General features: G+C 38.3%; 20 protein-coding genes, 4 long non-coding RNA genes, 1 other non-coding gene and 1 pseudogene across 36 annotated transcripts in view; 16 read left to right on the top strand and 10 right to left on the bottom strand.

Moving 5' to 3' along the window:
• Positions 1–5,131: 5,131 nt before the first annotated feature.
• On the top strand, positions 5,132–6,847 carry LOC103407045 (thiosulfate sulfurtransferase 18). Of its 2 annotated transcripts, none has more exons than XM_029093944.2 (6): positions 5,132–5,377; positions 5,513–5,593; positions 5,942–6,021; positions 6,102–6,172; positions 6,265–6,318; positions 6,537–6,847. In XM_029093944.2, the coding sequence occupies exons 1-6, from the start codon at positions 5,361–5,363 to the stop codon at positions 6,699–6,701; spliced, it is 468 nt and encodes a 155-aa protein (XP_028949777.2). In that variant the 5' UTR covers positions 5,132–5,360; the 3' UTR covers positions 6,702–6,847. The 2 variants fall into 2 exon arrangements, with proteins under 2 accessions (XP_028949777.2, XP_070670870.1); XM_070814769.1 differs by having other exon boundaries at positions 5,146–5,377; positions 6,265–6,396.
• Positions 6,848–8,472: 1,625 nt separating this feature from the next.
• On the top strand, positions 8,473–12,847 carry LOC114821577 (26S proteasome non-ATPase regulatory subunit 4 homolog). Its single transcript, XM_029094310.2, has 10 exons — positions 8,473–8,583; positions 8,738–8,851; positions 9,241–9,346; positions 9,524–9,638; positions 9,726–9,935; positions 10,402–10,714; positions 10,976–11,093; positions 11,481–11,584; positions 11,696–11,764; positions 12,414–12,847. Exons 1-10 carry the CDS (start codon positions 8,572–8,574, stop codon positions 12,462–12,464), a joined length of 1,212 nt encoding a protein of 403 aa, XP_028950143.1. The 5' UTR covers positions 8,473–8,571; the 3' UTR covers positions 12,465–12,847.
• A 1,364-nt stretch (positions 12,848–14,211) lies between these two features.
• LOC103401062 (protein EARLY-RESPONSIVE TO DEHYDRATION 7, chloroplastic-like) lies at positions 14,212–17,272 on the top strand. Its single transcript, XM_008339769.4, has 4 exons — positions 14,212–15,286; positions 15,836–16,002; positions 16,509–16,593; positions 16,933–17,272. Exons 1-4 carry the CDS (start codon positions 14,328–14,330, stop codon positions 17,120–17,122), a joined length of 1,401 nt encoding a protein of 466 aa, XP_008337991.2. The 5' UTR covers positions 14,212–14,327; the 3' UTR covers positions 17,123–17,272.
• Positions 17,273–21,301: 4,029 nt separating this feature from the next.
• Positions 21,302–27,412, top strand: LOC103401063 (histidine kinase 1-like). 2 transcript variants are annotated; one of them, XM_008339770.4, is made up of 13 exons: positions 21,302–21,838; positions 22,095–22,337; positions 22,434–23,234; positions 23,445–23,692; positions 23,881–24,040; positions 24,133–24,259; positions 24,350–24,439; positions 24,536–24,730; positions 24,835–24,904; positions 24,979–25,021; positions 25,291–25,431; positions 25,539–26,708; positions 26,991–27,412. In XM_008339770.4, exons 1-13 carry the CDS (start codon positions 21,647–21,649, stop codon positions 27,204–27,206), a joined length of 3,696 nt encoding a protein of 1,231 aa, XP_008337992.3. In that variant the 5' UTR covers positions 21,302–21,646; the 3' UTR covers positions 27,207–27,412. The 2 variants fall into 2 exon arrangements, with proteins under 2 accessions (XP_008337992.3, NP_001315647.1); NM_001328718.1 differs by having other exon boundaries at positions 21,647–21,838; positions 22,437–23,234; positions 26,991–27,206.
• A 9,956-nt stretch (positions 27,413–37,368) lies between these two features.
• LOC103401064 (proteasome subunit alpha type-7) lies at positions 37,369–40,110 on the top strand. Its single transcript, XM_008339772.4, has 3 exons — positions 37,369–37,818; positions 38,645–39,059; positions 39,789–40,110. Exons 1-3 carry the CDS (start codon positions 37,646–37,648, stop codon positions 39,948–39,950), a joined length of 750 nt encoding a protein of 249 aa, XP_008337994.1. The 5' UTR covers positions 37,369–37,645; the 3' UTR covers positions 39,951–40,110.
• Positions 40,111–40,783: 673 nt separating this feature from the next.
• TRNAI-AAU (transfer RNA isoleucine (anticodon AAU)) lies at positions 40,784–40,857 on the bottom strand. The gene has a single exon. It is a non-coding gene; the product is annotated as a tRNA-Ile (tRNA).
• Positions 40,858–40,880: 23 nt separating this feature from the next.
• LOC139192475 (uncharacterized) lies at positions 40,881–42,038 on the top strand. Its single transcript, XR_011576648.1, has 3 exons — positions 40,881–41,017; positions 41,439–41,521; positions 41,696–42,038. It is a non-coding gene; the product is annotated as an uncharacterized lncRNA (long non-coding RNA).
• A 7,361-nt stretch (positions 42,039–49,399) lies between these two features.
• Positions 49,400–51,515, top strand: LOC103401066 (protein POLLENLESS 3-LIKE 2-like). The gene is made up of 4 exons (XM_008339773.4): positions 49,400–49,726; positions 49,852–50,064; positions 50,170–50,325; positions 50,422–51,515. Exons 1-4 carry the CDS (start codon positions 49,550–49,552, stop codon positions 51,328–51,330), a joined length of 1,455 nt encoding a protein of 484 aa, XP_008337995.3. The 5' UTR covers positions 49,400–49,549; the 3' UTR covers positions 51,331–51,515.
• Positions 51,516–51,802: 287 nt separating this feature from the next.
• LOC103415928 (L-ascorbate peroxidase 3-like) lies at positions 51,803–53,745 on the bottom strand. Its single transcript, XM_008354211.4, has 9 exons — positions 53,558–53,745; positions 53,214–53,347; positions 53,081–53,130; positions 52,927–52,992; positions 52,804–52,852; positions 52,642–52,724; positions 52,465–52,541; positions 52,253–52,355; positions 51,803–52,127 (listed from the first exon to the last, which is right to left on the bottom strand). Exons 1-9 carry the CDS (start codon positions 53,668–53,670, stop codon positions 51,945–51,947), a joined length of 858 nt encoding a protein of 285 aa, XP_008352433.1. The 5' UTR covers positions 53,671–53,745; the 3' UTR covers positions 51,803–51,944.
• A 135-nt stretch (positions 53,746–53,880) lies between these two features.
• Positions 53,881–56,456, bottom strand: LOC103415927 (L-ascorbate peroxidase 3-like). The gene is made up of 9 exons (XM_008354210.4): positions 56,021–56,456; positions 55,588–55,712; positions 55,331–55,380; positions 55,041–55,106; positions 54,901–54,949; positions 54,733–54,815; positions 54,562–54,641; positions 54,344–54,446; positions 53,881–54,227 (listed from the first exon to the last, which is right to left on the bottom strand). Exons 1-9 carry the CDS (start codon positions 56,134–56,136, stop codon positions 54,033–54,035), a joined length of 867 nt encoding a protein of 288 aa, XP_008352432.1. The 5' UTR covers positions 56,137–56,456; the 3' UTR covers positions 53,881–54,032.
• Positions 56,457–59,391: 2,935 nt separating this feature from the next.
• On the top strand, positions 59,392–63,795 carry LOC103415926 (protein ALTERED PHOSPHATE STARVATION RESPONSE 1). Of its 2 annotated transcripts, XM_017326961.3 has the most exons (5): positions 59,683–59,822; positions 59,988–60,717; positions 61,173–61,390; positions 61,867–62,090; positions 62,547–63,795. In XM_017326961.3, exons 2-5 carry the CDS (start codon positions 60,012–60,014, stop codon positions 63,325–63,327), a joined length of 1,929 nt encoding a protein of 642 aa, XP_017182450.1. In that variant the 5' UTR covers positions 59,683–59,822; positions 59,988–60,011; the 3' UTR covers positions 63,328–63,795. The 2 variants fall into 2 exon arrangements, with proteins under 2 accessions (XP_070670869.1, XP_017182450.1); XM_070814768.1 differs by having other exon boundaries at positions 59,392–60,717.
• A 102-nt stretch (positions 63,796–63,897) lies between these two features.
• On the bottom strand, positions 63,898–68,814 carry LOC103415925 (cell cycle checkpoint protein RAD17). Of its 2 annotated transcripts, none has more exons than XM_008354208.4 (12): positions 68,400–68,814; positions 68,258–68,306; positions 67,789–67,874; positions 67,650–67,697; positions 67,276–67,332; positions 66,866–66,968; positions 66,051–66,361; positions 65,607–65,961; positions 65,049–65,174; positions 64,650–64,848; positions 64,499–64,559; positions 63,898–64,278 (listed from the first exon to the last, which is right to left on the bottom strand). In XM_008354208.4, the coding sequence occupies exons 1-12, from the start codon at positions 68,592–68,594 to the stop codon at positions 64,072–64,074; spliced, it is 1,797 nt and encodes a 598-aa protein (XP_008352430.1). In that variant the 5' UTR covers positions 68,595–68,814; the 3' UTR covers positions 63,898–64,071. The 2 variants fall into 2 exon arrangements, with proteins under 2 accessions (XP_008352430.1, XP_008352429.1); XM_008354207.4 differs by having other exon boundaries at positions 67,789–67,901; positions 68,400–68,793.
• Positions 68,815–69,904: 1,090 nt separating this feature from the next.
• On the top strand, positions 69,905–72,813 carry LOC103415924 (3-dehydroquinate synthase, chloroplastic). Its single transcript, XM_008354206.4, has 8 exons — positions 69,905–70,406; positions 70,813–70,963; positions 71,053–71,220; positions 71,311–71,537; positions 71,784–71,907; positions 72,054–72,116; positions 72,200–72,343; positions 72,439–72,813. The coding sequence occupies exons 1-8, from the start codon at positions 70,039–70,041 to the stop codon at positions 72,568–72,570; spliced, it is 1,377 nt and encodes a 458-aa protein (XP_008352428.1). The 5' UTR covers positions 69,905–70,038; the 3' UTR covers positions 72,571–72,813.
• Positions 72,814–79,318: 6,505 nt separating this feature from the next.
• Positions 79,319–82,033, top strand: LOC103401061 (rac-like GTP-binding protein ARAC1). The gene is made up of 7 exons (XM_008339768.4): positions 79,319–79,990; positions 80,668–80,755; positions 80,845–80,954; positions 81,071–81,134; positions 81,324–81,388; positions 81,477–81,542; positions 81,623–82,033. Exons 1-7 carry the CDS (start codon positions 79,892–79,894, stop codon positions 81,722–81,724), a joined length of 594 nt encoding a protein of 197 aa, XP_008337990.1. The 5' UTR covers positions 79,319–79,891; the 3' UTR covers positions 81,725–82,033.
• A 471-nt stretch (positions 82,034–82,504) lies between these two features.
• On the bottom strand, positions 82,505–89,275 carry LOC103401060 (vacuolar protein sorting-associated protein 35A). 2 transcript variants are annotated; one of them, XM_008339767.4, is made up of 21 exons: positions 89,077–89,275; positions 88,849–88,945; positions 88,623–88,746; positions 87,967–88,152; positions 87,771–87,858; positions 87,521–87,577; positions 87,334–87,423; positions 87,126–87,248; positions 86,501–86,635; positions 86,077–86,193; positions 85,433–85,672; positions 85,296–85,361; positions 85,070–85,159; positions 84,520–84,609; positions 84,244–84,333; positions 84,062–84,130; positions 83,860–83,940; positions 83,603–83,710; positions 83,419–83,522; positions 83,098–83,211; positions 82,505–83,017 (listed from the first exon to the last, which is right to left on the bottom strand). In XM_008339767.4, exons 1-21 carry the CDS (start codon positions 89,167–89,169, stop codon positions 82,807–82,809), a joined length of 2,373 nt encoding a protein of 790 aa, XP_008337989.3. In that variant the 5' UTR covers positions 89,170–89,275; the 3' UTR covers positions 82,505–82,806. The 2 variants fall into 2 exon arrangements, with proteins under 2 accessions (XP_008337989.3, XP_070670868.1); XM_070814767.1 differs by having other exon boundaries at positions 87,521–87,656; positions 89,077–89,250.
• Positions 89,276–91,766: 2,491 nt separating this feature from the next.
• Positions 91,767–95,646, bottom strand: LOC103415923 (uncharacterized). The gene is made up of 3 exons (XM_008354204.4): positions 95,239–95,646; positions 93,214–93,535; positions 91,767–93,100 (listed from the first exon to the last, which is right to left on the bottom strand). The coding sequence occupies exons 1-3, from the start codon at positions 95,317–95,319 to the stop codon at positions 92,073–92,075; spliced, it is 1,431 nt and encodes a 476-aa protein (XP_008352426.3). The 5' UTR covers positions 95,320–95,646; the 3' UTR covers positions 91,767–92,072.
• A 2,416-nt stretch (positions 95,647–98,062) lies between these two features.
• Positions 98,063–100,964, bottom strand: LOC103415938 (uncharacterized; annotated as a pseudogene).
• A 9-nt stretch (positions 100,965–100,973) lies between these two features.
• Positions 100,974–104,798, top strand: LOC103415939 (GDSL esterase/lipase EXL3-like). 4 transcript variants are annotated; one of them, XM_070812767.1, is made up of 4 exons: positions 100,974–101,393; positions 101,483–101,613; positions 101,738–101,971; positions 102,990–103,716. In XM_070812767.1, exons 1-4 carry the CDS (start codon positions 101,105–101,107, stop codon positions 102,999–103,001), a joined length of 666 nt encoding a protein of 221 aa, XP_070668868.1. In that variant the 5' UTR covers positions 100,974–101,104; the 3' UTR covers positions 103,002–103,716. The 4 variants fall into 4 exon arrangements, 1 of the variants encoding a protein (XP_070668868.1); XR_011575774.1 differs by lacking the exons at positions 101,738–101,971; positions 102,990–103,716 and adding an exon at positions 104,543–104,798 and having other exon boundaries at positions 101,483–101,559; XR_011575772.1 differs by lacking the exons at positions 101,738–101,971; positions 102,990–103,716 and adding an exon at positions 104,543–104,798.
• Positions 104,799–107,275: 2,477 nt separating this feature from the next.
• Positions 107,276–108,155, top strand: LOC139187605 (uncharacterized). Its single transcript, XR_011575922.1, has 2 exons — positions 107,276–107,518; positions 107,768–108,155. It is a non-coding gene; the product is annotated as an uncharacterized lncRNA (long non-coding RNA).
• Positions 108,156–108,850: 695 nt separating this feature from the next.
• Positions 108,851–110,912, top strand: LOC103401082 (GDSL esterase/lipase EXL3-like). The gene is made up of 4 exons (XM_070812761.1): positions 108,851–109,142; positions 109,532–109,662; positions 109,753–109,985; positions 110,274–110,912. The coding sequence occupies exons 1-3, from the start codon at positions 108,851–108,853 to the stop codon at positions 109,915–109,917; spliced, it is 588 nt and encodes a 195-aa protein (XP_070668862.1). The 3' UTR covers positions 109,918–109,985; positions 110,274–110,912.
• LOC139187540 (GDSL esterase/lipase EXL3-like) lies at positions 110,262–110,960 on the top strand. The gene is made up of 2 exons (XM_070812760.1): positions 110,262–110,529; positions 110,767–110,960. Exons 1-2 carry the CDS (start codon positions 110,262–110,264, stop codon positions 110,958–110,960), a joined length of 462 nt encoding a protein of 153 aa, XP_070668861.1.
• Positions 110,961–116,831: 5,871 nt separating this feature from the next.
• LOC139192544 (uncharacterized) lies at positions 116,832–119,305 on the top strand. Its single transcript, XR_011576746.1, has 3 exons — positions 116,832–117,348; positions 117,862–118,009; positions 118,194–119,305. It is a non-coding gene; the product is annotated as an uncharacterized lncRNA (long non-coding RNA).
• A 323-nt stretch (positions 119,306–119,628) lies between these two features.
• LOC139192542 (uncharacterized) lies at positions 119,629–125,135 on the bottom strand. Of its 3 annotated transcripts, none has more exons than XM_070814764.1 (4): positions 124,995–125,135; positions 124,187–124,279; positions 120,323–120,642; positions 119,629–120,242 (listed from the first exon to the last, which is right to left on the bottom strand). In XM_070814764.1, the coding sequence occupies exons 3-4, from the start codon at positions 120,635–120,637 to the stop codon at positions 119,730–119,732; spliced, it is 828 nt and encodes a 275-aa protein (XP_070670865.1). In that variant the 5' UTR covers positions 120,638–120,642; positions 124,187–124,279; positions 124,995–125,135; the 3' UTR covers positions 119,629–119,729. The 3 variants fall into 3 exon arrangements, 2 of the variants coding, with proteins under 2 accessions (XP_070670865.1, XP_070670867.1); XM_070814766.1 differs by lacking the exon at positions 124,995–125,135 and adding an exon at positions 124,430–124,574; XR_011576745.1 differs by lacking the exons at positions 119,629–120,242; positions 120,323–120,642 and adding an exon at positions 122,618–122,753.
• Positions 120,449–125,199, top strand: LOC139192545 (uncharacterized). The gene is made up of 2 exons (XR_011576747.1): positions 120,449–120,587; positions 124,888–125,199. It is a non-coding gene; the product is annotated as an uncharacterized lncRNA (long non-coding RNA).
• Positions 121,255–122,554, bottom strand: LOC139192541 (protein ALP1-like). The gene is made up of 3 exons (XM_070814763.1): positions 122,239–122,554; positions 121,937–122,162; positions 121,255–121,860 (listed from the first exon to the last, which is right to left on the bottom strand). The coding sequence occupies exons 1-3, from the start codon at positions 122,524–122,526 to the stop codon at positions 121,394–121,396; spliced, it is 981 nt and encodes a 326-aa protein (XP_070670864.1). The 5' UTR covers positions 122,527–122,554; the 3' UTR covers positions 121,255–121,393.
• Positions 125,200–133,452: 8,253 nt separating the features above from the next.
• The window catches only part of LOC103401059 (F-box protein At4g35930), a 2,833-nt gene continuing 728 nt past the window's right edge, over positions 133,453–135,557 (bottom strand). For both annotated transcript variants that reach the window (XM_008339764.4, XM_008339765.4), the window contains exons 3-6: positions 135,291–135,557; positions 134,322–134,396; positions 134,076–134,185; positions 133,453–133,991 (exon numbers count right to left, since the gene is read on the bottom strand). The exon at positions 135,291–135,557 is cut by the window's right edge. In XM_008339764.4, coding sequence (XP_008337986.3) covers positions 133,742–133,991; positions 134,076–134,185; positions 134,322–134,396; positions 135,291–135,557 — 702 coding nt within the window. In that variant the 3' untranslated portion in view covers positions 133,453–133,741. The remainder of the gene's footprint in view (positions 133,992–134,075; positions 134,186–134,321; positions 134,397–135,290) is intronic.

Here is a 135,557-nt window from a genome sequence, read left to right as displayed (position 1 = left end):
CTAATGCGTGAATGTACTCAAGAACACCTTTATCTGCAGAATTTGTCCCAATTTCCCCTTGTAAATGTGCAGCAACTGATCTGTATTTGAACGGGCATAAAAACTATCTTGAACCATACTGTCTAACACATCAATGCGCATACAATCTTGCTGTTCAGCAGGACATTTTGCTGCCTCAAAAAAATTAAATACCACATATTGGTCTTGAACTCGTAAAGTTAGCGTTCCAGCTTCCACATCAATTAAAGTCCTAGCTGTTGCCATAAACGGCCTCCCCAAAATGATAGGTGTTTGAAGGTCTTCATCCATGTCTAAAACCACAAAATCCGTCGGTAGATAAAGATTATCAACCTTAATAATAAGATCTTCAATAACACCTCTTGGATAAGTGATTGAACGGTCAGCTAGTTGAAGTATAATTGATGTAGGCTTTAAATCTCCTTGTCCCAATCGCTAGAAAACAGAAAAAGGCATCAAATTAATACTCGCACCCAAATCAATTAAAGCACTTTTAAAATCAGAGTTTCCAATAGTACAAGAAATATTAAAACTCCCTGGATCTTTTTTTTTAGGTGGTAGTTTGTGTAGCAAAATTGCACTGCACTGCTCTGTCAAAACAACTTTGTCCAAATCTGCAAGCTTCTTTTTGCTGCTGCAAACCTCTTTCAGAAATTTGGCATATGATGGTATTTTCTTGATTGCATCCAGCAATGGAATGTTGATTTGAACCTTGGATAATGTCTGCATGAAATCTTTGAGTTGCTGATCTCTTGTTTTAGGAATTACACGTTCAGGGTAAGGCAGTGGATGGTCATAAACACGTTGAGAAATCTGTTTTGGGACTGTTTCTGTACTGTGCAGATTCTGTTTTTCTGCAAATTTGTCAGGTTCTGCTGCTGGCATTTCAGATTCTGCAGTAATTGGCACTGCAGGCAGATTATGTTCAGTACAGTTTGCACTATTGTCATAACTTTTTCCACACCGTAAAGTCCGAACAACATTGCAGTCTTCATGTCCTCTTGGATTAGGCACTGTTTGACTAGGAAATTTGCCTTTTTCTCTGTCTGAAATCTGTGCAGCTAGCTGCCCAAATTGTTGCTCCAAACTTTTAATTGATGCTTCAACATTTTAAATTCTTTGATTGCTGCCTTCTATGAATGTTTGTGTTGTAGCTGCCAGTTTAGAAAGTTGATCTTCCAATGATGGTTTTGATGGCACAAAAGGTTTTTGTACATGCTGGAATGGTTTTGAATTATTCTGATTATCACCCCATTTGAAATTAGGATGATCCCTCCATCCTGGATTGTAATGAGTTGCATATGCATCATTTCTAGGCCTTTGATAGTTGTTCATCATATTAACATGTTGCTCCACAAGCTCTGGGTAAGATTCTTTATGTGGACAACCCAATATGTTGTGTGTAGCCATGCTGCAGATAGTGCAAACTGTTGCTGCAGGTGGCTGCTGCTGTGTAGAATTTGCTATCTGTTGTAGAATAATATCAAACTTGGCATCAATTTTCTTCTCCATCTTTTCCATTTGTGCAAACATATTAGGAGAACCTGCTGATAACTCAAAAATGCCCCTTTTTTGTGAATGTTCTGCTGCCCATTGTTGAGATTTTGTAGCCATTGTATCAAATAATTCAAATGCTTCTCTTGCAGATTTATTTGATAACGAACCCCCAGCTAATGCATTAACATGGCTTTTGGATGTAGGATTAAGCCCATTAAAGAAAATATTCATTTGTGTATCTGGATCAATATTAACATGTGGACATTTTATATACATCTCTGTATATCTCTCCCATGCTTCATGAAATTCTTCGTTTGGCTTTCGAGTGAATGTCATAATCTCCCACTTGTAATTCAATGTCTTGGATGCCGGATAATATTTGTTCAGGAATCTTGTATGCAATTGTTGCCAAGTAGTAATGATATTAGCTGGTAAAGTAAATAACCAAGTTTCAGCCTTATCCTTCAAAGTAAAAGGAAAAAGACGTAACTTAATAGCCTCAGCAGAAAAACCCCTGATCAAGATATTTTTGTAACCCACGATAAATTTTGCAACATGTAAATTCGCATCCTCGTTAGGCAGCCCACGAAAAGTAGGTAAAATTTCAAGCATATGGTGCTTGATCTCAAATGAATCGCCATCTTCCTGGGCAGGATATACAATACAATTAGGAACATCATTAGCTCGGGCAGCCAATGACTCTCTGAGTGGCCTGCCTGCAGCAGGCAATTGCAATGCCATTGTGATTTTATCATCTACAAAACCAGCAAACAATTCTTGCAGAAATGTGCCTTGCAGTTCACCGTCCCAAACCAAATTATTTTCTCTCCTCTGTCTATGCAGTGTGCGATCGGGTTCTGGATCAAACTGTGCAATCTGGGTAGTTCCTGATCTGGTCTGGACCATGTAGTTTACAGAATCTGCAATAACACAAAAGCGTTAAAATAAATTGATTTTTTTTTTGACGAAAAATAATATAAAAAAAATAATCAGAAAAGTTTAAACAAAAATTATCTAAAATAGTTCCCGGCAGCAGCGCCAATTTCTTGATAGGATTTTTAACGTCTATGCAAATAGGGTCAAAATCACATGAAATACTTGCAAGAATACAAGGATATTGTAGTATAGATGCTCATGCAAGGTCGTTTTCCTCAATGACTATTTGGATAATTTGTGTAGAAACAATTCCTAATTAAATACTTAGAATTAAAACTTGAGAAAAGAGAGTTTGAGAATGGGTAATATTAAAAATGAATTTTAAACAAAAACTAAAATAATCGAAGAAAAGAGTTTTAAATACCAATTTATAAAGGCACTAGGGTTCCACCATCACCTAGCAATCCTATGAATTTCTACCAATTACTTACGATTTACACATGCTACTTCGAATGTTAGGTTTTCCTAATATATATTCTCCTCGTGATATTCAAGCAAGAACGTATATCTAACATGCAATCCGTCTGTGATATTCAGATCAAATATGAACATGCAAGACTCATTAAGTTTTATGAAAACCTTTTGAAGAACCATGCAACCCCTAAGAACGTGATATTCGTCTTAGATGGAATTACAATTTTCAATCACAAGAAGCAATACTCAATCCTCCGGTGATATTCTGACCGAATTGCATCCAATTACTTGTCTAAACATCCTAATGGTGGCCAATCATCAAGATAATTAGATAGTTTAAAACAGTGATCAATAATTCAAAGTGTGCATCCAATCAATTATAAGCAATTAAATAAAAATTACATATTCATGCTAAGACTCAAGGTTTCGCCCTAGCAAAAGGAATTAGTTATGCATATTCATAATAGAAAATATTATTACAAATAAAAGGAATGAAAGCACCTTGAAGTATAAAATCTCCAAGAACCCTAGCCAAGTTCTTTGTCTTTGAAGTTGAATAATAATAAGCGTCGAGAAAAATTGTAGACGGCCAAAGCAATATATTTGCTCCGCCCTCACAAACCCTAAGACATAGGTTTCTTATTCCAACTAGGAAACTAAGAAAAATAATAAAATATCTTAGAAAATAAAACCCTAATTAAACTAGGAGAATCTGACAAGTACTTGTCCAGCCACGTTTTAGCCTCAGATCTCCTCCAAATCCGACCCAAGATAGCATGTTTTAAAGATAAGGACCTTCCGAACACATCTCCAGAAGGCCACGAAACCATCCGAGGTCATCTTGGGCTCCAAAAACGCAATTTAAGCCCAGAAACGTCATTTTCCAGCACCGCGCATCGCTCATTTATTTTATCACCAGAAAATAACCGCTTGATGGAAAAATCCCAAATTTTGATACGACCAAGCTAAGTGACTCATGAACGTCTTCTAACTGGAATTACTCCAAAATTCGTCCACTTGACCACGTTTTGCTCCAGAGGAAGTCGAAAGTCCTATATTGAAAATACAATTCAAAGTATCAAAATTATTCCAAAATATTAACCAAAATATATTAAGAATAGGGTTAAATATATAATATAAAATTCACTTATCATGCCCCATTAGGATTTTCACTATTGTATATATATAATTTAGGTGTAATTGTATCTAGTGTATTAGTCGACTTCTATGCAATACAAAGCATGTAGTCCAAGAGTTTAGCAACATTAATTTCGAAATCTACTTTAATAAAATAGCATTTTGAGCAATTTTCCCTATTAGAAATTGATTAGTGGATGTGGATGTGGATGTGGATGTGGATTGCACAAAGGCCAAATCCATTCTTCAAAGTCAGATGGCACTTTACAGCAGTAGCACAAAGCAATGATGCATGGACTTGGATTATCTGCCCTCTTAGTTATGGTGCCCTTCCATGCCCTCCTATTTTGTGCGGTCACGGTTAAGCCACGTCAATATTTTATATTAATTTTTTAATAAAATAATAAGACAAAAAATAATAAAAATATAAAATATTGACGTGGCTTAACCGTGACCGCACAAAATAGGAGGGCATGGAAGGGCACCACAACTAGGAGGGCAGACAATCCAAGTCCATGATGCATATGCACTTTGTTGCAGGTTCGATCCCCAACGATTATGCTCTCCTTCAACAACTAACAATTTGACCTACTAACTTTATTGTTTGTGAAAAAAAAAAAAATGGTTCTCAAGTGTGTTGGTTGAATAACTGCATAATTATATTACAATAAATAATGAGAATTGTTATTAGCACTTCAAAAATCTCATTTTACACTGTTCACAAGTGTATTTTTCTTTCTAATTATAAAAAATTTGGAGTGTCAAATGAGATTTTTTGAGTGCTAATAATAATTTCCTAAATAAAAATAATTATGTGAATCATAGTTTGACGCACATACAGAAATAACTCGTTAAAAGAAAATGTTTCTAGAATCGAATGGGACTAGTAGGATTAAGATTCAAGAAATAGAACACATTTTGAGTTCAAGCGATACCAAATGATGTTAAGAAAATCTCATTTCTACTAACCTTTTTCAAACTAGGATTTCAATTATTGACTAACTAATCTCTTTCAAATTTTAGTTGTCCGTTTAAAAAAGAACCAACATTATGTACAAAAATTTTATCATAAAGTGTTAACATACATAACCCACTATTGTACATAAGCCATGAATTCGGTCATGTTCACATCAAAGGTGGGTTCTCATCGTTGGTTGGCATGATGTTGTGTGGCCCTACGTGACTGGAACTGCAATTAGCTAGCTCCCTATCTATAGGCACTCTTCCCCACCAAAAAAAGAACTAAATTCCTCCCATCCCACATTTTCTATCCTCAGCTGGTTTTTCCGGGAAATTAACCAGACAGCCACCAGATCCCACAAAAACCAGAGCTACTTATATAACAGCAGTTCTTCCTCATGGGTTCTTTTGGAAGGTGACTTTTTCTATCCAGATTTGCAGTAAAATTAATTTCTAAATTTTATTTTTCCAAAATTCTTATATGGGGTTTTCTTGGTTTGCTGGGTGGCTTTCTGGGTTTGTTTTTTATTGTTGTTCTGTTATGTTGCAGCTCGGGATCGGAGGTTGTCACCGTTGATGTTCAAGAAGCCAAACATCTGCTCGAATCTGGCTATGGTTATTTGGAAGTTAGGTAAAGAACTATCTTTCCGGTTTATTTTTTCCTTATTTTTTTCTCAAATTAGTGAACTTTATGAGAGTAACAGCACGTTATGGACTGCTTCTATAAAAGTTAAAAGCGTTTTCTGACAACTAGAAACGCTCCTACATACTTAAAAGTGTTACAAAGGAGCGCATTCTCTAAGTACTTCCAATTGCTTTACTAGGATTACTTTAATTTTAATAAAAATTTCAACGTGTTTCTAATAGTGCACTTATGGCAAAAGCGTTTATGAGTAGAAGGACTTCCTACACAAACAAACTCAAATGGCCTAAGTTCAAACTTTTCAATTGGGTTTTTAATTTATGTTATTTGTAATAGGACGGAGGAGGAGTACAAGAAAAGGCATGTGGATGCAAAGAAGATTTTGAACATTCCTTACATGTTCAATACACCTGAAGGTGGCTGTAACTTCTGTTTTCACTACTTTTTATTCGTATTTACCTTGAAAGTAATGAATTTGATGTGTTCTTTTACCTAGGAAGGGTGAAAAATCCCCAGTTTTTGGAAGAGGTTTCATCTGCTTGCAAAAAAGATGACCTTCTTGTTGTGGTAATTTTTTTACTGTCCACTTTCATGGTTTATCTTGTAGCGTTTTACTAAGAATATTTCTGGTAAATATCTGACTGATATTATATTTACAGGGTTGTCAAAGTGGTGTCAGATCCCTTTATGCAACTGCTGATCTTCAGGCTGCTGTTCGTATTCTCAAATCTGTTTCGATTTGTGCATATTTGGGGATCACTAAACCGACAATAAGCCTTATAAAAACCCCTGTTTAGTGTCCCCCGACTTTATGTTTTTAGTAAAAGTTTGTAACCGGTTTTGTTTGTGCATATGATCCCACCTTTCACCGTGTTCATGTTTGTTCTTTCATTTCTATCAAATTCTTAGAAGATTGTCAATGAAATGATAGGGTTTCGAGCATGTGAGCAACATGGGAGGAGGCTATCTTGCTTGGGTCAAGCATAATTTTCCTGTTACGAAGCCGGAAGATGCTGACCAGAAAAAGCCAGAAGATGAGCTACCAAAAAATGCAGAAGATGTGGACCAGCAGAAGGAAACAGAAGCAGAGCTCTAATTTCTTGGGTAGCAAGTAATATCAATATCTATATTCTGATTTTCTGTGTATAAGGTGTATGGCATGTACTTGAAGAAGAATGTTATTTCCCAGTATGAGGAAGGGGAATAAAATCATGGTTACGTAATTGCAAATATTGACGAAAATTCGACTCTCATCCTCTTATTCCGGCGTTGAACCTTAGTTAAACTTTGAAAAGAAAAGAAATACGAAGTACTAAAATATCAAAGGCGGCCATGATTACATTGAATTGAATACCTTCCTAGATTAAATGTATGAATTCACAAGTATGCAAACATTCTGTTGACTCCAACTACGGTTATTTTTGTTGACACATGATAGGATAAATGTATGTTAAATTCATTTAAGCTACGGAAAGGGGAATTCCAATGGGTGAATCTTCATAGAAAGTTCCATGTCTTAACATTGCAGCGAGCTGTTGAAACGGCAAACCCTTCATTCAACATCTCTCAAAAGTATGTGGCCTCGCACCACAAATGGTACAACTCTCTTGAAACGAGCTGAGGATGATAAGATCTTTCAGCTCTAGGCGAGTCTTGATCCAGATTATAAGGATAAGATATCTCAGCTCTTGGATCGATTTCAAACCTCAAAATTGAAAAAATTGAAGCGTCTGATGCAGCTCAGTTTAGTTTGTATAGTATTAGAGAAGCGCGTGGCCCAGAAGAATAATGATCGGACATAGATGGGCTTGAGCTAATACAATCCAATATCCATGCAAAGACTTTCTGGGCCGAGAAAATTATAGTAGTGGTTCTTTAATTATAACTTAATTGGAGCATTAGCTTCTTTATGATTATTGGTCCTTTAATTTATCAAAACATGCATTTATGGTCTATTTCGTCAATTCTGTCATAAATCCGTCAAAATGAGTTATATTGGAAGGACTATTACTACAATTGGGTTAAAGTTGAATGACAATTTCTCTAATTGGGTTAAAATTGAGGAACCATTGATTTGAGTTAAAGTTGAAGGACCATTACTACAATTTTCTTATTTTGTTTTTTTTCATATTTGCCCCTTTATTCAACCTGACGTGCGTGGCAAGTGACTCATTTTGAAAAAAGTTCTATTGGAGTTGACGCAAATGATCATAGTTGTAAGTTTTGATGTGTTAAAAGACAAATGTTCATGAATTTTAGTTGAGGGACCATTGTTCCAATTTAGTTAAAGTTGAGATACCATTACTATAATTTTCTGCTTAGGTCATTTAATTTCGGAATAGGATCCTCTCCGAATCCTCTTTGTAGGGATCCAGATGATCAATCAACCATGTCTGTTCATTATATATTATGTGGTTAGAAATCATTTTTAAATTTTAAATTGAATATAAATAGTATCTAGCGAAAACTGACCGTACGATGTATGATGAATGGACACGATTGATTCATTATCGGATCCCCACAAAGAGGATCCGGAGATGATCATTTTCCTTTAATTTCCTCTTTAGGCCATACCAAGGAACCCATATCCTCTCCAGATCCCAAAAAACTGAGCCTAATGATCAAATGATCCTGACCGTTGAAATTTGATCAAATGGTTACAAACAGGGGCCCTTTAAAGGTATAATAATTGTAGCCGTTTGATCAAATTTCAACGGCCTGGATCACTTGATCCTTAGGCTCAGATTTTTGGGTCCGGAGAGGATCGGGGTTCCATACTAAGGACTCAAACCTTACGTGGCAGCATGTCATTGGTAGACTTTTCTGTACAGCTTTCACTCGAAAATCCTGGTCCGCACCTGATAAGGAGAAATACAAAAATATACTTAGAACTGACAGGAGAGGACTTCTCACTTATATTTTCTTCTCGATCAAACTGTCTCGATCTTTCTCCGCAATCTGCAACCATGGTGCTCGAGGTAAGAGTTCCGAAACCCTAATTTCCCTTCACGACCTCGATTAATTTCCGCACTGCAAGTTCAAATTCCCCAAATTCTTCGTCTTTCTCGCGAATTAGGGTTTTAATTTTGGTTATTTTGTTCGTATAATTGCTCGGGTTGCTTCGCTGGACAGGCGACAATGATCTGCATTGATAATTCGGAATGGATGCGGAACGGTGATTACGCTCCGTCCAGGTTTCTAGCTCAGGCCGATGCTGTTAATCTGATTTGCGGAGCTAAAACCCAGGTAAAGATTTATGATTTCTATTTTTTTATTGCTAATTGTTTCCGTAATTGTTTGGTTGGTTGTTGGGTAGTTCGAGATAGGATAGGAAAACTTCGAATGCCTTAGCAGGTTGAGCTCAGGTTAACTTTTGCATTAGTTGATTATAGATGATCTCCCAAAAAACATTTCTTCATTGGAATTATGTAACTTTTGGGATTTGAATTGCCGTTCTGTTGTTTACATATTGGTAGATTGTCATTTGACTGTGTTCTGGTGCGTTCATTGCTTCGAGAGAGGGAAAGAGAGGAGCTTTTTGTGGTTGGGTTTTGGTTGTTGTTCAGATATATGATCGTAATGGTTTCTTCTTGGTTTTCAATCTGAAGTGAAATCATATGGGTTTTTGTCTACAGTCTAATCCGGAGAATACAGTAGGAATTCTCACCATGGCAGGAAAAGGTGTTCGTGTTTTGGTCACTCCAACCAGTGATCTTGGCAAGATTCTGGCATGCATGCATGGTAAGTGCTTTTACTTTAATTTCTCACACATATGATTTGTAGTGTTATTGAAGTTTTGAACGTTTCAATGTTGGGACTCCTTATTGACTACATCCTCATTCTCATTTTTAGTGAGTCTTGCTTGTTATCTATAATAGAATGCATTCATTGATATTTTGACCCCTTTTGAAAATCTAGGTTTAGAAATAGGTGGTGAGATGAACCTGGCTGCTGGCATTCAGGTGGCTCAATTGGCTCTTAAGCATCGCCAAAATAAGAAACAGCAACAGAGGATTATTGTGTTTGCTGGAAGGTTCATAATCCAAGCCATGCTTTTCTTTTCATTTTGGTATTTGCTAGTTACTTACATATTGATCATTTTGACTTATGTGTGTTTCAGTACTGTCAAACATGACAAAAAGCTTTTAGAGATGATTGGAAGGAAGTTAAAGAAGAACAGTGTGGCCCTTGATATTGTCAATTTTGGTGAAGAAGATGAAGCTAAGACAGAGAAGCTAGAAGCACTACTTGCTGCTGTGAACAATAATGACACCAGCCACATTGTTCATGTACCAGCAGGTCCAAGTGCTCTTTCTGATGTACTTATAAGGTCAGTTTTTTTATTGCTTCCTCAATTTCGTTAAGTTTTAATCCTTACAAGTTGAGTGAATACCCCTGAACTGTACTTGGGTCTCATATTAGCACCCTGAACTTTAAATGTAACACTCTTTTATTTGAAAAAAAACTTTAAATATGACACTTTTTATATGAAAATCCATAAATGTAACTCTTAATCTTCTAGTTAACAAACTTTTTTTTTAGTTGATCCAAAACTTAACTTTTGTTGATATTTTATAGCAAAGTGCTCAATTCAGTGGTACTATAGCACTTAGTTATAGACCACCTTGGTTCAAAAGTTAGGATTTGGATGAATGAAAACATCGATGTCATTTAGGGGCTTGAGTGTCGAATTTTGAACTTCAAAAACTAATATAGGTTACTAAATACGGTTCATGGAGGATTGGTAAACTTTACCCTTGGAATTTTTGTTTATGTTTTCTTTTCTATTGTGGCAGTACACCTATCTTCACTGGAGATGGGGAAGGCGGAAGTGGCTTTGCAGCAGCAGCAGCTGCTGCTGCCGCAGGTGGTGTCTCTGGTTTTGATTTCGGTGTGGATCCAAACCTGGATCCTGAGCTTGCCCTTGCTCTTAGAGTTTCAATGGAAGAAGAGAGGGCCAGACAAGAAGCAGCTGCTAAAAAGGCATCCGAGGATGTTGCTAAACAGGAAAAAGGAGGGGAGGGGCAATCCAGCTCACAAGATGCAACGATGACTGATCGTGCCAGTGTTGGAACTTCTGAAGCTGAGAATAAGAGTAGTGATTTCATGGTAGGTGCCCATTCTTTATTTTCATGTTCTTCTTTATTTTTTAAATAAGAGGGTCAGTGAGGGTGTAGCATTACAAGAAAAATATGTTCTATTGCCCTAACATACTGTGAAGTTTGCTAGAACCCTTAAGTTCTGATTGATTCTGTTCTTGGGTTATTTTAAATGTCTTTAATTCTTTGTTATGCCTTATCTTTTGTTTTGTCCTTAGCATGAAAGAGAACTCATTATGTTCTATGTTAACTAACCATAAATGGACAACAGGATGATGAGAATGCCCTGCTACAACAGGCCCTTGCAATGTCGATGGATGAACCTGTCTCCAGTGATGATATTCGAGACACAGATATGTCTGAGGCAACTGATCCAGAGTTGGCTCTAGGTGAGTTTTTATATTTTACCATACTCCATTCATGTATGGGATGCATAGGTTGAAGAAAAATGTTAGTTTGTTGTAATTTCTCAGTGGTTGGACTAGGAACCTAGAGTAATGTGCTATTGCAGAAAATGGGAAGCTTTAACCATTTAGTAAGAATGTGCTACTCGTTTTGGAGTCATTCACTTCTGAAAAATGGGTTGTGTATGCACCATTTGGCTCTGTCCATTTAACAACTGGCAGAAATCCTGAAATTCTGAGCATGTGAGATAGAACTGTCTTGGTTAATTTAACTAACAGTATTCTTCTGTCGCATATTCTGTAATTTATCACTATCATTACCGTTATCAAAATAAGTATTTGGCTTTAATTCCCAATATTTGGTGCTTGCAGCTCTTCAAATGTCTGTTCAGGAAGGGGAAAAGGATTCTGGTAGCGAGAAAGATATGAGTAAATTACTGGCCGACCAGTCTTTTGTGTCTTCCATCCTTGCCTCGGTATTTCAACAACAGTCCCCCATTTTTTTTCTTTCCTTCCCTAGAGAGAAATGCAGTATAAAAGCTTCTCTTCTAGTGAATTGACACATGACATTTAAATGTTTCTTGCAGCTTCCAGGGGTTGACCCAAATGATCCTTCAGTTAAAGATTTGCTTGCTTCAATGCAAAACCAGTCAGAGGTGAGATTATCAAACTTCCGAGTATGTTTTATGAATGGAAGAAAATAGTAATAGTCCAATAGGTCTAGTCCTTAACTTGTTATTTAACTTTGAAAAGCTCTCAACTGGTGAGTGCTAATATTATTTTCTGGCCAAAATGAATATAAACATGTCATTGACAGTTATTGATGTGATATTGAATCGGCCATCACTCTAGAAACATTAAGATGAGCAGTACTTTTCTGAGCGTTTTATCTGTGTATCCAACTGAGTGCTTATGCTTTAGTGGAATTTGTGGACAAGTTAGGTCAGCTACAGGCTTGATCCATATCAAGAGTTCTAACATTATCCCGGCTTCTTTTGAACCCCTATGGTAGCCACATCTAGGTTTATATCATCTTAAATGCTTTAGTGCTTCAATCTTTAGGCCTCTTGGAATAGCCTCAATTAACTTCAAGTGCTTTTTATACACAACATTTGTCGAAGATGCTCAACTGGAGCACCTAGGTGTCGGGTCTAGGCTGAAAAATCATTCTTGAGTTACACACCTATCACATAAGTTCTGTATCTTTTCCTAACATAATATGATTTATTTTTCCTGGATTTACTTGTGCGATTAAAGTATACTCGTTCCTGTTATTTGCTGATTTGGTTTTGTTTGTTCTCTAAGCCTGATCAGAAGAAGAACGAAGACAAACCACCAAAAGAGGAGGAGAAATGATGCATGTCTGGAGTTGTCTTTTCAAAGGCAGGTTTCGTTTGCTGAATTCACCCAGTTCATGTCCGTTGCCAACTTGTGCTGAAAGATGCCTCTAATTAGGCAGCAAACCTCTCCAACCTTTAGTGATCGTCTCTCTACTCGGGTTATGATTGAACTTTGGATCAATGTTTGTTCGCCAGGTCAGAAAGCTCCGTTTTTACACCAGTACATTGATCTTTATCATGTTTGCTTCAGACGGCTTCAGATAAACTGATGGCGTTCCAGCAAAAAATGTGCAACATTGAAATGTATCTTGCATTGAATTGATATTTGTATTGTTACCAACGACGCTATTTTTGCTTTGTGTTCTTAGTTGTTAATGGTTATTGAGTAATTACTGATTACTGAGTGGCTTCCTTCTCATTTTGTTGGTAGTGATAAAACATCCGTGCATCGACTAAAACATTTATCTCTAGTATGTCGTTGTTTATTCAACTAGCAACAAGACCTACGCTACGTGAACCGTTGTTGGATTGTAGGTCGCATATGCATCAACTGTTTACAGTCATTCACACTCGACTGAGCCTTCGCACTCCTCCTAGAAATAAATCTATACAACACATTAAAACAAAATGAGTATTAAATATCATATTATTAGATTATCAAAACATGTGCCGTGTTAATTATCTGTCACATTTGATGTTTTCTAGCTTAAAAATTGGGAGTTTTAACAAAACACTCTCGGTACTATTCACTTTTAACGAAAAATCACATTTTTACCTTTAACTGATACTATTCACTATACCTTTAAAAAATGCTTTTCGTTAAAAAAAAAAGTTTTTTTGGACTTTTCATTAGTTTTCCTTTAAAAATTATCTCAACTTTGTATTGGTTCTGTCATTGCTGGAGTTTGATGGGAGGAAAACCTACCGGACAAGGATTGTCTGCCCTCCCACTTCCTATGTCCTTCTATTTTGTGTGGTCACGGTTAAGCCACGTCAACATTTTATATTACTATTCATTTTTGTCTTATTATCTCTATAAAAAAACAATATAAAATGTTGATCTGGCTTAACCGTGAACACACAAAACAAGAGGGCACGGGAAGCGGGAGGGCAGACAATCCTTGTCCAAACCTACCTGCACCAAATTCATACCAGTTGTCTTTGTCACTCATCATGTCAACCAGAGATGCTTCCAGCTCATTTTCCAACTTGGGGTCTGAGAGCTAAACTGTACTCCATATGGTTCACATGATGAGGATGAGAGAAGACAACGGAGCTATGAAATCAGTAATTCAGGTTAAAGATGAATAAACACAACTCGATGAATATTGATTTGTCGTGCCATTGTACGTGTGGTTTGTAACAAGGAACTCACTTATATTAGAGAGTATCAACTAGTGTGTAAATTTCAATTTTTTACATTTTATTTTAATTATAGTTCGTGATTTTATACATTTGAGTATTTAGCTAATGGCAATATGTAACCGTCAAATTTATCCCAAAAGAGCGAAAACATGCTTTCGGGCTTCGAAAATGAGAAAGGCGTTGCGTTTCCGGCTTGTGGTTGTTTTGGTTGTTGGGTGTTTGCGTAGGTAGGTCGTTGGCGGCGGTTATGTTCCTTTTTTCCTTTTTGTCCTTCTAAAAATACAAAAAAGATAAAAACAAAAAAATCGTTACTACAGGTATACGCGCGGGAAGGTAACCTTCCCTTAATCCTACTTGGCATTACCATAAAACCGCCACGTGTCATGCCAACTCAGTTCACCATCTCGAGAAAAGTCCGATCGCCAAGGTCCCATACATCTTCTTCCTCCATCATTTCGCATCGCCTGAAACCCTAATCTTCTCCCATCATAGACAAATAGAAGAAATCACAGCCATGGCGAACCCTAACCCTGCTTCCAAACAGCACCTCTACCCGGAGATCATCCACTCGAACCCAGAAGCACCTTCAATCCCTACCTCCTCAGCCCCAAATCTCTACCCTTCCCTCGACATGAAAGACCTCTACGAAAATCTATTCCCCGAAAGCCCTAACCCTACCTACCAATACCACCCCTCTGCTCCGCCTGAGGCATCGGCTCCACCCGAGGCTCCACCGTCGGCACCACCTGTGGCCACCGAAGAGGTCCTCATCAAAATCCCCGGCGCCATTGTTAATTTAATCGACACGCACTACAGTGTTGAGCTCGCCTCCGGCGACTTCAGGATCATACGCCTCGTCCAGGGCGATGACATCGTCGCCATCCTCGCCCGAGTCGGCGACGAGATCCAGTGGCCTCTGGCTAAGGACGAAGGCGCCGTGAAGCTCGACGACTCGCATTACTTCTTCTCTCTCTACGCCCCGCCGGATTCCGACTCCGGGCCCGGATCGGACGCGAAAGCGAAGACAAACGATCCGGACAATTTTTTGAACTACGGATTGACGATTGCGTCGAAAGGGCAGGAGGGATTAGTGAAGGAATTGGATGGGATTTTGAAGAGTTACTGCAGTTTTTCGGTTCAGAAGGTTTCAGATAAGGCGAAGAAGAAAGGGGAAGCGTTGGACGATACCCTGGCGTTGGAGACCTCGCCGGAGGAGTTGAGCTCGGAGAAGAAAAAGGAGTTGGAGGAGCGGAGCGCCGCATATTGGACCACATTGGCGCCGAATGTGGAGGATTACAATGGGAGGGCTGCCAAGTTGATCGCAGCCGGGTCGGGCCAGCTGATCAAGGGCATATTGTGGTGTGGGGATGTGACGGTGGAGAGGTTGAAATTGGGGAATGAGGTTATGAAGAAGCGGATGGACCCGCGGTCGAACAAGGAAGTCAGTCCCCAAACCATGAGGAGGATTAAAAGGTATAAAATTTCTGTTGTTGTTTTTGCTTGTGATTTGGATATGTACTTTGTCTCTGATGTTGTTTGTGTCTTTGATGGATGCATTACTCCTGGTTGTCTGTTTCTGAGGAATAAATGCTAAATGTCTTGTTTTGGTTGTTTCTCTCAGGTATCCGAATGCTAAGGCCAAGTGAAATATTCCATGGAAACATAAAAGTTTTATATTGTATATTGCAATGCGCATTTTTATTGAACCTCTTGACATGTTAATTCAGATTAATTGCGGAAAAATTATGAATCTGATTTCGTACTTAGATACATGCCCGAGACTAATTTTCGTATTTGGAATTTGGTCCTTTATCTTCTCATGTTCTTGTAGGATCCAGGAAAGATATTAGTTGCAAGTATCTGGACATTGCCTTATTGTTCTACAGCTCTGTCTATGAACATTGATTATACCGACAACAAGGGTCTCATCTTCTAGTCGAGTGTTTGGGTCCTTGCACTTTTCTTTCTGGAGTCTGTAGAATCATTTTGATAAAAACTTAACCTTTACTTGTTCTGCTGTAGGGTTAAGAAGGTGAGCAAAACGACACAGAAAGTTGCAGCTGGTGTCCTTTCTGGGGTTTTGAAAGTTTCCGGATACTTAACAAGTTCGGTGGTAAATTCCAAACTGGGAAAGAAGTTCTTCCGTCATCTGCCTGGGGAAATTTTGCTAGCATCGCTGGATGGATTTTGTACGTTGATTATCTCCATACCTTGATTTTGATTCTCTGTTTAATAAAAGATATTACTTTTTTTTTAATTAGAGCTTTTGTTCTGCAGTTCCTACTTCCTATCTTGGTTTAATTAATACTTCCACTCTGAATGATACACAAATTGTCTGTATATATGTGACATTTCATTGCAGCTTAGAGTGAAACCCTGGGTCTCTTGCGGGTTTCATAAATTATAAGAGTGGTGATGATAACTATTTCTTAGTTCAGTATCAGACCGAAAATGTTCTTTTGACCCTTTACTGAAGGGTGGATTTTCTTGCAGCTAAAGATTTTTTTTTTTTTTCCGACTATCATGGCGAGTTGCCATGTATTTAGCCAAAACCTTGACTATAAGGTATTAAGATTTAATGTGCCATCATAGGTGATCTATTAAGTATCTTTACATTTTCTGTTTCTATAATCATTACATGACCGTTTTCAATCATACGGTAGAATTTTAATTGTTTATATTTTCATGTAATTAGGCAAAGTGTGCGATGCTGTTGAAGTAGCCGGGAAAAATGTCATGTCAACGTCATCTACTGTAACAACTGACCTCGTCTCCCACAGGTAAGATTCACCAGATGCATGATGCTTGAGTAATGTAGCATAAATGAAACAAATAAAGACTGAAAAGATATACATGATTCATGTGGACAGTAGACCTACCATTTTGGCTCACTACATATTAGGGATGCATTGCAAGAGGCTATTGACATTTGTGTTGGCTTCGGATCAACAAGTTAACCCTTAGTTCCATACCCAATTTATGTTTGTTGCCGGTATCGATGAAGGGGTATTCTGTCCCCATCTTTAAGCAGCAGTAGTTGATGAACTACTTTGCGATTTTCAATGGTATTTATGCTTCTGTGATAGTCACGTAAACACTGGAGTATGTCTGTACTGCAGGTATGGTGAACAAGCAGGTAAGGCTGCAAACGACGGGCTTGATGCAGCAGGACATGCTGTCGGAACTGCGTGGACTGTTTTTAAAATACGAAAAGCACTCAACCCAAAAAGCGCTTTCAAATCCACCACCCTAGCCAAATCTGCTGCTAAGGCAGCAGCTGAGGAGGAAAGAACTAAGAAATCCAAATAACTTGTTCCGGGAAATTCTTTGTTTGAAAGATTTAGCCCCTCCAAAATTTATCATCCCCTATTTTTTTCCCCAGAAACCATGGATACATATCTATGTAAACTACCTTTTTATAATTATTGAAGATGTTCACATCTGGAAATTTCCTCCCTATTTTCACCATTTTTGTCGCTTAAAGATTTGTAACTCAATATGGAACATCACAACACTATCACTGCCCTACGTGTTCCCTGTGTTAAAATCGTACCACGCCATAGAGTCTATCCCCAGCCTTAGGAAAAAAAGTCTTCCGTGAGGTGCCCTATACGGCGGAGGAATGGGTCCCGTGCATTTGGACCTATTCTGTCCTACTCCATTTGAGTGTGCCGTACAGGGCAGCTTCGTCGAAAACTGAGCTTGTCACCTCAAATGTGAAACAAACTATTCTTGGTCATGGACTTAAAAGTTAGCACTCACCCTCTTTCAAAATTGAACCATGGTGATGGTGCATTTGCCATCGGTGCACCCACCTAGCAGTGGATCCCATCCCATCCCATTGTTGATGTGTCCAATTATATGACCTATCATGTTACATGTATCAATAATATAAATCCAACACCAAGTGTGAGTGATTGAGTTGGATGGACCCAAACACCTCTTGGAGCTTGCCATGCGTACACCACCTTTTTCTCAATCTTGCGATGCCGTCACCTTCACCCTCCAACCTTTTTGCCTAACAACAACAAAGCCCAACATTTTACACATTCCTTTGAACATCCAATAGGGTTAACGCTCTGTCGCATACGACAACACACTCAGACTGCGGGATGCATTCACCCCTCGCTGAGTGTGCTGTCGTGTGCCGCACGGCAGCCACACTTGAGAATTTGCGGGAGATGTGAGGGGTACAGTTTTGGAGTGTTTGTTGCTTTAATTCTAGGCCACCAGCTCTTGATGGCCTCACATTTGGACCCTTTCAAGCCATGAGCAACGAATCAAATCCCTCTTTCGTGTAAATCCTCCCACAAACACGTGGTATTCTTGTTGCCCAAACCCAATTTCTGCATCAAGGCGTCTCCACTTGATTTGCTTGTCTGATTCTATATTGCAAAGTATCCTCACCCTATTTTAGTGGTTGTTGTTATCTCTCTGAATTAAGTAATTAGCATCGACAATCCTTGGAACAATTTGCCTTTTCCCACGAATTGGAATTCCAATCATTGACATTGACAATCTTACCTAATATTTTTCATCTTTATTGCTTTAAGTGCTTCGAAAACCAAAAAACAAGGTAGCAAAGATGTGTCTTGATTCATGATATGTGAACTTACCTTTACTAAACGGAAAATACCCGGTCTTCCGTTTTTTATCTGAAATTACTCATTCTTCTTTACAGACAAATTTTATAATTTAACATGTGCGAAACCTGATTTTTCTGTGCTTTTAATTAATTATATTTATAGGTATCGGTCTATGATTTGCATGACAGACTTGTTGAGAAGAACGTTGGGAAACTTAAGCATCATGTCCTATTAATACTCGATGACAGTATAATGTTCATACATAATGCTGTACATTTTAGTGCAAACATATATGTCGTCCCCCATGTACGTGACTCCAGATAATTTGGGTGTGAAACTTTTTGTGATGTCAATGACTCGGATTATATCTTCCTTAGATTTCAAAGCAAAATGATGTCGTTTAACTATGAAAACCATGTAATTAAGCACACAAAGACACATCACTTAAGATATTCAAAACCAGCTTAATTATATCCTTGAATCTTTTCACCTTTTTACCTGCATGTTTTTCCCAACTAGGATCCATTGAATCCATATATGTCAAATGGCCTTCGTGCTGGAAGCCATACAATATTGAAATTATGACTCCAAAGTGATCAAATCTCTAGAGATTAGAGAAAGAGGATGTGCCACTATCTACTTTTTTAGTGAGAACAAACTTACAAAGGCATTAGATAACTTAATAATATCGTTTCCTAACATTTTATTAGGTCATCTAAGAATAAAAGAATATAAACACTACTTCATTTCTTATGTTTTAACATACAAATTAAGAACCGACGCATAATGATAGTGATTTATAAAAGTCTTCGAACTCAAATTAAAAATGAACACGAATATGAAAGTGACTCGTAAAAACAACTAAATGAAAAGTTTCCACATTCATGTTAACTTCTTATTTGTATTTAAGGACAAAACATTCATCATATATAAGTATTTTTAAAGTGTGAAATTGTTATTGACGGCAGAGCGTGTAACTTAATTTTGAAGGTATTATGAGTACAATGTTAAGTAGTGACTAGTGAGGTGGATCATAAATTCTATGTTCTAGAGGATGAACCATCAAAGTCAAATTACATGTGCACACTCATATTATGTATAATTGTATTAGTTTATAATTTGTCTTAGTTCCATACTTCCTATTAATTTTTTAAGCCGCCCTCAACACCTTATTCTTGTCGTAAATGAAATGTTATAGGCAGCTACCCCTACTCCCCCCAAAAAGCTTATTACTACTGAGATATTGTTGTTTTTATCTCCCAATAAGTTGGGTTGCAACTTACAATAACTTAAAGTCACTTAATAATCTAAATGGTGATTAGCGCCTAATTACCATTAATGTGGGGTTTTCCTCAGCATAAAAAAAGAATTGGAGGTCAGATTAGGCGAATCGATACTTCGGATGTAAGGTTAAATGTTTAGATTTATATTGGCTAAGTTTGTCTACCATCAATTATTTTGATTCTTCCATGAAAAATCTCAGTTAATAAACAATGAGCCAAAATGATTTGACAAAATTTAAAGGTATTTTTTTTCATTTTGGTATTTTTTTTCACAGAATGATTAAAATGATTGATGGTGGACAAATTCAAGAATCACTTATATCGATTTCATATCTTAAGGATCAAAGTAAGTAGCTATGACAATCTCAAATATCATTTATATTTAATTTATCTTTTTAACGGACTTAAAACGATACTGAAAGATAGAAAAACTTAAAACTGAGACTTCCAAAATAGGGTTAAATGATGGTGTTTGTAGGACACTATTTCTCCTTAAGTAACCTTAATTAAGGACTTTGACCCCTGCAGTTTACTAAGTTTATTCCAAATCATTTCTACCAACTAAATAAGAAACATGATGACTGTTGACAAACTGAAAGAGCGTTGGGAGACTCTCACTCTGAATTCTGGAAGAAATTTCTGGTACCACTTAAATGTTCAGTGAAAGTGTCCTCAGTTTCTAAAATTCAGCCAATGGAATAAACCCTAGGTGAGTGAAGCCTAACCTTCACTCACTTATATTATCTTTAAATTTGGTGAATTTCATTGGTAGAGACATCCATAGTATAAAAATCCAATCCTCGACTATGATTTCGTGTATCGTCATCTTCTTTTACCTTGTTGGAAGAGGTTCTGAGTTCAAATCTTACGAATCTCAGACGTTGGATTAAAGAAAACAGAACATGTTATAATCAAACTTGCATCCAAAGTCCTATGTTCGATTCTCTTTCTCCAATATTGACAGTATCAAAACAAGAACAAATCTTTTATTTCATGCTAAACTCGCTCCGATTGTCTTTCCATTTGGTGAATTTCATTGGTAGACAATTATCGTATTAATAAAGGCTTTTTAGCCAAAATGATCCCTGAGATTTGCCTAACTACTCATTTTGGTCTCTGAGATTGTCCACCATCAATCATTTTGGTCTTTTGGAGAAAAATTATGTTAAATAAGGATCAAAATGAAAAAATTACCCTCAATATAATAAACAATAGGCCAAAATGATTTAACATAAATTGAGGGTATTTTTGTCATTTTATCCTTATTTTATGGAGAATTTTCATGGAATGACCAAAATGATTGATTGTAGACAAATTTAGGGACTAATTCTATCGATTTCAAATCAATAAATTATGATCTACTTTAGTTATGAGTTCGAACCTTACAAATCTCAAATGTTGAATTAAAGAAAATATAAAGAAAAAAAGACGAGAGTTTTGTGCTCGATTCTCCATTTGCTATCGCTCGTAACAAAACAAAAAGAGTACCATATCCAGTTGATAAGGTTTTCCCTTAGTAGCACGAGCCTTGTGGGCCCTGGCTAACCCACATAATGTAATTCTCAAATAGCTGTGTAATGGAAGCACCATAAAATGTTCACTTCAATGTCTGCTTCTGCCTTAAACAACTGGATGGGTTGCCCTAGATCCAAAAAGCACCACCAGAGCCAGCAGTCAGAATTTGGGCAAAAGCACTATTGAAAAAAGCAGATTTTAGAGAGATGTGGCATTGATGCTCTGGATGATGAAGGAATAAAAACCACTCACAAGAACTTCCCACTCACTACGCAATTGCATTAAGCAGAAAGTGCTGTGACTCAAGAAACCAGTACATTTTATAATCCCACCCACTCCAACAGCTCTCTCTCTCTCTCTCTCTCTCTCTCTCTCTCTCTCTCTCTCTCTCTCTCTAAGTCTGCATGATTTGTTAAGTTTCATGTGATAGTGCTCATGAATATTCAGCAATGGCAACTCCTCTAGGAAAAGTGTTCGATAAAATTTCAGGTTTTGCCACACCTTGGAGAAAGAACAGTACTACAACTCCTCGGGGCAGAAGAATCTTTCATAGGGATGTTGAAAGAGACCAGTTCCAGTATGGAAATGCTCACTGCCTCTCCTCCTACTACAGCGTCTTTGTCGCCCGCCTTGCCATCATGGTTAGTACAAATCAGTCACATGATATTGAAAACATGATCAATATGTAAAGCTTGATGTTAGTTAGAAGGACAGCGCCACTCACTTCTTCGTTTCGTTGAAAAACCTTGTTTATTACCTGCAAATTACAGGTTGACATGTGTACATAAATTATTCTGTTTGCACTTTTAATGCGCAAAACTGTGATTTGCAAGGCGGAGGAGCAACTTAGCGTACGGATTACACATTGCCTTACTATATTGGTGATTTTTAATGCAGGTTATGCTAGCCATTTTGATAGGGCTACTTACCATACTGACATGGCATTTCACAAGGATCTACACTGCAAAATCTCTAAGCAACTTAGCGTACGGGCTTCGCTACGAACTTCTGCAACGTCCAATTTTAAGGATGTGGAACATCTTGAATTCCACAGCTGAGATAACTGCAGCACAGGTTAAGCTCTCGGAGTATGTGATCAAACGGAACAGCAACCCTACTAGTCAAGCAGAACAAGTTGAGGTTGATTAATCGTTGAGCCATTTTTCGTGTTCTTGTAGATTTGATTCGAGACTGTTCAGCAATGTTCTTGATTTGATACATTTTTCCTACTCTTAGCAGCTATATGCCTCGATGAGGGCTGTGACGTGGGCAATGTTTGTGAGTCGGAAGGCTCTGAATGCAATCACTATAAATTACAGAAATGGTTTTGTCCAGGCATTCCACAGAGACCACAGGAGCAACAACACATACTATATCTACTCTGATCTCGCAAACTATTCGATCAGCGCAAGTGGTGTGTACGATGCTAATATGCTGTCAACACATAAGGAGTGGAGTGATCAGTCCATACACGGCAACATTTCTGCAAAATGGTACCGCGAGCCACTTGACCCAGTCACAGGGGAGAAGACAGGGAAAGCAACCCAAATTCAGCCGGATGACCTCATCAACATTGCAGGGCTGTCACAAGTGCCGGATGGTGTGGCAACGTGGCACGTGGCAGTGAGCAAGTACTCGGATTCACCACTGCTTTCAGCTGCGCTGGCAGTTTCTGACCCTTCAAATAAAAGCATAGTGGCAGTTGTGGGTGTTACTACAGCTCTGTACAGTGTAGGGCAGCTGATGAAAGAGCTTGTAGAGTTTCACAGTGGACATATTTATTTAACTTCTCAGGAAGGTTACTTGCTTGCTACGTCAACAAATGCTCCTCTTTTGAGGAACTCGACGAGAGGCCCTAAGCTCATGATGGCTGTTGATTCTGAGGATCACATCATACACGCAGGAGCGGAGTGGTTACAGCGAGCCTATGGTGACAATTTTCCTCCTAGTCATGAGATTCATGTTGAGAATGCCAGGCTTGGAAACCAGCAGTATTACATCGACTCGTTTTTTCTGAAGTTAAAGAAACTTCCTCTGGTAAGCTTTTTCCAAACACCAACTGTTTTCAACTTGTATTTAATGGACATTTGTTTGGGGTTTTATCACAAAAGGCGTCAGTGATATTAGTAGCGTAACTACTCACTTATATACTGTATTTTAATTTGTCAAGTTTCCAATGTGGGATTATGAAGAATACAGTTGTCTAGAACATTTAAGAAATAAACTATATCGTTACGCTTTGTGCAGGTAGGAGTTATCATCATTCCGAGAAAATATATAATGGGAAAGGTAGATGAAAGAGCGTTGAAAACGTTGGTTATACTGATATCTGCATCCTTATGCATTCTGGTGATTGGATGTGTTTGTATTTTCATACTCACAAATGGAGTTTCAAAGGAAATGAAACTGAGGGCAGAGCTGATAAGTCACCTTGATGCAAGAAGAAGGGCCGAGGCATCTAGCAACTACAAAAGCCAATTTCTAGCCAATATGAGGTAGAATCGAGATTTCATTACACGCCAATCACATTAATGCCATGTTAAGTTACAAGCCCACGCTATCTTGGCCTAGGAAGTAACCCTGCCCCCATGCGCCCGAGTTTGATCCCCTCTTTATAGTTAGAGTAGTTTAAAATATTGCCTTGTGAGCTAATTCAACTGTATGTCACTTTGTTGTATTGCAGTCATGAACTGAGGACGCCAATGGCGGCAGTGATTGGGCTGCTGGACATTCTGATCAGTGATGATTGCCTTACAAATGAGCAATACTCCACAGTTACTCAGATCAGAAAATGCTCGACCGCTCTACTTCGGCTTCTCAACAATATATTAGATCTCAGCAAGGTGAGACATAAAGACATCGCACCGTTTAACCAGAAAAGAAACTAATGACTGGCTAATATGAAAGAAAAAATTGATGCTGGAATATGTTGCAGGTTGAATCTGGAAAACTGGTGTTGGAAGAAGCCGAGTTTGATCTGGGAAGAGAACTCGAGGGGCTCTTCGACATGTTCTCTGTGCAGTGCAATAAGCACAATGTGGAGACTGTTTTAGATCTCTCTGGTATTATTAAACAGAAATGCTTAGTATTTGATTACCAGTCATTCTATTTTTTTCGTCAAAATTTTATTTGATCGATCTTTTATTTTTCAGATGATATGCCGAAATTAGTTCGAGGGGACTCTGCAAGAGTTGTTCAAATATTTGCTAATCTAATCAGTAACTCTATCAAGTTCACTACATGTAAGTAAAACTTCCATACTATACCCATTTCGCTTAGCTCTGTTTTATACAACTTTTCTTGTATTTTGTATGAAGAATTGCGACAAATGTTTGCAGCGGGTCACGTTATACTTAGAGGATCGTGTGAGAACTTGAACACTTCCGGTGACACCAGGAGAATCCTTCATGATCAGAAAAATTTGCCACCGTCTCATAAGGCAAAGCTGAAGCAAGGCAACCATGTTAAAAATGCTCCCAAGAAAGACAACAACAAAATGGTTCTTTGGTTCGAAGTTGATGACACTGGTTGCGGTATGCAACGGAGAACCTTATTTCAAGCACACACAAAAACTCACTCGGAAAACGTTTTTTCCCATGATAACTTGCGTCATTTATCCGTTTACTATATTTTCCAGGAATTGATCCGAGTAAATGGGAATCTGTTTTTGAAAGCTTTGAGCAAGCTGATCCCTCAACAACTCGAACGTAAGTAAATCAAGCAACTTCCACTGTCCTGTGGTTTTTCCCGGCATGCTTATCTCTGTTATCTTGTTTTTCAGACATGGTGGAACTGGACTTGGACTGTGCATTGTACGAACATTGGTGAGTTAACAATTTCTAAGTATGTAGAGTAGTCGTGAATGTCAAAGTAAATTACATTTCATAATCACATTCCACGAACACCGAAACACAAAGATTATCCGAGTTTTGTGTAAGTTATGACCTTTGAACAATCACATTATCAGCTGCAAGCTTGAAAATTTTCCAGTTGTAATCAGTTTTCACTCGGACATGCAACAATGTTATGCTATTCTGCATCTTCTCCATGTTTCCTTTTTACGCTTCAAATAATTGTATACCGGTGATGGCAGGTTAACAAGATGGGTGGAGAAATCAAGGTTGTGAAGAAGGACGGGCAGGGTACTTTAATGCAATTTTACTTGGTTCTCAATACGCCTGCAGACGGCACGGAGCAACATTGTCAAGTAGATTTTGCAAAGCAAAATGTAGTGGTAAGTTAACTTTCTTTTGGATTTTCAGGTTATCCGAAACCAGAAACTGAGACGTTTATATGGATTTCTTGTACTTAGGTACTAATAATGATTGAATGTGAATGCAGGTGCTGCTTGCACTACACGGCAGCATGGGGAGACTGATTATGTCCCAGTGGTTACGGAAAAATGGAGTGTTCACTTTGGCAACATCTGAGTGGAATGAACTGACACAAATTCTTCGAGAACTCTTTCATAGCAGGAATTCATCTCTTAAAAACAGCTTTGAAACACAGTATTCGCTGAGTGAATCTCTGAGAGGTGAAATACGAAACACATATGACATGAGGAACCCAGCTTTTCTCATGGTTGTCGATATAGGGCTGCTTGACTTGAGCACAGATATATGGAAGGAACAGCTTAACTTCCTTGACAAGTACTCGGGCAAAGCAAAGTTTGCATGGATACTGAATCATGATACATCCAACGCCGTGAAGATGGAGCTCCGAAGAAAAGGGTATATTTTGATGGTTAATAAACCGCTGTACAAGGCGAAAATGGTTCATATTTTGGAAGCTGTGATGAAAGAGAGAAATCTTGAAACGCAGAGTAGAAATGCAAATGGTTTGAGAACTACCACGAAAGAAGGTGACTTGCATGAATGCCTTGAGATCGATTCTATTCACTTCGATGTTGTCTTCAGCTCTGATGATTCTGATATATGCGAAAAGAACAACTCTAATTCTGAAAACACCTTTCATGACGAAGAAAAACAAAGAGACGGGATCATGAAACCCAGTTCATCGCAGTACCAAGAGGTTAACAGCTGCTTAGTTGAACTCACGCGCGTATGCTCGAAAGACAATAATTCAAGGAAAGAAGACATGGAAGACACAGAACATAAAGTAATGAGCAGTACTAGTCAAGCATCCCATGCAACAGAACCTCAATGCGAAAACTCAAAATTTCAAGAACAGAGTTCGACCACCAGCAGTTCTAAAGAGAATGGTAGTTCGTATACAAGTAGGGCGATGAATCAACAAAAATCTCTTGAAGGCGTGCGCATTCTTCTTGCAGAAGATACACCGGTACTGCAGAGAGTTGCAACCATAATGCTCGAAAAAATGGGGGCTACTGTGATTGCTGTGGCTGATGGACTGCAGGCAGTAGATGCTCTGAACTGTATGATCACTGCAGAAGATCGTAGAAGTGAATTTCACTCGAAAGACGGAGATACGAATTCAGATAATCAAAGTTGGGGTTTCCGTCCATTCGACTTGATTCTAATGGATTGTCAGGTAAGAATCAGAACTCAAAAAACAATTCATATCTATTTTTCTTAAGCTCTTAAAATCTCGTTTTTTCGGCATTACATTATTCACGATGGAAGAATTACATATAGAAAAAGAAAAAGGAGTTAACATTTCAAAGGACTAAACCCTACTACTTAGTACTGAAGAACCCCTAAACCCTATACAAATCCGGAGCGCTGTAAATATAACAATTTGTTTCTTAAACATACATCACGTCGTGTCATGATTCATGAAGTTGATCAACTTGTGTGTGTTTATGTGAACCAGATGCCGAAGATGGACGGTTATGAAGCAACGAAAGCAATCAGGAAATCGGAGGAGGGGACGGATTCACACATTCCGATCGTTGCCCTAACGGCTCATGCAATGTCATCAGATGAAGCAAAGTGCTTGGAGGTGGGGATGGATGCTTATTTAACAAAGCCAATTGACTACAAGTTGATGGTGTCTACCATTCTTTCACTCACTAGAACCACAGCCTAATTAACTTTTCAACATATCAGGCGAAAATGTAAGCAAATTTTGGCAAAGTTTGCTTAGGCAGACAGATAACCTGTAAATTAGAGATGTATAATCCACTTGTCCTCCTAATTATGCAGACTAAAATGTCACATATGCCCCAATAGCTTCTTGTGTTTTGCTTGTTTGGCTCTGAGAATATGAGAAGAGCAAGGTCTTCTTTTGCTAAATCCTACCCAAAAGAAAGAAAATAGCATTTTGCAGGCTAATTAGGCCAAAGTTAATTACATTTTGCAGAGTAAGTAGGCCACAGTTCACCCAAATCTGGCGAAGCTACCTGAGAGGGTACAAGACCAATTCGAAAACCAAACTGAAACCGAACCAAATGTGTAAAACCGAACTGAATCAAAATTGGTTGGTTCAGTTTCGATTTTTATAGTTCAGAAATCAACTCGAACTGAACCGAATTAAAAATATATTAATTGTTGCAGTCCTATTAGATTAGGAATTTGATTGTGTAAATTCTAGTATATCTTGGAATATCCCTTATATTTCTATTAGGAGTAGATTACCCATTAAATGTTGTAATCCTAAAGGGAAAAGTTTTTACCTATCCTACTACTATAAATAAAGGCATAATGGAGTGGAATAACATACATCCACAATTACACATCTCTCTTTCTCTCTACTATTGCCGCACCTTCCCTCTCTCTCTCTGGCCTTTATAATTGTTCAGTAAATTATGCCTACAACACGTTATCAGCACGCTCTTAACGCTACGCTAAAGAGAGTTTATTCTTCAATCAGGGGAGTATTACGTTTTAATCATTCTTTTTATGATTAATTTATTATTTTATTGGATTGATATACATGCTATTGATTCAATTTAATTTTTCTATGTTGAACGTGATACAACGCATTGGATATGCAATTCCGGCTTTTCGAGAAGAATCTTCTACAAATTCAAAGGCTTTTGTTGTTTTCTACCAATCAGGTACGCTTAAAATAAAGTAAGATATTTGACACAACCTTGAAGCATGAAAACATTCCCCATGATACATGAACCCCCCTATGTTTATATTTTCCTTCCGATATATATATATTGTATATGTTTCATATATTTGTCAATATATATATTTGTTTCATGCATTACGCAATTATAAAATCGCTATGTGGAATTTGTGAGTCAAAGAATCGAAATAAAATAGAAGCATGATTTTTTTTTTTTTTGGTTCTGAAACCCTAGAAATCGAAAAGAAAGAAAGAAAAGAAAAAAGCCCAAAATCGCAACCAGGCCACGGCTGGAAGCCTTGACTCGCCAAACTAGTTGAGCTTATAGCTCTTGAAACTTGGGCTCTCGGCTAACTTTTTTTTGGCCCACGAAATAGGACTAAGTCCTTGGTATTGGGCTTCACACCCACGACCTTTGACCAAAAAGCTAGCGCATGTTGGGCTTTTCACAACACACAGCCCACGTCACAATTGCAAGCCTACAACTTGCTTCATACGCTGGGCTGCAATCAGCTTTCCCAAACCCACTAGCACCTATTTGGGCTGTCGTGTAGCCGTGGCTTACCCTTTACAGCATGTTGCAGGCCGTGCATCTCATATCCATCCAACAAGTGTTGGGCTGTGGTTTTCTCGGCCCAAAAGCCATTTTCGGCTTGTTTTTTCTTTTCAACCCACATTTTTGGTGCCCTACTCACAGCACCCAAGCCCAATGTTATTGGGCTATGGATTTTTGAATCCAATGCTAATTTTTGGCATTTTAAATCATTTTAACCCAAACGTTATTTTTTTTTTTTGCTTCTACAATCGACCCCGAATAGTCTCGATTTATTGAATTAATTAAAAGTGACCTGCAGTCCATTAATCTGATAATGAATCCAAAATTATTGACCTGAATATCACTTTTGGACATTAACGATTCAATATTTTATTTCTTTTCTTTGAACCGTTGACTTACTTTTGTAGTCCCGAAACACTCACACTTGAGTTCCCAAAGAACCTTAAATCCACTACACTTAGTTGTATATTGCATTCTGTGTTCTTACAGGAACCTCTCTTTTATGAACTAAATGTTCATAAACTAAATTGAACCTGTAGTTTCAAATTTAGTGCCTTTGAAACCTGAAATTTTCATAAAACAATACACCCATGAAAATCCGACGTTTTTCATGAAAACCATGTCTTAGAACTCAAATGTTCTAACTTTGATGCTCATAGATGATTCATTCCCATAGCACCAATCACAATCTTGTTCCCTCCAATTCAGTGGATCGTCGAACCGTCACAAGTTCGATTTCCTGGTTTGGAAGTTTCTAAGAGAAACCACTTAATGTGGGGTACAAGACGTGAATCTCCACTTGACTATCATGAAGCTGAGAAAACATTGAAGCCAACAATGGCAAAGAAGAGCTGAATAAGCCTCCACCATGATCTTCATTTGAAGACTTATACCCAAAGCATTACAAACGGAAGTACCTCTTGAACGAAGATTCCATGGCTCTTTGGCTCGCCCCTACGGATTGTCTAATCATGAAAGATATTGCCTGAAGCACATCATGATTACGTCCATGAATGAGTATAATTTTGAAGTTTATAAATCGGATCAAATTTTGCCTCAAGAATACTTTTCTCATCCTTCCATGTTTCTAACTCGCCCATGACGCAGCAGTGTAGAAAACGAAAGTTTACCACATTCTCGGATCTGATTAGTACCACAAACATATGGTAGAATCAGGGCCGGCCAAGGTGTGGCATCATGCCCGAAGCATGATCCTTGGCACCTAAGACCTAAAACTTAAGAATAAGGGATAATATTCCCAAACCTCAACCTTTGCAGAATCTACTTCTGTATCGATGGAATAGATCATTGGTTATGCACCTGTTCGTGCCCTTACCAATACCGTTGAGGAGTACCATTCTAGTAGTCAATATGTGAGACTAATTTTGCTCAATCGAACACCGTTGGAAGAGCAAAATTTTGACATGGATGGCCTTATTGGTCGAATCCCCTTAGTAAACTATTTACTTTGTGAACATTTTTCCATGTTCTTGGATTCAAGTTTGGTGTATGTTTTACTTATGGATAATCTTATTGATATTGTCCTCGAATATGAGTTAATTGAATTATGTTTCTTAATACATGTAACCGATTCAATTAAACATATGATTAAGTATGAATGTGGGAAAGTTAGTTGTCTGGATGAATGTGTACTACGCACACTAACTTTACACCTAAATCACATCTCTAACAACGACTTCAAGTCTATCCAACATGATTAAGAGCATTGGCACGCTCCTCGTTGTATGAATGGTACTGAATCACCATTTAAGGGACCTTAAATTCTCCCTGACGTTGAGTTTTTAAGGATATTCGAGATGACAATGATCATAAATGAAACCACTGAAGAACATAGAATGAAATATCTTTGCACCACCTCCAAAAATGAGCCTGAAGCTTTAACTTTGGGCTAATGGGATGTCCCCCAACTGAGGCATATGCCATATGTGGCCGGCCTGGAGCTGGATGATTGAGCAGTTTACTTGCTTTGGCATGACCTTTTGGGACACTTAGGTCGAACAATGATGCTACAACGCATCTCCTTACCCGAAGTAAGGACCTTATACTTACACGCACACTCATGCTCATTAAGGAAATTGATTTTCTATATCATTCCTCGCAAAGATATGACACGACTCTCTTTTCACAGTGGATTTAAGGGAATATATGTGGACTCATCCAAAATACGGACCATATAAATACTTATGATTTTGGTTGATGAATCGACAAACTGGTCACATGTTTGTCCATACACATTGCTGCTAAACCTCATGGCTGATTAAGGGTTCACCACCCCTACTTATCTCATAAGGTTCGGGAGACTGGATAATGCCAGAGAGTTTATATCGACAATTTTCGATAAAGTATTGCATGTCGTTTTGGGTTTATAATTGAACATCGAATTCCCATTATTCACCCCAAATAGCCTCGCTTAGTGATCATAAAGCGCAATTTAAATTATCGCCCGAATTTTGGTAAACGTACCAAGTTTTTAGTTTCTGCCTAGGGCTATGCAATCCTTGTACGTAGTTATGTTGGTCCGCCTTGAGGCACATTACCACCCAACCTATATGACGTTATAGTTGGTTACTGGGTACAAACCTAACGATTTTCGTATTTACGCATTTGGGTATGCATTCCATATGCCAAGTTATGCCGCCACAACGTACCACTATGGGTCTTCAACGAAGGATGTGTATCTTTTGTCGATAATGATTCTCCTTCACACTAGCTCTTTTAGAGCCTTTGCACGCGATCTCTTTACAGCTTATTTGCGGGTTGTCAATTTAATGAGACAGTCTTCCATCCCTTAAGGGGAAATAAGAACGTCAATGTTCCTGGAGAATAACCCGAATTTGAGTAGACGTTGCTCACTATGTCTCATCTCGATCCCTATACCACACAAGTGTGATAAGTAAGTGCGATAAATTCTAGATTTCAGAATGTCGCTCCAGTGACGAGATCATAAACCAATTGCAAACATGCCTGCAAGGATAGACGTACTTAACGGACGTCAAGTCAACATCCCTGGAGGGTGTGCCACCCTTGTTAGACGGTTTGGAAGCTCATTTTGGACGGTCCGGTACATTGGCGGATAACCAAACAATCTGTCTTGGTTTGGAGCATGACAGATCATTTGGTTCGTAGGATTCACTTTCCTCGAAGAGGAAGGCATGACACAAAATGAATCTACACTTGATCGCTGTCTCAAATCATTTCCATCTCATGAGATTAATCCGGATTTCTCCCGAAACTTAAAGTTCTTGGTCCAGTATACTAGTTTGGATAAGCTAATGGAATTGAAATGAGATTATCATCGATGATGTTTTCACTTATATGGTAGCTACCGACATAAATGAAAAGCGACGATATCGAACCGTGTTCCGTTGATTAAGTGATAACGTAGAACTGATTGGACAACTAAAGTTACAATCCAGGTCAAATTCCTTACCAAAGTGTGTATTGGACCTGTCGTTCCTACACTATCCAAGGTAACCTTATTGTGTTACAAGTGGGAAAGGAAGCGTTATGAGATGAATGAAATAATACGATATGATGCACGCCTTATGGCGCAAGGTTTCTCTCAAACGTCCTGTGATTGATAACAGCATTATGAAATGTGGTTAGTGTTTCTCCATGGGGATATAGATACTGAGATTGACATGTAAGTTCCCGAAGAATTACATGGATTGGTTCAAATAGTCCCAAAACCACGGAACACCCTCTTAACTTGTTTGAGGCGTTCACTTACAATCCGACGGATTTGGTATACCTGTCTAAGTGATTATTTGATCAGTCAGGGATATGAATTATGCCATTGCGTGTTAAACTATGAAGTCTTATTCCAAATTGCTACAGTTACAGTTTATGTCGTTAACACGAATCTCACTAAGACTCTGAAAGAGCTTAAGAAAACTGCCTCGCACATAAAGATGGAATTTGAGATAAAGGATATTAGGAAAACTCATTTATGCCTTGACCTGAAGTTGAAGCATTGTTCTAACGGTATTTTGGTCTACCAGTCGAACTACACCCTGAATGTGTCACCTTTGAATATATTTTTTATCGTCCATACGTTATATGCAAATGAGACCCTTGAAGAGGATATGGAATCTGAAATTCCATATCTCAGTTCAACTTTGTGCTTCGTTGTACTTAGCTCATTGTATTTTGACATGACATCTCTTTCACTATTGATCTTGGTAAAGATGTAGCACCACGCCTACACGCAACCATTGAATTGGTATGAAAGACGTACCCTGAAGGTACTACATGGGCAAATCCCAACGCATCTTAACGGATCCAACCCCCCTGATCCTCGAAATGATGCTTGCCTTGTTTGTTATGCTGACGTAGGTTACTTATCAAACTCGCAAAAGGCAAAATCCCCAAATGGTTATGTCTTTACCGTTAGGGATATCGCAATATCTTGGAAGTCCATGATATGACCTTAGTTGCGAAAGCTTCGAATCGTTCCAAGACTCACCTTACTTCACTATGCCACAAGTGAAACATGGTTAGGAGTTCTTGTTAAGCATATTCGAAGTACTTGCTGTATTTTCATCCATCGTTGAGTGCCAATAATGATCCATGAAGATTATGCCGTATGTATCAAACCGACCAAGCCATGATACATCAACAAAATCAACACCAAGACATATTGCGTCCACATCTACATTAGCAAAGCATTAGGAGATTGAAGTCATGCAAGCCGATCCCATACAACCTTGCTGACCTCTACACGACGTCATTGCCGTAGTCAACCTTCCAAAAGTTTGTCTGAGGAATTGGTATGTCTAACTATCAAATGCAATGCTTGTAGTTCTCATTTGGAAGTTATGTCAAACTTAGGGGGAGTATCTAGAAGTATACTCACTTGATCTTAATGTACTCTTTTTCCCTACGATTAAGAGCATTTTTCCTACTGGATTTTTGCTACCTAACTAGTTTTTAACGTGGCACCCATCCTGGTCTGATCATACCCTTGTGAGCTATTCTACTTGCGTCCAAAAGACGTATAGTTTTGACTTAATGCAACTTCTCACTTTTCTCCTTAGTCTATGGGTTTTCTCCCACCTTGGGTTTTACCATAGCGAGGTTTTGTGAGTTTTACTTTTTATGCATTCTTCCGTTGATATGAGACTCGCATTTGCTCATTGTACCGACAACTTCATCAACTATACTTACTTCATCACTGAAGACTTGATGGGCCATTTACTTGAGTATTTACACACTCAAGGGGGAGTGTTGCAGTCCTATTAGATTAGGAATGTGATTGTGTAAATCCTAGTATATCTCGGAATACCTGTTATATTCCTATTAGGAGTAGATTACCTATTAAATGTTATAATCCTAAAGGGAAAGGTTTTTACCTATCCTACTACTATAAATAAAGGCACAATGGGGTGGAATAATACACATCCACAATTACACATCTCTATTTCTCTCTACTATTGTCGCACCTTCCTTCTCTCTCTGGCCCCTATAATTGTTCAGTAAATTATGTCTACAACATTAATTTTATTTATTTATTTATGTGGGGTATTTAATTGTTAAGGTTTTGCGCCAAGGTAAAGCTTTTTAAGAAAAAAAAATTATGTGTTTTTGCACAACATTTTTGAAGGCACAAGTTCAGAACCTAGGTTTGGGTCGACATTGTCCACAATTGCTTAGACTCCATTAATATTTGGGTTAATCTCAGTTTACTGTCATGAAGTTTCTTGATTTTCAACATTTGATACATCATGTTTTTTTCATCCAGAGTGGTACCTAAAGTCATAATTTTGGAACACTTTCATACCTCCATTAAGGATGCTGTTACATCAATTGTTAACTGGTGACGTGGTGCCCGCGTAGACAATAATTGGGTGCCATGTGTCAATATAGGGCCCTCGTGGATTAATTTTTTTTAAATAAATAATAAAATAATTTTTTTTAAAAAGGGTCGTCTTCTACCTCCCCCACCCTTCCCTCGACACTCCATCCATTCTCCCTCCCTCCCTTCTCTTCTCTGTACCCGTGAACTCCATGAGCTTGAACCTTCCTCTCCTCTCCGACAGCCCCATGAGCTTGAACCTTGGAGCCCCACCTTGGCAAAAGACACCAGCTTTTCCTAATTTTTCGACCCATCTGCATCTGTACTGTCTTTTTCTTCGCACATGCCTCACTGTTCTCTATTGGGTTCATCCTCCTGGTGAACAACTTGTCAGTTTTCAGGTCCACCATGAACTTGATGGCAGCCACTCCGCATAGAACCAAAGACAGGATCTTGACCGAGGTGGAGGAGAAATCAACGTTGCCGCTGGCGCAGGCATGCCACAGCTTCGATCTGGCAGCGCACAGTTGAAAATAAAGAGGGAAGGGTGGATTTGCAGGGAGTGAGATGAGGATGGGGTGGGTGTATAGGTGAGAAGGGATGGAGGGCGGGTCGGGGGATGGGATGGGGTAGGAGACGAAATTTTTTTTTAATTATTTATAATTATTATTATTATTTTATTTATAATTTTTTAAATTTTTTAATCCATGTGGACCTTATATTGACATGTGGCGCCCAATCATTGTCCATGTGGGCACCACGTCACCAGTTAACAGTTGATTTAATAGCAACCTTAACGGAGGTAAGAAAGTGTCCCAAAATTATGACTTTAGATACCACTCTAGGATGAAAAAAAACATGATGTATCAAATGTTGAAAATCAAGTAATTTCAAGATAGTAAACTGAGATTAACCCTTAATATTTTGTAGTTGATGAAACAATTCCATTACCACATTTGTTCACTTATGCATAGAAGAAAAGATCTGTGTTCTCTTGACGGTGCTACTTGGTCAATGCAAATACCACATTTGTTCACTTCTTCTGCATAGAAGAGACGTCTATTTAAATAGTGCACGCCGCAATCTGTTTATTATCTATTTAAAAAATATCAAACCGAACCAAACAGTAATTTCAAGTTGATTTTTAGTTTTGACCCAAAAAACCGAACCGGTTACAACCGAACAAACCTCTTAGACCATGCCCTTCCTAAATTTCTCACAGTGCACAACCATGATTTTGTGAAATTGTATCACTGTACTCCCTTTGTCTCATTGGATAAAATACTCCATTGAGTTGATGAGTTTACACGGTAGCTCCTATAAGGATCTCACGTTCACTATGTCATCAACTTGATGAATGATCAAGCAATTAATCCGATCCAAAATATAAATTGGTACGAATGAGGATCCTCTCCAAATCCTCTAAAGATCCTCTTTGTAAGGATCCCAGAGATCCTCCAATTATGTCCATTCATCGTACATCATACCGCTAGTTTTCGTCAGGTACTATTTATATTCAATTTTAAATATAAAAAATTATAATGATTTCTCACAGTGCACAACCATGATTTTGTGAAATTGTATCACTGTACTCCCTTTGTCTCATTGGATAAAATACTCCATTGAGTTGATGAGTTTACACGGTAGCTCCTATAAGGATCTCACGTTCACTATGTCATCAACTTGATGAATGATCAAGCAATTAATCCGATCCAAAATATAAATTGGTACGAATGAGGATCCTCTCCAAATCCTCTAAAGATCCTCTTTGTAAGGATCCCAGAGATCCTCCAATTATGTCCATTCATCGTACATCATACCGCTAGTTTTCGTCAGGTACTATTTATATTCAATTTTAAATATAAAAAATTATAATGATTTCTCACAGTGCACAACCATGATTTTGTGAAATTGTATCACTGTACTCCCTTTGTCTCATTGGATAAAATACTCCATTGAGTTGATGAGTTTACACGGTAGCTCCTATAAGGATCTCACGTTCACTATGTCATCAACTTGATGAATGATCAAGCAATTAATCCGATCCAAAATATAAATTGGTACGAATGAGGATCCTCTCCAAATCCTCTAAAGATCCTCTTTGTAAGGATCCCAGAGATCCTCCAATTATGTCCATTCATCGTACATCATACCGCTAGTTTTCGTCAGGTACTATTTATATTCAATTTTAAATATAAAAAATTATAATGATTTCTCACAGTGCACAACCATGATTTTGTGAAATTGTATCACTGTACTCCCTTTGTCTCATTGGATAAAATACTCCATTGAGTTGGTGAGTTTACACGGTAGCTCCTATAAGGATCTCACGTTCACTATGTCATCAACTTGATGAATGATCAAGCAATTAATCCGATCCAAAATATAAATTGGTACGAATGAGGATCCTCTCCAAATCCTCTAAAGATCCTCTTTGTAAGGATCCCAGAGATCCTCCAATTATGTCCATTCATCGTACATCATACCGCTAGTTTTCGTCAGGTACTATTTATATTCAATTTTAAATATAAAAAATTATAATGATTTCTGACTGCACGATGTACGATGAACGGACATGATTGAAAGATCTCCGAGATCCTTACAAAAAAAAGATCCAAAGAGGATCTTCATTCAATTGGTACAATTTGAAATACCTTATAAAATGAAAAAAAAAATTAAAACTTCATGACCAATTTTAAAAATCATCTTAAACCTGAATGGTGAAAAAAATATTTGAAAAGACTTGCTCAGTAAAATTGAGAAAATGAGAATAAAATCATTGTTTTTTTTCGTTAAACGATGGATTTTATTAGATTAAATGTTCGATTAGTCATCGACGGGGTTTAAACCTACGCTATTATGCAATGACTCAACATATACAACAGTAAAATGACCACTTTGCCCCGTGGTGCGAAGGAAGGTTAACAAGTGCCTTGTGGCCTAAGTCGAGAATTGCGAAGTATAATCGTCAGTTGGTCACTTGGAAAGAAAGCTCCCCAAAACAGAAGACACCAGCTCGCACGAAAAAGCCCAGATCAGAAGAAGGAAGACGAAGAAAGAAGCAGAAGCAGCAGTAGAGAGATGGCGAGGTACGACAGAGCCATTACCGTGTTCTCTCCAGACGGTCATCTCTTCCAAGTCGAGTACGCCCTCGAGGCCGTCCGTAAGGGTAACGCCGCCGTCGGCGTCCGCGGCACCGACACCATCGTTCTCGGCGTCGAGAAGAAGTCCACCGCCAAGCTCCAGGACTCCAGGTACCGAGATCACACACACACACACACACAAAGTGCTTTCTGTGCTTTGATCTAACTGAGGAAAATTGAAGTGGGCTTTAGGGTTAGGGTTTTTGAATCGCATCGATTTCTAATTTTTTTTTGGGTTTCAATCGCTGCAATTGGTTGAATGGTGCATTGAATTGAAATTGAAACTAATCGGTAAGTTGTTAATTGGGTCGTCGCTGTTTAAGAACAAAATGTCAATTTTACAGTTGAAATTCCAGTCAAATCAGTGAACAAAAGATATTGTATGTTACTTATTTCTGAGGAATTCGGCAGCCCATTTGTTTAAAATATAGGCAGTCATGCTTGGAAGTCCTAATCGAATCCGAAAAATTATTAAAAACGTAGTAGACTATTTCAGGAGACTGCATTACCAAGCCCCTTAGATTTCTGATACAAATATTTGATTTGCTACATTGGATTCTCTACTTAGATATGAATTAAGATAGTTACTGTACAAGTTTTCAAAACAGTATCTAGGCTATGCACGGCCTACATGTACATTGGTGTCAATAAGGTTGTATAGATCTATGATCCATGCTTTGGTCATCAAAGGATGTGCCCTTTTAGTATTTGGTGTGATTTTATTTATGATGCTCCTTGTGGACTTACCCTTCGACTGGAACACAAACCACATATCAGTTGTTCATTTCGGATGCAATTCAAGTCTTAATCAATTGCCCTTGAACTCTTGTCAAACAAAAATCAATTGCCTTTGAACATTATGAGTATTTGTTAGGGAAAAGAAAGAGAGAGTGTTGTGGACTGTCTTTCTAACCATATTCTTTCTTCTGCTGTGCAGATCAGTGAGGAAGATTGTGAACCTGGATAATCACATTGCTCTAGCCTGCGCTGGTCTCAAAGCAGATGCTCGTGTGTTGATAAACAAGGCACGGATTGAATGTCAAAGCCACAGGCTTACTGTCGAGGATCCAGTGACCGTTGAGTACATAACGCGTTACATTGCTGGTCTTCAGCAAAAGTACACACAAAGTGGTGGTGTGAGACCATTTGGTCTTTCAACTTTGATTGTCGGATTTGATCCGTACACAGATTCACCATCACTATATCAGACAGATCCTTCTGGGACTTTTTCAGCATGGAAAGCAAATGCAACTGGAAGAAACTCCAATTCGATAAGGGAGTTTCTGGAGAAGAACTACAAAGAAACTTCTGGGCAAGAAACTGTAAAGCTTGCAATCCGGGCTTTGCTTGAGGTAAGTTGTTTTGGCTTCCTTATTTGTTGCACATAGTTTTCTGTTCTTTATGACTGATCGCAGAATGTTATTGATGTCCCAAACCCAAATTCAATTCAACAAATTAATTTAGGACTCATCAGTTAGTTCAGTGTTTCAACTATATGTAAGTTGGGAAAGTTTCTAAATGATAATAATGGGAAGTCAATAAATTTTGTCCATCTGAGGCTATACGATGATTTGAAATGTAATATAATGGTGAATGGGAAATGCATGCAAATGAAGACGCATAGCAAATTTTTTTAGATGCTTGTTCAGTGCATTTGTTCATATATGCAGTAATAGTGCATTCCTTTTGAAAGGGAACAAATGTATACTTGGCTCTCACATGTTAAGTGACAAGTTTGTCAAATTTTTTTCATAGACCTTAAAGCTTGATCATGTTAGAGCTGCCACGACTGGCTTATTGCCAGCACTAGAAACAACACAGTGGCTTAGCATGTGAAATTGCAAGAACTAAAACCGTGCCACATCTTCTGCTCAAAGTGCTTGCGGGTCCAAATAACCAAATAAAATATCTAGTGAGCCATTAAGGCATTAGAGGTGTAGATGTTTTGCATGGCTATCACTTTTACCTTGCGACTAGGGAAGAGAGCATCTCATTTATTCTTGTGTTACTGTATGCTATACGTTTACATTTTTGTTCCCGGGAAGTATAAATTTCAAATTGTCCAAAATCTAATTTTGTAGGTTGTCGAGAGTGGAGGAAAAAACATAGAAGTTGCTGTGATGACAAAGGATCATGGTCTGAAGCAACTTGAAGAAGCTGAAATTGATGCCATTGTTGCTGACATAGAAGCAGAGAAAGCAGCTGCTGAGGCCGCTAAGAAGGGACCACCCAGGGAGACATGATCTTACATATTTTCCTTTTGCAACTTTAATTTACCAGTTGTGGTTGATGGACTCCGCCTTGCTCTTCTTTTGGAGTTGTACTTTGCACTTGATTTGGTTAAAACTGATTTCTACAGCTTATATCTTCAAATGGATTGAGATTTGCTTGTTCAAGTTTGAATTGAGACTGTCTAAATTGTTGTCATTTAACTTTATGATTGATTTCGGCATATATAAGGATTCAACAGCATCGTTTATTTTAGCTGCCGGACAAGAAGTGGCAGTCTGGCTGGCTCTCCAGTGTCTACGATTGAGCTCTCGTTTCCAATGGTAACGAAATTGGAAATGTAGCAAACTGATGCGTCAAGATGAAGGCCTAGAGAGCTAGCCGGCCCTCCATTGCCATCAGAGTTATCAAGACTGTCATCAAAATGAACCAGACGCATTGGCATTCTTGATGATAACTTGGTACAATTACCATTTTTGACAACCTTCCTACCATAACTTGAAAGTTTGAAATTAAATTGGAGCAAATGATTCTACAGAGTCGGGATTTGATCTCCTTTATGGTGCCATTTGCTCCTAGCTGGTTTAATCCCTCTAACGGGACTGATATGAAACGAGATGCTAAGGTGATTATTTCTCATACCAAGAAGTTTGGAAAAGTTGAATGTGTGGTGACGCATAATACGCTTAGGGCAACTGTCGCCTTAATGACCCTCTTCATGAACTTCTCCCTCTTTCCACCTCTGCATCCCCACCAAAATTTGACGGTTCCGTACCATCCGTGGAATTCGATCCCAGATTTGATGGCTTAAAAATAAAACAAATAATGACTAAAAAGAAAGGAAAATTGGCCCATGCAGGTCTCGAACCTGCGACCTTCGCGTTATTAGCACGACGCTCTAACCAGCTGAGCTAATAGGCCGTTGTGTTCGTTTCCTCCTAGCTTTTAAATTTAATTATTGTATTTTCTCTAACTCTTCTATGCTGTTAAGGAACCGTGTTCCTTCCTGCGTTTCTTTTCTTTTCCCGGATATTGGAAAAAACGCAGACGCAGAGCTTCCGCCATGAAAGAAGGTTACGAGGTACACTTTTCCATACTCCAAATTAATTTTATTTTTCTTTTATTTGGAAGAAATTAGTTTCAGTTTAAGTTCTGATATTATTTTCACGACCTTAATCTGTTCGCTCTTTCAACTAACCCTCGAATCATCACCTTAATCCAACCAAATCAAACTTTTATTTACCTACAAACCAAACCAAATCAACTTCTCAAACCTCCCAATATCTACAAATTGGGTGCATTAAAAATCCGGAACTTGTGTTGTGTGTTTAAGGTTGAAATTTTTTATGCGATTGGGGGCGTCCCCAATTGGAATTTTATGGGGAATTTAGTCTTTCAAAATTCATGTTTTATGTCTTTGTATTTTTCTCGATAATTCGCGATTGCATATGTCATATGATTCGGCCTAATGGGGAGTAATATTACTCCGTCTTCACGATTAGCCAAGGAACGGGAGGGATACGGTGAAATGGCATGCATTGGAAATCAAGTTCGACCTTGTGACTTGCGGTTGCATCTGATGAAGGTGATCTGGAATTGGTTGCTTTAAGTTACTCATTTGCAATATTAGCAGTTATTTCTATATTGTTTTGACAACTATGTGATATAGAATGAGGTCCATTGCCCCATTCGACCTGCCCTGTCGGATTCTTTCCTCGTGTTTAGATGTGTTAACTTATGTTCTCCTCTTATTCTTCAGGAAGTTTCAGGTATACCAACTTCTCTGAAGAAAGATGCATCCCAGAGAGCAGCATCTCCTGATGCAATGGCCGAATCATCAAGCTCTGGTACAGCTAGACTTGATAAAGCAGACAGCTTTCGGGACCGGATGCTATAGTCTGAACTCTGAAGCAGCGGCTGCCGGTTGTTTGATAGTCAAGGCCTCTGGCTATGGCCACCGCACCCTCGTTTCCAATTGTATGTAGCGATCTCATTCTGTTATGGGACAATTGTAATGTGATGCAGAAGTTCACCTGAGGAACTGGTAATGTATTTCACAAAGGAATTGGTAATGTATAATAGAAAATTTCAGAATTTAGTTAGAGATGGGAGTGCTGGTCATAATTTGGACTTGGATGAACCTTTTTTCTCTCTTCCTGAGGAACTGGGCCCAGTGGGCCTAGGTTCTTCTGGTAGAGATTGATTTGGGCTCATAATTAGGTAAAGTTTTTTTCGGGTCGGACCTGGGGCAACATTATATCAAATTCCTTTTGAAGGATTGAGAATTTAATTTAAAATTTTGTTCCTGTTTTTTTTTCGATGAATCAGTTGATACTCTTAGAAAAGCAAAAGGGCAACTAATGGTTACAATGTTTTTTAAGTAGGGGGATACTGTACAGATTAAATAATTAGTTGTTAAGAAGATGAGAATTGATGGAGATCAAACTTGTAGCAGGATGCATAAGCATGATTTTTTTCATCACTGCAGTGACGAGCCATCTTGCAAATGGTTAAAATTATTAAAATCCAAACAAATATCTAAAATAATAAGACAAAATTAAACGAGGGTAAAATGGTAAACTAACTCAATTCATTCTCGACTATTTTTGCAGAATCAGTTCAATCAGTCCTCGACCATTTTTGCAGAATCAGTTCAACCCGTCTTCGACTATTTTTGCATAATCAGTCCTCGACCATTTTTGTAGAATCAGTTCAATCAGTCCTTGATCATTTTTGCATAATCAATTCAACCCATCCTTGACAATTTTTGCAGAATTAGTGTAACCCGTCTTTGATCATTTTTGCAGAATCAATTCAATCAGTCATAAAACATTTTTGCACAAGCAGTTCAACCTGTTCTCAACTATTTTTGCAAAATCTGTTCAATCTGTCATCGACCATTTTTACAGAATCAATTCAATCAATCATAGACCATTTTTGCAAAATCAGTTCAATCATTCCTCTATCATTTTTGCAGAATCAGTTCAATCCGTCCTCGATATCTTTTTGCAGAATCAGTTCAACCCGTCTTGACCATTATTTTTCTAAATTTTCCTAGCCTAAGGCGGTGGAAATGGCTTTTCCATTAATTTTTTTTAGATTTTCCTAGCCTAAGGGAAGAACAATCCTTCACGGATTGACTGAAGGTGCAATCACGCATTACACAATCTTGCAAACAACACTATACATGTTATTCCAAAATTAACACATTATATACAAATCAAAATTTAATACTATATCTGAAAATGTGAAGGCAAATAGGTTTTGATACTACATCAGAAGCTACAAACAAAATCAATCTAATCGAAACATAAAGGTAACAAGTATACACGAGAATTAATTCAAAATTACGAAAAAGATAAGTAACTTGCCAAACATTAGACAATAATTTATAAGCAAATGATTCTAGAAATTATCACAACGAAAATATATGTGCGAGAGAGGGAGATCAATAGGCAATAGACTTGGGCTACCAGTTGACAGATGATTAAGAGATGTGGCATGTTACGACCAATGTGATCAACGGATCATTGGGCTGCCAGCTGACAGATTTATTGTATTAAGAAACCAACAAAACTTTGAGATCTCTAGTTCTATCCTGCAAAGCCACGAGAGATATATAAACATCTGGCTCTTATTGTTCAATTGATTCTGCCTCAACTGTATTATCATTAGTAGGTGATGGAAAATTCTTGGATCTCACACCATTCGCCCCATCTTGAAATGGCCCGGATTCCTTGCCAAAAAAAATTTTAAACACACTAGTACTGTCTTTCTAAAATGATCCACCACCATTAGGTAGTTTATCTGGGGAGTTTATCATCCATTGAAGGTCAGAATCTCTGACTCTGCTGCACATTTGTTTCAATCGTTCCAAGTGGATCCTTAGTGAATGAGTGAGCTGTGATTTCCATTTGTTGTAGCAGAGTCAATTCCCAAGGATGTGATCAAGTAAGAACTGCTGATGGAATTATTTGGCTTCATGCCATTTGGCTCAAAACCATTTGGCATGAATGCCTTCTTTATGGTCTTTGTATCATGAACTCCAGGTGGCAGCTGTTACTGTTTTACGATATTGTATGAGAGGCTATTTTCGTAACTCACGATTCAGATAAAAAAAGTCAATGATGTTATCTTCCACATGTATTAACTTTTGTCTTTCCTTGAAATGTTTGAAAAGTGTTATCTCAATATAAAATTAAATATTAAAAGTACACTCTATGTGTAATTTTTCCTTTTAAAGTCTAGACATATAAGCTCACTCATCCACAAAATGAAAAAAAAATCTAAAAACCCCAACCAAATTTATGTAAAAAAGGAACATGTTGTAAAATTGGCGGTGTGTGTGCAGTGGAATAAACAAGACACAAAATTTACGAGGTTCCTTTACAGTCAGTGTGACTGGAGTACGTCCTCGGTGCAGCAGTGGTGCTTTCATTTATAATCTAGAATAATAAAAATACAAAGATGACTCTCCCTATTATCTTTCTATTCCTCCTCTCTTCTCAGCCGTTTGGCTTCTCTCCTCATTCGTATTTATCCTCCTTCTTCACCTCTCATTCATTTTATAAGCAAAGAGAACACTATTCATTTTACAAATTTTCCACTAATGAATAGTAAAAATACTGTACATAAATAGTAATAAACCATTCATGTGGGCCATCCACATATTATTCACAACACTCTATATTAGATGGCTACAAGTCTTCGATTGACTCGTTAAAATCTTAATCTGTTTTGGATGCTCCCCCTGATGAGTATCTCCCCTTGATTTCAAATCATTTAGGCTAGTCGTTGATCATTCTGCTTCAGTCTCTTAGTGAGAATAGTTACAGAAAGAGGTGTTTTACTTGTTGTTAACTTTCCACGGGCTTGCTCTTGAACTGGGCTGGAGGGTTTTCTAATTTCCTCCAAAAGTCTGAATTTACTTCATTTATCTGGAGCTAAATTTGATTCAAGAGTGGTGGACACTTGATCTTGAATTTGACTTGTGATTTCTTCAAGAATCGTTGAGGCTTGATCTTGAATGAAATTGGACCACGAGGAGCTTCATGTGGCAAGTGACATTCGACTCTATCTGGGATGAATCGGCACATGTTTGTTGCGCTTGTTGATTCTCCATGAGCTTCGATGTATCATTTTTAATTGCCTTATCTATTTCCCTTGCATAAGTGGTATTTCCCTAGTTTTTCCTCATGCAGGTGTGACATCTTCTCACAACAGTTGGAAGATGAGTACTCGATAGCAATGCAAGGTAAGCAACCAGGCAAAGGTTTCGGGCAATCAGTTCCAGATCGGGAGCTTAATTCCAAGTGGCGACTGATTGCTTTCTTTCTCTTTGTTTTGCAGATAAGAATAAGGACAAAGGAAAGGACAGGGAGAAAACATGATATCAGATACCCTTGCTTTCGACCCTGATGATATGAGATACTCTTGCTCTGGTGTGACTTGTTATGAAGAGGTATTCTCAGAGAGAAAGAAAATTGAGTATTTCGAGATCCTTTGTTAAAGATGCATTCTTAAAGAGGAGGAAGAGTTAGACATTTTGCAGGTATGCCTTTCCATGGAGAATGAAGGTCAACATATATAGGGATTTAAGCAAGTAGTGATGTCTCATGCATGAAGCATAATAGACGTATAGGTTCCAATAACTCAGCTCCAGGAAGTAGAAATTAAAATCCAAGCTCTATAACGCTCCAGATGAGGTTATGATCCACATTCTCTAAACTATAACTGTCCTGGAAGAGACAGTGTAATGCCCTTGAAGAGGCAATGGATATCCAAAGAAATGAAAAGTTTTAAGCATGCGCATGCACATGAGAATATGGGATCACAAATTGATGATAACCAATGGTAATTTTGGGTTTTACAAGTAGCTACTAAATTCATCAATGAGTTGTGTTGATATTGAGTCCCGTTCTTTTTCCGTCAACAAAAATTATTGACCAAGAATGGAGAAAGGCAATTCCATTACAATTTTGTAAGAATGTGGAAAATGGACCTATATACTTGACTACAATACAAATAACCAAAAGATGTTGAACCAAGGTGGTTACATATAGGCATTTGTAATACAGTTAAATATACTCACATGATATGACACAAGGTCACTAATTGAAACCTGAAATTATACTCTTGTAAACAAGTTCATATGAATGGAGAATTATATACAAAGGGTTGTGAGTCGCCCACATCATATCTTCATAAGTAAATCTTTCAAGTATACATAGGAGCAAATTGCTCTATATAAACTCCAAAGGAAAATGTGTCAGGAAGTGTAGAAAATCCCTGAAGGATTCAAATTGCTTGAAGAAAACCCTGGAAGGGTAAAACATAAAATATGTACTCAATACCAATGACTGGTATAAATTGCCTTAGTGAGTACTACCCTTATGATATTGTTGCAACATACTAAAATCTCTTGCAAGAGTTGATGATATTAAATTGAAACTCCCGAAGAGTCTAGAAAGATTATAAAGTGTTGAGAGAAATATTGTCTAGAACTGTAGATCGAACAATATGCCAACATCATAATAATCATATGGATTGAAGATTATGAGTTGAATACTCAAATGATTTAGACACTAAGAACGATCATTTATCTTCGAAAGGGTAAAGATAAATTGATATTTGGTCCAGAAATACCACATCTTAGTGAAATATATGTTTTATTGTATTTACACAATACATTGAATGAATTAAAGCTTATCTATTGATATTTCCGAGAAATTACAGACATGTACATACACATGAGTTAAAACAAACAAACAAACAGGATGGAGCATTCATAATGGTTACTCATGTGATGCCTCAGTACTCGGAAGTACCCCAGAAAGGGGAAGCACCAGAGGTTGATTATTTGGAGCCTTAATACTTGGTAAAACTCCGGATGACGAAGGCAATAGGTGCCTTTGGAATAAAGCCTCGAACCTCTGATTGTCACTTTGAGTCCGACTTTCAGATTCCAGCAGCTGGTCGAGCTTTCTTTTCATGCTTGTTGAGTAATTATTTGTAAGCATGTGTAACACTCTATTCTCATGCTTGAGCCATCTGATCTCTTGTTTAAGACTTGTCACCTCAGCCGTCAATGATTCAACTTGGTGAGTTTGAGCAAGTAGGCGTTGACCCATATCAGAAACGGAGCCAGCACACTAAACACTGAGAGCCAATGAGTCTTGAACATCTGACTCATCAGACTGATTTGAAAGGATTCTGTTATCCTTTGGAGTGAGAAGGTTCCTAGCTACTACTATAGCAGTTGTATTAACCCTCATCACAAAGTTTCTAACTGTAAGAGGACCATTAGAAGATAAGAAGGACGTGCGCCATATATTATCTTGACGTAACTCGTATGTATCCCTCTCGAGACTCAAATCTAAATAAAGATTAAATAGGCAAGCCATTTTCAGAAATGATGAAGGAAAAATGAGGTCAAATAAAATCTCAAAAGTGCAAGAAGGGGAAAATTCTACATGCAGCAGTTTTCCGAGCATACATTTTGAGCACAATTGATGCCTCTTTAAAAAGAAGTGCCAACAGAGCCACTTGTTCAAAAAGGCACCGCTATTCGAATTTCAAAAGCCGGATTTCTTGAATCAAGGTTCCTCAAAATTTCTCACACGCAATATTAGCTTTTTCGGATTACACATGCAGTTTTGTCAAAGATCTTTGACAAAGGTTAAAACGCATAAATCTTAAAACGCGTGAATCTTATTGTTTCAATTACCCAACAGCTGCCGACAATAGTAAGGGAACATCATCATTATTTGCTTGGATCCTTATATATGTTGACCTCCATTCTCCATGGCAAGGAAGACTTGCAAAATGTCTAACTCTTCCTCCTCTTTAAAAATGCATCTTCAACAAAGCATCCCAAAATACTCAGTTTTCTTTCTCTTCGAGAATACCTCTTCAAAACAAGTCACACCAGAGCAAGAGTATCTCATATCATTAGGGTCGAAAGCAAGGGTATCTCATATCATGCTTTCTCCATATCATTTCCTTTGTCCTTGTTCTTATCTGCAAGACAATGAGAAAGAGAGCAATCAGTCGCCACTTGGAATCAAGCTCCTGATCTAGAACTGATTGCCCGAAACCTTTGCCTGGTTGCTTACCTTGCATTGCTATCGAGTACTCATCTTCAACTGTTGATATGATGTTAGCTATTTACACTAAAGCTGCCAAGCATGATCAGTCGCTGAGAAGTGATGTTCTGAATGACCATTCAAATGCCAGGGTTACATTCCACTCCTGCATCAGGATACAAATACTGCAAGAGAAGATGTCACACTTGCATGGGGAAAAACTAGGGAAATACCACTTATGCAAGGGAAACAAATAAGGCAATTGAAAATGATACATTGAAGCTCGTGAAGAATCAATAAGCGTAACAAACATGTGCCGATTCATCTACGATAGAGTCGAAGATCACTTGCCACTTGAAGCTCCTCGTGATCCAATTTCATTCAAGATCAAGCCTTGACGGTCCTTGAAGAAATCACAAGTCTGATTCAAGATCAAGTGTCCACCACCCTTGAATCAAATTTAGCTCTAGATAAATGAAGTAAATACATACTTTTGGAGGAAATCAGAAGACCATTTAGCCCAGTTCAAGAGCAAGTCCGTGGATAGTTAACAACAAGTAAAGCACCTCTTTCGGTAACTCTTCTCGCTAAGAAACTGAAGCAGAATGATCAACGATCAGCCTAAATGATTTGAAATCAGGGGAAGATACTCATCAGGGGGATCATCCAAAACAAATCAAGATTTTAACGAGTCAATCGAAGACTTGTGGCCATCCAAGGAATAGTGTTGTGAATAATATGTGAATGGCCCACATGAGTGGTTTGTTACTATTTATGCACAGTATTTTTACTATTCATTTGTGGAAAATTTGTAAAATGAATAATGTTCTCTTTGCTTATAAAATGAATGAGAGGTGAAGAAGGAGGAGAGATACGAATGAGGAGAGAAGCCAAACGGCTGAGAAGAGAGGAGGAATAGAGAGATAATAAGGAGAGTCATCTTTGTATTTTTATGATTATAGATTATAAATGAAAGCACCACTGCTGCCCCGAAGACGTACTCCAGTTACAATGACTATAGAGGAACCTCGTAAATTTTTGTCTTGTTTAATCCATTGCGCACACACCGTCGATTTTACAACAAAACCAAACTTTTCTAGCAAGTCATAGTTTTATTTCTTTGTGAATTTTGGCACCTTCATTATCATATCTGTCATATTACGGAAGTACCCCATTCGGACCAACCCCAAGTAGATCCGAAATTTGGAAAATAAATAAATAAATAAGCAAACTTGGACAACGGTGTGGATACGCGCATACGATCATTTTCCCCTCCATTATACAAACACACACCCTAACGGCTAGTTTGTAGAACGTTAACCCCCAACGGTCAAAATTTCAAATCCCTATATTTTTCTCAAATTACCCCACCAAATCACACCGATTCCTGCACTCTTCCCTTCTCTCTCCCTCCATTCTTCTTCTCTCCTCAGAGACTTTCTCTCTCCTAAATCCAAAGCCTTCCACATATCTGCTTCTTCATCTTTTGATTCGCTTCAATTGTGAGATCAAATCATTCAAAATCAAAGATGTTGCAAGATATGTGGAATGCTCCGCCTGGTTTCAGACCCACCAAGTCTGCTCCTTCCTCTCCGGCCAAGCCTCTCGGAATTTCGAGGACTCATTCCGTCGGAACTGAGTCATTTCACGTAACTCACAAAGTTCCGGTAGGCGACACTCCTTATGTCAGAGCCAAGAATGTTCAGGTGAATAAATCCTCTGGGCCCTTTACAAAATTTGGTTCTCAAAACTTGAATTTTTCCGGTTTTGAGTTTTGGGTCGTGTTTTGATTGATGGGTTTTCTGGTTTTTCAATTTTGAAATTTGAATAGCTGGTGGAGAAGGATCCGGAGAAGGCAATCCCGCTGTTTTGGGCAGCCATTAATTCTGGGGACAGAGTGGATAGTGCTTTGAAGGACATGGCGATTGTGATGAAGCAACAGAGCCGGGCAGAAGAAGCGATTGAGGCCATCAAGTCGTTGAGACACCGGTGTTCGGATCAAGCTCAGGAGTCTCTTGACAACATTCTTCTGGATCTTTACAAGGTACTTTTTTTTTTTTTTTTTTTTGCGAAAAGCCCCGAATAAAATTTCATTAAGTTTTTTAATCTTTACAATTTACTGATAATTTGATTGACTTAATTTTTATAGAGATGTGGGAGATTGGATGACCAAATATCACTTTTGAGGCACAAGTTGTACTTGATTCAAAAAGGGATGGCTTTCAACGGAAAGCGCACGAAAACTGCCAGATCTCAGGGGAAGAAATTCCAGGTCTCTGTGGAACAAGAAGCCACTAGATTACTGGTGAGATTACAATCCAAAACCAAAACCAAGTATTTGTTTTAATTCAACTTCGAAATTACTGGAAGATAGTACTAAATAACTTTATGTGTGTCTCAGGGGAACTTGGGTTGGGCTTTGATGCAGCAGAACAACTACATTGAAGCAGAAGATGCTTATCGCCGAGCACTGACAATTGCGCCGGATAACAACAAGATGTGCAACCTCGGAATCTGCCTAATGAAGCAAGGAAGAATTTCTGAGGCTAAAGAGAATCTCCGTCGTGTTAAGCCGGCAGTTGTGGATGGTCCAAGAGGGACAGATTCCCATCTCAAGGCCTATGAGAGGGCTCAGCAGATGCTCAAAGATCTTGAGTCTGAGATGATGAACAAAGGCGGGGATCGCGTCGAGCAGAGCAGGCTTTTCGATGCCTTTTTGGGTTCTTCATCGATTTGGCAGCCTCAGCCTTGCAGAGACCACCACCACACAAGTTTGCCAACAACAGGTTCTGTGAAATCTCAGCCCGATGAGTTTGCTGATGAGAATATCAACTCCAACTTTTTCGCAAACCCGAAGATGGGATTTCCTCAGCATAAAATTATCAATCAAGTCCCTCAACCAAACTCACTTAATGTTGCTGCAAAGCCTTACTTCTCAAAGTCCATTTCGGCTGCCCCAACCGCCACTCAATTTGCTGAGACGCTTAAGAGGACAAGGTCCGGGAATGCTGCGACTTCAATGAGAGTGACCGAGGCGATTGAGATCCCCAAACCTGTTGTGGATTTGGTCGTACCAGAGAACAAGACCAGAAGAAGGCTCTCTCTTGAAGAAACAGGGACTGAGTTGACAGGATTGTTGCCCGACAACAAGGACTTCGAAGAGGCTATAATCGCCGCGGTCATTGACCCGACAAATGAGGCTGGGAAGGCGGTTGGAATCAGCAACTGTTCCGGGATATTTCCGAAGAAGGTTGAGAAGAGGCTCAGGGTTTTTCAGGATATTACACTGTCTCTAAGTCCAAGGGCCTAAACTAACAATAATTGCTTACCTTAATTACCTTAATTCGTCTAATCCGAGGAGTTAAATAGTGTTCTTTTCGTCTGGAGATGAACTTGTTCTCCCCTTTAATAATCCACTCAGCAGAAGCTGATTACTCTATGTATTCATATAAGCCAAGTCTTTCAACAGAATAACAAAGGCTCATTTTCTTCAAATCTCAACCATTTTTATTTAAGTTTTCGTACTTCCCGTTGCTATTTTTCCTTAAAAACTCACCACAACGCTTATTTCTATGCAACAATTGTCACACATTGCTTACAAAATCAAGTTATGGAGACTTTTTGGCTCCTGTAGTAGTACATTGTGATGCCGAATTCATGGAGGCTTGGGGCCAGCACTCCGGGATCCTTTCTTAGACAAACGCGGTTGGCCTTTCCGGCCACGGGGGTGCGTAGTTAGCCTTGTAAAGGATTTAAGGGATTTTTTGGAAATATATAATGAGTTTGAGCAATAACACCAATTAATTACAGTGTGGAACATAATACATACACGCCTTGGTGACCAAGATTCGGGTTCCCAGTTTTTGTAGTTTCCACTCTAAATAGTCGTGTAATGAGAAAGATAGAAACAGGTAAGTGGCTGCCCTAAATGAGGCTCGTCATGTTTTTGATGAAACTTTCGCATTTATCGTACACCAATGCCGCCACTACTGCAGCAGCAATTGTAAGAGTAAGCACCACTTTCGGACGCTGTGAAGGGGGATTAAAGCCTAATTCTGATAGCTTCTTGTGTGATACTGCATAATCTCTGAAGAATGCATCATTATCCTGCACATATACATGACATGGTCAAATTATCAACTATCACAGACTAGTCTCTACATATTCTACGAATTTCACACCGCTACATAAGATCTCGTAGAGACTTCCAAACCAAAATTCATCTTATTTACCCTTGCATATAGCTCAACATAGCGACGGAACACAGGATCCTCCACCAAAGCCTTGTCTGTGGGAAGTTGTAAGAGTCCCTCCGTTTCCCCTTTCAATAGGTCCCTGATCACAGAGTTATACGTATCCACGCACGGTTTTATTCGAATCAGATGAACATAGATAACTCCATTCTGCATATAAAAGTAGATAAACCTTTTCAGGAATGTCTTACACGAAGTATGAGTTGTCGAATTTTGAAGGCTCCTTTGTCCAGGGGCCTTGAAAGCCAGATCTCTTATGTTCCTTTCCCTACATAACCAAACGAAAAAGATGAATTCTAATTCTTAACACTGTGTAGATTAAAATGAATAACATATTCTACTTTTACAACGGATGGAGAGAAACTTACCAGTGTATGGCCTCCAGATAATACCACAATGTCCTTGTCAGACAGACCCATCCGATAGAAAACTTCCCTTAAATGTGATGCACCTATTAACAAAATCAAACAAGTGCAGATTTCAAAACCTTTTTACGTTACAAAACTCGATGAACATGGTCAATGACATACCAAGTTTGGCATCTGGAAGGCGGCCTTCGGGTGGAGATTGATTCGAGTCCTGATTCAGAGGTAAAGAAAGGTATTAAAAAGAATGAGTTGGGTAGGTGATGCGAAACTTCTCCATGCACATACCTTTCTACCCGGAACAAAGTCAATGGATGGACCTCCGGTGATCTCCACTGCAACAACCCCAGCAAGCTGTAAGACAAGCCTTTAGCTGTTTAGCTGTTAAAAGCACTTCCATAGAAAGCCCCTTAAACCAATAAAAACATTTGAAAGTAAAAACCTGGTAGAGATCAGCATATGTGATTTTTGGGTGTTTGGCCTTTACTTGTTCTGCAAGTCACAGCAGAATCAGAAACAAATTAGAGAACTTAATTGAGAGAAGTGAGATCAAGTGTATGAAATCGAAAGCTTACCACATAACTCAACTGCAGTTTCCAATCCCTTATTTCCACTGTGACTTAACTCTTCCTTGTTCCTGATTGAGCCATTAGGTCCTCCAGGTATTCTCGTCTTTAGTCTAGCATCGTACGTTGCAGCGTCATGCCACCTATCAAAACACAGCAGTTATACGCGTATCAGAAGTTCGGTAACCTGAAATAGCTATCTTTCGTGTTTGGTTGCTGAGAAAATGCTAGAGTGATGGGAACAAGATAACAAATTCGAATGGCCATTTCTTTCTTCACCAGTTTTCTCGAGCAATCAAAGGAAAGTTAATGGAGGAATCAGGTTGAAGGAAAAATGGAGGATGAACAATTACGCTATACGAAGCATTATAGGAGCGCAGTTCTTGCTGTAGATAAGAGCACGAAGGTCTCGGCGAGCCTTCTCAATTTCCTTGAGGTACTCTTCGTTTACTACTGGCGCAGCCATGAGAGCGTGGAAACGTAAACTGCTAACTTTAGTTGCAATTTACAAGGAAGATTTTGCTGCAGGCTATATATGGCGTAGAAGAAGAATCAGAATAAAGGGAAATGATTGACAGGATTGCTTCCCAGGGAAACAAGAAAAGCATTACTTCTTTCTCATGCTATTCATATTTCTTCGTCAAGTTACGAAAAGCAAGAAATGAGATCAAGAACATTGGAAACATGTCAATCATAAGCGCAAGTCGTGAATTTTAGAACTTATTACAGCAAAGTTCAACTCCCCCTTACAACAAGTATTATTATGTTCGCTGAATCGAAGATACTTCACTGACTTCTCATGATGATATTATTACAAAGACAACATTTTCACTTGGCATTTTTACGAACTTCGTATAAGTAACTCAGGATCACCACCGCCGCAGTAACAGCAACTCCCACTGCGCTTTGTGCCAATATGGTACTGGTCTTTGCAGCTTCCTTCACACAAGAAGATGGAGTGAATCCTAGCTCTGATAGTTTCTTGTGTGACGCTGCGTAGTCTTTGAAAAATGCATCCTCATCCTGCAAAGGGATTGAGCAGAAAGGCAAAGCTTTATTTTGTTGATCAACATTTCATCGAAGCTCTCTTAAATTTACCAGAAATTTCTAATTTACCACAGATGAACGGAATTAATTACCTTTGCATAAAGTTCAACATAGCGGCGGAACTCAGGATCGTCCAGCAAAGCCTTGTCTGTGGGAAGTTTCAACAGCCCCTCTGATTCCCCTTTCAGTAGTTCACTGATCAAGATTCAGGTACAACAACATTAATAGTCAATATGTACTGCACGATCAAACGAAAGTAAACTAAAGTAATAGAAGTTTTAAATTTTAAGGTATAATATTAATTACTTACGTAAAGTATGAATTATCGAACTTCAAAGGCTCACTAGTCCAAGGGCCTTCAAAGCCTGACCTTTCTGGATGTGCTCTACCCTACAGAATCAAAGTAGTATTTGTTATACGTATACTATTATATATAATGGATGCAAACTTTACACATTGTCGAGTCCATGGAAAAAGCTACCAGTGTATGAGCTCCAGACAGTGCCACAATGTCCTTATCAGACAGACCCATGCGGTAAAAGATGTCCTTCAAGTGCGATGCACCTGCAGCAAAATTGAAAAACCAAACCTCACAACACTAAAAACAACCTGCGAAAGAAGAAACGTTTTATAGGCATTGGCTGCATACCTTTTTTGGCATCTGGAAGCCGCCCTTCTTCAGGAGACTCCAATGAATCCTGATTCAGCGATAAAAATGAAAGTCAACAACTGCCGTCAACATATTTAATAAATATGCTGTTAACAACTGCCATGAAGTCGTGAACACACCTTTCTGCCAGGAACAAACTCAATAGTAGGGCCTCCAGTGACCTCGACAGCGACAACCCCAGCAAGCTAGGATCATAAAACATCGAATTATGAGTTACTCTTAAATCAGATTCTTATACAGAATTAGGCACTTGCTCGTCCAATATGTACAGAAAAAGTAAAAGCCCCATCCAGTAAATGTAATCTAAATGAATGCATCAGCTTATTTCTATCTATCTTCTTTGCCTCACAAGTGCAAACTAAAGCCAATGATTCGCAATGAACAGGGAGAGATTCAAAACAAAATTCACCTGGTAAAGGTCCGCATACGTGATTTTTGAATATTTGGCTTTCACTTCCTCTGGCATCAAAACAGAACAACAAAAAACGTCAGGGTGAAAATTCTAACTGTTTGAAATCTACCATCAAACTTCCGGAGACCGAAAAGTTTCCAATTTCAGACATTCAAACAGTTGAGCAACTCAAAATTGGCCTTAACTCTAAGAAACAACAAAAATCATAATCCAACAGTCTATTGATTACTTAAAAGTTTCAGAAAAACTCTCACCGCAGAAATTAACAGCAATTTTCAGACCGCTATTCGCACCGTGGCCTAACTCATGCTCGTTCCTGATCGAGCCATTAGCTCCTCCTGTTTTCGTTTCGGCGTTGTATGTTCCAGCATCATGCCACCTGCATCAACTGATTGTATTTAACTTCGGAGTAGCAATATTAATAAAGATTAGTAAATAAAACTTCTCTTTCAATATTTCAGTAGCAGAAAATGCACACTCCATAGCTAAGGCTCTGTTTGGTCAAACAGAAAATTCTAAAAAATAACTGAAGAATTGATACTTATACAGAAATTTAAAACTGCACATCACTATATCATAAACGAATTTCATTTTCCTTCTTTCTCCCTAGATTTTCTCGGCAACCAAACAGACCACTACAGTGACAAATGAAACGAACAAGACGAAAGCGAGAAACGGAGCGCTTACGCCAAACGAAGCATGATCGGAGCGCAGTTCCTGTAGGCGATGAGCGCGCGAAGGTCGCGGCGAGCCTTCTCGACTTCCTTGAGGTACTGCGCGTCTACCACCACTCCTCCCGCCATTGGAGAGCGTCGCGATCACCGTACGCAACAGAATTACGAAATCGCAGACTCTGCGAAACGAAATGGAAGCCAAGGAAATGAAACGAAGGATGGAAGGGAACGATTGGTTCGCTTTGCTTTGGCTGTGTCCGTGTGTGCGGATATTGGATTAGCGGGAGAGAAGCCTGAGCGTTTTATTTTTTTTTATCCAATAGAAAAAATAAAAGTCTATTATTTTTACATTTTTTAATTAGTGAAGTTGTTGAAAGGGCAGCGCGATGAGAGCGCGTGGATAGGACTGCTGGCCTAGAGGAGAGACAAAGACTAAAGTGTAAGCGTTGGGGTTGGAAAATGTGAGGGCGCGTGGGACTGGATGCTTCCTTATCCTTCTTGGGGTTCGGATCATTCGCTGCCGTCGTGGAAACGTATTAACGAACTATTTGATTAGTCAACCGAAGGCGTGAGAGAGGGAGGGAACGGGACGATAGCCGTTAAGTTGGGCCCAAAGTTTTGGTCTGGCCCAGTAGGGCCCAAAAGGCCTTCGGAACCTTTGATTGTCTTGCATTTATTTTTACTGTGCATTAGACAAAGGATGTGAACAAACGTCCTTCAAATTTTAGTTCAACAATATTCAATATTGTAACACGATCAAGCTGAGAGAATTTTGGCATGGGTGCCATGTCGTTGGACACTTAGGGTTATTCAATAAGAAAATGTCACAGTTTCACAAATGAGTCTAGGGCACACGGTATTTGTGATAGAGATTACGACTATAGACTAACAAGCTCAGTACTTTACCGAACTTTGTGTGACAACACAATATTATCTTATCTTACTGGGCAACAAGCCATTAAAGCCGGTTAATGTGGGCCTTCATCTTTTATAAAAGAAATCTTAGAGCTTCTTCGTCTTGCCCATAAATAAAATTTGAGGATCCACCACTACTCTCGTGTATACGTACTTGAGATTTTCTCAATGGTTTTGGCATGGGTAATGCATCAAGTGCTTATAGAAGCCATTCTCTACTACTTTATATCTTTGTGTTGACTTGTGGTTGATTCTCAAGTACATGGTTTAGACATGGTACCACACTACTAGTACAAGTGAGTTCGTACAAATTTTTCTGCCGTTGGTCTGCATATATCTAGTTCCAAATTCGATACCAAACAAAACCCACCAAGTTTAAGCCCTGATCTGCGAACTGAGATCCATCAAACTGGAATTTGCGGATTGAGCAATTTAGATCTTTTAATTTAATTCATGGGGTCTCTATTAGTCTATCTCGTTGGTCCGCCTCACACATAATCATTATTTTCAATGCTCAAATATCTTTCTTTTGAACAATTTAGACTGCTGAATTCGTCAACTTTGGTATGCTTGCTTAATTATTTTCTAGTAAAAAGGATCAGGGTAAAATGCGATTTAACCCCCTAAACTATTACCCCAATTGAAATTGACCCCTTGAACTATTTAAAATAAGCCAATTAACCCCTTGTCTCAGTTCATCATTCCATCAAATTCAAAGGTAAATTAGTTACTTCATCATCAATTCTTACTTGTTAATGATAACCAACAATAAAATTATAACATATGGACACAAAATAATGTGTAAAACATATAACATAATAAGAAAACATAAAAAAATCGAAAGTTTACATAACGGACAATTTTTCATTGTCATTACACATTATTTTGTGTCCATATGTCATAAATTTATTAGCGGTTATAGTTAGACAAGTAAATATTAATGATGGAAAGACTAATTTGACCTTCAATCTTACAAAATAGTAGATGGAATCTGCTGACAAATGGTTAATTGACTAATTTCAAATAGTTCATGAGGTTAATTTACCAAAAAATTAATTGAAGGAGTCAATTTCAATTGAAGTAATAGCTCAACGGATCAAATAGCAGTTTACCAGAGGATCACGAAGATGCATAATTACATTGCATCTAAGAGTCAGAGAAATCAGCTTTGGAAAGTAAAGTCTATAAAGTAAAGCCCCATTATACAAACCTATGTTTTTGTTCACTACAAAGCCCCACATGCAAGATATGCAATAACACATTGCTGAACCACTTAAAATAAGTCATTGAAATTGATTTTAAAAAGCGTAAATCTGCTTCGATCAACGCATTATTGTTTATGTACACAAATTATACTGTGACTAATAATTTTTTATGAATTTAACCTAACTCACTATCTGGCAATCGGTTTTCCTTTCCCAAAAAGAAACAAAGAGAGATAGAATACAAAATTGAACTCTCAAAGTTTGATACCCATCAGGAATCTGGTATTCGTATCAAACAAAACATTTGTTTAGATCATATGGTATTAGAATATACTTAACGGTGTAATTCTTTATTCTGGCAAGAATATTGTTGTCCCTTCATTACTAATTTATTTACTTTTGATCGGTTAAAAATTATTAAATCGATTTGATTTGTTATGTTTGACTGCTGTTGTATCATTTCATGTTTCACCAAAGATTAGGGTTTGATTGAACCCTCAAAAAGCTCGCGGTCGTCTTTCGGTATCACTCTTCATGTAATAGGACATATTACGAGCGAAATTAAGAGAAAATTTTTAGCTTAGGCATTCATATAAAGGCACCAAACACAAAGAGGTGGAAACGGATAGTGAGTGATATAAAATAAGGTGTTTTGTGTGCGCGATTAGACAATCACTTGATGCAGTTATTCGCAATAAATATTCAAAAATAGAGAGGAGAAAAAACCTTATTTTGTATACCCAAATCCGTCAGCGTACTCTCAACATCAGTGAGCAAACATAGAACGGAAAGGAAAGGGAGTTTAACTTTATCTGCAATGTGTCACAATCTCAAACGGACATCATATCCTTAAATTCTTTGGGTATAAAATCTCATATTAATTCGGCTCAATATTTCAAAAGTCGAAACTAAAAATAGTAGATCAAACGTGAACAGACCAGTTGACCAACATATTATATTGTCAAGACTAATTTGTAATAAGCCCGTCTAGTAAAAAGAAATGGCGGGAAGTAAATTTTCAGACTTTTTTTCTTTCTACTTTTATTCCTATGCTTATTTTTAAATTTTGAATTAAATAAACCAAAAGAAATTAAAAGACAAATGAACACAAATGCGTCGAAGGAGAAAATGCATATGCGAAAATCATTTTGAAATATGAGATGGTACGGTGAATTAAACTTTGAATTTGTTAGTGCTTCAGTCATCAGTTCTAATTACAATGGCAACCCCAAGAACATAAACGGTGGTAAAAATAACAACAATAAAAAGCTTTTGTACATCTCAAACCTTTGGAAGTTTGGATGCTGACTGTTGGAGTTCCAGATACTGACAGTGATGAACCAGTGTAAATCCAGACACATGGTGAGGGCGTTTTAGTCACTAAATTCAAATATAAACAATATACCCACTGGCTCTCCGTCGAAAGGCTCAGTGGCCCTGCTCCAGCTCGATGCCCGTGTCCTTTGTTCCTCCACCACATCCTAGATAACTCCCAAACGCCATCTCTACTCTCTAGAGAGAGAAACAACCATCACAGAGGAGAGAGAGACTCAGAGTCTCAGAGACACAAACACACAGAGATCAAAAGCTTCAGAGTTTTCAGATCAAATCCAAGTTTGCAAATGTAACTTTTCCAACCCAGAAAACCATCCGAGAAGTTAGTTAGCAGCTGCTAAAACACTGTAATTTTTGGAGGTCGGTTCAATTGCGGGGAAAAAAAGCACTTTTGAGTTCAGACAGCCTACCATTGATGGAGACATAGCAAGCTTCATCAGCAGCCGGAAGAACCCATCTTTTTTTTGTTCCCAAAAAGCCCTTCTTCTGAATTTTCTGTCTTTTTTTCTCTGCCGTTTTTAGCAGCAATCGAGCTGATCAGGAGCAAAAATGGGGTGCTGCTATTCGAGGGTAGAACGGGAAGAAATGGTGTCGAGATGCAGATCGAGAAAGCGGTACATGAAGCAGCTGGTGAAAGCACGGCAAGCTTGGTCGGCGGCTCACACAATGTACCTCCGCTCTCTCCGCAGCACCGGTTCTGCTCTGCTCCAGTTTTCAAATGCCGAAACTACCCTCCACCACCACCTCAACCACAACCACCACAACAATAGTTACCGCTCAGCGCCGCCGCCACCGCCGCTACAAACCCCGCCTACCCCACAACCACCGCCACCGCCACCTCCACTCAGCTCAAGCTCCGACTCTTGGACAACATCCACCACGCCCTCAACAGCTCTTCCACCTCCTCCTCCTCCTCCGCCGCCGCCGTCGTCCACCTGGGATTTCTGGGACCCATTTGTGGCTTCCTCTTCGAGGGCAGTAACGGAAGAAGGGTGGGAGGCTACGACCACCGCCTCCGACGCGGTGGTCACCGTCACGGCGGCGAGCACGGCGCCTCCACCGTCTGTGGTGAGTGAGTTTTCCAAAGAGAGCGGCACGACGAGTGAGCTGGCGATGGTAGTGTCGAGAAATGCTAAGGATCTGGTTGAGATTATAAAGGAGCTGGATGAGTATTTCCTCAAGGCGGCTGATGGCGGCGGGCTTCTCTCATTGCTGTTGGAAGTTCCCAGATTCTCTTCTTCTCAGACCAAAGGAGGTAAATAATTTGATTTTTACTGTTGTTTGGACGGTAAAGTTTTGATATTTTCACTTTTTTTTGGTTTACTTTTATTTAGCTTGCTTGATTGGTAAGAAATTTGAGGAAAAAAATGGGAGGAAGGAGAACATTTACTGTTGAGAACTATTCTTGTACCCAAAAAAGTCATCATGCACTACTCGAATTGCATTTTGCTCTATCATGTTTTTCATAAATAATGCCAGCAGAACAAACCATTTCCGGAGTGTCAATAACAATTTCCTATTCTTCGTATGTTTATAATCACGAGTGTAATTTGAAACCATCGCTACAGAATAGCCACCATGCACCAGTCGAAGAGCAATTTCTCCATTTTGTTTTTATCAACGACAACTGAAGGGCGACATTTTGGAGTGCCAATAACATTCCCTTTACACTTTGTGCGTTTTAATGCAATAGACGGATTTTCTTTGCAGGTAAAGTTTATGATCATGGGTGTAATTTGAGTCCGTCGCTGTGGACATGGGGAAGTTCAAGTCAAAAATCTGGAGTATTCGGAAAAATGGGTTGTGACGAGATGGTGCTTAGTCAAGTAGGCAGTGGGGTTGGAGATGAAGGTGTGGTGAGTAGCAGCCATTGTTCTACTGTGGAGAGACTTTATGCATGGGAAAAGAAACTATACCAGGAGGTCAAGGTAAACTGTTGGTTACCATGTCTTTTGTGGGCTCTTAGTTGAGCTTTTGTCCATGAAACATTCTACCCTTTTTACTTTAGGGTCCCAGAGTAACGCTAGAGTTGCCAACTTATTAAACCAACTTTTGGTTTTGGATACCAATGTATGTGGCAGTGTTTCGTATGTCTGGGCCGACGGTGGACCTTATTTATTCACAAAAATTAAGAAATTGTCACATCAGTTGGTGTCCAAAAGTTGGTGTCTCTGGCATTATTTCCCAAGTACAACTTTTGAATTTTTGGGGTTTTAAATTTTTTCAATGAGATTATGCACTGACATTTGATACCGCCACAATGTCATCACCGTTTAATGGAAGTCCTTCTTTGGGCCCAAGAATAACATACGAACGTTTGGGAATTTGAAGTTATACAATGACATCATGCACATCCATGAGTTTTTTAATTTATTTTGGATGTGTTTTTCTGGTGTGGTTTTAGGATGCAGAGACACTAAAGGTAGAGCATGAGAAGCGGGTGTCAACACTGAAGAAGCTAGAGATGAAGAGGGGAGACTACGTGAAGACAGAGAAGACGAAGAAAGAGGTGGAGAAGTTGGAGTCACAAATGATGGTTTCTTCACAGGCCATTGACACAACTTCTGCTGAAATCATCAACCTTCGGGAGACTGAGCTCTACCCTCAACTCATTGAGCTTGTCAATGGGTTAGTCTTTCACTTTGCCTATATTTTCATTGCTGCCATGCATTTTCTTTTCATTCCTATCTTACTTTGAACCAAAAAAAAAAAAACAGTATCTTATTCTTTTCTGTTACTTTTTTTTTTCCGGTAAATATCATTTCCGAATGAAAGTGAAAAGATCTTGAATATATGGCTATTTTCTTTTTACTGCTTTTTATTTGTTGTTTTTGTGTCCTTTGTTTGCTTTTCTTTTGAACAATTTACTGATTTGTAAAGTGCCATGCAAACTTTTGTTGAGTAGCTATGGTTGCAGACGTTATGGTTCTTTTCCTCGTAAGAAACTACTCATCTAATATCATGTGGTGTGAAGTTGACAATCTGGATGAAATGATCTGTTTGTTTTAGTTTTGAAAGTGTATTATCATACACCAGTTCCGAAAAGAATCAATTTACAGTTGACGGAATATATTTGCTTTACAGATTGATGTGCATGTGGAGAAGCATGTACGAGTGCCACCAGGTCCAAAAGCATATTGTTCAGCAGCTCAAATACCTCAACACCATACCATCTACCGAACCCACGTCTGAGATTCACCGGCAAGCAACACTGCAGCTCGAGCTTCAAGTCCAGCAGTGGCACCTATCATTTTGCAGCCTGGTCAAGGCTCAGTGTGATTATATCCAGTCTCTCACAGGATGGCTCCGTCTTAGCCTTTTCCAGTTTCGGAGACATCCAATAGCAAAGACAAGTCAAGAATCAAGAATTTACACGCTTTGCGAAGAATGGCACCATGCAATTGACCGGATTCCGGACAAAGTAGCATCTGAAGGAATCAAGAGCTTTTTAACCGTAGTGCATGCTATTGTTGTTCAACAAGCTGATGAATACAAGCAAAAACGGAAGTCAGAATCTACGTTTAAAGAGCTTGAGAAGAAAGCAACTGCGCTTAGATCGCTGGAGTCCAAGTATGGCCCATACTCAATGCCTGACTCCTCAAGCAATGCTAAAAAGAACCCAGTTGCTGAGAAGCGAGCAAAGGTAGAGGTCATTAGGGCAAAAGCCGAAGAAGAGAAGAGCAAGCATGAAAAGTTAGTGAGTGTGACAAGGACCATGACAATAAATAACTTGCAGATGGGGTTTCCACATGTCTTTGAGGCAATGGTCGGGTTTTCAAGTGTGTGTATGCAGGCTTTCGAGCAACTATATAACCAAGCGAAAAGTGCTAATGAGGAGCTTGACGTTAAGAGGTTACTACCTTGATGAAAAAAAATTCAAATTCAGGAGGATTGGCAACATGGTAATCAGTTCTCTCTGTATATCGCGCTTCAGTAAGCTTGATGTTAAATGACAACTACGGGAAATGACTCAACTTCAAGAGGAATGACAGCAGTGAAATCAGTTTTCATGTATAGATAGACGCACATCCTTTCAGTAACCGATAACCGTAGCGGAGGAGACTAGCAGTGGCAGGATTCCCCCTTTCGAAGATAAACTTGACAGTTTACGCGGATTGGGAAAAGAATGCATACAGAAGAGGTTGAGTATTCGGAATGCAAAAGAGAAAGGAGGATTCTAGTTAGTTTTCTACTCCATATCTTTGTTCTGTTTTGTCGCGGGAAGAGAGTTCGGAATGTTTTGTTTAGCTTGATAGTTTCCTTTTTCTTCTTTTAGGTTGACTGTTTAGTTTAGTTTAATTATTCTTAATGAAGGTGTTTTTTGGTTTGTTTACCAGTTTGTATGTTCGAATTTCTATGACAATTTTTATGAACCACAAACTTCGGGTTCGGAGTTAACCGATTTTGAACAAAACAGAACTTCGACGAAATAGGCTTAAAATCAAGCTGCCGGAATTGTATATACACAAACCAATATTCACATAATACTACCAGATTAGATAACATAACATTCAGAATTACAAAAATTTAATGCCTATTTTCTACGAACTAGTTCACAGGAACTAGTCAATCTAAAATAACATTATACTTCTCAAGCCCTCACTATGTTTTACCATTCTTCTATGTCATCATCCGAAATTTCGCTCTCTTCATCATCCATACTCATCTTTTCGGTATCGCCTTCTTCCTTGTACCCTTGCCCTGCCCTAAATCCAAGCCATTTCAACACAGGTGTGTACTCGGTAGCTATAACTGTCAAATCGGAGGCACCGCACATTCCATTATATGCATCCAATCTCCGTTTCACCATCTCCTTCTGCGATGATACAATCACAAAGACGAGTTACAATGACGGAGAAATATGGCTGTTTATGCCGACACAGTTACTCTTACTTGGTTGGATATTATTCATAACCATGGAAATCATCTCCAGATGGTACTAGCTATCAATATCATCTATTTCATTAAGTTCATAAATTCAACAAAAAGCTGCAGCATGCAACAGAAAACGAAGCAATATCAATTTTAAAACCAACCTTGTTAAGCATTGATGATTGCTCAACCTGCCAGAGCTTTGGCCGGCGAACGGCATGCCACCTGCGTACTTGCAACAATTGGTGATATTATCTAAATTGACATGAGTACTTGCTCACCACAGTATAACTAACTCAAGCATAAGGAGAATACCTGGAAGGCGATGGATGAAAATTTCCAAAGAGCACACCACGGACAGCAACTGAAGCACCAGATGACTGTAAAACATTATCTGCCTCATACTGTCTACTTCGCATTCCATGGAAAGTAGCAAGAAGCAAGTCAGCATCACTTAAGTATGAAGCAATTGTCCATGCATCATCTATTGCCTCCTCGCTTAGGAAATCTAGAACTGCAACAAATTTGTGTCCAACAGTTGGAAATCAGCAACAGTATAAAAAAAGGTCACCATTTTCACAAAGAAAGACAATGCAATTTGATCTTTGCATCCATGTTTGGTTGTGTGCATGTGTTTTGCATCTGTATATAAGAAAGACATAGTACTGGTGATTACAATCAGGAAAGGACAAGTTATAGGTAAAAAAAGGTCACCATTTTCATGAAGAAAATCGGCAATAGGTCTAGCTTGTCCGTGTGCTTGACAAAGAATCTTTTCTGGAGCATCCATTTTTAGTGGTAGTCTAGACAATCCTTCCCGCACATGAAATGCATCTCCGTCTACAAAACAAGAACGTGGGCTCAGATGTTAACAACTCAAGCAAAATTAAACCCTCCCAGCTGCCAAACTCTGCGTGTGTGTGTGTGTGTGTGTGTGTGCAAACTGCAAGGGCAGACTTCCACACTTCAACAATTCTATATATGTTTGTGTGTGTGTGTGCACGTACAGGATTAAGTTGCTCTGCAACTATCTAGAGAGATTCCGGAGTTTATAAATTGGAAAGACATCAACATGCATGAACCAGAAAATTTCATAAGAATTCGACGTGATCATGGAGTGCCGGCTGTCGACTACCTGACGCCCTCCCCCTCCTCCTTTATCCGGGCTTGGGACCGGCAATGTAAGATAAACTTACACGGCGGAGTTGCATGAACCAGAAAATTGAATAAAATAAAAGGTAAAAGCTACATATTACTTTCACCAGAACATACCCAATGTCATGACATTTTCAGTCTCTCTTTTATTATGCAGAAACTTCCCAAGTGCATGGAATAGAGAAAGTGTATCATCTCTGCCAAACTGGAAGGAAAACCCGCTGTCCAAAGCATTTACCTCATCTGGCTTCTCCTTAGCATGCCTGGGCGCAGGACTCAATGAAGACAACAAATTCCTCGGAGTTGGTTTCAGAAAGAAGAATTGTAATGATGTAATTGCATGTCGGATGTCACCTCCACTTGCTTTTGCTATTAGATTGACCTGTTCAGCAGTCACAGTACACTGCTCTTCTCTGCATATTCTAGAAAGTACTTTCTTAACGGAATTATCTGTTATAGGATTGAAGGAGACCTGAAAATTTACATAACCAGTTCACAAATAAGCATTCAGTAATAACCTTGAATAAAAAAATATAAAGAGAAAATATCCAAGAAAGTAACCTTACAAGCCCCAACACTTTCAAGAAACGATGGAATTTCTTCTAAGTATCCAGTGGTGTGATCAGCTGAATCAGCTTTACCATAGTCAGTGACCAATATAGCAGTTGGTATCTGAGTAGATTTCACAAGAAGATGCAAGCAGTTTTGAAGTCTTCCAAAGGCAGCTTTACCATTTGTCACCGGAAGGTCATCAATTAAGAGTATAAACGAAGATTTTGAACCCTCATTAAGGGATGATGGGATCAATCCATACTTCCTTATTCTCTCCACAAAATTTTCAAATTCATCCAACTTTGACATGTAGCGTATTCCTTGTAACAGATCGGTATATGTCAGTAGCAGCATAGTCTTCATTAGAATACTTCAAATTGAAATCACTTATGGACAACTATAATGTGCTGTAATTTGAAGCCAAGTTCTACATCATGCCTTATTTTTCAATCCCTTTTTCTACTCTTTTTTCTTTTTTCAAATTATACTCATAGTAAAATTGAAAGTTACAAGATATACATTTCAACTTGGAGAATATTAAACTGTAAATTCATGATTATTTTAACCTCCACTTAATTTACAAACCTTCAACTGTATGATTATGAACATTTAACCTGGCTTTCACCCTTTGATATTTCAATCACAAGCTATTGAACTGTATACAGCACAGTAATGTATTCACTACTCAATGTTTGCAATATGTGAATAGCAGGGATGAACAGAAATAATGCATTGCTCTTCTGCGTCAGTGAACAAGAAAATAACCCAAAGGATCGACATGTCTCTAATCTAGACAACTCCTTGAACAGAACTACACAAAATACCTGCACTGGAGTTGTATAAATGTTCTTCCCAAACTATTGGAGTTGGCGTGTTCCATTCACACAATGTGGCTCCAAGGTGAGATGCAATCACGTGAACAGTTGCCTACAAGATGAGAAGATGCAAAATTTAAAGTGTAAGCATGCCTTCAAGTGTGTTTAATTCTATTAGCAGAGTTCATTCAAGGACAAATTGCAAAAATATAATTAATAACCCATTCCTTTACATTATATACATTCATAATGCTGAAAAGCAAAGCAGCAATTAAAACGTTGACATAAAATTATGGCACCCACAAATTTAAATAAAAAAAAGAAGGCAAGACTGAGAGATTGTAACTTTATGAAACTAACTATGCAGCTGAACAAAATAAATCAAGACAAATATAAAAACAGAAATTAGGACCACCTACAGATTTTCCAACACCAGCTTGCCCAGTGATGACAAGAACATGATTCCTAGATGCACCCTGCACATTACGAGAGGGAAAAAAAAAAAAAGAGAACTTACAACAATGAATTCATATTAAACAAATATAAAAAAATATCGATTAAGCTTAACCCTATCCTTCAGGATATTGTGAAAAAAATAACCAAGCACAAGAAGGAAAAATGAAAGTTACATAAAAAGAAATGAGACTTCAGAGTTTATATCAGTATTACAAACGTAATCAAAGATGTCTACCCATTAAATGAATCGTTGTTTCAAGTCAAACTGAACTTGGTGATAAGGAAAAGGAACTTTTACATTGTATATGAAAGTATAGACTAGAAAAGTTATAATAACCTTTGAATCTCTCAATCTTTCTTCAAACCACACCTTAACTTCTTCGACCTGCAATTACAAAGACAGAAATGGAAAAAGAAAAGGGATCAAGCTTGTGATCACATATTCATATTCGCAAAACGAAGCCAATTAACTCAACCTTTTTCTTGTGAACAGCAAGGTCCACAAAAGAACGGGGTTTGTATTTATCCACCCATAACTCCTTCACGTTGCTTCTTCCAGAAGCTGATTCATGTTTCCACTTCCATTTAGCTTAAATGCTCATGTTAAACAAATGAAATAAGGGAAAAGAAAAAGCGATATTTGGGTTCAAAGGAACCTTGAATTGCATAAATTTAAGACAATATTCTATAAACTGATTATCCTTTGCAAGAATTAGCAATATAATCTGCAGACTGCAGCCATTTTCATTGCATTAGTTGTAACTTTCCTAGCACACAATTCAATGTCGAGTCAATTCATGTTTCCCTCTAAAAGTAAAGTAGAACACTATATAATTGATTTAACAATAACAATCAACATATCTCATATTCACGGATAAACAGAGATCAAATGGAAGTAACGAACCACACTGACAAAAATTAACAACAGTTACAGCAATGGCGTACCAGCAGAGACCTTGAACCCATCGTCAAAATCTTCACAAAACAATTTAACCTGCGTTACAGTAATCTCCGCATTAGATTTCAAACACCTCATTCCATTCTATAAAAACCCATTTAGCTTAAATTTTGAAATTTCACAGATTACCTCATCCCAATTGCTCGGTGCCGTGCCCAAGCTAGAGCGAGAACCCGAAACCCGAGCCCTTTTGGATCGCCTAGGGTTTGTTCGCGGAACCGAAGAGCTCGATTTCGATTGCGTTTTTCTGCGATTCGCGCTCGATGAACGATCGACGTCTTCGTTGTCCGATGACAACACCACCACAGTGTTCCTCTTCCCCATAACAGAGACACAGAAGAGAAGGTAATTTCCTAGGGTTTTGCACGGACATTGGTCCCTCTAGCTCGAAGCTCCATAGCTCGAGATGTTGCAAAACCCTAAATCGCTGAAGGAAGAAGCATTCGGAGTGTCTCAGAGCCTAAACGCACCGTCTCGAGTGAAAGGAAGGTTTTTATGTGGCGGGATCGAAAATTCGCGGGGCTTTTTGTGAGTTTTGTACTGTGAATTGAAATCGAGAAGGCGTAGACGAGAAGCCAATGGGGATAATGTTTTGGAGCCGTTGGATTATCAGTAGTAAATTTATATTAATCCAACGGCCTGTAAGCTTTTTTGGGTAGCTTTGCCATGTTGGCTTAGAAAACGAGCCTTATCCTACGGCTACCCCCACAACTTTCAAACTGATTTATTAACCAGCTATTAATCTAGTAATATTTATCGCTCTATGTTCGAGTTTTCTCTCGTATTTATAAATCGCTTCAAACCAAACTACACTTTCCATTTTCTTATTTTATAGGAACTTTAATGAAAATCTTTTGGTATTATTTATTTTAACAAAAAAATTATATTTTTACACTAAAAAGTCAATCTTGATACTATTCACTTTACCCTTTATTTAATCCTTATTGTTAAAACTCAAAGTTTTCAAATCATTTTTATTAGTTTTTTTTATTTTATTAGTCTTGAATCTTATTATTGTTGAATTTTAACTAATAAATAATGTCATTAAATCATTATTTTGTTATTTGATAGAAAGATTATGTCAAATGTTAGAGATTTATAAATTAGTATATAAGGTGGCTTTATATACGAAAATAAGAAGATGTTATATTCATATTATTGTTAGTTTATTGTGAAACTTAATACACTTATTATTTTAGTATAAATAGTATCGCTTGTTCAAAAAGAAGGGTAAAATAGGGAAAAAAAAGAGGAAAAAATTTGACAAGGAGGGCAAAATAGGAAAAAAAAGGAAAAAATGCACTTATTAAGAGAAATTGCTCACATACACACAAAGTGTGTGCTCTCTGGTAATTCTTTTAGTATAAATAGTATCACTTGTTCAAAAAAAAAATATAGCATTTCAAACCGAACCAAACCGCACAATAATTATATGAACCTCACGTGTCCGATACTCATGTTCCTCATGTTTTTATTTTTTTTATCAAACACTTGTCTCTTATTAATTTAATCCGGAATATAATATTTGTAATTTGAATACCCATTTATTATCACGATAAATCATTTTTCTCACGATAAATTTCCCGACTCGGACCGGTACCGGTCGGTCCATCTCGTGGCGCCCTCAATCAATCGCGCCCACTCACCTACCCCGCCACACCTCTTCCTTCCTCCTTCATCACCAACAAAATGCCCCACTTATTCCACCCGACGCAGCCTCTCCTCCTCTTCTTCCATCTCCACCCGATCGGAACCCGTACCCGAGTCCATGGCCTCCACAGCATCCACAGCCAACCCCTTCTCCGTTTCCCTCTCCTCCAGGAAAGCCTCACTCTCCAAACCCAGCAGCCCGGCCGAGGTTTCTCTCCGTGTTCGGAGCTCCAACGCTTCTTCTCTCCGGACTTCGTTCGTTTCCAATAGTTCGATTGAGTTGACTCGGGGCGCGAACTCGGCGTTGAAGTCGAGCACCGTGAGATCAAGGACGAGGATTATGGCGAGCTCGGCTCAGGTAGTGGATCAGCCATCCAGTAAAACGGGTCCTGTGGCTCCCACCGTTGTGGACGTCGATTTGGGTAATCGGAGCTACCCGATTTACATTGGATCTGGATTGCTTGATCAGCCCGAACTTCTTCAAAGGTTCAGATTCTTAGTTTTCTCATCAAATTAAAGCTTTAATTGCAGATAATTACATATTTGTTGGTGGTCAAATGCTGCTGAAATTTGTTATGTGAACTAGTAAATGATTCTATTTAGCTGAGAAATAGATAAGAAAATGGAATTAAATTGCTAATTTAAAGTTTTACTGCGCGTGATTGGGTTTAGTAACAGGGCAAGCTCAAGCTTGCAGCTTTCTTTGATGGGTAAGTTTTCTAAAGAAAAGAAACATTGTTGTGGTAGAAAATGCTGGTTTTTCACATGGGTAATTAGCTTTAGTAAAAGGGCAAGTTTTCAGCTTTCTCGAAAATTAAGCTTCTTTTTTGTTGTTTTAATTGCCGTTTTGTGGATGTCGATGTTCTTATTGTTGATTATTACGTTAATGTAGGCATGTTCACGGAAAGAGGGTTCTTGTGGTCACTAACACTAAAGTTGCGCCGTTGTACTTGGATAAAGTTGTTGAGGCTTTGACAAGAGATAACCCGAATGTGTCAGTTGAGAGCGTGATTTTACCAGATGGTGAGAAGTATAAGGACATGGTGAGTATCTAAATGCTCTTTTGAATTTTAGTCTTAAAGATTGCATTTGGCCAGTTGAATTATGAGTAACCGCTTTCTTCAACTGGCAGGACACTCTTATGAAAGTGTTTGACAAGGCTATTGAGTCAAGACTGGACCGGCGATGTACATTTGTTGCCCTCGGAGGCGGCGTGATTGGTGACATGTGTGGCTATGCTGCTGCTTCTTTCCTTCGTGGTGTTAACTTCATTCAGATTCCAACAACTGTTATGGCACAGGTCAGTCACTATCTCTTTCCTTTTCTAGGAATCATGCACTTATGCTCATTATTTCTAATGTATCAAATTTTTATGTTGGTCGACTTGCAGGTTGATTCTTCTGTTGGGGGCAAAACCGGTATAAACCACCCTCTTGGGAAGAACTTGATCGGTGCTTTTTACCAACCTCAGTGTGTGCTTATAGACACAGACACATTGAACACATTACCAGATAGGGAACTGGCTTCAGGGCTTGCAGAGGTCATTAAGTATGGGCTTATTAGAGATGCAGATTTCTTTGAATGGCAGGAGAGGAATATTCAGGCACTAATGGCGAGGTACGAAATTTAAACAAAGAGTAAGGAACAGCGAAAAGTTCCCTGTCCCAGCACTATTCTATTTGACATGATAAATGTTATGGGACATCAAATTAAGAGAGTATCTTGTCACTGCTAGTGGTTGTGATTTTAAGGCTGTAGCCATTTTTTCTTTTCCAGTCTGTTGAAGCTTCATGAATAATCTCCTTCCTGCACAAGATGCACATTCAGTTAGTTATGTTGATGAGTATAGTTGGTGCATTGCAGGGATCCAGCGGCAATGGCTTATGCTATAAAGCGGTCGTGTGAAAACAAGGCTGAGGTTGTGTCCTTGGATGAGAAGGAAGGTGGACTGAGAGCTACACTGAACTTGGGTCATACATTTGGTCATGTGAGTTTTTGTTTTGTACAATTAGGCTAATTTCTTTATAATGAAAGCGTTGAGAGCCTCTGTACTTTGTTATATTCTGCAATATTCTGTTGGATTGGATCCCCTATCTAATTAAATATTTCTGATGAAATGCAATGTATTTTCAGGCAATAGAAACTGGGCTCGGCTATGGGAACTGGCTCCATGGAGAAGCTGTTGCAGCTGGCATGGTAATTCTCTTATACATTTACATTTCTTTGTTTCCTTGCAAAATTATTCCTCAATGTTTAAAGAGCTTGTGCGCTATGTTTAGGTTATGGCTGTTGACATGTCATACCGCCTTGGCTGGATTGATGATGCACTTGTGAAGCGAACTACCAACATTTTAAAACAGGCCAAGTTACCTATTGCACCTCCTGAATCTGTGACGATAGAGACATTCAGATCTGTAATGGCGGTAAGAGAAATGGGATTGTCATTTGTAAGATTGCCAGAAGCTCAGTACCTTGTTTGCTTGTTTCGTAATGTATCCGTCTTCTTCTGGTATGGCAGGTTGATAAGAAGGTAGCTGATGGGTTACTAAGGCTCATCCTTCTGAAGGGTCCTTTGGGAAATTGTGTCTTCACCGGCGAATATGATAGAAAGGCCCTCGACGAAACACTCCACGCATTTTGCAAGTCCTGATTCTCACTAGATGTGTGCAAGTTCCGCACCTGCGTATTGTATTTTAGTTGTCGTCGACCCGTTCGTGTACTTTTCACCTATGTTATAGATGCCTTCAGATTCCCTTTATTTATCGGCAATAGCGTTTACCAAGTTGTAATTTTCGAAACTGTTGTACTTGCAATAAGCCTGGGAAATCATGTTGTCCAACGCTTGCTTCTTTTCTGGATATCGTGAAATATGCACATTCTTTTCTAGTTCCAATTTTTTATTTCCTTCATATTCTGATTTTACATTTATAGATCAACCTCTGAACGGCCACATACCTAAAAGTCCATTGAGAAGTTGGATGTCTGTTTGGAGGATCCACCTACACTCCCAAAGACGGCACTTAACATCTCAAACTAATAATACGATATCACGTGATTTAAGTTTTTATTTGGCGTTTCACGATTTGGTTGGAGCACCTTCACGTTGATGTCTCTCTTTCATGAAACTTTTTGTATGCTTGAGTATTTGTTCTTGGCTATTCACCGAACCGCTAAGAAATAGCCACGACCATTGTTTTTTTTTCCTTTTTCTTTCAATACCTCCGACGTGTAGAAGATGACACACTTTGACCCGGAATGTCCACTAAGACTCCGAATCGAGCTGTGTTGGCCGACATCTGGAAGGTGACAAAGCCATAAAGTGTGATAATGTATAAAATGTGAATAAATTAAAACTTAAAAGTCCCTAAGTACGCGAGTGCTCGGTGAGCGGATCTGGACCCATTTCACGCGCGATATAGAGCATAGATATAGTGCAGTAAGGTGAGACAATGATCATACCATCACAAGAAAACATCTATACCAAAAAGCCCCTCACCGTAATACCTATAATTTCCCGGAAAGTAACAGGCGTGACTATAAATCAATACCATAACCAAAATAATAGTCTCACAGTTATAGTGTGTCAAATATCTCAATAAGAATAAGTACTCAGGTGAAATAAATCAATATCAAATGGCATATTAGCCGGATCCACCTATAGTGGCCTGTACGGTTGAATTAATAGCTCATCAACATGCTAGCCAGAGTCACCTCACGTGACCTATACGACTTATCCATATCTCATCATTCAAGCCTATCTCATAAATTGGAGTCACCTCTAGTGACCTATACGACTTATCCATATCTCATCACATATGCTAGCTCGTCACATATTTCATCATATATGCTAGCTCGTCACATATCTCATCATATATGCTAGCTCATCACATATGTCATCATATATGCTAGCTCATCACATATTTCATCATATATGTTAGCTCATCACTTATCTCATCATATATGCTAGCTCATAAGTCAGAGTCACCTCTAGTGATCTGTATGACTTATCCATAGCTTAATAAGTATACATGCACGCGAGTCGGAACCACCTAAAGTGATCTGTACGACAGGATTGGGTGTAAATAAATACGCTCAAGTGCTATGATCACGTGAAGACTGTGCGAATAATCATGGGTCATCTACGAGTCGGAACCACATATAGTGGTCTGTACGACAGGACTGTGCACCTACTTTGGATCCAAGGTGAGCGTAAGGTGCAGGAGGTGAACATCACGTGAAAGACTGTGCCCTGGCCACGGGCGAGAGCACTAACATCGGGGTGCAGGTTTATAAGCTCTCAATGCATCTCAACACAACATGTACGATTCATGGGCAACCCGTACAACATTGTCGAAGTTGCTTAAAACATTATATAGTCATGTCATAACTCCATCATTTCAACTAATACCATAAACTTACCTGAACTTAACTGGGTGTCCTGTGTTCACCTTTGTACTTCAAGCGTTCACAATAATTATGTGCATGTAGTATACATATAGATAAACCATGATAAAATCTGATACTCAACCACTTTATAGCATTTCCAATTATATACATACATACATACATATATATATAGATATATAATGTGGCATAAAAATGCATAAACTATAACGCCCCTACTCCCGAATTATTTATTTTCGGGAATAATTATCGGTGACAAGCCCAACTAGACATTAGTTTAATTAATTATCATTACTTATGCTTCCTTACTTCAGATTCTTGATTATTTACACATTGACTTATGACCAACATTTAACCACCAAATCATAAGGTTAAATCTCATATTTTCCACCAATGTCTCTCACACTGCTTAATTCCCTAAACAAGGCTATTGTCTCAATTATTGTATGGCTGCATCTAACGTCTCGTTAGATTGCCTACGTACCCTAAACAGGGATCAAGCCATTCGTAGTTCACATTAGTACTTCAAAGCATTCACAGTAGTTAATGTTTGTGGAATTGTCAATCATATATTTAATATACGATAGAAATGAAAAGATCCACTCACCTTAGGTCCGCGCTACGACTCCTTAGCATGCATATCGAGACGTCACGAACCATCGCCACCTATGACCAATTATCAAATCACATATCAAAATTCATACCAATAAAAGACACAATTTACATAAAACGTATCTCTATGTAATTCAATTCGGAAGATTTGCATCACGGATTTCCGATCCGTTGCTTCCAAAGATCCACATTATATTACGATCCAACGGTCGGATCTTCGCCAATTGCCAAAACTAAGTGGCCGTTAACCTTTTTATTTTATGAACTTACAAATCCAATTCGGGAAGATCCGTATATCGGATTCTTGATTCGTAAGTTCTTATAGTCCTCAAATATTACATACTATAACATATTAAAGTTTGATGACGATCCAATTGTCAGATCGTCGATTCATATATGACCTATTAACATAACATAGAGAATTCAGGTTCCGACAATCAACCTACGTCATTTAATTACCAAAATTGAGCTCAAGGCATCTAATTTAGTCTAAAAATGACATCGACGGTCCCCTGACCACGCGCCACCACGGGTGATGGGCGGCCGCCCCGATTGGCCGGAAAATCCAACTATTTCAAAAAATTATCGAAATTTACAGGAATGAAGATCTCAATGAGTAGAGTAAACTTTATACATGTGGCCAAGTCCAATTTGGCGGGGAAAAGCTCCTATTTTGCTTAAACCTGCCGGAACCCTAGAAAATGGTGTGCTTCAATTCAACCTCCATACCCACTCCGATGCCTCGACCATTGCTTGGGCTTTATTCATGGGTTCTAGTGGAGTGTTCTAGTGGTGGTAATTGAAGGAAAACATTTCAAAATTGGTGGATCTCGGGCAAATCTTTCGTGGCACCCACGGGGTGTTCTTCGTGAAATCTCCACCATTTTGTGTCAATTTTGGCTAGAATTGGATGTTGGGACCTGGTGATGAAGTTTGGTGGTGATGAATGGATGAAAATCGCCTGGAAAATGGGTGAGAATCGCCGGAATTACACTGGGTCGAATGGGCTGGGTGTACGAGTCATCAATAACCAAGTAAGGAATCCCTGATCCCATGTCTCTCATTTCTCTCCCTTCCCCTCCATTCTCTTTTCACCCATTGGTCATCTCCTTACCCATACCTCTGATTGGTCACTCTTTTCCCCCTCTGATTTGGCAGCAGCTCTCGCTGCTTTTCCCTTCTCATTTCTCCATTCATTCCCTTCCATTTTCTCTTCATTTTTCTAACCACCCTTAATATAAAAAAAGGGTAAAAGACTGTTTACTACCCTCATGTTTTGTGGTTTTCAACATTTAGTACATCAAGTTTTTTTCATTTCAGATTCATGCCTAAAATGTAAATTTTGGGATAGTCTCATACATCCGTTAGTCAAACTGTTAAATCTGCCGTTAATTGTGACATGGCACCATGATTGGGCGCCACGTGTCATCCACATTTTTTTTTCTTTTCTTCTTTCTTCTTCTTCCTTCTTCTGCAATTTTTCTTTCTTCCTCCTCCTTTTTCCTTCTTCTTCCTCGAATATGGGGAAGATGAAGGTTTTTTTTTTTTTTTTTTTTTTTTTGAGGAAGATGAAGAAGAAGGAAGAAGGAAGAAGGAAAAGAAGAGGAAGGAAGAAGGAGGAGGAAGAAAAAAAAAGTTGCAGAAGAAGGAAGAAGAAGAAAGAATAAGAAAAAAAAAAACATGGATGACACGTGGCGCTCAATCACGGCGCCACGTCACAATTAACGGCAGATTTAACAGTTTGACTAACGGATGTATGAGACTGTCCCAAAATTTACACTTTAGGTATGAATCTGAGACGAAAAAAACTTGATGTACTAAATGTTGAAAACCACAAAACATGCGGGTAGTAAACAGTCTTTTACCCTAAAAAAATATAACAATACTAATAATAAGAAATGAATGAAATAATAATTAACAATCTTTACCAACATACTTTTAGAATACAATAAGATAATAGTTCATACGCGTTATGAACTAGTGATCAACGAAAATCAATACCCTTGCCACTAGAGTATTCTCGTGAATTCACATTTTAAGATTTATAAAATTGTAAAATTTGGGACGGGTTGTCACAGAAGAACTTACAACAATTGGAATGTCAAAAAAGTTGTATCTCAAACTAATTATGCAATGTTTTGTAGACAAGTTAAAAGATATGATAATGCATTTATGTCAAAATAGTTATATCTCAAACCAATTAAGTGATGCCTTATAAATAAGTATAAAACATGACGATGCGTGACAGACTCAAATCATCGCCACCTATACCATCTCTGTTATATATAAGTTTCTCTATGCCAGATGGTAGTTTTGCACTTTTTCTTTCCAGGCTTGCAATTCAAATTCCAAAAATGGATAAACATTTCTGCCCTGTACTTTTAAGGTGGCAATGCAACTGTTCAATAATGTAATGGTGGGTAGACAGACAGCTTTGGCCTTGCCAGAAGATCTTCTGCCCAAGCTGCCCTAAATATATTTAATGTAATTGGTCAAACAACTATCTCTCTGCCCTTATATTTTATAACATAAGTGGAAGTTTTAAAAACATATAATTTCCTTTAAGATTTCGTTATCTAATCTTAATTTGCTCACAAATGGTAAATTGGCAACGGATAGAGCTTGCTATTGAGCTCACTGTATTTCTACTTTAAACTACTTCCGTACTTTGTAATTAGTATAGTTTAGAGTAATAATATTGCTTGTAATAAAAAAATTCAATTTCCCCAAAAACCTACCTAACCAAATCCACAAGGCCTCCAAACTCAATAATCTTAGTTATTTGTCTTGTACCTCAAGAAATTAATCATTTTTTCGTAGAAATTTTTCTTGTATTGTGGAAATTGATGTGGTTGCTGTCATGTAAATTATACTCTTATCAAATTCCAACCACCTCTGCGCTACTACCATACATTCATTGGCAAGCATAAGTTGGTATGGTGGGAAGATTAGTATTGCCCCACTTTTAAAATAATAATTTTTTTGGTAACATGTTTGATAATTTGATTCATATAATTTTACCCATTTTCTCCTATTTTTAATTAGCTTGATTACCTGTTTATTAGCAACTAATATGATCTAGTACATGAACTGTGAAAGGATTCTTATCTATTTGTGATTATCTTTGCTAATCGTCCTCACCAAACTAGGGCTGTGATTATTTCTTTGTCACAAATCATTCGGATAGATTGACATTATGATAACATAACGTTTAAGACAAATTTTCTTGGTGCATATATGACGTGTTATGTTGTGTCATATTTTGTATCTAGAATACAAACCAAAATAAGAATCACCAGCTAATTGCCTATAACGATATTTCAGCAAAACAACACGCCAGACTCTCTAATGTTAAGAGAATAAATAGATACTATGCAACAATGGGTTGTGATTATTTCTTTGTCACAAATCATTCGAATAGATTGGCACTATGATAACATAACACGTAAAACATGTTTTCTTGGTGCATATCTAACGTGTTATGTTGTGTCATACTTTGTATCTATAATACAAATCAAAATAAGAATAACTAGCTAATTGCCCGCAACGCCACTCCAGCGACATAACACGCCAGACTCTCCAACGCTAAGAGAATAAATAGAAACTATGCAACAATGGGTTGTGATTATTTCTTTGTCACACATCATTGGAATAGATTGGCATCATGATAACATAACGCGTAAGACAGGTTTTCCTGATGCATATCTAACGTGTTATATTGTGCATACTTTGTATCTAGAATACAAATCAAAATAAGAATAACTAGCTAATTGCCCGCAACGCCACTCCAACGACATAACACGTCAGACTCTCCAATGCTAAAAGCATAAATAGAAACTATGCAACAATGGGTTATGATTATTTCTTTGTCGCACATCATTGGAATAGATTGACATTATGATAACATAACGCGTAAGACATGTTTTCTTGGCGCATATCTGACGTGTTATGTCGTGTCATAATTTGTATTTAGAATACAAACCAAAATAAAAATAACCAGCTAATTGCCCGCAACGAGATTCCAGCAACATAGCACGTCAGACTCCCCAACGCAAAGAGAATAAATAGAAATCATGTAACAATTCCGCGTGACAAAGATCGAACCATTCAGAAATTACCTTAAATCGATAGTCGATTCCCAAACTAAACGGATAGAAATTAAAATCACACGAATAGACAAGAATTTAACTTTAAAATACGGCAAAGAATGTATGAAAAATGTCACTTTTCAAACAGTCTGCTTATCATTTCTCTTGAAATATTTCTTTTTTGTCATCCGTGTAAAAGACACCACACAAACCAGCAAGAAAAATCCAAAATCCAAAAATTGCACAACACCCCTTTAACTTGAGTACATTTCAATTTTCATCCCCACCAAGCAAAAACAACAATAAAATCCCCCTCGAAAAGCCCAAAAACCCGACCCCAAATACAAAAAACCGGATCCAACTCCCTAGCGATTAACGCGCAGAAAGAAGGAAAAACAGAGAGCGGAGAGGGAGGGAGAGGGAGAGAGAGAGGGAGACTCACAGCTATTTGTTGGGGAGAGTTTGTTGCTCAACGAACGCTTCAACGGCAAAAAAAATTCGCGGCCAAAAAAAATCCGCCATTTTTGTCTCGCTCTCACTCCTCTTTTGTCTTCCGTCGATCTTCCACAACATCCACATTTCGCCCATTTTTCTCCTTTCAATTTTTCCTTTCTGAAATCCCCCAATCTTTTTCTCCTCTTTTCTCTTTCTCTCTCTCTCTCGATTTCCCCCCATTTGCCAAAATTAGGGTTAGGGTTTCGTTGAGAATTCGTCCTGATTTCGATCGCGCCTCAGATGTGTAATTGAAGAGGAGGAGGAAGGAGAAGAAGAAGATCGGGTCCTCAGGTTCGAAGGAGATCTGGGGCTTGGGGTTTTCTTTCTTTCTTTTGGGTTGGTTTTTCTTGAGAAAGTGAGAGAACAGCAAAAATGAGCGCGTCAAGGTTCATAAAGTGCGTCACGGTTGGGGACGGGGCTGTGGGCAAGACGTGTCTGCTTATCTCCTACACCAGCAACACCTTCCCCACCGTAAGTCTTCAAGTCCCCAATTCCTATTTTTTTGCTTTAATTTGCCTTCCTTTTTTGGGAATTTTAATTTACGGTTCTGTTGTTGCAATTGGTGAAAAGGATTTGGTAATTGATTTATTGCTTTTAATTGGGTTTTTTGTTTGGTTCTGGGAAGTTTGATGCATAGAATTGTTGGTGAATTTTTAGCTGAATTATTCACAAATTAGCTTCCTTTGTTTTGGTAGCTGATTTATTGCTTTCAATATTGCTGACGATATTTGATTGTTTTAGGAAAACATTGGGTGCAAATAATTGGAATGGTATTCATTTTGGTGAAAATTGCCCCCTTTTTTTTCGGGGCAATCAAATGTGAAAGGTTTGAAAATAAGTGGGTTATATCTTTAATGAATTATTGGGATTTTGAAATTCTTTTTCTGCTCCTGATTAAATTCCTTGGATGCTCGGATTGAGGTGTTTTATAGGAGTTCTTTCATATTTTTGGGATTTTGCTTTAGCCATTCTGCCTATAAGATGTTATTGGATGAAATTTTTAATCTTTTCTTCCTAAAATGTTTTTGCAATGTGGTTGTTTGTGATTTCATATTGTTTAAGGTTTAATAAAGCTATTAGGTTGGGGAGATCATTTGTCAATATGATGGACGGTTTATAATTTTCTTTCGTATTGTGGTGGGAAACAGGATTACGTGCCAACTGTTTTCGACAATTTCAGTGCAAACGTGGTTGTCAATGGGAGCACTGTTAACCTGGGGTTATGGGATACAGCTGGTAAATATGCATTGTCACTTTGGTTTTTGTTTACTAGGGTCGTATGTCTGTAAGTGTTTTAGGTATGAATTTTATTTTTTGTGCAACAGGACAGGAGGATTACAATAGATTAAGACCTTTGAGTTATCGTGGTGCTGATGTGTTTATACTGGCGTTCTCTCTCATCAGCAAAGCCAGCTACGAAAATGTGTCCAAGAAGGTTAGATTTTGCTATATGGGATTTAGGTGTACATGATATGGTACTGATTATGACTGTTTTGTCTTTATGATTGATGATTTGCTGATAAATTTCAAATATATTGATTTCCTTTCCAGTGGATCCCAGAATTGAAGCATTATGCGCCTGGGGTTCCAATCATTCTTGTTGGAACAAAGCTTGGTAAAATTTTATCTTTTCTACTTTGTAAATATTGAAAAAAAGTTTCTCCGGTTTATTAATATACATTTTGAGATGGTTCCGGTATTGGAACACATTGAGTGTTTTTAAATTAATGATTGTTCTAACTGTGGAATGTCTTTAATGAGGGAACTTCTTACTTTTCTTTTTCACACAAATTTAATGAGCTAGATCTTCGGGACGACAAGCAGTTCTTTATTGATCATCCCGGTGCTGTCCCAATTACTACCGCTCAAGTAACGTTCTTGTCTTGTGCATTGCTCGGTGTTCACCTTATCTTCTTTTCTTCGTCCTTGTAATTAAGATTTATCTCTACCCTTGTAGGGAGAGGAGCTCAGGAAGCTAATTGGAGCACCAGCTTATATCGAGTGCAGTTCAAAAACTCAGCAGGTATTTAGATTATATATTGCATTATGCGAGGGATTTTTCATGCCCAAACTGCCACTTATGATATGCGTTTGCGGCTGCAGAATGTGAAAGGGGTCTTTGACGCAGCCATAAGGGTTGTACTTCAACCTCCGAAGCAGAAGAAAAAGAAAGGCAAAGGGCAGAAGGCATGCTCCATATTGTGATTTGGAAAATAGGTGTAAAGAGATAATGACCAGCCATTCTGCATGTATTCCCCCACACCCCTTTGTTCCCTAAATCATGTTTTTTCCCTTTTGTCCTGAAGAAGCTGGAGTCAGTAAGTTGTCGTGTTTGACAATCGTATCGATCTCTCTGTGAAAGCATCAGGTGGTTGGGTGTTGCATTCTTGGAACTGTTGTGATACCTTAAATTGTTGAATTCTATCGTTGGCAACTTTTTCTTAACTCCTTGTTAGGAAAAAGACCTTGTTTCGCATCGACACAGTTATATTATTAGTATCTGTTGTGCTTGAAGGCTTGGGCATGCCTATATCGGTGCGTTTTGTTTTTATTTTTTTGGTTTGCCTCAACACAATGCATTGCCTCACATTTTACTATTAGGCTAGCGGTTTTCTAACACCTCTTTTCTCTTGCACTCGGCCTGTGGGTGCACAAGAAAAGTTATGAAAGAGGAGTGCCAAAGGTAGAAGAAGAACAATATTGGTGAGTTGGGGAATAGATGTTTTTCATCTGTTCTTTGAACCACCAGGGTTTGAATGCTTGCTAAGTTGGAGGAATCCCGAGACAATGCATGGGCTTATAAGAAAATTGGCTATTCCTCATACCGCCAATTAGTTTTAGATGAAATCTCAACTTTCTTCACTGCAAAATCTTTTTAAGAAACAATTGCAACCAATCACAACAACCGATCGAATCTTCGAGCACCGCATAAAGGATAAAATGACGGAAGTGTAACAGTTTCGAACAACCTCAAGAAAGATGTGCTTGGTTCTGAATTCTGATGGAAGTAGATTCAAATTCAAATATATGTTGTACGTACATTTGTAGTATTGCAGTAACACAATTAGTATACAGAATTCTTAGACGAGAGATTACCCAAAGTAAACATCCTATCGGACCCACTGGTCACCAAGGAAAATTCAGCATCGGGATTCGGGGAGGATAAGGCATACAATCTATTCTCTCAATAAAACGAAGTCAAAAAGGATGAAATCGATTCCTACCAACCACCAAGACAAACTTATCTGCAGCTCTCAACATTAATAACAAGTGTCCTTCGAACAAGGTCATGCTTTGATGGGCTCATATCTTTCACCAACTGCGCCGCCTTTCTGCTTCTGGAACTGGATGTACCGCTGTGTGCTGGCAAAGAAAGCATCAACAGATGGCTCTGCTGAGGCCGAGTCGCTTTGCAGTTCAGTTGTAACCAATTCAATCAGGCTTTGAACTGAAGCAACCGTTATCTGTGGGTTCCCCTTCTCAAAGAAATAAAGGTACCTGAAAAACACAATAAAATAAGGCCTTCTCCTTCCGCAAAATAAACAGAAAAAATCGGCTTTGGTGTCCGCAACCATTACTTGTTCAGTATTTCAACAAAGAGCGCCACAGAACCGGTGCTACCCCGTGTAGCATTGGACATCTGCTGGGCAGCGTTGGCAATTCTTAAAGCTCGCTTTAGGCAAATCAGTACCCTGGATAGCAAGCAAGTACAAGAAACATAAAACGAATTATTACCACATAAACCAAGAAATGGCTCCGCTAAGATTCTTATACTCAGAAACCATCCCTCCACTCAGTTCTTTTCCATTTAACTCATAATTGTCCTGCATACAGTTCTTTCATCGTGAACATATCCTTTTGGAACAATAGAGAAAACTGACATGACTTGCACAACACACCTTTCTCCATCCTTCATGTTCTCCTGATCGTCAACCCAGAAGAGATGTGCGCAAGCATAAACAGCTCGGCACTGATCAGCCTTCTTTAAAAGCTTTGCCGAATACTGGTAAAAGACAAGGCATTAAGTAAGGTTCAGTAAAATGGGATGGGCGGCATTATTATAACTAATGAAATTATGATTACCCCTGTGGCTTTGTGAGTTAAAGTATCCCTGTTTTCAACACCAAATACATGCATCCTCTGGAGAGTCCCAACTATCAGATGAATGGCAGTCACCTGTGCTTTCGAATCCTATTACAGGAAAAGCATGAAAACAAGACAGGTTAGATATAATCCAGTGTTCAATAAGGAACGAGTAGAAGCAATCCAGTGTTCCATATAAACCTTTAAAATAATGGAACAGGTGAGGCAAAGAATTAGCTCCCAAGTGGAAAACTTACTGAAATTTCTTCTTCGTAAAGAATATATGCTTGGGTGAAGAACTCATATGCAACAGGTTCCAAATCACAGTCATTTGCAGCCTAATTATTGAAAAACAATAGGCATTAAATTAGGGATAATATTTGTTGGGTCATGCATTTTAATTGAAAACCGAACATTTCAATGTGCTTTTAATTTGAAACTTGAACATTTCAAATGTACCTCTGCACATTGCATGTATAACCGTAATGCCAGTTCAGGTGCTGGAACATTCAACAGAGCCTCAATAGTCTAAAACAATAAACCAGAAGTGTTACTCAATAGCTAGAAAGATCAAAGTCTAAGCTCAAACTGTGTAGGATATACATAAAGCGAGCTTTCTGAAAGCTTTCACTAGCATTTACCTGAGTTAAGAGCTGAAAATTTTTCTTTGGTGTGGTTGATGCATCATCTCCAAATGGATTCTCTTCCTGGGCTTGCAATTTCCTAACCAACTGCACATTACAAACAAAATCAGACTAACACTGGCAAAAAGACCATCCATTCCATGAATAATAGGTTACTCACACCGTACTAATTTGCGAAATTTCAACTGAAAATAGACAAAAAAACAAAAAGTTGACTACCATAAACATTTAACATGTCCAACTGTTAATTGATCTGGACAGACAGAAGCAAACCTTTAGAGAAGAGAAAACTAGGGGAGGGACAGTAAAAGGCAAACGCTTTGGTCCTCCATTCAGGATGTGCTTCTTCACAGTACATATGATCTGCAATTCAGTGCAAGAATTGTGGCAAACATTAAGGATGAATGGTGCTCCAATTCATGCAAATGTCTCTGGAAAGAGAAAAATTAATGTACAAAGAGTAATCCGCATGTACTTCAATTTCTAAAATATATGTACAAAATGAATTGCCCACGAGTGATATTGCCATGTTATAAGACCAGTATCTGACAAGCAGGGGTAGGGTGGCATGAAATCAAGGCACAATAACTCACGGTCACATCAGTTCAAAATGCAGAAAACGTTTGTATGTGCTTGTTCCCATATATTAGTAGAGATATATGATAAAAAAAATAACTATGACTCAATAAAAATTCCAAGAGGATATAATTCAGGATTACTCCAGAATTAAATACTTGAGAAATCCTATCCTCATGTAAGTTACGATTATAAAGACAGAAGGTATGTAAGGCACATGAATATTATACTCAAACATATCAAATACCTTAAACATCTCTTCGGAATCATCATTAGAAAACATTTGAATAAGTCGCGCAACTGAATTTTGCTCCTCCTTGAAATCCTCTTCATCAACCTAGAGTTGAAAGAGAAGATATGCTCGCATAAGTGTTCGGATCCAGAAGAACATGCACAAATTTGTGAAAGCCTAAAGAGGATCTTTAATATCACCAACAAATTTATGATCGATAACGATAACACAGATAAATTACCTCATCATTAAGAGGCCCATCCAAATCCTCAATAAGTCCTTTTATTAATTCAAATAATGCCTCAACCTGTAAAAATAGCATTCCATGTCATTAAGAAGCAAACTCGGAGAAAAGGACAATCAATGAGTTAACCATACCTTCTCAGCAGTTAAAACATGAGTTGTATTTTTCATAATGCTCTGAATTATAACAGTAGCCATGACTTTATTTGTTCCACTATCAAGAAATTCCAGGACACGAGGATAATTTGTAAGCTTCAAGGCCGTGACAATATCATTATATTTCTCAAGTGGAGCACTTAAAAGTGCAACCACTTGTTTTGTTGCCCTGCTGTCTTGAATTTTCCCTTTTCCAGAGAGTTTCTTAACAAATGAGCCCTGGTGAAAAGAAAAAAATGAAAAGAATAAAATATGTGCTGACCTTTTATTGAACATAATACACTGATCTTGTTATACAACAACATCTAACCAAGGATTCATGATAAAATGAACCATTGATCAATTTAGACAATACGATAAGCAAATCTGTACCACCAGACTAGCAGCACAAGATATTCAATTACATCTTACTGAATTATACATGTATAGTATAAAGTGGAAAGTTAGGGTTCATCCAAAGTATATGCAATCAAATATTTGCAAAGGCAGGGCTACCCAATTTCAGGCCTATGCGATTTGACCAATAAAATCCATTTCACTTATAATATATGGCATGAACTAGATGTACCTAGAAGATAGAACTGAGCATACATATACTAAAACAGTTTGTCCAGGAAACATACCAACACTTGGTCAGCATAATCAAGTCGATCAGGGTGCACATGGAGGGTAAATTTAAGAAGAGATGAATATAGAGTTACAACACCGATGATAGGCATGTCAACTTGTGCTTCAATCACCTGCATTGGCATATTGTTTAGGTATCAATATGGATGCAAATAAATACACAAAAAGAAGCACATAAACACAAATGTCAAGACAGGAAAGCATATAGATGCAATGAACACTTGGTCACAGTTATATGTAGTACATATGCCTTATCCTGCAGACGAACAAGGTCACAAAAGCTCTATGTGCAACTACTTGGTAACAGCATATATGAAAAGAGAATTAAAGCATGGCACAACCCTGAATTTAATCATCAACTTTTTTTTTTTTGAGAAGAAACAAAAATTTAATCATCAACTTATTATACAGTAAGATTACCTTTCCAATAGCATTGCTCAGTTTTGAAAAAGCTTCTACTTGTAAAAACTCAGGCAGCACTTCTGTACTTGAAGCAGCATAATTTGAAAGTCTTTCCATCAACTGGGATAGAACTGTCTTGATATCAACAGATGGCTGAAAAAGAAAAATGAAAGTGAGACAAGAATGGCGGAAAAAAAAATACGACGATGAATATTATGAATAAACAAAAATAAGTTATCTAACATTCTCAATCAAATTTCAAACAAAAGACAAAACATTTTCCAAATTAAGAGTATACCCTATAAACTATTAGCCCTATCATTAACGGATTTACTATATGAAGCAGAACACAACGTTCCACGTATCAATTCATGGAGACATGATGCTCCATGCATATTCCTATGAAACATTCAAAGTATCTATCCATGTGGCTTAAAATGAGTGCAGCAAGTCATAACAAAATGTAAAAAATCTCTTGCAATGAAGAAGGTATATAAACTCCAAGATCACAACAAATAACAAAAGCACCTTCAGTTTTAAAAGATCAATGCACAAAACACCATGAATGCAAGATAGAAGAAGAGTGATACGAATACAAAACAATACAGGGTATTATACAATTTGTGCATATAATGTCAACTACCTGAAGTTGGGGGTAGGCACCTAACAATACATCAAGAGTTTGCAAGTGGTACTCATCAGGAAAGACTTGAATTATGCAATCCATCAAATAAAACTGTGCAAGCTCATCCTTACAATTGACAACCTGTTAAAAAAATGCGAGGTGATGAAGCCAATTTTTTATGGTTAACAGCTGAAAGTCTCACATCATAAGACAGCATCAATTGGACCTGTTCCAAGACTCTGGGAAGCACCGTATCTTTGTACAAATCCAGATCAACACCTTCTATCTGGCTGAGGACATGCAAGTTTTTACCAACCTAAAGGAACAACAGAGAAGCCTTCTGTAAGTGTACACTGCATATGTGCACAACAATATAGCAGTGAAATCAACCAGCTACCAGTTACTGATATTACAAGATCACGTAGTTCGCTCCTTTCTTTCTCCCGCTTCTCCTTTTCCCGGGCAGGTCCCTGCAGACCAGAAAGCCGGAGAGCAAGCCTCAACTCAGGATCAGCTAAGAGTATGAATGATTCAAAAGCACTACAACACCTGCATGACCAGAAAGCATGCCCTCATGACATATTTTTACCTTCATGACATGCAAGCATTGTGGTACCCATGCATGTCCAAACCTGAGAGCTCTCTATAAAAGTGTCAACCAACCTGATGTTGCATCCGCACCCAAAGTTTGTTCATCTCAGTGAAATTTTGGAGAACAAACTCAACAGCATCCTTGACAGTGTCAGCATCTCTGTGCAAGTTAAGAATATTGACAAATCAAATTGAATCAAATGCAAGAACACTATCTTCATAGAAAGAAAAAAAAAAATACAAATGAATGAATATCTGATTTCCTTACCCTTCATATTCAGAACCAATATCAGGCAATTTATCCCTACTCACTTGAGAAAGGTAACTCCTTAAGAATAGCCCACGTACAGGATTCTGAATGCCACGGGACATTTCCACAAGATCTTTCAGGACATCCTTAGCAGGAGCTTCCTTAGATTTGATATACACAGATCCTACTGTACAGAGAAGATACCTAATAGAGAGGATAAAACTCACACATAAGCCACAGAAATGTAAATGCTATGCCTTGTTCTTCACTTAAGGTAAAATCGACACACTCCAAAGAACACCCTGAAACGTAACATCATCCAACTCATAATTGCAAAACCTACATTACAGAGACATCGACAATAGATCAGATCATCAATTGTAACTTCTGCTTAGTTTCGGGTCTTCTTTTGATATGATTTAGTATTAGGGAACTTTTCAAGTTGCAGCATGTTTATAAACTAACAGAAATACCCTATCTGAAGGAATACGACCCGCAATGCCAACTAGGCAAGTAAGATAGTATGTGCAACATAGTTTATAACAAGAACAAATTGCGTTATCTCAAGGGGGCATTAAGTGAACTACGGAAGTCAAAACCTAAATTAAGCAATTGATACACATGCAACTGAAGATTACCAAGTGGTTAGCGTTTTTAACATAATTGAGACTTACAATCTAGGCAATATGTTGCCTGCGTGCTGGACGAGCTCATAGAGATCGATAATGGAGCAACCACGCCGAGCCTCCTCCTTGAAGAACATTTCCAATTTCCTCAATTCGTCAAACGCCCGCATATCTGAGGCAATTCAATCCACAAACTTACTAACAATCAGCATTTACAAAAATGCAAAAACAAAGCAGAATCCCTCCAGATCGACGACAAGTAACCAGAACTTACAGAGTTCGTAGTACTTGTGCGGGGAAAGCTTGGAGGTCCGGAGCTCCGAGAGCATCTGAGCAGAATACTTGAGGGCATCTCTGAGATTGTTGGAGTCCTGATTGAAAAATTTGCAGAAAATTGCACGGAGGAACACAATTTCAGTGAATTTTCAGGGAAAAGAAAATTGGTACAAAATTGGAGGGAAGAAGATCAAGGGTTTGTTTGATTGATTGAAGGAGAAGTTACCAGAGCACGATGCATGTAGAAGGCGTTTTGCTGGAGGCCGGCGATTCCAGCTGCCAGCCATTTCTCTTCATCTTCAACTCCGTCCGAGATCATCTTCTCTCTCCCTCTCTCTCTCTCTCTCTCTCTCGGTTGCTCTCTCTCGGTTGCGTTTTGACCACACTGGTTTTGGCCCCAAATGTCTGTCCAACTCTGTTTGGTCTGTTTTGGATCCGGACCCGATATCATTGGTCGGTTAAACGGGTTAGGGTTCAGCCCAGCTATAACAGGCTCATGCTAGTTGGGCCTTTATTTAAATGGGCTTTTACATTTCCTTGAACAAACAATAGCCGAGAAGGAAGGATTCAAACTCACAATTTCGGGTGTAAAGATAAATGTTCTTAATTAATTGACTTACGAACCCTTTCTGATGCCAAATCTCTTTAAATCCTCTAGTTTTATATGTGGTTTAATCCATTTTTGTTCCAAAGTTGAAAGTTACTTTACGTTTTAGATAGTTAGGTTAGATATTTTATAATTTCGTTCAAACTTTTTTATTTAAACGATAGTTTACATTAATTTAAATTAAAAGAAAATAAAGTTTGAACCTGAATCTCAGTAGTTTGAAGAGTAATGTCCATATCACAAGGACAATCTATCACTTGCTATACTACATTTAAAAATATTGGGACAGTATTGCAGGTTATGTATTATGAAATCTTGGAAGACTATTTGAAAAACAATCTCTTTAGTTCAACTTAAATTATTTAAAAAATGCCTAATTGATATAAATCCAATTTGTAAATTTTTATTAGGAATATTCTGCTTCATTGAATTAGGTCGGATGAGTCACTTTTTTTTTTACTAGATTTACCCTTGAGTAACTAATAAAGTAATTAATATTATCCAATGAGTTTCGTATTATCTTCTCCTTTAATTTATTAAATAGTTTTAACTATTAAAGGTTTTAAAAATATAATTATCTCTTGATCTATTTATCGGGATTCGTCTGCTTATTTCTTTACCTATTATTTTTGTTATTTCTTTCTTCTTCCTGTTGTAAATCTAAACCAAATTGCTGCGAAATTGGTAAAACCATTGGCCCCAAAGCACCAAGGTTGAAAGTTTGCCTTGAATTATATATGTTGTTCACCTAGAATGGAGAGCTTGTTTGACTCTTTTTTTTCCATCAAATTGCATCTTCTATTCAAACCTGTGATATATCATAGGTAGATGATCACTATTGTACAAGGATTTTTGTTTTACTCATAATTATTATTACGGATACGTTATGGTACATAATTATTTAGACTACAAGATCAAACTAGATTATAGAGCGCGCTAAAGCTACTCCTAAATAGAGAGTATTAACTATCTACCTATATCAATAAATTGTTGTTTTTTTTAGTCAACATGCATCACGAGTTATTATGTTATCGACTTATATATATATGACATATATATATATATATTTATAATCAACATATATTACAGATAATTATATGGGAATCCATATCACTAGTTAATATTTCTAGCTTGTAGGCATATTATGTTTTTTTTGTACGTTTTAGTTACTTTTGCTGCTTTGCAAGTGTGTTTATGTACCACTGGTTAGATAAATTTCATAATATTCTTTTGTTTTTCCAATATTTAAAGCTAAGTAGCATGTTCTGCAAATGACTTTATATTTTTGTGTAATATGATATCCAGTGGATTGAGAATAAACCAATTTTTAAATACTAAAAATTCAAAACTACGTATAGAAAATACATGAAAATAGAATATTTTAAGTTATTTCTAATAAAAAAGGAGATTACATATCACTTTCGAAAATGAATTCGCTACTTTACGACAGTTGCACGTATACCTCGCATTTTCAACTTGATCCGACCCGATCTGTTAAAATTAATATTCGGATAAGTGATAAACGGATCGGGTGGTTAACGGGGTCAACCCGTTAAATAATGGGTCATTTTGGGTGAACTCACAAAACCCATTAACCACCCGTTAACACTCGTTAGTGAAGACTTTTGTGTAAATTCAATAGTCCTAAGCCCAAATGGGTGGCCATGTGCCAATCGAATGGCTGCAAGCCTACAATCAGCCAAACGGGAAAAGAGACATCTCTCAGATTCAATCCCTCAGCACTCACCTTTGCTGCGCCTGCAATTCTCAACTCAGCTTTTGACATCCCACAGGGTCTGCAATTCTTCAAAATCCCGAACACCCCCTCCGCCAGCAGGGGTGAAATTTGCAGAGGGAGAAGAGGAATTGCCAAAGGTTGTTTTGTCCAGTGCCGGCTTAATTACATTTTTTGCATTTGTCCAATCCAAATTAATTGTTGTATGTTGATTTTGTTCCTGAATCAAAGTTTTGTTTTTGTTTGAGCTTAATTGCATTTTTTTTTATTTGTTTGTTTGTTAACCTAGTAAAAATAAAAAATAAAAAATTGTTAACAGATGAAATGGATGACCCGTTAACTTAACGGGTTAGGTTCAAATGACCCGTTAGCTTAACGGGTTAGGTTTGAGTGACCTGTTAAATTAACAGGTCCGATTGGATCCGACCCAAACCCTGTAAACCCGACCCATTTGCAGATCTAGTTGCATGCATGGTTTACTAATTTTTCTTATAAAGTAATTCCTTGGTCAAAATTCGATATGTACGAGTTAAAAGTGCCAACTACCAAAAACAATGAGAGAAATGACAAAAGATTTAGGGGGCAAAACAAAGGAAGATGATATTATAATCGTTTTAAAAGAATTGCAAAGTCTGTGATCCATCAATATGCCATCTACCCTACAAAAACAAAACTTATTATTCCCCCAAATCTCTGACGTTGCTGTTTTCTCAACCCAACCGGGAGTCGCTCCAGGCACGAGAGCGCAAAACAACAGCTAAAAAGCCGGAAACCACCTCCACACGTACAGTACCACCGAAAAACTAGAAGACATCAAGTACAAATTCACTGGCGCGCTTTCGGCTCCTCAGTTGTCAATCTTCCACTTTCCCCCGGGGGTTTAGAACGGTACTGTGTATGGCAAAGCATATATATCCGACTCGGGCAAGAGGCGAGCACATGGCCAAGAAGTTGAGTCTCCGTAGCTAAGTTTCTCGCTGACGACTGTAGGTTTCTCAACCCCACAGTTCTTTTTCGTCTTCGCCTCAAACAACCATCCCTCATCATCGACGTCCATGGGAAGACATTGTGAGATTGGAGGTTGAACCCAGTTTTCAATTACTTCTCTGTATTGTGAAGAAAGAGAACCACTGCCAGATTTTCGGTGTTTTTCTTTACCAGACCTGGAAGAGTGTTCTTTGCTAGCTTTTCCAGAAGTAGAGCAGCGATACCGTCCCTCGTCTATGCCTTGTCTAGGAGCAGGTTCTTGCACTGCTTGAACAAACGCATTATCAGTCCTTCCCGAGGAAGAGCAAGGCTGTTCTTGGCTGAGTAGCACTTCTGGACCTTTAGGCCTTTGGAGAGACAACCGGGAAGGCAGTTCCTGGCTGGCCAGCAATCCAGGACCTTTGTTCCTTTGAAGAGAAAACAGAGAAGGCAGTTCCTGGCTGGCCAGCAATCCAGGACCTTTGTTCCTTTGAAGAGAAAACAGAGAAGGTTGTTCCTGGCTAGGTAGCGCCACTGGACCTTTGTGCCTTTGGAGAGACAACTGGGAAGGTTGTTCCTGACTGCGTAGCACCTCTGGACCTTTGTGCCTTTGGAGAGACAACTGGGAAGGCTGTTCCTGGCTGGGTAGAACTTCTGCACCTTTTTGCCTTTGGAGAGACAACCGGGAAGGCTGTTCAAGACGAAGTAGCACTTCTGGATCTTTGTTCTTTTGAAGTGACAACCGGTAAGGCTGTTCCTCTTTTGATAGCACTACTGGATCCTTGTGCTTTTGGAGAGGCAACTGGCTAGGTTGTTTCTCTCTGGATAGCATCACTGGATCTTTGTGCGTTTTTAAAGGCAACTGGCAAGGCTGCTCCTCTCTGGGTAGCATTTCAGGATCTTTGTGCCTTTGGAGAGGCAACCGGATCCGAAGAATGCTTGCTTCAAATAATAATAACATTTTGAAGAAAGAATATCAGTGCCCATGAGAAGCTAACAAACCCAACAGGCAAACACCCTTCTCCCAAGTAAGGAAGAAACATAACAACACTCACCAGAATTATGCCTGCCATCAGGGGGAGAGTCCTGCTTCTGCCTTTTGTTGCTGTTAACGGTGCTATCAGAAGAGTTCTGGGAACCAACTGGTTGCTCATGTTCTTCAGTAAGGCCACTCTTGTCAAGGTTTTCCGTTTCATGTTTTCTCTTCTTTCCATGGTCTGTACCTTTCTCGTCTTTTTGGTGCCTTTCATCTTTGTGCCTTCTTTTATGACTGTGCTTATTTTCAGGCTCCCCATTTTCTTGAGCCTTCTTTTCTTTCTTCTCTCGTTTTTTCTCCCTCTTCTTTTCTTTCTTGGCCTTCTCATCTTCTCTTTGGAGCTTCAAATAACAAGAGTAACCATCAACTTTTGAACTCATTGAGGAAAAGTTTAACATACAAAAGGAACAGTGACCAAAGCTTCAGATCAAAAAGACACGTTCAGGATCAAAAGAAATCAACCAATCAACATTGAAGACAGAACCAATACAGATGATCTATGAAAAGAATTTTGGTTGTTAGACAATTGTCGGGTATTATTGTTTCTCCGTATCAAGTGTTAATTGAATTTTTATATGACATCCACAACAGAGTCATCGTTCCTGCATAAGACCTAAACCAATCGGTATGTAAAATCTAGACAGACACGCTATAGATATTGCACTCTAACTTTGATGCATACAGATCAGCACTAACCATAGCAATTCCTAAGGTGAAATTATAGCGATTAAGGCTACTCCAACCAAAACTACACGAATTCTCAATTATGCCTTGAAGAGGACTCGAACCTCCATGCTCTTCAGCACAAGACAAGTTTGAGTCTCGCGTGTCTACCAATTCCACCACCAAGGCATCTTCAAAGAAGCTTAACCGGTACATATATACTAAACGAAAAGGAAAACTTGAATCCTACCACATATGCCACATCCCAATACCAGGCTAAAGGTGCTATGTATCTGATCCTGCCATCTATTAACTACCCCGGTCAAATAAACTAAACCTACATTTACCCAAAAATCTACTTAGCAACCCTTTATCGTTGTGACTCTCCAAGGACACACACTCAACCCTCAAAGTTAACTTCCTAATCCACTATAATGCTAACTCATTATAATGTATGTGGAGCCACTTCAAACTTGAGTATGTAACTCAATGAGAACTAGACTGATCTTCAAGCAGCCAGGACATACTTAAATATGTACTTGACCATCTCAAATCATTCGTCTCATATACATAAGCAAGAATGTCAGGAAATCTCATCTTACACATCTCAAATCATTTTCCCATAACAATCTCAATCCAACTTAACAGCACCCTGAAGTGACTATATAGTATCAAGGTCGGTTGTTTGATTCAAACAACACGACATCATGGATACCTAGTATCAAGAACATGGACCATCATTCACAAACAGCTAAAGCCATACGAAGGTTTCGAAAGTACCATTATCAATTCCTAAAAGGAAGACAACAGACACTGATGTGCCACATGCATGAACACAAGCTACCATACTGTAGTACTACCAGCACAACTTACACAAAGTTGGGCCAGTAATTTGTGCTTCTATAGCATTTTATTTAAACATCGGTTTCTATTTCTATCACAAACTGACATGAAGTTTTCAGAAACACCAGAGTCCAGTGGCAAACACAATACTCGGCCACTCAAGTATCCATGTCAGGAGCCAAAAACCTATGCAAAAAGTGTCCGCTTTTGGCCAGTATAATCCCATCTCAATCCAACAAAAACCCACGAAGTGAAATTACGTTTTATATCAATCAATGGCTTCTACTTGTTTCTATGGGTAACTAAAAAGTGTTATCGATTGTAAAACCCGCGATTCAGCTCTCGGATTCACCCCATTTCCATCTTTTTCCCTCTCTATGTTCTTAATTTTTTTCAGGGTATTTAACGGGTTCTCATATCTACACAAATACGATCATACGAAGGCTGAACAAACACATCAATTAACGAACCGAATCGAACACAGTACACGTCGAGCACAAATCCAAAAGACCCACAAAGCAACTATGGCTCAACAAACCTTAATCGAATCGATCAGGGCCTCATCGCGGATCCCCTTCTTCACGTACCCAGGAGGAGGGTACGGAAAACACCGAGACATTCGTGATACACCAGCAATCAACCAACACACAAGCGATTCAAGTCCGAAACAAGCTAATCCCCTTGATCTCCCTCTCTAAGAAAAATAAATTCGATTTTTCTCAAACCCTAGCTCGAACAAGGTCGCTCGCTCGCAATCGACTGCGGCTAGGGTTTTCGATCCTTGTTTCAGAACATAAATGTCCCGCGAAGACAAAAGGTTTGAGTGGAAAGGGAGGGAACCCGATCAAGGGTTAGGGTTTGGGAGGAGGGGGAAGAATCGCTCGAGAGCGAAGAGCTTTGGAACGGGAGAGACAAAGAGAGTCCCAGATCCAAACGTCCAAGCCTCATCCCAAAGAGGAATATTTATAGTAGGTAATAGGTACTGGTCTGGCTGGCTGGCTAACGCGTTTTGGACACGGAATATAAACGACGTCGTTGGGCGCACCCAAGGCATGTGTGGTGGGAAAGTAAGGGATCGTACTTGTCAAGCCCAGCCCAGTTTACTGCAGGAATATAAATTTAGCCCAGTCCAACTTTCAGGGCTATTCTAAGCCACCATCAATAATTTAAGAGTAAATTACATAAAACTACATTAATTATTAGGTCAATCACAGTTTCATATCCTATTTTTAAAACATTTCAATGGCATATCTCATCTTACGATTTTTTTACAATTTCATACCTTCCGTCAGTTTGTCTATCAATTCTTCCGTTAAATAGTGACGTGGCTTGAGACGAGACCTACTCTCTATTAAAAAATTAATTAAATATTAAAAACTAAAATAATAATTTTTTTACATGGAGGACCCACCCCTTATTCCTTCACCCTTCTTCCCCACACCCGTCTTCCCCCAACCCAAAACCAGAACCACCCTAAACCCAGATCCCACCCGCATTCGCCTCCTCCACTTCCAGCTTCTCGTCTGCTTTCGCCTTCCCCTCCTCCACTTCCAGCTTCTCGTCTGCTTTCGCCTTCCCCTCCTCCACTTCCAGCTTCTCCTCCTGCTCCTACACCTTTTTCAACTGCGTCGCTTCCCCTCCCGCGCCTCAATGTCGCGATCGCGGCCCTATTCGCGAGTGGGCGTACGATAGAGTCTACGCCACCGCACTCTTATTTGCTCCCTTCAACACTATGCACCAAATCGGCCCCTTATATGGCTTGTTATTCATCGCCACCAGCAATAACGGGTACTTCGACAAGAGCGTCTTCCCGTTCAAGTCAATCGGGTACACATGCAACCTATTCGGGTATAGCAACCCGAAATTTCACTCTGTGCTGGGACCCGATTTGATGTTCGAATTTTGAGAATGAGATTATACCATATTTTTTTATCGAGTTGGCTGAGGATTTCGTTTCCAACGAGGAGGTACAGAATCAGAGTCTCTGGGTAAAATGGGATAACGTTGGTGTGGACCTAATGGTTGGCGAGCGTTTGATTGGAGGAGATGTTGTTGTTGAGCTCGTTGGGGACCATGATGGAGACCTAGAGGTCGGTGTTACCGAGGGTGGTGAGGATTTTGGGGTTGGCATCATAGAGTTTAACTCACTTGGCCTTAAAAGACTGGATGAGCTTCATCGATTGCGACGGTGGTGGGAGGTTGTTGCCCATCTGGCCGTAGTTCACACCCACCTTGGGGGCGAGCTCCATACTTGAAAAAATTAAAAGGGCTCAGAAAAAAATACCAAATGAACAAAACCCATGTCGCCATTTTTGGGATTTGGGTTTGGGTTGGGGGAAGACGGGAGCGGGGAAGAAGGGTGAGGGGGATAAGGGGTGGGTCCCTCATGCAATAAAAAAAATTTTTTTTTTGTAGTTTTTAATATTTAATTAAATTTTTAATATTTAATTAAATTTTTAATAGAGAGTGGGTCTCGTCTCAAGTCACGTCGCTATTTAACGGAAGAATTAACAGACAAACTGACGAAATGTATGAAATTGTAACAAATTCGTAAGATGAGGAATGACATTGAAATGTTTTAAAGATGGGGTATGAAACTGTGATTGACCCAATAATTGAGATAGTTTTATATAATTTACCCATAATTTAACCACTTAGTACTACGTCAGTCCAAACTCGAGTTTAAGTATTGAGCATACAAGATTTTGAACTGGAGTGTAAGATGTCGTAGGCACATTGGTCTAGCGAACTAGCATAACCTGCATGTATAAACTAAGCCAGATTTAAGTCACTTAATTGGAGTTTAAGTATTGAGTATGGGGAATTTTGAACTGGACTGTAAGATGGTAAGCTTATTGGTCTAGCAAACTAGCATAACCGCATGTATTTTCTCAACCTTGGTATTGCATCGAGTGATTAAATGAATGACAATAACGAACATTTTTCATTATTCAACCGCATACGAAAATAGGTGTAATTTGAATTGACCTAGGAACGTATTTTTCTTGTCATTGTCATGTATTTTAAATCTCAGTACGATTTCTATTAATCACATGTTTAATGTTCTGTAATGTATTATGAAATTAAACGGAATTATTTTATCATTGTAAAAAGTCAGTTTAATGTTTTTTTAGGGTATGTATTAGAGAAGAAATGGATTTATAGCCTTCAAATTTGTAAAAAACGGATTAGAAATCCGAATTCGAAAAACATATCTTGTGAGCCAAGGCTCCAACATATTCACCCTTATAATCTGCAACGTTTTCAATGTGGTCAAAATATACGTAACTGTAAAACTAAGGCATCTTATATCTATCTCTCCCAACCCTAACAATCATCTCAATCTCGACATTCTTTTTCCCTTATGTTTCTTTTTCCTTGCTGCAGTGCTCTTTGGATTGTTGGATGCGTAAAGGAAGAGTCAGATTAGTCAATGGCTTTACAACAGTGGTTCTACGTTTCTTAGAAAGCCACTGCAATGGCAGATTGTTTACCACAGAGAGGATGTCATTAGCATTACTCACTTCTAAAAGATTTCGTGTTGATTGAGCATCTGCATAGTCCAGGCCATTGACTGATCTAGATTTAATAGGTTCATCATGATATCTTCGAATGACTGAGAAGAGATGGAAGGCTGATAACCTTGACGACCTTCGCAGATCATGTTGATTTTGATGACATGCTTGCAAAGGTTCCCTTGCATTGACCACGCGCAATTGGAAAAGAAAATTCTGATCCAGGATTCCACACCAACTGCATGATGCCACTGTCCTTTTGGCTTAAACCTTAGCAAACAGGTGGTCTTTATCATCTAAGGAAACAGCGGAATCTGGAATTTGCATGCCCTGTGCCATGACGTAGAAGCAATATATTCCTCATTGGCATTTTGGAAAGCATCACATTCATCTGCATAGCGGTCAACCCAGTAGCTTTAATGCAGCTCCATTGTCAACTCTCTGAAGTGCTCCAAGATGTGAATTATCAAACAATTTCACGTTCATCTTGAAGTGATTTGCTTCAATGGCTCAAGAAGCCTCTAGGCTTGCAAGCGGAAGACTTCTCATTGTTGAAAGCCACATCTCTGTTAACAAGAAATAATATACAAATGATTGTTTCATGCAAAACTTGTAAGACCATTAAAACATGATGCGTTCAATCTTAGTTGCTGCATCATCAATGCAAAAACCATTAATCTTCCATCCCGGGCTCAACACTACGAGCTCGACCAAGTAGAGCTTTCATCCATTTAGACACATCTTGAGTCAAAGACAAAAAGCATGCACAAAGGATACTGCCATTTTAAACACATTTATAAACATCTACTTTCCATACACATTTTCTAAATCTATAAACAAAAATCCCTGAGTATATACATTCACAAATCATTTCATGATTCAGCAACTCATATATTCCAAAACGAACTCTATATCTGGATGAATATGTGATGGAAAAGAAATGTCAGCATGGTAACATGATAACTACCCACAAGAGTTTTTCGTTTATTACTATTCATGCTCTTGGAAACAAGTCCTACTAAACCTAGAAATAAGGAAAGAAATCTTATAGCTTACTTGAGGGTTAGTCAGTTTGCAAGCTTGTATAAAAAAAGCATTAATGATTTGGTTACCTTAAGTCTCTTTATGCCAAATGTTGAATCCACTGCAATGAGATTGCGGTGGCCAAAACGAATCATCTGTTGCAGCTGCCACTCTGTTTGAATCCCAGGAAGGAAAGGATCTTTCTTTGAAGTATCTTGATAAATGAATATCGATTTTTTACTGCGTTCAACCCACATGCGGATGCTAGCTTGTGTTGGACATTTGAGTAGTTTGAGTAGAAATTTCTTTGTCCCACATTGGCCATTCTCAAAAGATTTTATCACTTTATAAGGCTTTGTCCTTTATAGAAAGTGATTGAAGTAATAGGCCTGGAGACTAAAATTGGGCTCACCCTTGGGGTGGGGCTTTGGGGTGTACTAATTAATTGGTAATTAATATATAATTAATTATAATTAATATATATTTAATTGTCAAAAGATGGGTCTTGGGCTCTAATAATTAAATTAATTAATTATTTTCGAAATTAATTAATTATTTTTAATTTCAAATTTAAATTAATTAATTATTTTTACCAACAGACTCATCTTTTCAGATGAAGTCTGAAGTGTGACAATGCAGAAACAAAAACACCATTTTCAGCAGATGTCTCCCAACAGATGCATCCCTTCCTCATACCTGTTACGAACAGGTATAATCACATTATATATACATCCATCTGTATGGCATTTAGAACACAGAAAAAATCATAAATCTTCTCCTGCAATCATAAACATCCTTTCTGAGAGAACCACATTAATATTCACCAGAAGTTAATTTTCCGGTGCTGGAATTTCTGACTTAGATCGTTAAATCCTAGTGAAGCAGACGTCCGTAGAACTACAAGCACTGAGTAGGGGCGAAATTTTTGTTTCAATGACATTGTGGTACACAAGCCTCGATCTTTTATTACTCTGCTTAATTAATATTTCATCTTGTTGAGTCTCTGGAATATATTTATTATTAGCATATTTATTTTATTACGGATTGTTGACATATATTCAACATCTTGATCATCGAGATCCAATTCATGGCAGACCGCTTAATAATCATCCCAAGTTTATGGACATACTGGGAAGCAAGGGTATTTACTTTGCATTCGAACCACAATATCGCTGAATCCCTTCAATGTGTTTCTCTAGCACATTTTCTTCAGGAATGCCAAGGTAGATCATGCACATTGTCTGCTGTTGAATCTCATTACAAATATATGGAATTTTATTAGCTCTAGGGCCAATCGCATCTCTGTCAAGTGGGTTGTGGCAAACAAAACCAGATTTGTTCACATGGCGCCTCTCATGATATATAATCAGTGCAAGTGATGGACGTGCATACAAACGCTTCACTACAAAATTGCATGTGCAGCCCCGATTGGATTGAGGTCTAGCTGCATAGTTGCTGGGCAAAGTACCCCTTCATTGCCCATAATTTTTAGGACAAAAAAGAACACCAATACCTTCAACAAGAAAGAATACGGGCTCCATCATCAGTGGTGCCAAACTTGGTCCACGTCAAATCAGCAGAGAAGAAATCCTCCTACGGTGGATCTTGAACTGGAAGATCGTTTATAGATTCAACGATAGCCACAAGATCGTAGATCCGTACCGCAATATTTGGTATCAAACCAACATAAAAATTAGTAGCACATCTGCGAATACAGTGAACACATTCCCTTGAATTAACAAGGAAATGTCACAAACCAGTCGAATCAAGAACTGGTCAACTCTATCTAACAACTATTAAAACTGAAAAAGTACCTCTGAAAACTTGAATATGTGTATTTTCAATTTTTCATCCTCTTAAAATACAATGAAGTTTCTCTCCCAAAACCTTATTCACTCGTCATTGAAATTTTCCCTCAAAATTTTTCTCATCGTTATAGTTTTATTCTTCTACAACAATGTTGCGGCCGTAAACCTACCAAACAACGAAAAGGTTCCGGCAGTGATTGTTTTCGGAGATTCTGTAGTGGATCCTGGAAACAACAACTATATTAGCACTATAGTCAAATGTAATTTCGCACCATATGAGAGGGACTTTGTAGGAAAAAGACCTACTGGAAGGTTTAGCAATGGCAGAGTCCCCTCAGACATGATAGGTAAATCTAAGTACTGTCATTATTTTTTTACTTTTTACTACTGGCTCAACCAAACTGTTAAAAAGATTAACAATTCACAATTTTTTCAGCTGAATCAGTTGGAGTAAAGAAGATATTGCCAGCTTATCTGGATCCAAATCTGAAGATTCATGACTTACTTACTAGTGTAAGTTTTGCCTCAGGTTGCTCAGGATATGATCCTCTCACTCCCAAAATAGTGGTAAATACAAACATATATATATATATATATATATATATATATATATATAATATTTAGGGTCAGACTTGCTTTTTGTTTACTATTTCATACACATCCTTGCTTTCCATTGATCTGTTTATGTTAGTCTGTCATGTCATTATCAGATCAAATAGACATGTTCAAAAATTATATAAGCAAGATTACGGTAGCAGTCAGAAAGGAGGGCGCTGCAACTATAGTATCGAAAAGCATATACATTGTGTACATAGGAAGTGACGACATTGCGCATACCTATTATTTTACACCACTAAGGAGACCTCGGTATGACATTTCAGCATATACCGATCTCATGGTTGAATCAGCTTCAAGTTTCTTTCAGGTAACATCGATCAATTGCAATTCACCAATGCCAGCGTTAAAAAAAATAAATCGTTTGGTGCCCATTCATTACCACTATTATAGCCATAAACTTAAGATCCATCAACATTTCAGACCTAGCTAGACAGAGCCAAGTTTGTTAGAGCAGTCTGCTCCTCTTGCACCCTAGTTTGAATCCCATCCCCATAGTTTAGATCAGACTAGAATACCGGTCGAACAAAATAACACAGCTTTCATCAGAACTAGCCACCATGGAAGACCAACAATTGTCCATCAACCGCATAGTGTCGGTATCCCAATTTCCATAGATGAGCTCACACATGAATTTCATCACTATTGGAATGAGGTTCCCACAAGTAACCTAAATGAATCTTTCATTATTCAATCTTGGGTTCCTTGTAATTGGGATTCTATGAAGAGGATGCTCTGAGTTGTACCAGATAAGGTTGAAGTGTGACATATTACTTATTACTTTTTTTATAAATGGGAATGCAAGAACTATATGAACTGGGAGCAAAAAGAATCAGAGTGGTAAATCTGCGGCCAATTGGGTGTTTGCCGTCACAGAGAACACTGGGTGGAGGCAGAGAAAGAGGGTGCTCGGAGACTACCAACTAGGCATCAAGCCTATTCAACTCCAAGCTCTTGCCCGAAATAGATGCCTTCAATACGAGGCTTCCAGAAGCAAGGCTTGTCTACCTTGATATCTATAACACATTGCTTTCCCTCATCCAAAACCCTACTCAATATGGTAAATTTTTGAAATAGGCCAATTTCGTATATGTAAGTTATCGGTAAAGTTCTCTTACCAGGTAAATATTTATGTTGTCAGACCATAAATCTATGACTCCATATTCTGGCACAAATCAACCAAATTAGTAGTGCAAATTCAGAGTTTGACAAGAGAACACTTTCATTTTTTTAAAGTTATATTATCATCATATAGTCTCGAAAACCTAATGAAACAATGCATATTAATCATAATGTTGATTTATACAACGATTTATATGTGGGTTTAGGATTTGAAGTGATGGATCAAGGATGTTGTGGAACAGAAAATATTGAGGTTAGCATTTTGTGTACTCGTTACTCTCCGGGAACCTGCAACGATTCATCAAAATACATATTCTGGGACAGCTACCATCCTTCAGAGAAGGGATATGAAGTAATAATCCCTCTGGTTTTCAATTCGCAAGTTCATAAATTCTTCTGAGGAATCTCTCTCTCTCTCTCTTTCTCTCTCTCTCTCTTTCAAGTATAGGCAATCAATAAATTTCCTTTTAGTTTTGGTGTATTTGCTTTCAGAAGTTTGAGCCTCAATTTGTTAATAGTCTAGTGAAATTTATCGAGATTTTGCATTCAGTTGACGTGACAATTATTGACTGAAGCTGATATTTAACTTACCCTACACATCACTTATGCAAATGCTTAAACAGACTTATCAAAAATTGAACATGCAGTGTATTTACATAATGTATTCTCTCCCAAAAACTTCTCCCTTCATCTAAATCGTCTCTCAAATTTTTTTCGTTTGTTATAGTTTTGTTCTTCCACTGCAATGCTGCTGCTGTAGAATTGCCTAACAATGAAAAGATTCTGGCAATGATTGTTTTTGGACATTCAATAGTTGATCCTGGAAACAACAACATTAGCACTGTAGTCAAATGCAATTTCCAACTTATGGGAGGGATTTGTAGGAAGAAGGCCTACTAGAAGGTTTAGCAATGTCAAAGTTCCCTCACACAGACTTGATAGGTAATCTAACACTAACAAATTTTAAGTACTTTTTCTGAGTAGTGAGATATTTATGCATTCACACTACTGTTGTTGTTCCGTACTTTTTATAATGAGTTAAAAACTATCCTAATTTACGAGGAGGGTTAATTCTTTATGAATTTTTAGCTGAATCAGTCGGAGTGAAGAAGATTTTGCCAGCTTATCTGGATCCGAGTCCGAAGGTTCAAGACCTACTTACTGGTGGTGTAAGTGTTACCTCGGGTGGCTTATAAGTAACATCTTCATAATCATTTGTCAAGGATCTAGCTTAGAAACTCATGTGCCCGTTTTAGGCTCAAAACTTAACGTTCCATGACGAACCACCACGACCATAGGAAATAATTGAGATGTAGAGGTGTTGGAGCCAAAATATGCCTAATTTGCCCTAATTTTGGTTTGAGTTCAGGCCTTTTGAGTCTATAGTTTATTTGATAGATGTGATCATGTGACTTAATTCTTTTCTATTCGGCCCCATTTTTCTCGGTAAAATATTGCCTAATTTGGAGAGTGCCAAAAAAAAGTTTCTATCAGGAATACTCACCATCATCCATGGAGGTAAGCTTCTTTGTTGCTACATGTTTCCTTCTCTCTTTAGAGGACGAAAGGCTGGCTGCTAATTTTAGATGCTACATGAAGGAGGTCAGCCTTTCGTCATAGTCTTGAACATTCTGAATATGAATCAACAAGATCAATAGTCTAAATTCACATTTTTTGTCATCGTCATAGTCTCAGAAAATGAATTGCATGATGCATATTAATCACAATGTTGATACAATGATCTTATATATGAATTCAGGATTTGAAGTGATGAATCAAGGATGTTGTGGGACAGGAACTCAGAGGTTAGTATTCTGTGTACACGTTACTCTCCGGGAACCTGATTGAAGAACATATTTTGGGACAGCTACCATCCTTCAGAGAAGGGATATGAAATCATCACCCTTATGGTTCTCGATTTGCAAGTTCATAAATTCTTTTGAAGCCGCTCTTTCTTTCAAGTATCATCAATCAATAAATTTCCAAGCCAATTTTGGTGTATTTCTCTCTCAGAAGTTTGAGTTTTTATTTGTTACATATTGCTGCCACTTTTTGGCGCAACCTTTATCATCACATTCAGATAGATTCAACCCCTAAAGCTGTTTCATTGCTACGTACAGCATAAAAACTCTTCTTGATAAAAAAAAAATAACGTCTTCACAATCTTTGCGTTCATTATCCAGCTTAGAACTACTATGCGCTTCAGAATCAACCCCTAAACAAAAAAGGGGATTCGAACTTAAGAATATATCGAACTGTACAATATATCGACTGAGGACAGTTTTTCCATTTACATAAGCTTATAGACTTCGAATATGTAAACAAATCACACACTTGCCCTATAATTATTGAACTTTGTTCAACAACCTAAGATACATTATTAATTAGTACCTTTTGAAAACATACAGATGGATGCAAAACAGTGCAACACTAAGCGCTGATGGAGAAATGCAGTTGGATATTTATTGTTTTAAAAAGTGATTAAGCAGTTGATATATTTAATAACATCCCCTACAACACTAATTACCAAAGCAAATACATGATGCAATATTATCAAGGTGAATTAGATGATTTCTTAGCACAATTGAAGGGAAATAGGAAAAACAAGCAACACCATTTTTCTTGTTCTGATTTATGTAGGCACAACAGCCTTGAATAATTTTTTGCAGAAGACGCCTTTCTCAACACCAAAGAATTATTGAACTAACTAGCTATTATTCTAGTGATATTTCTCGGGATATCACTTTCGAATTCCCTGGTTGGTGTTGCAGTACCTAGAGGAAAATTTTCATCTTGCATCAGATGATGAAACAACTATATTGACTGGAGTTAATATCTAACTCACCTTATTAATATGTCCCCTTAGGTAAATTTCGAACTACATTGATTAAACCAAACTCTATCTAACAACTACTAAAAATTAAAAAGTACAACTTTTGAGCCAATTATTTAAAAGCACCTATGAAAACTTGAATATGCACATTTCAGTGTGTATTTTCAATTTTTCATCCACTAAAAATACAATGAAGTTTCTCTCCCAAAAACTTCTTCCCTCGTCATCGAAATTTTCTCACAAAAAAATTTTTCTGATCGTTATAGTTTTATTCTTCTACCACAATGTGGCTGCTGTAAAACTACCGAACAACGAAAAGATTCCTGCAGTGATTGTTTTCGGAGATTCAGTAGTGGATTCTGGAAACAATAACAATATTAGCACTCTAGTCAAATGTAATTTCCCACCATATGGGAGGGACTTTGTAGGACAAAGACCTACCGGAAGATTTGGCAATGGCAGAGTCCCCTCAGACTTGATAGGTAAATCCAAGTACTGTCATTGTTTTTTTTACTTCTTACTACTGGCTCAACCAAACTGTTAAAAAAGATGAACTGTTCACAATTTTTTCAGCTAAATTAGTTGGAGTAAATAAGATATTGCCAGCTTATCTGGATCCAAAGTTGAAGATTCAAGACTTACTTACTGGTGTAAGTTTTACCTCATGTGGCTCAGGATATGATCCTCTCACTCCCAAAATAGTGGTAAATACAAACATATACATACATACATACATACATATATATATATATATATATATATATATATTGTGGGTCACGCCTCACTGCAGGCACTGATATACTTATCAGTCTTGTTTTCTGTTTACCATTTCATACACGTCCTTATTTTCTATTAATTATGTTTCTGTCAGTCTGTCCTATCATTATCAGATCAAATAGACATGTTCAAAACTTATATAAACAAGATTACTGCAGCAGTCGGAAAGGAAAGCGCTGCAACTATACTATCGAAAAGCATATACATAGTGTGCACAGGAAGCAATGACATTGTGAATACTTATTTTTCAACACCACTGAGGAGACCTCGGTATGACATTTCAGCGTATACCGATCTCATGGTTGAATCAGCTTCAAGTTTCTTTCAGGTAAACATCAAACAATTTCATTCGCCAATGTCCCCGCTAAGTTTGGTGCTCCTTCATTACCGCTACTGTAGCCATAAACTACTAAATTTGCAATATCGTGCATCCTGAGATACATATAAACTTAAGATCCATCAGAATTTCAGACCTAGCTAGACGTAGTCAAGTTTGTAAGAGCAGTCTACTCGCCCTTCTGTTTCATGTTTGAATCCTCCTTCCCGTAGTGTAGATTAAGCTAGAATATCGCTTGAACAAAATGATACAACTTTCTTCAGCACTAGCCACCATAGAACATCAACAATTGTCCATCTGCCACATATGTAGGTATCCCAATTTCCATAGATGAGCTCACACATGCATATCATCACTACTGGAATGAGGTTCCCACAGGTAACCTAAATGAATATTTCTTTCTTGAATCTTGGGTACCAAGTAATTGAAATTGTACAAAGAGGATGCTCTGAGTTGTATGAGGGCTGAAGTGTGACATCTGTCGTAGTACTTTGCTATTTATATTAATGTGGGAAAAAAATTGGGGCTGTAGGAACTATATGGACTGGGAGCAAGGAGAATCGGAGTAGTAAGTCTGCCGCCAATCGGATGTTTGTCGTCGCAGAGAACACTGCGTGGAGGCAGGGACAGAGGGTGCTTAGAGACTATCAACCAAGCAGCAAGCCTCTTCAACTCCAAGCTCTCGCCTGAAGTAGATGCCTTTAACATGAGGCTTCCAGAAGCAAGGCTTGTCTACCTTGATGTCTATAACACATTGCTTTCCCTTATCCGAAACCCTACTCAATATGGTAAATTTCTGAAATAGGACAATTTCATGTATGCTACCGGGTAAATATTTATGTTGCCGGACCACAAATCTAAGACCTCATGTCCTGACACGAATCAACTAGATTACTTGCACAAATTCAGAGTCTGACAAGAGAACACTTTCACTTTTTTTTAAAGTTATATCATCGTCATAGTGTCTCGAAAACCAAAAGCCACAATGCATATGAATCTTAATGTTGATATATACAATGATTTATATGTGAATTCAGGATTTGAAGTGATGGATCAAGGATGCTGTGGAACAGGAAATATTAAGGTTAGCATTCTGTGTACTCGTTACTCTCCGGGAACCTGCAACGATGCATCAAAATACATATTCTGGGACAGTTACCATCCTTCGAAGAAGGGATATGAAGTAATAACCCCAATGGTTTTCGATTCGCAAGTTCAAAAATTCTTCTGAGGCCTCTCTCTCTTTCAAGCATCAGCAATCAATAAATTTCCATGACAGTTTTGGTGTATCTCTCTTTCAGAAGTTTGAGCCTCAATTTGTTTGTTGTCTGGCACTTTTTAAACTTCTATCACGCTTTTGAATTAGTCCCCAATGTGACATGGAATTAACTAATCAAATTATATTCATCTTAAACAAAGTATAAAGGTAAATTTGCTGAAATTAGTAAAACTGATCATGTAAACTATCAAGGGAAAATCATGATGTTATATCTTTGTAAAGTTTATAAACGTCAGTTGATCTTCCTCTGATTTAATTACCCGAAAACCGGTTTATCAATCATATGAATTCATACGTCAAAGATATCTTAGAAAATAGAAGATACGAAAGCAAATGATTTCTGAGCACAATTTGGTTCCAAATGTGACTGCAAAGTGCAAACCAACCAGCTTTACTCTAGTGACACTTCTCCATTATTCCTGTAAAGAAAAGGTCTCAGTTCGAATTCCCCAACTCCCAGTTGATAAAAGAGTTAACATCGCCGTATCCTTCGATTCTGTGGCACTTAATTAGATGACAGTTACCTTTCAGATGAAGTACTGCAATCAATGCCAATCTTTCTTCTTAATTTTGTGACCAATTCCAAATTTAGAAAGGCAATTTTGCATCTGTTGCATCCAGCAATACTTTTGACTCAAGTTAATACATAAATCTTTCCCTTAATGTGGAAAAAATTAGACAAACATCAAATCAAACTAAATCATATCTAACTACTAAAAATTATACATCTTTGGAAAGCTAATAATTTAGGTGGCCCTCTACTTATATGGAGAGACTTAATTAGTATAAAACCTAGAGATTAAGCTTGCTTGAACAAGTGTATCTACATCCACTTAACACAATGATTTCTCTCTTCCAAGTACTTCATCAGACATCTAATTCATCGGTCAAGTTTCTTTCAATCGTCATAGTTTTATTCCTCTTCCATTATGCATCTGGAACTGCTGTAAAACTACCCGAAAATAAAAAGATTCCAGCGGTGATTGTTTTCGGTAATTCAATAGTGGATCCTGGAAACAACAACAATATCAAAACTACAGTAAAAGCCAACTTCCCGCCATATGGGAGGGACTTCATAGAACGGAGGCCTACTGGAAGGTTCAACAATGGCAGAGTCCCCTCAGACTTTATTGGTAATTAATCTGCATCAATCACACTACTAGTCTACTCATGTTGCTACTATTATCGTTCTAGTTTTTACTTTTTGTTACTGGTTCAACCAAACGGTCCAAAAAAAATAAGGGGTCATTAAGAAAAACTAATCTTGAAAGCATTTATACTCATAAGTGCTTTTACAGACGGCCTGTTTATTAGAACACCACCAAAGTTTTGAATAAAAGTCTATGTACTTCATAACAAAAAAAAACATTTGGAAACACTGTAAATTGTAACTTTTTGTTGCTCATAAACACTATATATTTCTACCAAAATTTTGTCATAAGCGATTTTGGTTAATTTGAAACCACTTTTATCTATTCTATATTCACTTCCAAACATGCCCTAACTCTTTACAAATTTTCAGCTGAATCAGCTGGAGTGAAGAAGATTTTGCCACCTTATCTGGATCCAAATCTGAGTCTTCAAGACCTACTTACTGGTGTAAGTTTTGCCTCAGGTGGTTCAGGATATGATCCCCTCTCTTCCCAAATAGTGGTAAATATATATCTCTACATATCTTCCCATCTTTTACTATTTACCATTTTATATACATCCTAACTTTTCTGCTAATTCTGTTTCTTTCAGTCTGTCCTATCTTTATCAGATCAACTGGACCTGTTCAAACATTACATAAGAAGGATAAATGCAGCAATTGGGAATGAGAGAACTGCGATTATATTATCGAAAAGCATATATATTGTGTGCACAGGAACTGATGACATTGCAAATACTTATTTACTACACCGTTGAGGAAACCTCACTATGACATTCTAGCATATACCGATCTCATGATTAAATCGGCTTCAAGTTTCCTTCAGGTAAACGTCGAACAACTTCAAATCTCCTCCCCGCAATTCAATCTCCTGAATAAAATAAAACGCTTCCTCATGAATAGCCACCGCAGAAGAGCAGCAATTATCAATCTGTCGTATATGGCGGTACTCCATGTTCCATATATGAGCTCACACATGGATATCATCAAAAAAATTGAATTTGGTTCAAGTAACCTAAAATGAATTTGATATTATTGAATCTTGGTGTCCAAGTAATTCGGATTGTATGAAGAGGCTACTCTTAAATGTACCAATAAGGAAATGGGATTGCAGGAACTATATGGACTGGGAGCAAGAAGAATTGGAGTACTAAGTTTGCTGGCAATCGGGTGTGTGCCATCACAGAGAACATTGAGGGGAGGCATACATAGGGAGTGCTCAGAGCCTCAAAACCAAGCAGCAATCCTCTTCAACTCGAAGCTTTCGGCCCAAATAGATGCCTTCAATAAGAAGCTTCCAGAAGCAAGGCTTGTCTACCTTGATATCTATTACACATTGCTTTTCCTCATCCTAAACCCTGCTCAATATGGTAAGTTGTTGATAAGTTCCATTACCAGAAAATTACGTATGTTGTCAGGCAGTGAATCTGAGAGCACATATTTTGACAAGAATCAAGCAGATCAATAATCCAAATTCACAGCATGGCGGAGGAACACTTTCATTCTTTTCAATTTATCCATTAATTGTAGTAGCCTCAACTCAAACCCTAAATGCCATAATGCATACTAATCACAATATTGATACAATGATTTATATATGGATTCAGGATTTGAAGTGGCGAATAGGGGATGTTGTGGAACAAGAAATATTGAGGTTAGCCTTACGTGTAATCTTCACACTCCAGGAACCTACAACGATTCGTTGAAATGCATATTCTGGGATAGCTATCATCTTTCAGAGAAGACATATGCAATCCTTAACCCTCTAGTTTTCGACACGCAAGTTCGTAAATTCTTCTGAAGCTTCTCTTTTTCAAGTATGAGCATTGAATAAGTTTCCAAGCAAGAGATTTGGTGTATTTATCTTACAGAAGTTGAGCCTCGATTTGTTAGAAACTTGTGTCTTGTGTGTTCCATGCAGGCCATGCAGCAACTATATATTTTATATCTGGTTTCTAATTAGTTTTCATATCTAAAAATTTCCTGAAGCGTATGAATAAATCGATTGTTTACATTTACTATTTTGAATATAGACATGAACTTTCATCCTAATTTTCACCCAATGTGACGTAAAAAAATGGAATTGAGTAGTGATCAAAGCTCACTTATTAGTTAATCTCATTAAAATGGGAACAAGTCACTGTTACTCGAGGGCAGTTAATTAGAGTGATAGATAGGAGAAAGCTAAGTTTAGGTTTCGAAACCGTCCAATGTAACCAAAGAAAAAATACAGACGAAGAATAAGAATGACTAATTAATAGTAATCCTTTTATATCCCCATGAAGTTGCAATAAGTAGTTGGCTCTTCTTTGATAATAACTTAAGGGTAATGGTAGGAAGAATAAATTTTGTAAACTAAATGACATAGTGTTCATTTCTATTGGTGACGCTGAAGGGAAATAATAAGATTTAAGTGGGATTTCTAGTGACTAGCATGCATATACAATTCAAAATTTATATACATAAGCAACGGAAGCATATTATCACATAATATCAAAGCTATAGTCATGCAAATCCCTTTCAAGAAGCATAGGTCCATATTTGATGCATCTAAGAAATTATTGAAGAACAAAGTGAAGGTATAGTTTTATACCTCTTAATCTAGACTTGAGACCAATAATGGACCACCTCCAAGCTCTTTGTTCTTGGAACTCCTTGAGCCTAGCCTCCCTCCTTGCTTCCTCCACCTTGCTAGAATGAGTGCTCCTTGGTTCTCCTTTAGTCTCCAAGGTTGAAGACCTCTAAAGATCCACACCCACTAGTATAGTGAGATGGATGGAGGAATAACCAAAAGGGAGAGAAGATGATTAGCTACTTCTCCCTTATGGTGGCCGGCCTTTGAGTGTAGAGAGAGAGATTTTGTTTTTCTTCTTTTGTGAAAAAGAACACTCAAAACCCTAATGAAACTTTTCACTAAAAGTTCCTTTTATATCTCAAAGAAATGAGTCAACAACTTGACTCTCTCTCTATCTCTCTCTCTCTTTGGCCGGCCCCCTAAGTGTTATTTGGGCTTTGGGCTTTTATCATTTCAAGTCATTATATGCTTGAATAAAAGCCCAATGGGTTTGGGCTTAATGGGCCCAAAGGAACCCGAACTTTTCTTTAAGCCCAAAATAATCTTTCATCGCTTCTATGATTTCTTTAGACTTTCTAATTAATCATAACACTTAATTAATCCAATTAATTTATTCCATCATCCTTTAGTTTTCTCACCACAAGAGTGTTTCGGTGTACAATCATTTTAAGTTCTAATTAGCAAGGCAGTGAGGTGATTGGAACCAATCCAATTGATTATATTTAATCCAATCACTTAGTGAATTAAAACTTACTTTTAATTCTCCTTCTTCTTTGACGACTACTTATTTAATCATCTAGAAGAACCCACAAGCCATGAGTGACATCTAACCATATATCATGGCTACCCAAGCTAATGTAGAATTTGTTCGGAGAACCTATTCAGTTGGAATTACAATGTAATTCGATCCTTCTCTAAAACAATACTCTCAATCACATTATTAGGGTATGGATATATTATGTCAAACGCCTAATGTGATTATTCCATGTTATATGATTCAATTGAGTCGTATAGGAATGCTTTCCTTTATTGCGCTCGATACTTCGGCCGAAGATTCCCGAATCATATCTTAGAGTATTCATCCTCTCATAACGAGGATTAGAGATCCCTTGTTGATCATTCACATGCCTCTGATGATAAATCACTGACCCCAACAATGCATAGAACACACCCAAGATGATGTGTGGTCACGTCTCATTATCAAAATGATCAGCAACGTATCCCCAAGACAACTATGATGTCTCAGGTCAAAGGATTACTTACATTATTCCAACCATTAGAGTTACTTGCTTGACATGTGAGTAGACATCCATGCAAGTACTCTCGTTCGATTGTGTTCAGTGAACTCATTCCCTTAATGAGCACCTACATACCTGTCTTAGTGTCACTACACGAATGGGATGAGACTTTCCATCCTTCCAATTGAAGGGGACATAGTATGTACTGGTCTATGCATTGTCAGTATCCCTCTGACAATCCTTATGACCAGGAACCTTTTGGACATGATGGTTATGAGAAGAAGGTCTCTGTAGTCTAACATCATTAGATTACTTCTTCCATCGATCCATTGTCTATGGATTCACTATTTAGGACATATATCGTTAATTGAGATAGTCCTAATTAGTACCTTTGCCTTTGGATGTATAAGAGTCATCTATACACACATTCATTGTCCTGAAAGGTTTCTTCCAAAGATTGACTTTCAGGGCATATCTCCAACAGACGCATCATTTAGTTTGTAAATATTTTAGTGTTTCTATAATATACCTCACGTCATGTGTGCTATATGGGTAATAGGATAGACACGTATATATATTCTCCTTTCCCCTACCATAATTTTTTGTCATTAAATATATAGAATTACTAGATATAAAACATAATCCATAGAATTAATTCCTTTTTATAATTGAGTTAGAGTTCGGCAGATAGCAGATCAACATGGGAACGGTTTGGCAAGATCCTTAAAATTTGGTAAACTATGTAGTTCGACATTTAATCAACCTTTTGAAATCATAATAAAATCATGACCAACCTTGCAGCTTCTACCCCACATTTGAGTTGAAATTTCATTCAAACACCATGGATTCACTTATGACACCACACATTTGAATGCAAATGTAGATACTAGGCTGCCTATCAAAACTAAGAGAGAATAGACATGATATGCATCGGGAGAAGTGTCTTTTGAACTTGAACTTACCCTAGTGAAAACATATCGGGTTTACTTGGTGACGCAGTGGATGTAGAAGATCTTGAATTGTTCACCACAGCAGTAAACCGAGACAATATGCTACACACATATTATGTCTGCCACATGTCAATTCATACGGTTGTGTTCGTTTTGATCCTGAACAAATCCCGAATTTCGCAGGAGCTTTAGAGAATTTAGTCATTTCAATTCTCATAAATGCGACCCCATTTACTCCTATATATGTGACATTAATTAAGAATAGTCTGTCGTATTCCTCTTAATAACAAGATATTAATGTCATTAAATGTGTAATACACCTCGAACATCAACAGACAACACACATTTATCATAAGAATGGATAAGTTGTGTGTTCAACTTTTGAATCAAACTCAGCCAGTTTGCCTATTGAACCTAGACCATGGGATCTCCAATCAACTAAGTTAGGTTTCCTCCCAGTTCAATTCATTGAATTAGCTTGAGACCCATTTTCTTGATGTAAATAATATTTGCTCTCTTGGTAGCCTTTTGTCAAAGGATCAGCTATATTTTCCTTTGACTTTATATAATCAATGGATATTATTCCATTGGAGGACAACTTCTTAAGAGTATTATGCTGACGCCCAATGTTCGCAACTTTTCATTGTATACATGACTTTTGGCCCTTGATTGCGCGGCCATACTATCACAATGTATACATATAGCAGTTACAAGCTTTGGCCACACTGGAATATCCTCCAGAAAATGTTTGAGCCACTCGGCTTCTTCTCCAACCAAGTCTAGAGCTATAAACTCTGATTCCATGGTGGAACGAGCTATACATTTCTATTTAGAGGATTTCCAAGATATTGTTACACCTCCCAAGGTGAAAACATATCCACTTGTCGACTTGGATTTTGTAGTGTAAAAAATCCAATTAGCATCACTGAAGCCTTGAACAACAAATGGATACTTGGTGTAGTGTAATCTGTAATCAAGTGTATTTTTTAAATACCTTAACACTCTTACTAAAGCATCACAATGTTCTTGCTCCAGATTACTAGTATATCTACCAAGCATACTTACTACATAAGCTAAGTCGGGCCTAGTCGAATTCATCAAGTACATTAGACTTTCAATTACTTAAGAATATTCAAGTTGAGGTATGGCATTGCCTTTATTTTTCTCCAACTTGCATCTAGCATCAAATGGAGTTGCAGCAGGTTTGCAATCAAAATGACCAAACCTTCGCAATATTTTTTCCGCATAATGGAACTGTGTAAGGACATACCCTTCACTATTTCTCTTAATTTGAATTCCTAGAATGACATCAGCTTGACCTAAGTCTTTCATGTCAAAACTTGAATTCAACATTTTCTTTGTTTTATTTATTACATCTTTATCAGTTCCCATTATGAGCATATCATCCACATACAAGCAAACAATAACACAAGTTTTATGATTACTCTTGATGTAGACACATTTATCATATTCGTTTATTTTGAACCCATGAGTCAACAAAGTATGATCAAATTTCTTGTGCCATTTTTTTTGTGCTTGTTTAAGTCCATAAAATGACTTAACTAATTTACACACTTTTCTTGTCCTTTAAACACGAACCCTTCAGGTTGTTCCATGTATATTTCTTCATCTAGTTCTCCATTTAAAAATGTTGTTTTTACATCCATTTGATGTATATCAAAGTTGTACACAGCCGCAATCGCTATTAATGTCCTAATTGGCATTCTGCGAGAAACTGGAGAATAAGTGTAGAAATAATCTAACCTTTCCCTTTGGCAATAACCTTTGGCTACTAAACGTGCCTTGAACCTGTCAATGGTTCCATCTGCCTTAATTTCTTCTTGAAAAACCATTTATGACCAATTAGTTTACTACTGGGAGGTAAATTAACCAATTCTCATGTGTTACTTTCCATAATGGATTCCATTTCACTTTTAATTGCTTCCTTCCATAAAGGAGCCTCAGAAGAAGACATTGTTTCTTTAAAAGTTCTAGGTTCATTCTCGGACAAGTAATGAAATCTGGTCCAAAGTTTTTTAAAACTTTGATTCTTTTTCCTCTTCTTGGTTCCATATAATTGTCTTGGATACTCGAAGAAGAGACCTCATCATAACTATGATCATGAATCCTCTTTTTATTAAAGCCAGATTCCCTTTCTTTGTAAGGAAATATATCCTCAAAGAATTCCGCATATGCTGATTCTAATATAGTGTTAACATGTGTGTCTAAAATTGAAGATTTTACTACAAGGAACCTATAAGTAGCACTATTGTTTGCATATCCAATGAATACACAATCAATAGTTTTAGGTCCTAGTTTCGTTCTTTTTGGTAACGGAACTTGCACTTTTGTTAAGCAACCCACACTTTGAGGGTTTTATATGTGGGTTTATGTCATTTCCATATTTCATAAGGTGATTCATCAGTCTTCTTTTGAGGAACCTTACTCAATATGGTATTTGCAGTAAATAAAGCTTCACCCCATAAACTGCGTGAAAGCCTCGAACTATTTAACATGGAATTAATCATATCCTTGAATGTTCTATTTTTCCTTTCGGCAACACCAGTTTGTTGTGGTGTGTATGGAGACATTGTTTGATGAATAATTCCATGTTGAGCACAAAAATCTGAGAATGTAGTAGACTCATACTCTCCTCCTTTATCAGATCTAAGTGCTTTGATTTTTCTCTCAAGTTGATTTTCAACTTCAGCTTTATATGTCTTAAACATATTCAAAGTTTCGTCCTTGCTATGAATCAAATAAACATAGCAATACTTATTGCAATCATCAATAAAAGAGACATAATAATTCTTTCCTCCACGAGTTGGTGTGGACTTAGGTAGCGTTTGGTACGCAGACGGGACGGGACGGGACGGGACGGGACGGGACGGAACGGGACGGAACGGGACGGAACAGATGTTCTATGTTATGTTTGGTACGCGCAGGACGGAACAGGATGGTTGTTCCGTCCTGCGTTTGGTAGCGCATGGACGGAACGGAACCAAAAGATTAAAATGACTAAAATGCCCAAAACCCTTCTTACGGCAACACAGAACATCGCCACTGCTGCTTCTTCTTCTTTATCTTCCACTCTCTTCTCTGACCCTCCAAACCCAACACTCATCGCCACCCATTCTCTTCTCTCACCCACCACAACCCGCCATCTCCACCATCACCGCACCTGGTAAGCGAGTTCTCCCGCATCCTCAGCGACCACAGGAACCCTCACCACGACTTGGAGCTCTCTCTCACGCTCTGTCTACCCAAATCTCCACATACTTGGTTGAGCAAGTTCTCTCTCATCGAAGCAGCTTAATTGCATATCTCTCTCATCGAAGCAGCTTAATTGCAGCTCAAACTCAAGGGGCTTCACTCTCTTTGCCCGGTACTCTCAAGCTCAGGATCTTTACTCCTCCCGCCTTCAAGGTGCTTAATTTCTCTCTCCCGTTGGCTTTTGATTTTGGGTTTGAATTGAGTTTATCTCAAGCTTAAATCTTTATTTGATTTATGGGTTTTTTTAATAATTTATTTGTTGATACGAACAAAATAGTAGATTATACTTCTGCTAATGGTTATGTTCTGCTCACATTGATATTTTTAATCATGAAGATGTGAACTTCTTGGTGTTTCGCTTAATGGGTACCTCGAAAAATGTTCATTTTTTCACTTCTTGTGAGTAATTGGCTGTTGCCTTTTTCATGGATATACAGAAGTGAAACTTAGGTGTAAAAACTGTTGAAGCAGAAGTACAACTCTTCTGTTTGGCAGACAGTTATCAATTAATCGCATCACCTCTCAGAATGAGAAGGAAACTTTGATTCGCGCCTTTTTTTAGACCCGGGCATGGGCATCTGTGTTCTTTAAGCTTGAATTATTTTCTTTCTGGATCACTCTATTCGTTTGAGGTTTAGTGAAGCTGGAATTTCATGTTGTTACCAGATAGGTTCGAAGACTTGCCTAAACTGGTGGATATTCAAGGTATTCACGTGGCGCTCTTAGCACAGGTCCACGTGGCGCTCTTAGGATGGTCCAAGGTATTCAGGCGTTTATTGGGGTTGGTGGGGAGCGGCTTGCCGATGTATCAAAGGTAACATGAACTCCAATTGTACTCATTGCTTACTTATAGTTCTAATTGTCTGTCGGTTTTTTTTTTTAATGTTTCAGTTGCTTATACAATAGCTGCACATATGACTAAACGTTTATACCTTATATAATATATACTATGTTGAAAAAGACTTGCCTAATGTTTGTTCTTTAACACCTGTGCATAGTCCCAAGATGCAGTACCTACCATTTGCTTGAAAGTTTTAGAAGTTCTCTGTATTTGTCCAACCTTTCAAAGTTACTACAGTCGACGGGAAGCATAAGGTACTCTCTAATACCATTTTTTCATTGTGTTGGGTTCTTCTGCTGTTTGCACAAGAAAGCATCTGACAAAAAAAAAGGTATCCAATATGTTGGCATAAATTAAAAAGATTTCTTAGATTGAACTAGTTGGGCTATCCCTGTGAGTTATTTCTCTTTGTTGCTTATAAAACTAGTTGTGCCAAATTTGTGATTGTGGTGGCAAAATCCTTTCCCAGTGACGTAGCTGATGTTCATCAAATATGATCTCCATTCACATGTTTGTTTGGTTTGTATTTTATTGTCATTTATAATTTCTGGTTGGAAATGGAATCTCCCCTGTCAAAACGCATTATGCATTACAATGTGAGCATCTATTAATTACTTTGGTCGATAAATCTGCTTTGAGGGCAATAATATTTGCAACATTATTATCCCACATTCAAAAGATGTAAGCATAAATTTGTGTCTTATGCTATTATTGAATCATCTAATTTTTAAGCTTTAATCATACTCTAAATGGCTCACCGTGCTTTTTCCTTGTGAATCACTTGCTTGTGTTGTGTTGACATTGGCTTGAGGGCAAGGGTCGTACCTCGACTTTTTGGGTCCGAAGGAGGGAAGCTAATCAGGGTTATAGGCTGTCTACATGCTATCAAGAAACTGAGCCTATCCAGTGCCATCCAGTTCCTCTGAACAACTAGCAATTTAGTTCAAGCATCTTTCATCTGCTCTGGGACTTTGAATTACAAGATGACTTTGGTTTTCGCTTTGGTTTCGTTTTTGGACTTGCAGGTTGCACACTGAAATAGCAACTGCCAGGGAGCCATCTACGAATGCAACTGCTGTCTTTGCTAATCTAGTTGTTGATAAGAAGTGCAGATGCAGCTTCTTGTAGGTTGTGTAAATGTAAATAAAATGTTCTCCAGCATTCGGAGTTACATTCATTACGAACGATATCGAGAACAAGAAAATTGTACTCTATACTATACGGAGGCAAAGTGCGTATCGTATTATGTATCATATCAGATTCTTCTCATATCAGATTCTTCTCCTATTTTATGTATGGTTTTATGTCTCAGTTTGTAAATACTTTATGTCTCAGTTTGTTTATTAATATAGGTATCTTTCTCTTGCATGTCTATGTGTATAGGCATGCTCAATGAAACTTTTGTTACTTGGTATGTAAATTATTGTTGCTGTTATGCTTTGGTGGTCAGTCTTACAACCTGCTGGCAGTTACGAATCTTCCATGATATTTTGCTACATCTCCATCCGAATTTAAACATTCGGAACTTAAACAAAGAAAATGAAATATTCAGAACTTAAACATGAAATATCCGAAATACAACATTCGTCCCGACTTAAAAAACAAATAAGGTCTTGCTAAAGCAAATAATGAAAACAGTACAAGTTGATAAAGTTCATCATACTAAAACCACAAATACTAAAACCCCTAATGCTCAAAGGCTCTCCATAAACACTTTGATGAAATCTGGCTTCTGTGAGTCATCCAAGGTAGTCCAAATACCCATCAGATCGGTATCTTTCACTAACTTCATTGAAATTCTTAGAACCTGATCATATGGGAGGCCCATGGCCTGAAGCTCAGAAGGTAGTCTAGCTTTCGCTTCTCTGAAAGTAAAACTTTCACCTAATTTCTTCATTTCGGTAACAGCTTTATTCCAACCTTCATTGATAACAGATATAATATTTGCATCACCATCATTCCTACTCCTCTTCCTCTTCCTAACAGTTTGAGATGCACTAGATGTAGCAACAGAAGGAGATGGTGTAGGTGAATGCGGAGGCATCTCGGAAGTCTCACAATCCTCACTTTCCAAACCCATATTGTCAATTGCATCTGCTGCTGATTCAGCCATACTACCCGTGGCTCGGTCTCTCCCAAACACCGTACATAACCGTGGATACAACGGGAATGGCTTATTTGGTTTGCAAGATGCATTGGGATGTTTCTACAATAAGAACCCAAAGAAATCAAGGTTAAGACTTTCTCAAAGAAACTAATTGATGAAGAATAAGAAAAAAAATTTACCTTCACCCAATCCTGTAGTATTTCGTCATTATCCACAACAACACATTTTTTTTCATCATCCCAGCCAAATCCAGATGTATTCATCATGTCATATGCAGATGAATACTTTTCTTTCAGACGCTTCAATTTGTTTTGTATATGCTTTGACTCTATATTAATGCCAGGAATCTGTTCCCTCATCTTGGAGGCAACCATTACAAAGGTACCAGCCTTAAAACTGCCGGTCTCACACCTAACACCATCAGCAACCATCTCCTCGAGGATGGTAAGTAGTACATCCTCCTCATGATCAATCCAATTACGTGAGGTGGCCATATAATCTATCAAAGAAGCCATATATTACATAAGTAACACAAATAAACATAGATATAATGAATAGAAAACCACATTCATGTGTTGTTGTTTCCATTGAAATCTGTAAATTAGAAACACAATCAAATGACAATGACTAAATTTATATTAGTTGTACTAATCAATTACCAAATCAAAACTATTTATAATCAATTACCAAATCAAAACTATTTATAGGCTTTGTGATTGTCACAAGTAGGGTCTAATTTCTTCAAGTACTAAGTAGGGTCTAATTTCTTCAAGTACCTGGAGCAAATTGTATATACAAATACATAAGAGGACATCCCTGAAATCAAGCATCCAATTTCCTTATTTTTTCGGCTATATTTGGAACTCATCTAAACATGAAATTATTATCTTTCGTTCCATCACAATTCATCTGACATGCAGTCCGCACTTTATGCAGTAAAGACATTTGATTTCTTCCTAGTATGAACATATCAGTCAACCGAAAGGAAAGAGTTATATTTAACCAAAAAAATAACAAGAATGCATGAAGCCATTAGATAAACAAATAAACATATCAAAAAAGCCATAACATTTAGTAACACAAATAAACATATCAAAGAAGCCATAACATCCAGATAACTCCTGATTACCACATTACAATAACAAACATCTCAATAGTCTTGATGTTACAAATTTTCAAGCCAATTACAACCATATTGAGTCCACATCTCAATAAAAGACAATTACAACAACTACCATGTCAACCAATTTTCAAGCCCTCCTTCCTCTCCACTCATCATATATTTCTCTTGCAAGATCATCCCTCCATTGAGTCCACATCTGGCTTGACTCAACGGTTTCAATGTAGGCTAATACTTCTGGTAAATCTTCCCCTATAGGTAATTCATCAAATGCAAGCCTTGCATTTTCCTCAGGATCAACCGCCATATACATTCTGATAAAATTATGAAGTAAACTACATGCGGTAATCATTCGTCCCTGAATCTTGATTGGATAGTGGGAAGGACTTCGTAAGATAGCCCAACGTCGTTTGAGGAGGCCAAAACATCTCTCAATAACATTCCTAGCACGTGAGTGTTTCATATTAAAGTATTCTTCATGATTCCTAGGTGCACGTGAATTGTCTTCCCACTCTTGCAAATGGTATCTAGTGCCTCTATACGGTGCCAGAAAACCCTCACCATTCGTATATCCGGAATCAACCAAATAGTATGTACCTATATTAGTTGATAATAAATTTTAGTTGTTGGCCAACAAAGGTAAGGAAAAATACTAGGTGCTTGTCTATCTTACCAGTTGGGACCTTGAGGCCATTAGCTCTAGTAACAGCGTCACCAAGAATTCTCGAATCAGTAGCTGATCCTTCCCAACCAGATAACACATATACGAATTTGAGGTCGTGTGTGCATACGCCTAACACATTAGTTGCTATATGACCCTTCCTTGTTCTATATCTTGGTCTATCGACATCAGGCACAGTGACCCCTATGTATGTTCCATCTAGCGCTCCTAAGCAACCCTAGACAAAAGAAAAACTTATATTAATTAGTAACTACAAATAATTATGTTATTAATGATTTTACTATGATGATTACCTTAAAGCATTTCCATCTCGATTCCGTGCAATCCTCTGGTATAGGGGTTGGTTTTGCAAACAACACATCTTGCAAACTGAGCAACGCACGCAATACTCTGCGGACATACCGACTAATAGTTTCACCAGACCTAATGAATCTAACTTGCATTGACCTATTTTTATTGTGGTGGGCTAATATGTTGACAAAAGTAGCTACTTGCTCCTCTATTGTAACATGACCATCATCTACCAATCCACCACGAGTTTGTAGTAAATCACATAAAACTGCAAATGCATTCCTATCCATTCGCAGCTCCCACAAACAGTGAGTATCACTCAATCGTGTGATATGATTTATTTCCTCTCTCCTAACATGAAGTCTAACAAATGTCCTCTGCTCTAAACTAGCTATTTCCCGTTGTCTCCTTTGTTGTTGTCTATACCTCAACAATTGTCCATTCATAGTAAAGACTTGTGCCATTATAATCCAAACGTTCAAAAGAACAAAGAATTGAGTCTCATATTCATCCATACCTTCACATAAAAAAAACATACGCAGGATTCAATTATTGAATGAATCAAAATATGATACTATATTTTCAGAAACATCAAAAGAACCCTAATAGGAATTGATAATGATAAAAGTGTCCAAACTAAAACCTGGGATGAACATATATGTGAACCACAAAGAGTAAATTGTAAATAAAAAACAAAGTCAACATAGGGTAAGTGGATACTATACCTTAAAAAAATATGTTCAAGAGTGATCTGTACCACACCAGTTACTACAGTGGTCCTCATTAGTTAGTACATAGTGAAAACTTATAAGCCCTTATAATCCCAACCTAACCACAGATTGAACTAAAAATGGAAATCTCATCACTACCTTCTGATTCACCTAGTAATTCCCTCTTCTGTAACAGTAACAAAAAAAACCTAATAACTTGTGGTAAAGGATATTGACCAACTTGCACATGGAGATATCAAGGAATTACAGTAGGGGAAAATCCATTTACTGCAAACTTGCAGCAACTATAATTACCATCATTGTCTCAGTGACAACTAAAGTTTAAATTCCCATGTAAGTAAAGAGGAAAAACAAAACTAATCAACACCAATTTTGTAAAGCCCACAGGGAATTCGAAATTTCATCGACTTTGCCAGCTGGGCCACATAATGAGAGAAGATTATCAAAGTAGAACTAATGCATAAAATGCTTTTGGGAAGAAATTGAAGGGGGGAGTCGTTGACATCGAATCCAATGTCCCCATCAAGCCAAAATGGAATAGGGTGTGCATCAGTATACTTGAATTACAAACAGCAAAAAGGGTTAACTTCTGTTTGCAATTTCTTTCTAAAATTTTGAAAACTTAATTGTAGTTAAAATTAAACTTAATTATAAGTGATGTGTCATGCGCTAAATCGTTAAATTATTATAATAGTGTAAATTTAACAAAATGCTAGTAACTACATAAAGTCTAAATGTAGAGATTGATATCTTATATTTTTCTAGCTGGATATATGCGTTTGGCAACATTCGTTTGCTTAAAATTATACAGAACAGTTTTCCAAAGTAGGTAGCTGATTGCCACCCAACAAAATCTACAACGAACAACCCCAACTTAACAATTTCACAAACCTAAAGTTTTATTTTTCCTTCTATTTCCTCCTTAAGCATTTATATCTATACACACTTATTCAGCTACTCATGATCGATCCAACATAATCCAATCCAACAGAACCCAAAGACATTAGATTTGTAGATTTCAGCACATAAAAATCGAAACTTAAACACTGAAAAAAATCCAACAGAACCCAATCCAACAGAGGAAAATCCAAAACATAATCCAATCCAACAAAATCCAAAGACATCAGATTTGTAGACAACAAAATCCAAAACATAATCCAATCCAACATAAAAATCGAAACTTGAACACTGAAAAAAAAGAATCCAAATAGAGAGATACCTTTGAATGCAGTACTGCTCAATAGGGGGAGTGGAAGCAGATAAATAGAGATGGATCTTTGGTTGCAGATGCAGTATTGGGCAGATCAAAGCACTACAACATACAAAGAAATCAAAACAAGCAAATCAGAAAAGAATACAAAGAAATCGAAGCACTACAAAATACAAAGAAATTCAGCAGAATTAGGAATTTGGTGTTAATAAAATCGAAACAAGCAAATCAGAAAAAGAATAAAAATACCACCTCAAATTTACATCAAAATTAATTAAAGATATGAAAAGAGGGTCAGCAGTGAGAGCCATGGCCAACCAACAATGCATGATGGTTGGGTTGATTAGCACTGCATCAATGTTGAAAAAAAAAAAAGAAAACAGACAGCTCATGCACCATCTCGATCGATCGAGATTTCAGAACATGCAATGACTTGATGGCAACCCTAATTTTGGTTTTGCATAGCTAACCCTAGACAAGTGGTCAATCCAAGGACTTTGGATTTGCATCAAGTCAATATCCTTTAACTTTGCCGCCACTTGGGGTCAGGTTTGTAAGAAAATGGGGTTTTAGTTTCAACAATTGCGGCATGGAAAGTGGATTAGTCAGTCCGTCCAAATGGGTTGGGTTTCCGATTGCGAGCCTCCAAAATGTGGTATGAGGACTGAGAAATGAACATGTTTTTTAATTTTCTGATTTTATTGCTGCAGCAAACTAAATAGAAGGGAAACCCCAAAATCAAGTCTTACATTTTGGAGGCGTGTTTTCACCAAATCAGCGCAATACAAAGAAAGAGAGACCGAGAGGCAGATCGTACCTGGACTGGAGATGCAGAGCTGAAGTTCACAGGAAGGTTGCAAAGGGGAGATGCAGAGGATGAGGAGGAAGGTTGCGAATGAGGGGAGATGCAGAGGAGAGGAATGAGGAAGACAACGGCAGGCAGAGAAGAGATTGTTTTAGGGTTTGTAATGATTTAGATGGTGTAATTTTTGAAAAAGATATGGGGTACATTTGTCTTAAAATGGCAAAATATTGTGTTCCACAGGCGTGGAACAACCCATTCCAGGGGGTAGGCGCGGGACAAAAAAACACCCAAATTTTGTCCCGTGGAACAGCGCGTTCCACCCTTTTTTGGCGTACCAAACGCGGGACGGAACGCTTCATTCCGTCCCGTCCCGTCCCGTCCCGCGTACCAAACGCACCCTTAAAGTCACAAAGATCACAATGAATTAATCCAAGTAATTCATTTGATCTTTCCAAAATTGACTTTCTAGTTTGCCTAGCAAATTTCAATTCAATACATGTCTCACACTTATGATAAAATCAATTTCGAATTTAGATAATAATTCAAATTTAATCATTCTTTGCATGAAACAAAAATTAACATATCCTAATCTAGCATGTCAAATATTAGAAGACTCAACAATATAAGTAGAAGCATTTATTTTATTAGCATTATCAACGGCAATTACATTGAGTCTCACAAGACCATTAGCCACATATCCCTTTCCAACAAACATCTCACCCTTGGGTAAGTACAAATTTGTTGGATTAAAATACAAAAGTAAAGCCCTTAGCAATAAGAATAGGTCCAGAAACCAAGTTTCTCCTTATTTCATGAACATGCAGCACATTCAATAAGGTCAGACTCTTCCCAAATAAGAATTTGAGTACAGTTTACCTTTGCCCTCCACCGCAGATGAAGCAGAATTGCTCATATACAGCTTTTCTCCAGGGGCAGCAGGATGGTATTCAATGAACAGATTTTTATTAGCGCAGATGTGTTTTGTAGCACCAGTATCCATCAACCATTCACTCACATTTGAGACCATGTTAACCTCGGACACAATACCAGCCAACTCTTCATCAGTGATTGTCATGTTTGCATGGCTGTTATTGTTTCCGTTGGCATGATTTTTCATCCTTACAAATGATAACAATCTTGTACCCTGTGACCAGATTCGCCACACACATAGCAGGCACCCTTAATCTTCTTCAAATTCTTACCTTTAAGAGCATGGGCAAATTGTGCAAACTGCTTGGTTTTCTGAGCCTTATTCTTTTTCGACTTGGCCTTGGAGTTTCCTCCCTCAACATAATTCGCATTGACTTCAATGGCAGCAAACCCACCAGAACAATCTACCTTTTTGTGGTCTTCTTCCACTTGTAGCCTCAGAATCCAATCCTCCATATTCATCTCACGGCGCTTGTGCTAGAGGTAAATATTGAAGTCATTCCAAGAAGTTGGTAATTTCTCGATTATCGTTCCAACTTGGAAATGCTCATTGATCTCACATCCTTCGGAGTGCAGTTCATAGATCAATTTCTAGATTTCTTTGACCTGAGATACAACAGATTTCGAATCCACCATAGTATATTTGAGAAACTTACCGATAACAAATTTCTTTGAACCGGCATCATCCATCTTATACTTTTTCTCCAGGGATTCCCACAACTCCTTTGCACTCTTGCACAGGGAATAAATGTTGTAGAGATTGTCATCCAAATTATTCAAAATATAATTCCTGCAACAAAACTCAGAATGATTCCAAGCTTCAATTGCCATGACAGTCTTTTTCGGCATTGGATTCTCATTAGATTGCAGAGCTTATTCCTTGACAACATAAGCAAGATTCATGGTTGTCAGGAAAAACAACATCTTCTGTTGCCATCTCTTGAAATCCAACCCTTTGAATTTATCAGGCTTTTCAGAGTATTTTAGCACATTGTCATTCACATTCACATATTGTTGATCCATATTTATGTTTCAAGATTGTTGGATAAATATCAACAATCAATAATAAATTTATATATGCTAATAAATAATAAATGTGAATGAATAATTTAACAGAGTATAAACAAAATGAACTAATATTAAACAGGCAAACTGAAGATTGAGGCTTGCATACCGCAAACAAAAATTTTGTCCCTACTATGTGCCTACGGACGTCTACTTCACCAAGATTCAACGATCAAAGTCAAGATTCAAGCATCGGAAAACTAGACTTCTGGCGAATTTCTTTGTGGTTCTCTCAATAAGGAGGTTTGGGACTGTAGAAGATGAATTTGATTTTTCTGTGTACTAAATTACATGCAGATGGATGTATATATAATAGGTTTATGTCTATTCGCAACAGGTATGACAATGGAATGCATCTGTTGGGAGACATCTTCTCAGATGGGTGCTTTGCTCTTTGGCATTCTTTCATCACTTCAGACTTCTTCTGAAAATATGAGTATGTTGATATAAAAAATAATTAATTAATCAAATTCAAAATTAAGAAATAATTAATTAAATTCTTTAATTATTACTCAATTTTACTCTCCAAGGTTCAACACTTCAACCGTTTTTTAATAGGGACAAAGTCTTATAAAATGAGGGAACCTTTTGGTGGTGACCAATGTGGGACAATGTAGAATGAAGATTTCTACTCAAAATTTCCAACACTTATTATTCTGTGTAAATTTCTCTTGGATCTTCTATATATTGCAACATTTTTCTCTTGTGGCTTCTCCATATGGAAATTGTTCAGGAGAGGCTGAAGAGGGAGTACAATCTGAGTCTAATAACCACTGCCCCGAGCGTTGTGTATAAAGTGAATTGTGTAAGTGGTGTGTGGTTTTTGAAAGCTAAAATCCATCTGCTCTTCCCGAACCTAGAAAAAGGAAACCGATTGAGGAGCCTCTTGTGAAGATTGAGATGCTTACGCCGAAGGATTACATCGGTCCTCTTATGGAGTTGGCACAGGACAGAAGAGCAGTGTTTAAAGAAATGAAGTTTATTGCTGAGAATCGAGCATCACTCACGTATGAATTATCTTTAGCTGAGATGGTAGGCGCTTTTTTCGACCAGCACAAAGTCCAGAAGCAAAGGTTATGCTAGCATGGAATACACATTTATTGGATACAAAGAAAGCGATCTGATAAGACTTGATATCCAAATTAATGGCGAACATGTAGAACCGTTGGCAACCATTATACACAAGGACAAGGCATATCTTGTAGGCAGGGCTTTGACACAAAAGCTGAAGGAGCTTATACCAAGGCAGATGTTTAAGTGCCAATTCAAGCATGCATAGGATCAAAAATAATTGGTCGTGAAGCTTTATCAGCAATCCGAAAGGATGTTTTAGCGAAACAAGGAAGAAGCTGCTCAAAAACAGGCTGAGGGAAAGAAACGAATGAAGGCAATCGGTAAAGTCGATGTGCTTCAAGAAGCTTTCATGGCCGTGTTGAAACTCGAAAAGGAAGTATTATGATACAAGAAGTACTTGTGACTTCCAACGTTGCTGTGTAAATGATAACCACTTTTGAGTTTTTGTAGAATATATGAAAAGCTGGTGCATTTTCCATATCTTCGCATACGTGGTTTCCACAACAACAACAACAACAACAAAGCCTTTTCCCATTAAGTGGGGTCGGCTATATGAATCCTAGAACGCCATTGCGCTCGGTTTTGTGTCATGTCCTCCGTTAGATCCAAGTACTCTAAGCCTTTTCTTAGAGTCTCTTCCAAAGTTTTCCTAGGTCTTCCTCTACCCCTTCGGCCCTGAACCTCTGTCCCGTAGTCACATCTTCGAACCGGAGCGTCAGTCGGCCTTCTTTGCACATGTCCAAATCACCGGAACCGATTTTCTCTCATCTTTCCTTCAATTTCGGCTACTCCTACTTTACCTCGGATATCCTCATTCTCAATCTTATCCTTTCTCGTGTGCCCACACATCCCACGAAGCATCCTCATCTCTGCTACACCCATTTTGTGTACGTGTTGATGTTTCACCGCCCGACATTCTGTGCCATACAACATCGCTGGCCTTATTGCCGTCTTATAAAATTTTCCCTTGAGCTTCAGTGGCCTACGACGGTCACACAACATGCTGGATGCACTCTTACACTTCATCCATCCAGCTCGTATTCTATGGTTGAGATCTCCATCTAATTCTCCGTTCTCTTGTAAGATAGATCCTAGGTAGCGAAAACGGTCGCTTTTTGTGATCTTCGCTAAATTGCTCCGGTCATTAGTGTGGATAAGTATATAAATGGATAGAGATAGGAAAGCAAACACAAGATGTACGTGGTTCACCCAGATTGGCTACGTCCACGGAATAGAAGAGTTCTCATTAATTGTGAAGGGTTTACACAAGTACATAGGTTCAAGCTCTCCTTTAGTGAGTACAAGTGAATGATTTAGTACAAATGACATTAGAGTACAAATGACATTAGGAAATATTGTGGGAGAATGATCTCGTAATCACGAAACTTCTAAGTATCGGAGTGTGGTATCGACTTGCCTTATCTGTCTCATAGGTAGATGTGGCAGCTTCTCTGGAAGTACTCTTCCTCCATCCAGGGGTGGTATCTTTAACTGTTGGAGATGCACAAGGTAATGTATCAATTTCACTTGAAGCTTACTTGTAGTTTCAAGCTTGGTCAAGCGCGATACAAACCATGTAGTAGGAGTCCCCCAAGTCGCCGAGCTAGGGGATTTGCTGAAAGAGGTGACAGACAAGGTAAGCAATCAGAGCTCCGGCTGATTGTTCACCTTCTCCCCATCTTGCAGCAGCATGAAGGATAAAGAGAAGAAAAATGAGAAGAGATGATATGGGATACTTTTGCTTTTGAAGAAGTAACTTTCCACAGGCTTATTCTTGAACTGAGCTGGAGGGTTTTCTGGTTTCCTCCAGAGTATAAGGCCGACTGAAGAATTTGAGGGTCAAAACAAGTCCATCAAATCTAGAGTACGTTCGACCCTGCTGATATGGGATACTTTTGCTTTTGACAAAGTAATGGATGGATCGGCACGTGTGCTGTTACGCTTGTCTCCACATGCTTCCTTGTATCCTTCGCACTTGCCCTATCTGTTCCTCAAGCAGATGCGGTATCTTCCCTGGCAACATAAGATGTTGAAGATGAGTACTCGAGAGCAATGCCAGGTAAGTAATCAGGTAAGGGGTTCCAGGCTGTCAGTTCCTGGCTGGGAGCTTGATTTCAAGTGCTGACTGATTGCTCTCTTTCTCCTTGTCTTGCAGGTAAAAACAAGGCCAAAGGAAAAGACAGGGAAAAAGCATGATATGGGATACTCTTGCTTTTAACCCTGATGATATGAGATATTCTTGCTCTAGTATAGCTTGTTTGCAGAGGTATTATCGGGGGGAAAGAAAGCTGAATATTTCGAAAGGCTTCGTTGGGAGTGCCCTCTCAGATATGAGGAAGGGTTGAGCATTTTTGCAGGTCTGCCTGTCCGTTGGGGATGCAGGTCGACATATATAGGAGTCTCCCTAACAACAAGTAGTAATGCTATTCCTTTACCCTGCTTGGTCATAGCACGGTAGTGGGAGCTGCCAGCTTCACATGTTTTAACTCTGTCAGAGCACTTTGAAAAAGTGGTATGTGGTATCTGGCTCTCGAGATTCGGAGAACGATGCTTCTTCGATTTTTGAGAAAGCAATCATGGTGGGGGTCTGGCTCTCGAGATTCGGGGAGCAGTGTCTCTTCGATTTTTGAGAAAGTAATCATGTTGGGAGTCTGGCTCTCGAGATTCGGAAGGCGGTGCCTCTTCGATTTTGGAGTAAGCAATCTTGTTGGGAGTGTTTTCTCGGATGTGAGTAAAGGTTGGGCATGTTTGCTAGTCTACCTTGCCACGAAGCACGGAGGTTGACACACAGGGACTTTCCAATTATCCAGCAGTGGTACTGTTCCTTTACCCTTGTGGGTAATAATATGGTAGCTAGACCTTCAAAATTTATGTGTCTAAACTTTGTTAGTGCTGTTTCTTTGCTATTCTTTTACCTTTCTTGGTCAGAGCGATGTAGTGGGAGTTGCAAGCTTCACGTGCTCAACTTTGGCAGAGACTTTGACAAAGTTATCTGTGGTACCCATGAGCTATTGTTGCGTGTGGGAAGTGGGTGATTGAACAGTAAGATTCATGTGCTTTCTACTTCACCAGAAGTCTTCGACAGAATGCCCATAATTTCCGCAAAGCTGAGTGTGCGTGTGACAGGTGCTGACAAGGCTAGAAAAGAAGGTGCCTCTTTGATTTCTGAGATCGGCCCTCGTGGTCTCTGAGCAGCCCAGCTTTTGAGAAAGCGAGCGCCTCTTCGATTTTTGAGAAAGCAATCATGCTGGGGGTCTGGCTCTCGAGATTCGGGGAGCAGTGTCTCTTCGATTTTTGAGAAAGTAATCATGTTGGGAGTCTGGCTCTCGAGATTCGGAGGGCGGTGCCTCTTCGATTTTAGAGCAAGCAATCTTGTTGGGAGTGTTTTCTCGAATGTGAGTAAAGGTTGGGCATGTTTGCTAGTCTACCTTGCCACGAAGCACAGAGGTTGACACACAGGGACTTTCCAATTATCCAGCAATGGTACTGTTCCTTTACCCTCTCTTCGATTTTTGAGAAAGTAGTCATGTTGGGAGTCTGGCTCTCGAGATTCGGAGGACGGTGCCTCTTCGATTTTGGAGCAAGCAATCTTATTGGGAGTGTTTTCTCGAATGTGAGTAAAGGTTGGGCATGTTTGCTAGTCTACCTTGCCACGAGGCACAGAGGTTGACACACAGGGACTTTCCAATTATCCAACAGTGGTACTGTTCATTTACCCTTGTGGGTAATAATATGGTAGCTAGACCTTCAAAATTTATGGGTCTAAACTTTGTTAGTGCTGTTTCTTTGCTATTCTTTTACCCTTCTTGGTCAGAGCGATGTAGTGGGAGCTGCAAGCTTCACGTGCTCAACTTTGGCAGAGAACTTTGGCAAAGTTATCTGTGGTACCCATGAGCTATTGCTGCGTGTGGGAAGTGGGTGATTGGACAGTAAGATTCATGTGTTTTCTACTTCCCCAGAAGTCTTCGACAGAATACCCATAATTTCCGCAAAGCTGAGTGTGCGTGTGACAGGTGCTGACAAGGCTGGAAAAGTAGGTGCCTCTTCGATTTCTGAGATCGGCCCTCGTGGTCTCTGAAGAGCCCAGCTTTTGAGGAAGCGAGCGCCTCTTCGATTTCTGAGATCGACTTTCGTGGTCTTTGAGCAGCCCAACTTTTGAGAAAGCAAACACCTCTTCGATTTATGAGATCAACCCTCGTGGTCTCTAAGCAGCCCAGCTTTTGAGAAAGCAAACGCCTCTTCGATTTCTGAGCAGGCGCCTCTTCGATGTCTGAAGCTCCGTCGAGTGCAGCTTTTTATAGGGGCTGGCATTAAGTTCCAAAGCACACTTGAATCTCCACCAGTAGAAGCTCCATTCTTGCACTTCTAAGATCTTGATTTGTCCGACCTCTTCTCTCTTCAATACCTTTGAAAAATGTATGGTCCCTCCGACCGTCGTTTTGACTTGAACCTTGTTGAAGAGGCAGCCCCGCCTTCTCCAGACAACATATGGCGCCCATCCTTCGTCTCCCCTACTGGTCCTCTTACCGTTGGGGATTCCGTGATGAAGAATGATATGACCGCTGCGGTGGTGGCCAGGAACCTTCTCACTCCCAAAGATAACAGACTACTTTCCAAACGATCTGATGAGTTAGCTGTTAAGGATTCACTGGCTCTCAGTGTTCAGTGTGCAGGTTCTGTGTTTAATATGGCCCAACGCCTATTTGCTCGAACCCGCCAAGTTGAATCATTGGCGGCCGAAGTGATGAGTCTCAAACAGGAGATTAGAGGGCTCAAGCATGAGAATAAACAGTTGCACCGGCTCGCACATGACTATGCTACAAACATGAAGAGGAAGCTTGACCAGATGAAGGAAACTGATGGTCAGGTTTTATTTGATCATCAGAGATTTGTGGGTTTGTTCCAAAGGCATTTATTGCCTTCGTCTTCTGGGGCTGTACCGCGTAATGAAGCTCCAAATGATCAACCTCTGATGCCTCCTCCTTCTAGGGTTCTGTCCAGTACTGAGGCTCCGAATGATCCCCCTCCGATGCCTTCTCTTTCTGGGGCTCTATCGACTGCTGAGACTTCTCCTAAGCAACCTTTGTGAAGGCTCCATCTTGTTTGTTTATTTTGACTCATGTATATGTACATATTTGTAGCTTATCGGGGATATCAATAAATAAGTTTTCCTTCATTTCAACGTATTGTGTTAAATACACCAAAGCCTTATTCGCTAAGTTCTTTGAATTTTCTTTTGTTGAAGCTTGTAATGACAGTAATAAATCCAATGTTTCGTGTTAAATTTTGTACTTCTATATGTTGTTTCCCAAGAAATGAGCATGCTTACGGTGTTTTCTTCAGATTTACAGATTTTGGAGCATCCAGATGTTCATAAAACGTAAGAGAAATAATGAAGCTCTTTGCAGAGAAATCAGATTTTGCATAAAATAGAAACGATATCGCTCGGAATACAACTAGCCGTTGTTCCGAAACATATTATACGAAATATACAAGTGACCAGTTTAGAAACTATTATTCGCACAACCATAATCTGAATTCTTTTGCCTCCTAATTCAAACATGAGGTTCCATGTATCCTAAACCGCCCCCAGCAAACTCTACAAAATTGCATACTCCCTACCCTGATCACACCACCTATAGATACGAGAAAGAAACTATATATACATATAGAAACACAAGCCAACCAGTTCAAAGAAGTTTGTTCTGAGCAACAGCCTGACATAGCTCGTCCTCGTAGAACAGAACTCGATTTTTGCACAGGGGCTTTGGTAAGGCAGATGGCATCATGCATCTTGAATGGAAATTTGACTCCTGGAAGAGAACTGCTGCAACCTGCCTCATTTCTGAGACTTTGAGGCGGGATGGTGGCCGGGGACCATGCTTTGGTGCTTTTGGAGTATGGGGGCTCCGAATCCATGTACCTTTCCCATCTCCCTTGCTGCAAAAACCATGTAAAACTCAGAAAAAGAAGAAACACATTGGACGGAATAAACAGTGACAAAACATAGTTTAGAATACAAACTTTAGAAAAGGCCAGTGCTCTGCGGGATGGGGTGTCATTGTATTCAACATCTCCTGTCTGGAGCGATCTGGAGTTGTGTAATTAAAGTAGAACTGCCTTGCAATTACAACCTGTTTCCAATAGTATAAACATAGAAGGTCATTTATCTTCAAACTAAAATCAAACAAAACGTATGAATGTGTTCATATGCATATACGTACATGGAGATAGAGATAGAGATAGAGATAGAGATAGAGATGGGCTTACAGCTTTTCTAACTCGCTGAGAAACGTGAAAAACCGACTTCAGTTGGTCGTGGTGCAAGTGACACAATAATTTAACCTTGAATCGCAAAAACAGGAATCAGTACAAGTACATAGATAAATAAAATTGAGAAGATCCAGATTCCAAATCCATGTCTGCGTGAGTGCATGTAAGAACTAAACAGTTACACATCCTCAACTATAACATAGACGGTAGTCATGCAATGTCTTTAGTTTATCTCAACACGTAGCATGTATCAAACTAAAGATCCAGTTTTACGTTGAAACAGAAATGCTGCACACATTCGGTTCCAAAATACGCCTCAAAATATGAAAAAAGAAAGGAGTAAAACATCTCTCAAGAAGGCATAAAAGGAGATGATAACTTGTACTTTACAGTATTGTGGTAGATCCAAGACCTAACATTTCTATCAGACCTCCTCTGCATCCTTGAACTGTATCGTTATACATTTTAAAGCAATTTTGCCAACCTAATCAGAGTATCAAAAGTAATCAATTCTTTGTGCAAAAAATATCAACACTAACATAAAAAGAAACATAGAAACACTACAGATCTCAATTCATCTAAAAACTAGAACACAAACAAAAAATTATTGAGAAACCACATGCTAAAGTTAAATGCTTCAACTTACTATGCTATATTGTCTATGTTCATTGATCGTCTTGCTGAATCAGATATCAAAATTGAAAACAGGTACAAGAAAGAAATGATCAGCCCAAGTAAACACAAATAAATCATAAAACAACCATCTTCTCTGACAGCCAGAGTTTCAGAAAATATTAGTGGCACGTCACATTTACAAAGATAAATCATTTAAATCAAGCATAGAACACATTTATACAATCACAAATGACGCTAAATCTGCATATATACCACAAACAAAAACATAATGAACATAGTAAAAACTGAACACTGAAATAGTGAAAAAGAGTGAGAAATAGTAAACAATACCAGCAAATCCATGGGAAGGGACTCAAGCCGGGACTCCGACTCGCAAGCTTCAACTCGAGGAGTCTTTGGAGTTTTCAACAAACTATTCTGTCTAACCAAATTCACAGGGGACAACATCAAAGGGCTTTTATCGATAGCCTTATCTTCAATCACCATATCGCCCTCAACCTTCTTGCTCTCAAAGACAGCCACCCTTTTCCACCCCAGATCAGTACAAGACTTGGCTGAAGACACCTTGTTGTACTTAAGCTGGGCAAGAGCACCAGG

Source organism: Malus domestica, chromosome 15 (genome assembly GCF_042453785.1).
Source record: "Malus domestica chromosome 15, GDT2T_hap1".
Classification (NCBI taxonomy): Eukaryota; Viridiplantae; Streptophyta; class Magnoliopsida; order Rosales; family Rosaceae; genus Malus; species Malus domestica.
The sequence above is the reverse complement of the archived record's forward strand: the minus strand, read 5'-3'. Positions and strand labels throughout refer to the sequence as shown.

Coding starts and splice junctions, on each gene's coding strand:
- LOC103407045 (XM_070814769.1), top strand. Junction 6,022..6,101: donor CATGTTCAATACACCTGAAG/GTGGCTGTAACT, acceptor TCTTTTACCTAG/GAAGGGTGAAAAATCCCCAG. Junction 6,173..6,264: donor AAGATGACCTTCTTGTTGTG/GTAATTTTTTTA, acceptor TTATATTTACAG/GGTTGTCAAAGTGGTGTCAG.
- LOC114821577 (XM_029094310.2), top strand. Junction 9,347..9,523: donor GATTCTGGCATGCATGCATG/GTAAGTGCTTTT, acceptor TTGAAAATCTAG/GTTTAGAAATAGGTGGTGAG. Junction 11,765..12,413: donor CAATGCAAAACCAGTCAGAG/GTGAGATTATCA, acceptor TTGTTCTCTAAG/CCTGATCAGAAGAAGAACGA.
- LOC103401062 (XM_008339769.4), top strand. CDS start 14,328: ATGGCGAACCCTAACCCTGCTTCCAAACAGCACCTCTACCCGGAGATC. Junction 15,287..15,835: donor ACCATGAGGAGGATTAAAAG/GTATAAAATTTC, acceptor GTTCTGCTGTAG/GGTTAAGAAGGTGAGCAAAA. Junction 16,003..16,508: donor AGCATCGCTGGATGGATTTT/GTACGTTGATTA, acceptor TCATGTAATTAG/GCAAAGTGTGCGATGCTGTT.
- LOC103401063 (XM_008339770.4), top strand. CDS start 21,647: ATGGCAACTCCTCTAGGAAAAGTGTTCGATAAAATTTCAGGTTTTGCC. Junction 22,338..22,433: donor GTCAAGCAGAACAAGTTGAG/GTTGATTAATCG, acceptor TCCTACTCTTAG/CAGCTATATGCCTCGATGAG. Junction 24,905..24,978: donor GATCCCTCAACAACTCGAAC/GTAAGTAAATCA, acceptor CTTGTTTTTCAG/ACATGGTGGAACTGGACTTG.
- LOC103401064 (XM_008339772.4), top strand. CDS start 37,646: ATGGCGAGGTACGACAGAGCCATTACCGTGTTCTCTCCAGACGGTCAT. Junction 37,819..38,644: donor GCCAAGCTCCAGGACTCCAG/GTACCGAGATCA, acceptor TCTGCTGTGCAG/ATCAGTGAGGAAGATTGTGA. Junction 39,060..39,788: donor CAATCCGGGCTTTGCTTGAG/GTAAGTTGTTTT, acceptor CTAATTTTGTAG/GTTGTCGAGAGTGGAGGAAA.
- LOC103401066 (XM_008339773.4), top strand. CDS start 49,550: ATGTTGCAAGATATGTGGAATGCTCCGCCTGGTTTCAGACCCACCAAG. Junction 50,065..50,169: donor TTCTTCTGGATCTTTACAAG/GTACTTTTTTTT, acceptor TAATTTTTATAG/AGATGTGGGAGATTGGATGA. Junction 50,326..50,421: donor AAGAAGCCACTAGATTACTG/GTGAGATTACAA, acceptor TGTGTGTCTCAG/GGGAACTTGGGTTGGGCTTT.
- LOC103415928 (XM_008354211.4), bottom strand. CDS start 53,670: ATGGCTGCGCCAGTAGTAAACGAAGAGTACCTCAAGGAAATTGAGAAG. Junction 52,993..53,080: donor CATATGCTGATCTCTACCAG/GTTTTTACTTTC, acceptor CTTGTCTTACAG/CTTGCTGGGGTTGTTGCAGT. Junction 52,853..52,926: donor ACTTTGTTCCGGGTAGAAAG/GTATGTGCATGG, acceptor CCTCTGAATCAG/GACTCGAATCAATCTCCACC.
- LOC103415927 (XM_008354210.4), bottom strand. CDS start 56,136: ATGGCGGGAGGAGTGGTGGTAGACGCGCAGTACCTCAAGGAAGTCGAG. Junction 54,950..55,040: donor AGTTTGTTCCTGGCAGAAAG/GTGTGTTCACGA, acceptor TCGCTGAATCAG/GATTCATTGGAGTCTCCTGA. Junction 54,816..54,900: donor GCTTCCAGATGCCAAAAAAG/GTATGCAGCCAA, acceptor ATTTTGCTGCAG/GTGCATCGCACTTGAAGGAC.
- LOC103415926 (XM_070814768.1), top strand. CDS start 60,012: ATGGGGTGCTGCTATTCGAGGGTAGAACGGGAAGAAATGGTGTCGAGA. Junction 61,391..61,866: donor AACTATACCAGGAGGTCAAG/GTAAACTGTTGG, acceptor GTGTGGTTTTAG/GATGCAGAGACACTAAAGGT. Junction 62,091..62,546: donor CTCATTGAGCTTGTCAATGG/GTTAGTCTTTCA, acceptor TTTGCTTTACAG/ATTGATGTGCATGTGGAGAA.
- LOC103415925 (XM_008354207.4), bottom strand. CDS start 68,594: ATGGGGAAGAGGAACACTGTGGTGGTGTTGTCATCGGACAACGAAGAC. Junction 65,962..66,050: donor AAAGTGTTGGGGCTTGTAAG/GTTACTTTCTTG, acceptor GTAAATTTTCAG/GTCTCCTTCAATCCTATAAC. Junction 65,175..65,606: donor TGAAAATGTCATGACATTGG/GTATGTTCTGGT, acceptor CTTGTTTTGTAG/ACGGAGATGCATTTCATGTG.
- LOC103415924 (XM_008354206.4), top strand. CDS start 70,039: ATGGCCTCCACAGCATCCACAGCCAACCCCTTCTCCGTTTCCCTCTCC. Junction 70,964..71,052: donor GTGAGAAGTATAAGGACATG/GTGAGTATCTAA, acceptor TTCAACTGGCAG/GACACTCTTATGAAAGTGTT. Junction 71,538..71,783: donor ATTCAGGCACTAATGGCGAG/GTACGAAATTTA, acceptor GGTGCATTGCAG/GGATCCAGCGGCAATGGCTT.
- LOC103401061 (XM_008339768.4), top strand. CDS start 79,892: ATGAGCGCGTCAAGGTTCATAAAGTGCGTCACGGTTGGGGACGGGGCT. Junction 80,955..81,070: donor ACGAAAATGTGTCCAAGAAG/GTTAGATTTTGC, acceptor TTTCCTTTCCAG/TGGATCCCAGAATTGAAGCA. Junction 81,543..81,622: donor GCAGTTCAAAAACTCAGCAG/GTATTTAGATTA, acceptor TTGCGGCTGCAG/AATGTGAAAGGGGTCTTTGA.
- LOC103401060 (XM_008339767.4), bottom strand. CDS start 89,169: ATGATCTCGGACGGAGTTGAAGATGAAGAGAAATGGCTGGCAGCTGGA. Junction 86,194..86,500: donor TGAGCAATGCTATTGGAAAG/GTAATCTTACTG, acceptor ATGCCAATGCAG/GTGATTGAAGCACAAGTTGA. Junction 85,362..85,432: donor ATGTTTTAACTGCTGAGAAG/GTATGGTTAACT, acceptor CTATTTTTACAG/GTTGAGGCATTATTTGAATT.
- LOC103415923 (XM_008354204.4), bottom strand. CDS start 95,319: ATGTCTCGGTGTTTTCCGTACCCTCCTCCTGGGTACGTGAAGAAGGGG. Junction 93,536..95,238: donor CCCTGATCGATTCGATTAAG/GTTTGTTGAGCC, acceptor TGTTATTTGAAG/CTCCAAAGAGAAGATGAGAA. Junction 93,101..93,213: donor TGATGGCAGGCATAATTCTG/GTGAGTGTTGTT, acceptor TATTATTTGAAG/CAAGCATTCTTCGGATCCGG.
- LOC103415939 (XM_070812767.1), top strand. CDS start 101,105: ATGAAGTTTCTCTCCCAAAACCTTATTCACTCGTCATTGAAATTTTCC. Junction 101,394..101,482: donor AGTCCCCTCAGACATGATAG/GTAAATCTAAGT, acceptor CAATTTTTTCAG/CTGAATCAGTTGGAGTAAAG. Junction 101,614..101,737: donor CTCTCACTCCCAAAATAGTG/GTAAATACAAAC, acceptor TGTTTATGTTAG/TCTGTCATGTCATTATCAGA.
- LOC103401082 (XM_070812761.1), top strand. CDS start 108,851: ATGATTTCTCTCTTCCAAGTACTTCATCAGACATCTAATTCATCGGTC. Junction 109,143..109,531: donor AGTCCCCTCAGACTTTATTG/GTAATTAATCTG, acceptor ACAAATTTTCAG/CTGAATCAGCTGGAGTGAAG. Junction 109,663..109,752: donor CCCTCTCTTCCCAAATAGTG/GTAAATATATAT, acceptor TGTTTCTTTCAG/TCTGTCCTATCTTTATCAGA.
- LOC139187540 (XM_070812760.1), top strand. CDS start 110,262: ATGGGATTGCAGGAACTATATGGACTGGGAGCAAGAAGAATTGGAGTA. Junction 110,530..110,766: donor CCTAAACCCTGCTCAATATG/GTAAGTTGTTGA, acceptor ATATGGATTCAG/GATTTGAAGTGGCGAATAGG.
- LOC139192542 (XM_070814764.1), bottom strand. CDS start 120,637: ATGGCCACCTCACGTAATTGGATTGATCATGAGGAGGATGTACTACTT. Junction 120,243..120,322: donor TACTACAGGATTGGGTGAAG/GTAAATTTTTTT, acceptor TTCTTATTGTAG/AAACATCCCAATGCATCTTG.
- LOC139192541 (XM_070814763.1), bottom strand. CDS start 122,526: ATGGATAGGAATGCATTTGCAGTTTTATGTGATTTACTACAAACTCGT. Junction 122,163..122,238: donor CGAGATGGAAATGCTTTAAG/GTAATCATCATA, acceptor TCTTTTGTCTAG/GGTTGCTTAGGAGCGCTAGA. Junction 121,861..121,936: donor TGGCCTCAAGGTCCCAACTG/GTAAGATAGACA, acceptor CAACTAATATAG/GTACATACTATTTGGTTGAT.